The sequence below is a fragment of the Siphateles boraxobius genome, unplaced genomic scaffold (genome assembly GCF_051911475.1).
Source record: "Siphateles boraxobius isolate OS27281-9 unplaced genomic scaffold, OSU_SipBor_1 55, whole genome shotgun sequence".
NCBI classification, from domain to species: Eukaryota; Metazoa; Chordata; class Actinopteri; order Cypriniformes; family Leuciscidae; genus Siphateles; species Siphateles boraxobius.
The window spans coordinates 11,317,306-11,454,816 of NW_027509181.1; the positions used below are offsets into that span (position 1 = coordinate 11,317,306).

Sequence of the window (137,511 nt, forward strand, 5' to 3'; positions counted from 1 at the left end):
GAAAAAGTAGTTTGTCAAGGCTTTTGCGTTCTCTCACAATTGTTTTGCGTACGCAAAGTTTCTCGTGCCGCAAAGGTTTGTGAGCGAATATAACGTTTCTCAGCGGACCGCAAAGGTTTTGCAAACGAACGCAAAGTTTCTCGCGGGAACGCAAAGGTTTTGAGAGCGAATGCAAATTTTCTTGGGGTAACGCAAAACATTTGCGAGAGAATGCAAAAGCATTGACTTATTATTTTCCCTCCTATCTCATATTTTTTTTCACCACCGTGTCCATTTAGGGTCTCCGTAGAGGGCAAATAATGATGATGTGCACAAATAAATTAGGCCTATTATAGGCTAATAAATAGTTTGTTTTGAAAATCAATGGACAATTCTTATTTTTTATGGAATATTGGCACATTTATTATAAAGGATTTAGGCCTACCTGTGCACATCAATCTATTTTAATACAAATTTTATTTTTAAATTAAATTGAATTCTTCTTTAAAGGTCAGAATAGAAATAGCTTAACTGCACATTTTCACTGTGTAGTGAATAGCTCTATTATTACAAGGCCTACAGCTACTACTTTTTTATTGTCATTGTTATTTATTGTTATTTTTTGTTTTTAATATTGTTATTGCTGCTATACTTGTTGTATGGTGATCTTGAGTGGTTTGAAAGGCGCCTTAATTAAATAAAATGCATTATTACTACTATTACAGTATTATTACAGCCTATACAGAGTAACCTACAAAGTACGGGTTGATATGTAAACATATGCTAAATTATCAATCTGTCCCAGCTCATGGTCATTGTCAAAGGTGTGTGGGAGTCGTGAGGGGCGCATAGAAACACGAAGCCCACAATGAATCTTCAATGCTTTTTTTCACGTGAAGGCCAGACATCTCTGAAAGTGCATCCGCGAATGTCTCAACCTTCTCTGGGCTCTGACCATTTTGGTTGAATACGAGGGAGCAATGTGCGCCGGGAATAGCTTCTGTTAGTGGCTGCTGTGGAGGTGAACTAGACTACGCGTGAGCTCGAGTATGAGAGAGAGAGAGAGACAGAGGGAGGGAGAGAGAGAGAGAGGGGAGGGAGAAGGGAGAGAAACAGCCGCCTTCAAAAATGGCGTCTTCGGGGGAAAATGACTAATATTATGAAAACGCAGGCCTCGAGCTCGGCTTTCAAGTGAACTGTGCGGAATTACCACGCAGAGTCCGTTTTTATATCGTCGAGGTCGAATGCAACACACAACTCGTGAAGGGAGCGGGATTTACTGAAAATAATTTCAGCAACCCCATCTTATTTTGATGCGTCGACAGGGCTAGCAGCTAGCTCACAACAACATTGTAGGTGGAATTTAAAGGCTGCATTTGATATTCCTCCAAATTGGCTCGCAATATAGGCTAGTTGCATGCAATGTAGAAGTTGTTTAAAGGCCGATATGCCCCTTGCTTGGTTAATGCATATTTAATACAACCAAAGTAAGTGGAGAAAGGGGAGGAGAAACAAGGGAAAGGACGTATACGGTCATATGCGTCCATCGGTAATTTATCGGTAACCAGGTCAAACCGAATGATTCGCATCCCGCCAGGAGCATGGCATTACTTGATCTGATTTTAAACGAGAAAAGACTGAAAAAGAGGTGAGTTATTTCGTTGGAGGTGGTTGGTGAACACCCCCTCTATCACGCACGCACTCATCTCCTCCCCTCCATTTCCCTCTCCCTTTTCAATATGCTATTTTTCACTCTTGTGGACTTAGTCGTCTCTCACCAGGAAGAATGATTAAAAACTGACAACAGGACCGCGATCTTGCCGTGCAAAAACTAGTTTTGCACCGAAATCGTTCGCTTGCATCCAGCCGCGTGTATTGCGAAGCAATGGATAGAAATTACCCGGGCGCTGGGTTCGGTGATTTGGGCGCAGGAGCCGGATGGAGCTACGAGAGATCAGCCAAAGCAAGGTAAGCATGCAGCCATGCTGAAAACACAGAATGGTGTACGCTGTTTGTGACAAAACAGACTGTGAAAACCTATGCATTTGCATCTGACTCTGACGAAGCATTTGCGTAGGATGTCATAAGGTATTAGTGTAGCTATTGTTATTCAAATAAGCGAGGGATTGCGTCTTTGGAAAATCAAGTGTGATTGATGGACTAATGTGCGGTTTGGGGAGGAGAGGGAAGAAAAAATGTGGGGGGCGGGGTGAAGTCTGCCCGCACGGTTTTATTACAGATCCCATCGTAGATTCATTTAGCAGCATCCCCAATGAATGAGGGGCTCGGGTCAAGTCTATTAAGAGCGGGGTCGCTAAAAAGAAGGCGAAGTACAGCGATCGGAGATGCTGCAGTTTACCTGCGCTCTTTAATTTGCAACATTGATTAAAAATTCACCGCCTCAGAATCAAACGTTACAGTTGCAGTTACAGTTGGAGATGCATGTGTATATTCATATCATATTGCTCTAACCGCGTGTTCCATAATGCCTCGTTGTTTTATAAATTGTGGAAACAATACTACGCGGCCTCTGATGATGAGGAGCCACAGTCAAACCTCCCATTCAGCTGACGTTAGCTAACCTCTTCATGCTGTTGTCGCATGTGGGCCTACTGTTGATTCGAGCAAGAAAATGTTATAAAAATGGGTCTTTACGTTAAGGAAGTGAAAATAAAGCAATCTATATCGTTTATGTTACAATATGCATAAGCTAGCTCTCGCGCTCGTTGTTCGGAAGATGGGAGCACCCTGCGGTGCTAACGAGTTAGCATCCAATGCTATGCTTACTGTCACAGATTAGGACATTAATTCCAGTCAACAAACCATTGCATAAATAAAAAGGGTTGTTTTGAAAACAAATAAAATAAAAATTGTATATTCACTAAGGCGTATCATCATTATATTTTCAAATTAGTTTATTGGCATGATTGTTTTACATTAATAATACCAAAGCATCACTACACGGATTACAGAAACAGAAAAGACATAAGCCAATAATGTTAATGAAAATAAAACAATTCACAATAGAACATGGTTAAAACAAATATATTATTCTACTAGAGGAGAGCAGTGCCTTCTTTCTGAGGATATAGCTCAAATTAAGTTATGAGGTTTATTTGGTTTTGTTTTTAGGTATAAATTATCTGTCCAGGTGCCTTACAGAAACTTCTTATCTTAATATACAAGTTAAATGTAATGAATGAGATTCTAAGTGAAATTGCTGTGGTTGCTGCTAGATAATAAGATAAGTGTGTTTCTACAGCCTAGACATATAAATATTAGGGGTGCTCCAATATTAAAAATAATCATATGTAGGCTAATGGCAGATGTGAAAAAAAAAATGTTTTCTAAAAAATACAATTTAAATGTTACAATTGAATTTAGGCATCAAAACATTGAAACAAATTAACATTAATAAAACAAAGAAACATTAATAAAGGCCACTTTTTTTGTAATGCACTTAACACATTTTATGGTATGATTTGCTTTTGACATAGATGTTCAGGTCTTTCAAGAGTAACCTGTTGTCTAATTAAGGCATAGATACAATTGTGTTTTTCTCTGATGCATAATTAACGGATTATTAGTTTTAATTGATTATTCATTCAAATGTATGAATTTTTTTCTAATTAGCAATTAGGGCTGCTCGATTATGGCAAAAATCATAATCACGATTATTTTTGGTTAGTGAAATCACTATTTAAAACGATTGTTGGTGGGCGAAATGATCAAGTTTAATTCACAATATGAGTAATTTTAAAATATCATTTGAAATTTCACAATACTCGATACTTCAGCAAAAACGAATACTTGATTATCTAATGTAATTATCTTTAAATGTAATTACATAAGACAAGTAAAAAGTTTGCTATACAATAAGAACAAAGAATCTAATTACAAACAACAGACAAATAAATACAACAGAATGAAATACAAATTAATAGGGCTGCACCTATATTCTGATTCAATACTATCACGAAACTTGGGTGCCGATACGATATGTATTGCGATCTTTTTTCTTTTTTTTTTTAAGAATTGCGATTCGATATTGCAATATATTGCAATTTTTTTAACACCTAGACCATTGGGAAAAGTTAAATCATACACTTATACAGACTGTACATGATCTATAAGATGAGTCATATTTACAAAAACAAATCATCACATCTGTCTGACTTTTATTTCAGAAGCATCATACAATACTACATTCTCATGAATAAATGATTCAATAACAAATAAATTTTTTAACAGTCACTTGTTGCCATTTAGTTGGCGAAACAATGTAATCAATAAATGTGTTATTTTTTATACCAAGTTTCTATCAAAAGCTGATTTTGATCAGTCTTCATTTTTGAACTTTAAACTTTTATCCAAGTACTTCTATGATAATTTTAACTATTGCATCACAGAAATAATGACACTATGAGGTTGAAAAGACTGTTTGTGAAGCTATTTCATGACAACTCTTTAGTGCTTTCAGTCTCACGTCTCTTCCACGCGTCCACTTGGGATATTACGTCACTCAACACTCATAGATAATGACACATTTCATCCTCTGTTGGAACGAAAGTGGCTAACTTCTGTCAACCTCGTCTACAAGCAAGGACAAAAATAAAGCAATTGAATTTGAATTAATATCGATTCTGGAATTTAAAAAAATAGATTTTAGAATCGTAAAAAAAAAAAAAAAGCGATAGCTAGGTGAATCGATTTTTTCTCCCACATTAAGTAAACAGGGTTTTAAGTTTTTCAGGATGATTTAATAACAGTGGTATTCAGATAAGTAATAGCATACAACAAAGAAAGTGAATAATCAAGTGTAAAAGAACACTGCATAGTCTTACTGTACACATTAAATACAGATTAATCCTTATTAAAGCTTCTTAAAGTTATTCAGTTAAGATCAGTGAGGGATTTTCCTTTGTCATTTGATGTTTGATTATAATTAATAACAGACTGCAGCAGGTATATTAGGCTGCTGTCACTTTAAGAGATTGCGTAATGGATTCAGTGCGTGGCACAGACACAATAATCGCTTGACCTTGATTCTCTTGTTTTTATTGTTGGGAAGCCAAAATCAAATTACGATTAATCGCACATCCAAATTAGCAATTTAAACAAACTTAATAGAGTTGAATTAAAAGTTTTATAACAGTAAAGTACCCTTTACAAAATTGCTTCCTAGTTATTGCTAGATATACTTGTTTAGGATTAATGTACAAAGAGATTACTATTAGGCAAACTATTGCTATTTAATTACTATGGGTTTACACTTGTTTAAGCATCGTTTATTAATGCTAAAGTCACTGGTGTTTTCTGGTCTTGTCAGCTTGGTGTACGGCAGCTCTAGATCATCACACCCGGAGTCTGAACTTCTTCATCGCCAAGCCTATGCCACTCCCCATCCCCTGCAGGGTTATGCTACCAATCACCATCCTGGTGGATCTGGCCAGGGTGGGGCTTGGGGTGCAGCTGGAAGAAGCCTAGGTGAGTGACACTACTTTGACTCCACATCTGGGATGTGGGGGGGGGGGGTAAAGTCGGTAAAGCGGGTAAAAAAACGTTAGATTAATAGCTGCGCAGTACTTGGTAGCCTTGTCCGCATAAATGAATTATAAATAAACATATATTTATTTATTATAATAAACTTGTAGGCTATTGCAGTATATTAAATCGTTTTTTGACCTAATTATTTTGCACTGAATGACAAACTCTGACAGCGTTGCATCACGTGCACCTGCGCAATATAGCCTATGATTTCCGAAAATAGTACTATGTCAACTAGTGATATCAGCACAAGAACTGTTGTGGAATATGCAACATAATTTAGACAATTGTTTTTGTCATAATGTTATGATAACTGACAGACACCATCATTTCAGCCGCTCTGTGCATGTCATCGTACAGAGCGAGGCTGAACATAGGAGCTCAGCTTCGCTGCTGAGACACGAATAGACTATTAATTTAAAGCTTTTACTCTTAAACACACAAGGCACGTCCACTTTAATCAAAAAATAATATTTATTAAACCAGATCAAGACGAGAGCAGAAACGAAATAAAGTGCATAACTGAAAAATAAAGCATAGGCTCAAAACAAATACAAACTGGGGGCAAAGCGCAATTGCGCATTAGGCTCCAAAAAAAAAAACATCCAATAAATAATACTAGAAATAAATGGTCACAATAATAAAAGTGAACCATAAAATGTTTCCAGGGTGCATGGGTGTTTCTGGGGGATGCTACCGTCGTTGCGTGCGGGTGCTCCTGCAGTTAACTTATAAAACGATTATTTCTAATTAGCATATTTCAATGTTTTATGCCAATTCTGATATGTTCATTCATATAGCAACTCAAAACAGACGGGGCAACTAAACGCAGACAAGTTAGCTTACCGTCTTTAGGTGATATGCCATGTTTGATGTCGAGCTGTGATATGCAAACTTTGCCTTCGACTTTTTTTCTATTTTCATAAAATACTGCCACACTCCTGATGTCTTTGACATGGTAGATTACTCTGACAGTAAATTAAACGCTAAATTCAGCAAACCACCATGGATGATGCAGACCAATGCCTAAGTAGTTCTTTCTTCAATCTGTCTCCAGTGGGTTGGGCTAATCCAAAACAGTGAAAACAAGGGGGGTGTTATGAAGACAGACTGTTACCTGTGAAACAGGGGTGCTCTGAAAACACCTCCATTAGCAATTAGTGATGAAATGAATGTAATGAAATTAACGCGGCAAAAAGTCGACCAATCAGAATTTTAGTCGAGCCAGAACGTATCAACCAATTAATCGACTAGTCGACTGGGAGATTACAGCCCTAAATATTATTCATATGACAGTAATATAGCCTAGGGCTGTGTGGTATATCAAGTTTGTACGATATATCGATATATTTTTTAGAAACAATATGGAATGAGGCAATACCATTTATATCGATACAGTAGTTACAAGCACATCTGAAAAATATCGGAGGACGCAGTGTGAGCTGCTGCAGTGAAAGTACATTGTACAATTTGTCCTAAACATTACACAAGCTTATATCAGGGGTTTCAAAATAGATATTTTTAACTAGTTTAAAGCAGCTTGCCCTGTCAGATGCTCTGACAGATACTGTTGCTGACTGACAGATAAATACTTGTGCTGTTTAATGCGTTTGAGATGTGGTGCTTTCCTCAGTGCTTAACTTACATTTCACAGGTCTATTCTCCATCTGTAAATATATTAGAAAGTCAAACAAATATGTCGCATTTCGCAAGTGAATCTCCGCTAAAATTCAAGCTTCCGTGAATGAGCGCCACCGCGCACATTGGCGGCAAACAGACGGAGCACAATAGAATACTGGCGCAATAATAATTGTAATAATAATAATTCTGATTCTAAAATATACATATTGCTAAAATATTTGTTGTTGGAGACAATAAATGTGCCATATGTGGAATTTTAAACCTAAAAGTAAATATATTTTTTTATGAACGTTACCATTATAATGGGATAATCAAATGCAGGCTAATATAATTAGTTTTTTAGTTTAGCCTTTAGTCAATTTAAAAACAAAAGCATTAGTTTTGTTTTTAGATTGTGATGTTAGAATGACCACCTTTTTGCACATAATATATTGCATAGCCTACATTACATTCACTTTATTTGTTTCCATATCCTTCAGTATCAAAATTGTTTTTAGGATATCATTGGGCAGGATGAGAAATATATATATTTTTAAAATAAATACAGATTTGCTTTATCCAAATAGAAAGTACCGAGATGTATATCGTATATCGCAATTTAAACTAAAAAATACTGAGATATGATTTTTTGGCCATATCACCCAGCCCTAATATAGCCATACATTGTAAAACAAATGCACTGAAAAATAAATTAAACTTTCATAATTAGTTTTGTTCATTTCTGTACATGCAAGAGAGAAACCCCATTCAAGAGCTTTTGGTGCTGTCCACAGACAGTCAGATTGACAGAGGGTTATTACCAGGCAGTGCAAACATGATGTAAATAAGAGATTCATTATGCAGTGTAAATGGTGCCATCGATATAGAAGGGGAGTTTTGGTGAGAGTCCAGAACTATTTTAATCACAATTAAAATGACAGATTGTTTTCATGCTACGAAAAGAACCTATGTGTAGTTGACTGTTTAGTCACTGGCTTGATTTACTGATGCATCAACGGCAAAAAACTATTTTGGGACAAAGAACATCTGACTGTATATAGGGCTGTCGCGGTGAAGGAATTTCCCTTGCTGTAATTTTGAGTGGCTCAATAGCGCGATATGCGGTTTTACCGCCATTTATTTATTTATATTTATTTGCTATATAAATACGTGTTATGATGTGGTCAGCATACACAAAAACAATATAACCAATGTAACCGAAACTAAACAGCGTCTCTGCGCATTGAAAAACTGTCACTCAGCGCGCAGTTGTTATGCCAACTGTCTTTGAGTGAGTCATTGAACCGTTCATTCAACAAAAACGTTCAAAAAAGCTGATTCCTTAAATGATAGATGTAATGAAACAAGGTGTTAATTATTTTTTTAACTTTGAGCTCCACTTTTCAAGGCTCAGCTGGCCAGCAATGCTTCACTTTTGGGCAAAGCTGAAGCAATGCTTCACTTAATAGAGACCAATGGCATTGATTCAATGCGTGACTCGCTGCTTTCCCCCCACGGCTTCCTCGCGCTGTGTAATGCTGACCAGCGCTGACGCCATTCATGGTAAATACCCTTACACGTTAAAAGGATGATAGCCTACGACAAATATTTCGCTTTCCTTGGAAACGGCAACCTTTTCACGAATATACATGACTTGACTTCAAAGACAGACGCAGGTAATTGCACGCGCTCAGTCGAACACATTCACTGTCTGTTTAGGCTTAAGTCCAAATCCACGAATCCTCTGTACAAATCACCATGATAAACAGTCTTGTTATCATTATTAACTTATTTAACATTCATTACACATGGTACGAACTACGAAGGGTTGCCTTATGAAAAAAGAAAACGCGGTTCGCGGTTGCTGCGGTTACTTGCGTTTCTCTGCGGTTGGCCTGTCAGTAGCGCGGTACTGCGATATTGCGGTTATCGCGACAGCCCTAACTGTATATGAATCATTCAGAAATCACTGATCACAGATAAGGCATTAGAATTAACATGGATACTTGCATGTTGTGGCATTACTGTCGTGTTCATATCTTACAGTAAAAGTCTGTTTGCAAAGCCTGCGCCGAAATTGCGACTGATTTACCAAAGAATCCACAGTAATTTTTTTATAGTACAATGAGTTCTTACATGTCAAAAGATCAAGAAAAATTTGATTTCTTGATTCATGACCCCTTAAAGACATAATTGACTGTGTTTGCAACAATACCTTGCCGAAGTATTTTGACCAAAAAGTGAATTTGATTGTTCATGTGTGCACCTGAATTTGATCATGTGAAAAGACAATGGTACCAAATTTAGAGAGACTGGTATTGTTACATTTTCATTTTTATTATAGAATTTGCTGGGTACCAAAGCACCAGTACTTTTGATATCACCAATAAAAAGTATATGTTTTATGTGTGTGTGTGTGTGTGTGTGTGTGGAAGTAATATATTTACAGAAATGTTCTCATTACATAATTGTTTTTCCATGTTTCTCATAGGCCTTTCTGGACTTTTTGATGCTGGGCTCCACCACGCTAGTCCATCAGGCCCAGATCCATCGGTTATGAACCTTATATCTGCACTAGAGTCCCGTGGTCCACAGCCACCTCCCTCTGCCTCATCCCTCCTATCACAGTTTCGCACTCCATCATGGCAGACTGGTAAGCTAAGCTTACTGAGTTGTATGGGGTTTGCATGGGTGGTTCTTCTATTTGAATAATGTACAACAAACTGATATAACATATTTGATAAAAATTACATCAAGAATGCACAGTCACTTCTTTGATGTACTGAGTATATGGTGGAAATTCTGGTTAACTGTAAGTGCAGTCATCCAGCACTGTCATCACTGTTGCTATAACAACGATTAAAAATATAAATTTGCTCTCTTGTAATAATTCGGTATTCATCTCGGCTTTTATCTTTTCTTTGTGTCTTTTCTCCACATTTTAGCCATGCACACACCTGCCCCTGCAGAGCTCTTCATCTCTGGTGCTCTTCCTGGATCTGGATCCTTTCCATCCTCTTCTGCTTTGTCTGCCTATCAACACCCAGCGTCATTCTCAGGGCGCTCCTTCCCTGGTGTGTCCTTACAGGACGCGCCCACTTTCAGTCCTACCTCCAATGGCCTCTTGTCACCCCATGATCCTTTACTCCACATCAAGACGCCTTCTCAGTCGAGCCTGGGCTTTGACCGCCTGTTGTCATCACAGGGTGCAGCTGCGGCTTACCGTGGAAGTCATGATCCTTCTGTGAGTGGGGTCACATCTGCTCAAGCCTCCTCTGCAGCCTCAGTTTCTGCCCGCCATATACAGTCTCATCAGTTCAACTTGTTGTCCTCTCAACTTCAAGACCAGTCCTCCCAATTGTACAGTGCCTCTGTGTTTTCCTCTACCCCTGCTCCACCTCAGCCATCATCCCAAGAGCGGACAGTATCAAGACAAGACAGTGTAATTAAACACTACCAACGTCCCTCTCCGGCACAAGCCCCCCCAACCACCCCTCACCCCCTGCAGCACTACCTCAGCTGTGGGGTATCAGGATATCAGCAAGCCACTCATACTCGCCATGCTGGGCTCTCGTGCAGTCCTCTAGGTGAACACAGTCCTTCCTCAGACCATAAACCCTCCCCCAGGACTGAACAGTACAGACCAATAATCCAACCTTCTTATGGGTCCTCATCATCCACATCCTCTGGTGGGGCTGGAAAGGGGACAAAGAGCAGCTCCAGCAGTGGCTACTCCTCTTCTGGATCTGCATCCTCTTCCAGAACCCCCCACACACCACCCTCTGCCTCTTCTGCTTCATCCTCATCTTCATCCTCTTCCTCCTCCACTGCGTCTGCTAGTGCTCGTCAGTCTAATTCCATTCCAACCTCCACTTCTGCCTCCGCATCCTCTCGGCAACAGCCGCCAACTCAGACTGTACCTCCTCCACCCCAGTCACATTCCCAACCTTCCCAGAGCTCCTCTAACTCCACCCAGCAAACCCTTCCCAAGTCGTGCCTCTCGGGTTATGGATCCCCAGTGGCTCCAGTCAAGTCATCGAGTGGTCTAACTGGCCAGACCCCTCCTCAACCTCAACCTCAGTCTTTCTCTCCAAATCAGCCTCCCCCATCACACCTTTCCCAGTCATATGGGGGATTCAGTTCTCCACAGACTCATGATCTTCCTTCAGCTAGGACCTCTGGAGTTGCTAAAGGATATGGGAATTTGGGAAGTCAATCGTTTTCAGCAGATTCAGTATATGGGACTGATTCAGGCTATGGGTCTCTGCCACCATCCCTAGGAGGCGCTGGAAGTCCATCAATGGGTTATGGTGCATCAGGACACTCTCCTGCTCTTCTACGGTCAGGAGCAAGTGGTGGAACAACCGGTGGTAGTAGTAGTGGAAGCAGCACAGGAACTGGAGGCAGTGGTAGCGTGGGAGGTGGAGGAAGTGGTGGTGGATCTTACCATATCCCTGATTCCAGCCAATCTCCATCTGGCAATTCTGGAATCATCCGCCCTGGTCTGCATTCTCCTGCACCTTCACGACCTGCTCAGTCGCCTGTTGGAGCAGGATCCAACAAATATTTATCGTCTGTTCTCTCACCTTCGTTTTTGCCTTCCCCACAAGGGTACCCAGACACAAGAGGGCCTCGATCACAACCCTACCACTCATCTGTTCCTCCTAAAACAAAGTCTGATAATAGCATACTTGGTGTAACAGAGTCTAGGCCACAACAGGACGATGATGTTGATGATGATTTCCTCATCCAACACCTTCTTCAAGCCCAGAGTCCTACTCCTCAAGCATCACATCACCATACTCCTCAAAGCCATCATTCCTCACAGCCCAGCCAGCAGCCTCCAGTCCTTCCAGCTCAGGATGAAAATAAGGGGCTTGATTATGAGATGAGCAAAAGCTCAGAAGAGAGGTACCACCTTCAAAGTGTTATTCGAACACATAGTGCCACCTCTAATGCTGCCGTCACTGGCACCGGCAGTGGAGCTGGACTGGACAGTCAATTGGAGATGTCCCTAAAGAAACAGCACCAACAACAGCAACAACATCAGCAGCAGCATAAACAACAACAACATCAACAACAACCACAGCAGAAGAGCAACAGATCTGTAAGTGATGGAGGACGAGGGAGTTCAGAACAAACACATACCCATCCTCACCATCATCATGATTCTTTGGGATCAGTGGTGCACTATGGACGGGGTGACCCGTATTCTCAACACTCCATTCCTCAACACTCCACTTCCCACCATCAACACGCTCCACATACACCAACGCACCCACACCTACACTCTCACCCACACATGGATCTTCAGAAAAAGCCTCAAGATTCAGGAGATATGGCTTACATGCGTAAGACACCTGATGTGCAGCAACATCACCATCAGCATCAACAGACACATCAACAGCAAACTCAACATCATCAGTCGCATTCACAACATCAACAACAACCACAGCAGCAACAGCATCATTCTCAGTCACAGTCACTTATGGACTCTCCCACTGACCAGTCTCGCCAACCTTCTCATTTGCTGCAGTCTGTGCTGTCCCATACTCGCAGCAAAATAGACCCTCAGCAACAGCAGCATTCTGTAAGCCAGCAGGCCCTAATGGAAGCCACTGGGGGAGTTGTGTCATCAGAGACCCATACCCAGTCTCAGACATCCCAGCTCCAACTCCAGCTTCAATCCCAAGCTTTGGAAGCAGCTGGTCACTATGGTCATGGTTCTCAGCAGCAAGACCAGAGCCGCCCTAAGTCTAACACAGTGTCTTCACTAGACATGCTAGAGCATTCCCTCTCTCGGACATCTAGCCAAGAGGGGGCAATGGTGGATGAGAGGACAGGGGGTGAAGGAAGCAGGGGGAATTCTGGAGCAGCAACAGCAGGAAGTGTGGAAAGGCGCCAGTCACAGGAACAGCAAAGACTTTCATCTCACCACCCAACGCAGCACCATGCCTCAGAGTTACACTCATATCTTCCTGAGCCAGACATGAGTTTATCAACAACCTCACATGGACACCACCTATCCCACCATCACCACCAACAGCAACAAGCATCACAAGGTCCTCAACATCCTAACTCCCACCATCAACACCCTCACCCCTCCCATACTAATCAGCAGAGCCATCATCATCTTCCTCCACAGGCCTCCTCTGCAGCTTCTCAGCAACAAGAGCAGTCTCACCCCTCTCATGCCTCCCAGATTCCTCAAGCTCAACTTGACCATCAAGGAGAGCCACACTTTGACACCAGAAATCCAGCCGCAAAATCGAATCAAAACCAAAATCAAAGCCAACAGAGCCAGAGGTTTGTTCCTTTAACATCCATCTGCTTCCCCGATTCTCTTCTCCCAGATGAGGACCGCTCGTTCTTTCCTGGAATGGAGGATATGTTCTGCCCTGAGGAATACAAATCCAGTTGCTCAGGAGGAACTGGGCAGGGTCAAGATGGAGTTGCACCTGGCCAAACAGTGCAGGAAGGAATGGAAGGAATTAAAACTACACCTGGTGGAGGAGACAATACAGGTCCTAGTTATGATATGCTTGGCCATCACAGTGACCAGGGGTATGGGCAGTATTGCCATGATCTTTCAGAAACTGATAATGGAACCATGCATTTAGATCTTGACTCCTTGAAGACTCATGAGCTCCCATCTACTGTCAACACAGAGCAGCTTGGACTAATCCAATCTCAGCCAGCCAGCCTTGGAATGGGGACAACTGGAACTGTCGGGGAAGGATCTGGTGCCAAAATAGGAAGTACTGGGGTATCTGGGTCTGGATCTGGGGGTCTTACCTCTCCAATTTTCTGTTCCTCACGCCCAAAGAAGCTTCTGAAATCCAGTTCCTTCCATCTGTTGAAGGAGAGACCTGATCCAAACTCCTTGCCCAAGAAGAGCTATGCACAGGAGTATGAATTTGAGGATGATGAGGATAAGGCTGACGTCCCAGCTGACATTCGCCTCAACAGCCGAAGTCGACTTCCTGATCTGATACCAGACCTTGTGTCCAGTTGTCGCAAATCAAGTGGAGTGGGAGGGGGAACTTTAAGCCCTTTAATGGGTGATCTAGATTTTGGATACTCATCCCTTGGTCCCCCTCCTCAGTTGTTGCCACAGGATGGACCGAAGAAAAGAGGCAGGAAGCCCACAAAACCCAAACGAGATGGACCTCCAAGGCCACGTGGACGACCACGTATACGCCCATTGCCAGAACCTCACCACTCTAGGGGTATGATGGGAGAGTATGGAACAGGATATGTTCCTGAAAGAGGCAGAGGCAGAGGAAGAGGCAGAGGCAGAGGTAGACGGGATGAATCCATGATGGACATGGAGATAGCCAATAAAGATCCAAATCAGATGTATCAGCAGCACATGCAACAGCAAATGCATCACCAATCACAGCAGCAGACACAGCATCAGGAGCCAATCAAACCCATCAAGGTGAGCTGTTAAAATTGAAAAAGCTACTGTTACAATTTATAATATACTGTCTAAAATTAAAATTAAAACAGGTAGTCATTACAGATGAATAAATATATCAGTTATCAGAATTTTTTGTTTTGTATTCCATTTTATAACATTGTATATTTCATTTTGTTCATTTGTATATGTTCATTTCATCACTTTCCAGGAGATTTTCTATAACGTCTTATCTTCCTCTTTTAGATTAAACTTCCTATTGGAAGCATGTCATCTTCTGATGCCTTGTTGCGGACAGACTCCTTATCAGGCACTGATCCGGCTCTCTCAGATGGTTCCCTTGGTTCCGCTCCTTCTTTGGGATTAAGCCCTGGGACACCCGGAGTGCCTGACATGAACAGACCTCAAGACAAGAAGTCCAAATCCCAAGAGGTATGCAAATATAGTAAGCCTGAAAAATCTAATTGTGATTTTTCTGGTTAAAATTGCTATTTTTAAAATGCAATTATTTATTTTTAAACAAATGAACAAAAAAATTATAAAGAACTCCAGGTTTGTTGTGCCTACTTAGGGCAACACAATTTGGCCAAAAATGTTGTGGTTGTATATCAATATGACTAATAGTAATAATTATGATTACGATTAGGGGTGGGCGATATACTGGTTGATAGGGGTGTCCCGACCCGATACTCAGTATCGGTTTCGGCTCCGATACTGCCATTCTTGGCCGGATCGGTATCGGTCAGACGAGGCCGATCCAAATCCGATATTGTGTGTTTACTATTCTGTGTTATTGTTAAGCCCCACAAAAGCATAAAGCACCATAAAGTTTTCGTGCACTATATTATAAGTGTACTGAAGCCATACTATAGTATAATGTGAGATAGAAATAAATATTTAAGTAATTTTAATTCAAGTTCACGTAAACTCTTCCCTTAGATGCGGCTGTCAGTCATTCTCCATTCAGCATTCAAACAGCGCGTCGCGTTCGGTGACAGTCAACGATGATTCAATGTTACAATTATTATACTTGATCTGTAGATAAAGCTCTATGGTTTCGCATAAAATGACTGTCTTGCTGGACTGTATTGCTGTACCTTTATCATGTTCCTTTCTACCGTGTGTCTGTTAGATCACAACACTGAAAAGCACTATAATTGTTCTCTACGCGCACAGTAACTGAAATTTAAAACTGTTAAAAGAAAAGGCTCAATAAACTATTGCATAGATAGATACTGTATAATACACTATACATCGATATGTCTTTCCTTTGTGCTTTGAACTTTTCAATGCGGACTGGAAGAGCTACGCAATGTGACTGTGTTGCTTCAAGCGCATCATTCTGCGCAGTGTTTCCCCTAGGTTTACAGCTTTGGTGGGTTGGGGAAATTGACAGACACAAACACTTAAAGGAGTCATGGTGTTAATTTGTTTCTTTTAATGGCAGCAGTGAATATATTAACTGAACAATTATTTGAACGAACTGTACATTAAACTAAACATTGGAACATTTATTTTTATATTTTTACTTTTATTTATTGTGATTGGCCATTGCGTTCGAGAAATCAACACGTGTCTGTGATTGGCTACATCGCTCAAAGCTGCAAACATGTTATAAAAAGAAACTCTGGCCTGTAAATCGTTTCTATTTTGTTTTAGTTGTTCTTGTTGCTTTTCGGCAACTGATGAATAAAAATGTATTAGTTTTTATACGTTTTATTCATAGATATTTCTAGTTTGCATGAATCGTTTTATTCTCCCGCAACACGCACACACAGAGTGAGTGCATTACCGCCCGCGCTCGGACTCGGCCATCAAATCTAGTCCCGCGCCGCACTCTATTGCGTTGTCATTACACATCTCTAGATCAAGGGCCCGGCCCGAGGGAGTATTTCCCCTCTGACAGCCAAGCTGGGTCAAAACCTGTCATCCGGTGATGACTGGAATTTTGATGCTCGTCAGGGGCAGGATGCGCAGCACTTAGACTTGGAGCAGCAGAGCTACTCCGGCTGCTACTCGCAGTTCCCTGTGAGCGTTTAAAAAACGCAAATATTTTTGTCTGATTTTCATCTCGTTGAAGCGACATATTTCCTGCCGCACGGCGCGCGCTCTCTGTCCACAAGTGCTTATCTGTATGTGACTCAAGTGTTTGTTTGTGTGTGAGTGTGCGCGTGTGCGCACTCATTGGGATAATTGTTAACGCGCAAACACAGACAGAAAAGACATGCCATCGTGGAAATAAGATAAATAACATATTACTTAAGGGCTATTTAGTTTGTTTAATAAAATAACAAATTGTAATTTGGCGCTATAAAGAAAATCAAATCAAATTTACTTGACTTTCAAGGGGGGCGGGGCGAGCCGTTAGGAGGGCGGGACGCCCCCCTTATATAATGGTAGGGGAAACACTGCTGCGCTCGGGATGCGCATAAGCGCATTGTGCCGCACTGTATTGGAGTCTTTCATAATCGTATCATTATACTTTTGCGCAATGAAAGATTATTAATAGCCTTTTTTGTTCTGTCCTATCTATCATATGTTGCTGCCTCATTAAACAGCTGTACTATACATTTAAAAAATGTCTTAATTTTATAGTAGACTATATATAAAATAATCGACCTTTTTGATATGTTATCTTGTTTTTCATGAATGTATTTTACAACAATACAAAGAGCAATGTGTACGTTTTACCAGATTTAATTATATATTTCATTATAATGAAGTTGTCTGTATTAAGTAGATTGTGTTTAACACACAAAAGAGTGATTATCAGTTCAACACACAGAGTTATAGATTTTCTACTTGATTTTTTAAAAAAAATTGCGCTGGTATCGGATCGGTATCGGTTCAGAAAAAATGGTATCGGGAAATCCCTACTGGTAGACATGATAAACAGGTAGAGATTTTGGACTATCGTCTCTATCGTGGTTACGCTCACGTTTCGTGACGTTGCTGTGCTGTACTGTCATGAAAGCTTATGCTTTGCATGCGTTTTTTTAACAATGCCGTTTAAAAACAGATGATTTTAAACCGTTGAAGCGGAATAAATAGCTAAAGACAACTAATTTCTGTGCACTGTCTGAGAGACATGAAGCTGCTGCTTAAAAGCGTGTGAGAAGTTTTTTACTGCTCAAATTGGCTTGGCCGGTTAAATACACAAACTTATGTGTCAAAGTGAACATGTAGAGAGAAAAAACACAAAAGTATAATGGATCCGTGCAGTCGGTCTTAAAAGTATCAGCATCCAAGTTGACCTGCTGTCAAAAAACAAAAAAGAGAGCATTTCAAAAACAAAAAAGCGAGCATTTCTCACTGCTCTTGACTGAATAACTTTTGTAACTAATAAGAACAACTGCAATAAGAATCTTTATAACTATGTTATGATATACATCGTTATCGTGAAATAAAAAAAAAGTTTTTTATTAGATTAAGTAATTAAGATTACTTACTATATGATTTTGGTCATATAGCCCACCCCTAATTATGATTATTATTAATTATTATTACTATTATTATTAATGTTACTATATAGGAATATTAAACTAATTAAAAATGAATACTATTGTAAAAACCCTATTTAGTTTATAAAAAAAAACCATAACATTTAAATAAAATTAATAATAATGTAATTAGATTAATAATATTATTTGACAAAAAAAAAACGTTTTTTTTAATGGGAAAACTGCAGGGTGTCCGGCCTATAGCTATAAATCAACAGAAATCAACATTTCAGTACACTACACTGGAGGAAAAAAAAACATGGATTATCATATGTTTACTTTAAATTTCTTTACAGAGAACTATTATTTTTCATGTTCACTATGTAGTTTGGAGTAAAAACATGTAATGCACATCATAAGTGACTCAAACTTACAGCTTTTGCAGAGTTGGAGGGAGCAGCATTTACTGAACCGATAAATCAGCTGTGGTCACACTGCCGCTCCTAACTATGAAACACGCTGTCCATATATTTATTTAATCAAAAATCATAGTCTTTGTGATTTCATAATTGCACTAAGGCAAATCGCAATTTTGGTTTTGTTTTGATTAATCGTGCAGCCCTAGAATGTAGTGTAGATTCCACAGTAGTGTTTGTGAGCATATTTTTACATTTTAATCTAATCACAGATTTTGTCCCTCCATATTTAGTTGGAAGATAAAGAGTCGGAGAAGACTGGCTTTGTTGCCTCATTTCTAGATTTTCTCAAGTCTGGAAAAAGGCCATCTGGAATGTCAACAGGCTCAGCTGACAGCGGTGGAAATGAAGATTCATCACCTGGGAAAAGTGGAGGCATTCGCCCGTTATCCCCTCAACCACCACCCCCGCCAGCCGCTGCGGCTGTATCTGGATATGGAGATGGGGAAAGTGATGGGGGACTGTCTTTGGGAGGCTGTCCTAGTCCATGCAAGCGCTTGGATGAAGAGCTGAAAAGGAACCTTGAGACTTTGCCCTCCTTCTCATCTGATGAGGAGGACTCTGTTGGAAAGAACCAGGACCTGCAAAAGAGCATCTCCTCTGCAATCTCTGCTTTGTATGACACTCCTCAAATAACCTCAATGCAGCCTTCTTCACTTCCTCCACCCCCTCCTCCACCTCCTCCTGAACAACTGACACCAACACAGCAGCCACCAGCCCTCAGCCCTCAACCACCAATGCATACACACCTTCCCTCACATGCCCATACCCACTCTATTGAGCCTGCAAGATTGCAAAAAGAAGAGCAGGAGGAAGAAATGGAAGAAAAAGAGAAGGATGTAGATGAGGTAGTGGAGCAAGACCAGGTAGAGAAAGAGAAAGTACAAGACATGGAGCTGCCGAGTGTCCCAAAATTTGGAGGTGAGGGCCATTTTTGGAAAGTTGTATGAATTAAGCAGCTTAGAAAACACTTCCACACACCTGTGCTTTGTTAAAATAGGGCATTATTAAGACACAGTTGAACACTTGTTTGCTGTTGTATTGTTGAAACTGAAGGTGGTTGAAAATTTAAGAGTACCCTTCTCTCTTGCAGACTCGCCTCAAGAAGCCTTTGAAGCTCAAGCTCCCCCTTCTCTCCCACCAGTTTCCCCATCATCCCCTGCTCCCTCCTCCGCCTCCTCGCCATCACCTCTTCCTCCCCTCCCCCTTCCATCTCCCCCTCCTCCACAGGAGGACAATCCTTCAGCCTCTCAGAAATCTCCACCACGAGAGTCCTCGCCTCCACCCAGTCCTGTGACTTCCACTGTTCCTGTCCTCTCTCCTCCTCCTCCTCCTGTAGAGCCCAGTCTATCCTCTAGTCCACCTTCTCCTAGTCCTCCTTCAGTCCAGGAGTCCATTGCAGAGCCCGCCTCCCCTGAAGAGCCAGCTGTGCCTCAAATTCTACCGTTGCACTTGGCACAGAAACAGAGCGGTGCTGCCATTGTTGGAGAGACTGATGAGGATGAGAGTGAGAGTGGAGGCGAGGGTATTTTCAGAGAGAGGGATGAGTTTGTGGTGCGGATTGAGGACATCAAGTGTCTGAAGGTACGGCAATCTGTTTCTGTATTTTTTCCTCTTTTTTTTTGTCAGCATATGTATAATGCACATGTGCAGAAATATGTGACACGGTAGGTATGTTTAATATTGTGATAATCTCATCTCTCACTAGTTGGCCCTGCAGACAGGACGAGAGCCCCCTCCAATCTGGCGTGTACAGAAAGCGTTGCTGCAGAAGTTTTCCCCTGAGATTAAGGATGGACAGAGACAGTTTTGTGCCACTAGTAATGTGAGTCATGACCCATCACATCATTTGTAGAAAGCAGCACATCAATTTTCAGCCATTTCTACTTTGTTTACTACCTCTGATTATGATTTTTATTTATTAGTGCTGTTTACCATGGCACTTTTATTATTACTTGTATTTAAATAGTAAAAATCCATTTAAGGAAAAGTATGCACAATAGCATATTGAATAGTACAATATTTATCAGCACATTAAGTTATGGGGGATTCTGTTTTGTTTTTGACATTTGTATACGCTGCATCTTAAGTTGTCACTATGTTTCTAAATTTTAGAATGATCCTAATTTCTCTACTTCCTCCTAGTATCTTGGTTTCTTTGGGGATGCTAAAAAGCGCTACCAGCGGCTGTATGTGAAGTTTCTGGAAAACATAAACAAAAAAGACTACGTGAGGGTCTGTTCCTGTAAGCCCTGGCATAGACCTACTGTCAACCTGAGGTATTTGACCCTTTTATCTTTCTTGCTGCCCGGTCAAGTCAATGACTTCACAGACAACATGTGAGTGTGAAGGCATCTCCTAAGGAAACTTTTTCAGACAGAGTACCTTGGCACGATAGCATCATGTTTAATGATCTAAAAGAGATTCAAATAATCTTTATTCATATTGGTGACTTAACTCCTTTCTAGCTAATCCTTCAACACTAGTATTTAAATTTTTCCACCTGTTCTTTAACTGCACTCACAGGATTCTGAGATATCATAGATGCATACCAGACACGTATATCTCATAAGATGAAAGCATTTTAGATGACAGGATATTACACAGACATTGAATTTGGATGTGCCTTGTTGCATTTTTCAGGTTTCAGACACATCCTATTTGTCAGTATAAAAGTTGCAGTGTAAAGGGCTGTTTTTAAGGGCTGTAGAAGGATTTTTAATCTAGCTGATGACCGATAAAATCATTGCTAGCCAATCAAAGTCCACCCGACTTGAGCATTCAAAGCTACAGATGCCATCACTGCAGAGGATGCTTAATAAACAAAACATTATTGTATGTTGGTATGGATTCTAATATAGTTGTAATGGTTAACTGCCCTTAACAGTTGCATTATTTTCTAGGGTAGGGTATTTTTTACATGTTTTGTGGTGCACTGTTGACCTGCTTAATAAGGGTGTCGTAATGATCTAGATCACAGCAGATCATTTCAATGTGGCATATTTTTGCAAACATCCTGTTATTTTTGCTATTTAGGAGGCAATCTCAACCAGTCCCGAAGTTAGCACCGCCCCCCAATAACCAGACTGCTTTAGACAGGGCTGAGAAAGACAGAGAGAAGATAAAGGAATCACGTGAAAGCAGAGAGAAAAACAACATTCGACCAAAAGAACTGCGGGACAGAGAAAAATTGCTTAAAACCAGGGAAGAAAAGAAAGAGAGGGAAAAAGAGAAAAAAGCTTCACCTCCGCCGCCTTCGAAACCTGAGAAACGGGCAGCGTTGACAGAACGAGGGAAGGTGAAGGAGGAGAAGAGGAGCGCTGGACAGGAGAGGAAGACTGAACGCTCTGCTAAGCCTCAGCCAGCAAAGCCTCCGCCCAAGAAGCGCAGGAAGTGGCTGAAGGAAGTGCCGTCGTCATCAGAATCAGACTCCTCTGCAAGCGAGGATGGAAGTGAGTATACTTTTAACGTGTATGGCATGCATTAGCCGAAATGTGCAGTGTATGTTTCTAATGTGACACATTAACAATCACAATCGTTTTCTTGTATCTGTATTTTTTTTTTATGAAGATTTTATTTATTTGCACACCAAATTTGGAATAAAAATGATAAAATAAAAAATATAAATACTATAAACTGAGTCTTGGATAAAACTAACTCTATCACAAATCATATCGTTTACATCAACGATACATATCGTCGCGTTTTCATATTGCGGTGTAACCATGTATCGTTACACCCCTATTATTAAAACTATATCATACATCATGTTTAACTCTACAATCAAAAGAAAAAAAATTAGGAAATTATATTTTATTTATAAAAGAAAAGCCTATAAATTGTAACATTAAGATTTTTTTTTCATTGTGACATTATTCAAATGCGAAATAACTATTTTTAGATGTAACAAATGAGGACATGTGACATAAAATAAATAAGAGGCAATGTACAGTTATGATAGTGAATATTTGTTGACATGTCTCTGTCCTGCAGTGTCAATAAAATCTGGTCTGAACACACGTGGAATGCGTGAGATGTACCGGAGCTACGTGGAAATGCTGGTCAGTACGGCACTCGACCCGGACATGATTCAGGCTCTAGAGGACACAGAAGGTAAATGAATAATATTACCTCCCAGAAAAACTGCTGCGCTGTCGTTTTTTTAAAACATGGGATGAAATTCACCCTTCTTCTTATGTTATTGGCTGTTTCAGATGAGCTGTATCTTCCTCCAATGCGCAAGATCGACAGCCTTCTCAGTGAGCAGAAGAGGAAGCTTTTGAAAAGAGTCAATATGAACTCCCAGCACCAGGTAATTCACCTTTGTATTTGTGCTTGCTTCAGTAGTTTTTCATGTCCCTTAGCAACACACATCATCAAGGACTTTCAAACAATGTTTCCAACACCAATTTTTTTCAAGGACTTCATTCAATTGGTTTTTCTTAAATTACTTTTTATTTCTCACATTCTTTTCATCCTTTATAGAATATAAACAGGATATAATATACAAAAATAATTCAGACTAAGGATAGAATATAAACTAAGTTAAATGTCTATATAATGTGCTTGCATATTAATTCCTACAATAAAAATTAAACAAATACAGCCTGTAGGTGGCAGTCTTGTAATGACATGATGAGAAACCGGAAAACTCCTAAAATAATAGGATTCTACTGCTAATTCATTATGCTGAATAACTTGCCTTTCAGAAATGACTGTTTAGAGACTTTATTCCTTTGTTTTAGTCACTGTTTGCATTACGTATAGTACGTTACTGTTGTATATTCACAACGGAAAGAGACTCGCATATATCAATTTTTGCATTTTATAATTCCAGAAATAAACTCATCTTAAATATGCAAATACTGCACTGTAAAGAATTAAACTCACCTGGCTCTGAACAGAGCGTGAGCCCTGAAGCATCTACAGCATAAAATACTATTTTACGTAGGGCAATCTGTGACGTACTGTGATTGGATTTCACTCATCCACGTTGTGTTACTGTAATTCTGAGTTCTTTGAGGTTAACCCGCTTAAACACCAGGTGCAGGGGAAAATGAGACTTTATATACTTTTTCCAAAACATGTATTTGTTTCTTGTGCGTTCAAACCACCTGCACATTCTTTTTAAACATCAAGTTCTTTTAAGCACTTTTCTACAAAACAAGCACTTTTTCCAGGTATTGCAGAACTGACATTTCTAAAAGCACTTTAAGGACCTTGTGCGAACCCATCCATTCTTCTCTGAATGTCCCTCTGTTCCTGCTCCACAGGAAGCTCTTCACACGTTCCCTCAGATTACGGCGGAGCCCCTGGACTCGGGGGCGGTGAGGGTCAGACTGAGTGGGGAATGCTACAACCGCAAAACCCTGAACCGCATCAAAAAGAGTGTTTCCAAACCACAGGTGATACTTTCACTGTGAACAGTCCCCCTGATACTGACATCTAAATCTGATTTGATTATGGGACTCTTCCTTTTTAAATTGATTTAATAGAGATGTCAATTTGAGATAGATAGATAGATAGATAGATAGTAGGGGTGGAACGGTACACAGAAGTCACGGTTCGGTTCATACCTCGGCTCAGACATCACGGTTCGGTACGATTTCTGTACAATGGAGTGAAAAGCAATACAAAAATGCAGAAGGCATTTTTATAAATGTCTTAAGCCTTGTATTTTGTAAATAAGTTTTATTAATAAAGGCATAGAACCAGTTTATTTTTTAGTGCACAGACAACAGTTTTATATAATTTAATTAGTTTATTAATTAAATTAATAAAAAGACAAAGACCTTGCGATATGTTTGGTATGTTTGAATGAATTTAAAATTAATTTGGCATATTTCAGATCAATATATTTGTTTTTCTTAATTTAATAATTACCCCTAACTTTATTCTCATCTGAATTATAAATAATTGATTTCCGTATAAAATAATACTAGGCTACCATTAAAAACCTCATTTGATTTTCTTTTTTTAATCAATGTAGAATGTGTAATTTAAAAGTAAAACTGTGTGTGTGTGTGTGTGTGTGTGTAGGGGTGTGCGATATAGCCTCAAAATTCTATCACGATATTTCAAGAATATTTGCGATAATGATATTTATGACGATATAGAATTTTTTTTGTTGTTGTTGAAAATTTTCTTATTATGTTTATCTCGCCTAAATGTTTGCTCACTCATTTCGTTTTTACAATGTGGTAATTTTGTTGTTAAGAGTTTACACAACACAAGGAAGCTTGATTTCAATCTTTGAATTAAATGTTAAATGTGTGTAGGTCTAACACCAGTATTCAGAAATACTACAGAAACATAATAAAGTAATCAAATGTAAAATAACACATAGTCTTTTAGTTCTGTTTCCTGATTAAATTAAATACATAGGCTAATAATTCTCATTCATTACAATTAAAGCTATCTTTTGTTGTTTTGACGACAACATTAAAGACAGACGCATAGCCTATGGCTGCTGTCACTTTTACAGCTAGTGCACGGATCCATTGCTGTTTTCATTATACTGTCTGTCACACTGTCACATGCGTTTTATACATAACCGACTGTGTTTATGAGTATACTTACCAAGACCGGAAGTTTTACACAATTTTGCGTTTTTCCCCCCATTAAAGCGATATAATCCGCAAAAAATAACTTTAGTTTCTCGCGAGCTGTACTCTATGTATGCACGCAGTGCAACTCTCTCAGAGAGTGCGCGAGTAGCTTACTGGATAGTTTAAAACCGCTTGAATGTTTAAACTGATAAGAGTTAAGAAGACTTGAAAATTATAAACGTTAGTTACGATGCACTGATGGCCCGATTGTGCAAGAGACCATTCAGTCATGTCCCGACTCCTAAACGCGCGCGAGAGAAGACGTGCGTCGGCAGCCCCGCTGAACACTCATGCTGTTTGTGAAATTGCTAAATCGTGATCGGAGTCTGACGGGCTGCTCTTTTTATCATGTAAAAATGTATACCGGTATTATCGTGGACGGTATGATATGGCACACCCCTATGTGTGTGTGTGTGTGTGTGTGTGTGTGTGTGTGCGTGCACGCGTGCGATTTTGGTTGGGTGATAGTTGTAGGTTACAGTTTGACAAGAGAGTGTGACAAAAGCATAATGTTGTGTTTTTTTGCGAGTGTACACAAATATATGTAAACACTTTGCAGTTTGAATTATATGTTTACGCAGTATGTTTTTGTTTCCACTGTTCGATCGCGCCCGCGCCTCTCTCTCTCTCTCTCTCTCTCTCTCTCTCTCTCTCTCTCTCTCACACACACACACAAACAGTTCGATCGCGGCCACGCCTGTCTCTCTCTCTCTCTCACACACACACGCACACACACACACAGTTCGATCGCGCCCGCGCCTCTCCCACTCTCGCGCGCGTACACACACTTCAGCATTGCAATATTGACATCGTAGTCTGTTCATTATGCTGCGTTCAGACCAAACACGAATTGAGCGAATTTTATTGCTATTTAGAGTTTTATTTATTTTTATACCGTGTATTCTACGTGTAAATTCGTGCACCGAACCGTGACGCCCGTACCGATTCGGTTCAATAAGAATACATGTACCGTTCCACCCCTAATAGATAGAATATACCATTCAGATTTTTTTAAAGCTTATTTTTTTAGCACGGAGGGATTAAATTGATCAAAAGTGTCAGTTTTTAATGTTAGATCTTTTTTACAAAGAATCCTGAAAAAATGCATTCACAGTTTCAACAAAAATATGAAGCAGCACAACGGTTTTCACCATTGATTATAATCAGAAATGTTTCTTGAGCATCAAAACAGCATATTAGAATGATTTCTGAAGGCTCAGGTGACACTGAGGACTTGAGTAATGATTCTGAAAATTCAGCTTTGCCTCACATGAATAAATTACATTTTAAAATATATTAAAAAAGAAAACAAGTTATTTTAACAGTAATAATATCTCACAATATTCCATTCCAAAGGGAATCTTCTGAACTCCCTGAAACGCCTCGATTTTAGTCTTTAGTCGAACACGTCACAATATTCCTCATTTAAATAATTCCCAAAGAGATGTCTTTATTCTCCAAAACAAAGGGGTGGGCCTTAAGTTAGTAGTGTGTTATACTTGCGGTTATGGGGACGGGCGTGACATTCCCAAACACGCTCGAAGCACTTGAGCAATCACAACACACTGATCCATTCAACTTATCAGAGCACAGTGTGCTTTTCGGAAGAAGGGGCTTCATAGAGACAGAAACTAAACCGAGTGTTACTGGCAGACTGGGAAGAAAGGAGCTGCAACTATGTCAAATGTGTGAAAAGTACTGTTTTTTAACATTCAAGCATGAAAACCTATTCTAGTAGAGCCCAAAAACATAATCAAGACTTTGTAAAAGGGCGTAATATGGGCTCTTTAACACTTTAAATCCATGTAGAACAATGTAGAAACTGTAAAATGAATCACCATCCCTGTCTCCTCCAGGACCTCAAGTTGTCCACAGACACATGTCGAATCTACAGTCTCTACCATTCACTGCATCATTATAAATATCATACCTTCTTACACTGCAAGAAAGAGGTAAGAACAACATTTCCCAAAAGCAGCTGGAGTAAACAAACGCACTATTAAAACTCTCTCGTCTTTTCTTTTAGACGAACACTATAGAGCAGGCTTCAGAAGATCCTGGACAAGAGGAGGTTGTTCAGCAGTGCATGGCCAATCAGAGCTGGCTGGAGACGCTCTTCAACTCCTTCTTAGAGCTGATGGCCCTCAGCACCAAAGCTTGAGAGGGAGGAAAGAAGGGAAGGGGGAAATCGAGGAGGCCTCAATGTACAAAGAATTATTGTTGCCTAGCTCCCCTGCCCTCCTCTTCGGTTTTACAGAAATTCTCTTTTAAACGGCTCTTACGCAGCGGCGACAGAAGAGGACCGGGCGATGAGCCCAGCAGGCTGCCGCTGGCCAATAACTTAATTAACTCTTCACAAACGTCACCGAGCCCGCAGACCCGGTGCAGGATCCCTCCTGAGAGCTCAGACAAATGGATACGACTAAACTGAGAGCGCCTGAAATGGGCTGACCTTACTGAATTCACTGAATCCCAAGGAAATGGTACACAGAACCATGGAATATACTGTGTGGAGTCTTTATACTTTTTGAATTGACTGATTCACCGTGGGAAATAACTGACAGGAGGAGTTCGCTTTGTGTCGACACTAGGAGGAAGTCTGTTACTGAATTTTACACAAATGATTTTTTAAGACTATAGCAGTTTTATTCTGGCTTTTTTTTCTGAAACGAGAGCGAGCGGGAGAGAGTGAAGGTTCTGTTTTATAAACGAGTGCAGATATTGGAAAGCGGACATGGGAAGATGCGTGCAACGACATGTGATGACATTCAACGCTTTAGTCTACACGCGTGAAACAAGTGAGCTAAAGTAATGCATTTTTATTATTTATAAAGACATTTTTAACAGGAGTTCGCACATACTATACAAACAATTAATGCTTCATAACGGTTAAAATAATGTTTGTTCAGATGTTATAAATGGATCTTATTGCCACATTCTGAGCTGTCTTCCTTTTTGCTCATCGAAGGTGGGTAGATACAATGGAAAATGTCTTATCGTTTTATCTGTTACGGAAGAGAAAAGAAAGAACAAACTGTTTCAAGCTACGCAAACGGTATTATTGCAGTGCAGAAAAAAATCAAATGGAGTTGAAAGTGAGTGTGAAGCATCTGATTCCCATTAGGGAGGGATTATGTATTAGTACTATTTAAAATGGAAATTTGTTTTTATCTGTTTGTCTTTTGTCTGTATTCTGAGTATTATTTTGGAACAATCTAATACTGTGCTTCTTTCAAAAGTAAAGCCTTTGTGTAAATATTGTACAGCTCTTGACAAAAATCCCCTGGTTCTTCTGTACATGGACTATCCCTGTATTTGACAAACAAATAAAACCGTCAACAACTACTTTGTCTCAAATAAGATATGCTTTTTTCCTCTGGGTCAGATTTCACTTAAAAAAAACAACAACTTTGTGACGGGAGAATTAATCAAGTCAGATCTCTCTCTCTCTCTCTCTCTCTCTCTCTCTCTCTCTCTCTCTCTCTCTCTCTCTCTGGCTTCAACCGAACTTTCTTCACTAAATGACTTTATGCAAAGGTTTGTTCTTTTCCTTGAACTTTTGACCATCACTTCATTACACTTCCCCTTTTTGCTGTTATTGTTTATTATTTCTGTTGCTTTACATTTTATGATCGATTCGTCTTCGGTTTAGGCCACAAAACAGCAGGATATTTCCAGCCTGAAACTTTCTAGAAAAGTAAAAATGTCTAGCTTTTTATGATAATAAATGGTCCCAAATTTTTTTGGAATATTTTGGAAGTATTACCAGAAAGTACAATTGTGACCTACAATTTATACAATTACTTGGAAAATATGCAGTCAAAAAGTACATTGGCACTGAATTGATACTTCTTGTGACCCTAAAAATCTAAAGACATCCGTGCATTCTCGGTCTTGTATACAATTATAAATTAAACCTGGTGTATTATAACAGATTAAAAAGTTTTGATTTGTTGACTTTTTTGTTCACAATTCTGATGATAATTTTTAAATAATAAGTTAATAATACATTTTTGTGCATTTGATCAAATAGATGGCAGGATTATTCGGTGATTACAGAATGAAAGCGCTGCTCTGAACAAAATGCCCTGGAAAATAAATATAAATATGTCTGATAGGTGTACTGATCAGAAATGTATTAAAGTCAATACAATACTTCATATAATAAAATAATACATCATGAGAACAAGAAAAAAAGTTCACCAATCAATTTTAAAACCAAACTTTGTATAAAGATGATTCTCAACTATGTTATGAAAGATATAACAATGATTTGATATACTATTTTACAATATGCATGTAAACATGGGAATAAATGGGTATTCCCATTCTATACAATGGATTTATAGATTGCATCTAATTGGCATATTAATGTGTTCTTGGGGCAACATGTAATACAAAAAGAAGTGTAATAATGGGAGTAATAACTTGGCAACATTTTCATAAGAATATTGTATTTCTTAGGAAAAGTCCTAGTCCCCAAAAAGTCCCCAAAAGTCCTAGTTACATCTACAGAGGACATGTATGAAATCGACAGAAAGTAATATTCTGATATTTCCTGAGATGTTGTTTTTTTTACTGAAAAGTCTATGGGTCTCATGAGGATAGACTATATTTGAAAATGTCATTGATTTCCACGTTGTTCAAACCTATTGTGTTATCGTATCAAACTGACCAAATTACAGATATTGGTCGTCTACGCTATCTAGTGGTAATCTGGGGCAAAACACTTAGGGACTGACGTCTACACTGACGTCAAAATGGTAAATCGAAACTTACATGGATTTCCCGTGTAATGTTTAACACCTGATCTAAAGGGACAATCTGTTGAATAAAGTCCGGCATTAACGCAGAACTGACAAGCGAGCCTGTCTCATAGTCCTGATATCTGAAGAGTTCGCTGAAAAACACAACAGGCCTCAACACACTGTCGATGTAGCCTTACACGGTAAGTGACGATTAAAAGCCATGGTGTATTTGTTATTATAATTATGGTTTATTATTTGACTCCCGAGATCACATTATTCCTTATACAGAACGTATTCCCAAGATATGTCATGTATAGAATATTTTGAAATATTGATATGTAAGAAAATGTTTATACTGTAAAGTTCAGTTAAACATTGACATTAGAAAGGTGTTTTAGGTTTTACTGTATTTTCGGGGTGTATTGATTTATCATATTATTATATATTTTTAAAATAAAATAGTGTGACCTGGAGTTTTGAGAGTTTGTAAATGAATGTAAGGAATTTTCAGCGTGTTTTTGTGCAGGTCCATTGATGGTTTTGTGTGTTGTATAGTCTGTTTGCATCATCATGACCCAACCAAAGCCGCTCTTCGTTCCCTGGTTGCACCAAAACATACAGAGTGGAAGATTTCCTGGAGTGTGTTGGACCAGTCAAGAACTTCAGCAGTTTAGCATTCCATGGAAGCATGCTTTGAGACAGGACAAAAACAGTGATGATGTCCTCATATTCAAGGTGAAAATAAGCATTATTTGTCATTATTAAAGATCCATTATCATTAATACAAGTTTTTGATTACCTTATTAATGTGCCATGTTTTTTTTACATGATACTCCAATGTACTTAAAAGGATAGTTCACCCAAAAAGAAAAATTCGGTCATCATTTACTCACCTTCAAGTTGTTCCAAACCCTGTATGAGTTTCTTTCTTCTGTTAAACACAAAAGTTTGACAAATTTATGTCATGTAGAAAGCAGAGAGAGCAGTTGTTATGCAATATAAAACAGCTTGACAAATTTTTTTCAACAGACAACATTTTTTTTATCATTATTTCTTCAGAAGTACTGGGATAAACATTTATAGTTCGGATATAAACACTGATGTCTATGGTAGCAACCAAAATAGAGTAAATCACCTTTTGAAACCAACTTGAAGTGACTGTTTTATTTAAAATTTATTTGTCAATGAATTATTAATTCAAGAGATTTTTTCAAAATCACTGATTCATCCAGTAACGAATCAAGTGAAGTCTTCATGAGTGAGTGAGTGATTCCGAAAATTAAACCGATAAAAAAAAAAAAATAGTTCAATATTTTTAAATATATTCTGCTGCAATGAAAATTTTGTCGGAGCCTCTAGGAAATGACATGTTATTTTGTTTAATTGTCTATTCAGAATCATGGGCAATTCTTGATCCTTATTTTTTTTAAATCGCGATTGTCAATTTATCCAGAATCGTGCAGCTCTTCTGCATACTCTCTTTAAGCACACTTAGATTTGAAGTACACTTCAAAGTGCACATTTAATACAATTAAGCACATTTCTTTTTCACAAGAGGACACTATAATTGTAGGAGTACTTTTCTTCTAATATCTGTATTTTGGTCCGGTCAGGCATGGGCTCAGACCAGCGCTTCTGGAGACGGCAGGATAAATGGAGATCCCTCTGTTTGGAAGAGGAACTTCCGAAGCGCTCTTCGTGCCAAAGGCTTCAAGATGGTATTGGACAACAAGAATGACACTGCTGATCCGCATAAAGTGTATCAGTTTCCATCTGATCGTCTTTCTGTAGGTAAGAAACAATACATTTGTGGTTGATGTCATTAAGAAGATTGTTCATTGGATTGTTGTGAACCTTTTCTGTTTTCTATCCTTACCGCCTTCAGGATCGGAAGGGTCTCAAGAGACTGATGTGAGTATCTGTTTAATCAGTTTGTATGTGCTTTTCAGGTTGGGTTTTATAAAAAGCACATTCAAATAGACAACCTGTGGCATCGGATAAGACATACAGTACACACACTGACTTTGGAAATTTGTTTTCCATTTTTTAGTTTTCTCCAGAACTATATTTGGATGAGGAAAACATGTTCTCTAGTAAGCAGTTTTTTATACCTAGTCATTCATTTGTTATATAATACTGAGGTAGGCCTTTAATCGTGATGACATTATGTTTTACTTTTATCTCCTTTTTCTACTCTGATCTTTTCTTTCTTAGCAAACCCACCCCAAGGTTTAGAGGGACAACTAACTGGACTAAACCTTCGAGAAAGTCCCTCCCAAGGTAGATTGAAAAGTGTATTATAGGAGGCTGTAGTACAGAGCAAAATATAATATGGGTTAACTCTATGGTTTTACCATTATTTTAGGTATTTGAATCTCTGGATGCATAATGTATGCTATTGTTATATTATGATAAAAAATTGTGTTTTATTACACACACACGCACGCACGCACGCACGCACACACACACACCGGGCGTAGTTATTACCCAGCTATTGTAATAACTATAATAAGTACATAGTATGTACATGAGGTACAGGACTGTAAAATAAAGTTCTACCAAAAATTAATTGAAGAATTTGTAAGCATGTTGTTTTATCGTGATAACGCAATGACACGTAATTTTTGGCCTGGCTTTCATACAAAGAAACATGTAAAAACAAGAGAGAACCAAAAAAATATTAATAATTGATTATGTTGTCGATTAGACAGTGCCTGCTTTTTCCTGTGCACTTTTAGTTTTTCTATGCATTTTCTTTTTTGCATAGTAAAATAAAACCTGTAGCTGTAGTTTGGCTTTTATGCCAAATAATTTTGTCAGATAAAGACCCTAACCATGTTTAGTGTGTGGTTCTTCCCTCATATTTAAAATATATATATAAAATATGTTATATTTAGATGGTTTAATCCCCTCCGGACACCACTTTTGGCCACTTTATTTATAATGTACATGGATTATTGCTTTTAGTTAAATAATGATTTAAAGGAGAGTGAATTGTGAATTTCACTCTTCGTTCCAGATCAGTTGTACTTGGGACAACAACTCTTCCAAAAAATGAATCCATGTTCAGAAACCCAGTTTACTGGGATGGGCCATTTTCAAAGAGTGGACACTCCTGGACTCTTCTCTTCAGCTGGGGGTGCTGTCGGTGGTTTGGGGCAGATTTCACCAACTGATGCGGCGACGGCTGTGAATCCTCATCCTCCAGAATACCAGCGGCCGGCGGCGTGTCCACCACATGCTGAAGGGGATCAGGCTGCCATTCCTGAACCGAAACTGGGTAGTTAGAACCCAAGACCATGACATATTCTTCACATCGATTACTGGTGTTTAATCACTCACACAGCTTTTTTCCCATTCATTCATTTCCTTCACAGAGACATTTTTTCGGATTAAGGTGTATTACAAAGGGAAGATGGTGTTAGACCAGCTGGTGGAGAATGATGCTGGATTCAGACTGATGTATCAGGGAAACATGTTGGTTGGATCAATTTTCAATTAGCAACACTGAATCATGTTTTAATATAATAGATGAATACTTAACAGTCTACCCTTTCCTCCCATAGCAATGAGCCCAGTGCTGATCTACCAGTGGTGAGGCTACCTCCTCCAGATGATATCCTGGATCGAAACCAGGCCAAGCTTACGAATGATATTCTGGATAATCTGGGCGGTCTGGAGATCAGGAGATCAGATGCTGTGGTTCATGGCCACCGCTGGGGAAACAGCAGGATCTATTGGGGTCTGTGCAAACATGAAAAAAGTCCAACAACCAGAGAGCTCTCCAAAAACCCACCTGAAGCCATCTTCCTCTTCAGAAATTATATTTCAGGTGAATTATATTAGATGTTTATTTTATGTATTTGTTCAGGTATGGTTGATCTTTGGTGGTTGCAAATATTTAGGTGATTCTTCTATATCTCTTGGATAATGTGCTGGATGTCTGTTGATGCCATTCCATTAGGTTTGATGGAGTTTATGGAGAAAAGCAGTGAATCTCCCTCTTATACTCTTTACTTCTTTCTGGGAGAGAAGTGGCCGGACCCCAAAATGAAACCGTGGGAGAAGAAACTCATCATGATAGAGGTTAGGATTGGGCAAATTATTTATTGTCCTCATATATAAAATATTTGTAATATTTCAACTTTTAAAATTAACCTTATAAAACACACTGTACCATATTTGGTGGTACGCAAACTATCAACATGATCAAAAAAATAATAATCTGTTGCACACATGCCTTCTGCCGTCTGATTGATAGTTCATACTTGTTTTTTTTAGTTTATATTTTTTTTAGCAAGTAAAAGTCCTTTTAGTTTCATTTTAAAAATGTTCACCTTCAGGCCATGGTTCATGTGTCTTTTGACTCTAAAATGTTTAATGATTTTTATCACATAAATGTAAGAATAACTTTTATATTGTTAGTAATATTTCAAGATGGACACTTACTGGACTGAAGAAACTTAGGTTTACTTGATTGTCCATACATCTTTTCTTTTTTTAGAAAAATCATGTTAAAATGTATCAAATATGATGCATTAGGCTTTTGAGGAACATTTATTTGTACATCTGTCAATCATCATTGTATTGCTTTACATTAAATGTTTCTTCCACAATTAAAACCTATATAAGATCATAAAACCTAAGTATTTAAAAATCATCTTACTAAAACATATTATTGAGAGATATAGAGTAACATCTGATATAGTCTGAGCTCCATATTCTCACTATATCATTTACATTTTTACATTTACATTTATGCATTTGGCAGACGCTTTTATCCAAAGCGACTTACATTGCATTTCAAGGTACACATTTACATTCTTATCAGTTCTTTTCATACTATACTAAATGAGAAACAAAACCCTTGCTATATCAAATATGATACTCAACAAAAAAAACACGTATGCTTTAAAAAAAAAAAGATTCTAAAGGTTCAATAAACGGCTTGATTTTCCTGCCTATTATTCCATAAGTCAGGCTTTACAGGGTTGAGAAATTCAACTGTTTATTGAACATTGGTATCTTTCATCATATTGCAGTTATGGCCACAGTCACATGTGACTATCCACTCAAAGCCATATGTTGCAGTGAGGCATTCTGCTTCTATACTTGTTGAGTCACTGACTGTAATGTAATGCTTACTGCTTCATTTGTATTCACGATTTCTTAGAGAAACTAGTAGTGATTTTTGTCAGAGTATTTAAAAATTGTATCATGACTTATTTTTATCTTTCCCATTCTCTGGTTTGGTTAGGTTATTCTGACTTCACTGGAGGGTTTGAATACGTTGGCTGTTACTCGTGGGGCGTCTTCACTGCAGTCAGTGGAGCTACAACTCTCTCTGGAGCAAATGATGGAGTTGTGTTAGAAAGATCGCCTCTGGCCAAGTGAAAAGGATGAATTGAAATAACTTCTTAAAGTGCCCCTATTATGCAATTTTAAAGGCTTCTAATGTTGTTTTGGAGTATCCTACAATAGGCTTACATGCATCATTTTCTAATAATGTACATTTCATATCACCTCATTTCTCAGAGAGTCTGAAACGGTTTGTTCGAAGATTCAGTCTCTCTAAACCCCTCCTTTCCGAGAGCCTGCTCTGCTCTGATTCGTCAGACGTCTCAGTCTGTTGTGATTGGTCGACAGCTTACGGTGCATCGGACATGAAACGCGTATTACCATATCTCAATATCAGCTGTACCTCAGCACTTGATACACTGTTTTATGAACAAAGGCGTTGTTTATTTTCCGGATCAATTCCAGTGCGAGTGCTCGTCCTTCTGAAACACATGCAACGTGGATTCTCAGCGCTGAAAACAGCGTCTTCTAGACATGTCGACAATCTGAACCAAACTCATCCAGTCTCAGCTACAACTACAGTGTTTGAGGGCGAGGCAAAGTAGAAGTTGTTCAGCCAATGAAGTCCATAGACTGGCATTATGCAAATTTGTTTCATTGTTACAAAGGTTTGTAAAAGGATGGGAAGTGAGACTGGAATTTCTGACGACACGTTTCTGCAGTTCAGAATCGATTCTTTCTTTTAAGAGATAATAACTTTATTTGTGGTGCACTTTGATCTTTGAAACGTTGCAGAAAAGTTACATTCACAAACAGCTATATTACACACTGCATGAAAGTTAATATTCAAAAAAGCATAATAGGGGGACTTTAAACTGTTTACTTAGTGGCGACTCCATGGGTACATGTACTTATTAAAGGTGTGTGGACTAATATTGCTGAGCAAATATTCAGTAATGGTACAAGACAACAATCATTGATTCAGTAGATTAAAAATACATAAAGAAGTTTACAAAGGGAGTCACATTATAAAAGGAGGGATTTCATATAACAGGTTGTGTACTATCATAAAAAGTCTCATGTGCCTTTCAGTCTGGTTCTACACTACTACAGTTCTAATAATACAATAGTGTCAGATTGAATAATCATGTCTTTTCACAATATGTCCTCAAATCTTTTCATGGTCTGATTTTGATTTTTGTTATATCTTTGACTGAACTGAATGTGAACTGAATGTGAACTGAATGTGAACTGTGTTCATTGTGTGGGCTCCAGGACTTTATTGTTCCACTGTTGTGCCCCGTTTCTTTTGCTTTTCCAACTGATATGAACAGGTTTGCACTTAGTATCGTGGTTCCACTTTCCAGGCATGGAAAAAGCATGCAAATGAATAAAATCTCAAAAAGTCATGGAAAAGTTGAGAACATTTAATTTCAATTCAATTCACATTTATTTGTAGCACTTTTCACAATACATATAGTTTCAAAGTAGCTTTACAGAAAGATGCATGCTTCTACATTACAATTTAGAGTGATCTTTACCAGTGTTGACTAATACAGTAATGTCCATATGTCAAAAATTTACATTTCTAAGATAAAACAAATAGTGCAGTTAGCTAATATCATGTATTCATTTAGACAGAAACGATGATCTCATCAAAGCAATTATTACAAGTTGTGATCATAATTACAATACATTTCTATAATGAATACACATTTTTATACTTATACTCTGGTCTAAAATATTTTATCGATAAGCCATGGCATCAGATTTGTGAGTGAATCATTTGAATCAGTAGTATTCAATGAACTGATCAAACCGGTTCCCACATGGTTTAACATTTAATATTCAGCCATGTGAGGGATTTTGCACTAATGAGATTTCACTGTGGGCGGAGTTACCAAGTGCTACACAACGTAAATAAAAACTAAAGACCACAACATGTCCTACAGGGATTCATCTAACTTAAACTGACACACTGTTTGTACCACTGATTCTACAATCTCAGAAAATAAAACATTTAACAAGCATCCAAAGCAACATTTAAAGAGTTTATATAGTGTTCATAATATAGATCTTAGTTGAGATCCCTGTCCTCTTTACATGAGTTTAAATTTAAGCTAAAGTTTAAACTTTTTGACCGGGCATTACACTAAATCTCAATTATGGTTTTATTGAATTATGTATTAATGGTTTAATTTACTCCTTCTTTCACGTTTCCTGGACTTTTACCTTGTAAAGCAAAGTGGTCAATTTCTGTTGTTTTTATTTGTGCTATATAAATCAAATGAAATGAAAATAGTGTCCTTCACATCACAACACATTTTAAATGCATTGACCAATTGAAAAATTAAGATTTTTATTTTATTATTTAGATGTATAATGCATTTTAAAAGTTCGGGATCTGTAAGAGTTTTTAAATGTTTTTGAAAGAAGTCTCTTCTGCTCATCAAGGCTGCATTTATTTAATCAAAAATACAGTAAAACAGTATTATTGTGAAATATTATTACAAATTAAAATGATCCTTCAGAAATCTAAAATAATATATACTTTTTTGTCAGAATTATTTAATGAATAGAAAGTTCAAAAGAACAGCATTGTAACATTATAAATGTCTTTACTGACACTTTTGTTCAATTTATTGATGTTAAAATAACATTTATAGAATAATTATGAACTTTAATGAAACATAAATTTGTACATTTTATTTCATCAAATAGAGTGAGATTTTCACTCTTATTATGCCTTGTTCTTTCCTCATTGGGAAGCACTCATACACATTATAAGCATCTACTTTTAAGCAGAAGTTTCGGTTCATTATTTGTGACGCACTCCAGAAAGGAGACAGAGACGGCAGAAAGCACATCCTTATTGTTTGTTTCTTTTTCCTTTATTCTACAAAAGCATAAAGATTTGTTGTTATTATGAGCATAGGCGCCGACGAAAATGGCCAAACACCCACGGAAAAACATGAGATATTCTCCATTCACTTCAACCAATAATAATAAAATAAAAACGATTGCAGCTTTCAGACAAGACTTTCTTGTGTTGTCTGTTCAAACTTCGCACGTCTGCACTCATGAATCTCTACTTGCTCTTTCTCTAGAATTGTCTTTTTTTCCTGGATTTAATGTTGCCAGAAGCTTTCAACCGCCACTTTCACGATTGATTGATGAAATAACACACTGTACCTTTAAATTGTAAAGAAATTACGGATTCAACTTTGTTTCATGATACAACATTTTCAAGTTGATTTTAGTCAACAAGTTCTCTCGTTATTTACTCACCCTCATGTTGTTCAACCCTGTAAGACCTTCGTTCATCTTCAGAACACGAATTAAGATATTTTTGATGAAATCTGAGAGCTGGATCACTCCTCCATAGGTTTCTAAGGGATTGAAACTTGCCAGCCCCGAAAAGTTATTAAAGACATCGTTAAAATAGTCCAAGTGACTACAGTGGCTCAATCTTAAGTTTATCAAGCGACGAGAATACTTTTTGTGCGCAAAAAAATAAAGAAAAATAACGACTTTATATCAACTATTCATTTCCTTCTCTGTGGGCCTCTAGTCAGTTAGCGTAGTGTGACTGCGTAAAGCTACGTCACACGTAGGCTCACTATTGGCCGACGCTGGTCATGTGTGTGATGCGTGTGACGTACAACAACAAAAGCTTACGCTGTTACACTAGTTAACTGACTAGAGGCCCACAGAGAAGGAAATGAATAGTTGAAATAAAGTCGTTAATTTTGTTTGTTTTTGCGCACAAAAAGTATTCTCGTCGCTTGATAAACTTAAGATTGAGCCATTGTAGTCACTTGGACTATTTTAACGATGTCTTTAATAACTTTTCGGGGCTGGCAAGTGTCAATCCCTTAGAAGTCTATGGAGGAGTGATCCAGCAAAAGTGAAAACCGAACAGTAGACATCACACGAGTGATGCACCGACACTGAAAGTCCATTTCTGATTGTATTGTTGTTTAAACGTGCATGTTGAAGCATTTTAATTAGTGATATATATTTTTTTACAAAATCTTGTATTTTATATGGTCTATCGGTGAAGTATCTTAATTAATTCAGGTGTCTTAATTAGATATATTCAGGTAATATTTAAGGGTATGTTTTTATGTTTAAGCTGTTAAAATGTTAAGACTAGTATACTAAGTGTATAGTTTTGGTCACAACATCCATGCTGATTCTACTCCACGTTCTCCAGGTCATCATGTTCTTCCTCTGATTCCCTCTCCTCCATTGAGAGGTCCCTGAGCTCTGACAGTGGCACCAGCTGACCCGCTTGGTTCAATCCCATTGGGTGAATCACATTATCCCTGTTTAGGAAAAGGTGCGAGAGTGTAAGAGCAGTGTGTACAGAGGTTTACTGGTGTTTTGATAAGCGGTTTAAGTTCCTTACTTTGAGAGTTTGTTAAAAAGACTGATGAGCCGGTGAGCTTCCTCCTCTTTCTCGTCCTCTGTCATTCCCTCCATGGGATCAGGCTGCTCCTCTTCCACCTGTCCCGTCACTGGGTTCACACGATCTTTAACCTGCCGGTACTCCTCGGTGTCGGAGTCGGAGTCGCTAGAGTACCGTGTGCCTGATGATGTGGCCTGTGACCTTTGACCTCCTAGCAAGCCTCTAGTGGCCAGGAGCCCAGCGGCATTCCCATATCCAGTGTATTTGACGAAACGTCTCACTGGAATATCCAAGAAAAAAACAGCATTTTAGGTTTTGGGGGTAAAACTCATGGGTGTTTAATACAGTGGTTGAAATGTGGCCCACCCAATCAAAAGTTGGTTATTTTCCAAATAGATGAATTGAAAAGTGTAATAAAAAACAACAAACAATAATAATAAGAAACGTCTTATCACACTATAAATGTATACATTTAGCTAAGGAACAATTAAATGCAAGTTTCCATGGTCAGTTGCTGACAGTTTCCTAGTGCTCCCTCTTCTTTTAGGTGCATGCATTACGCTTGCCAAAATGAAAAGTCAAATATGATTCGCCAGTTCCTGAGATTTAATCAAAAGCCCTCATCGTCTCAGACTAATATTGTAGGAGGACATGTCAAGTTAAGTACAATCATTTTTTTACAAAAACACATATGTCATTATACACTGTCATTATACTTGATAGAAAACAGGAAGAGCCAATTTATTGTGTTTGTTGTTTATTGGTTGTTATGTTATTTTCGGTTTTGAAACTTTGTGTTGCATTGTACTTTTTAAATCTGTTTTTGTGGTAATTTTGCGTGCAGTTTTCATACTCTATGCTTGTACCGTTCTCTTTGCACAGCACGAAGAGCAGGTCGGCAGCGCAGTGTTTGAGCTCAGTGTCCAGGCTGGTCATCAGTCTAACCAGACGATTCCTCAAGGTGTTGCCCTTTTCAGGTTTAATGCTAGCATCTCTCAATGGAGGCAGAATCTGTACTCAGTGAGAAAACATATGCAGTTTGATACAAAACAATGCAAGTGTTTTATTAGACAATGTTGCCTCATGATAATCTAAAATAGCAGCCGTGCCTGTTGTCTGAGGTAGCGTCTCGTCTCTCTGTGACCTCTGGAGCACTCGGTCAGCAAGTTCAGCACAGGGGTCAGTCTCTCTTTGACCTTTTCACCCTGCATGTAAAACACCACTGCGTTAGAAAAGCCACTGTTGCACATGACAAGCAATGTTATGCAAAAATGTATGCGAATCATATATATTTAGTTTTTCTTTTCCCCCTGAGGTCCCTCTCCCTTCTTCCACCTTCTCTGACCCTTCAAACACGCCACATGTTTCTACATTTTACACAATAAATAAAAATGCTCAAATTGTGTCATGAAAGGCAGAAGACAGGGAAAATGTAAATATATTTCATGACTTTCAGAGCCTACCAAAAATCAGTCAGATTTATTCAGCAAGGATACATAAAGATCAGAAGTGATAGTGAAGTCCTTTGCAACTTCAAACTTTTTATTAATCAAAGAATCCTGATTTTTTTTAGCATGGTTTTCACAAAAATATAAACCAGCACAACTGTTTTCAACATTAATAATAATCAGAAATATTTTTTGAGAAGCAAATCATCATATTATACTGATTTCTGAAGGATCATGTGACACTGAAGACTGGAGTAATGATGCTCAAAAGCCAGCTTTACATCACAGGAATCAATTACATTTTTATTAAATATTCAAATAAAAACTATTTTAATATTTTAAATCGTAATAATTTTTCACCATTTTTTTTATCAAATAAATGCAGCCTTGGTGAGCAGAAGAGACTTCTTTTAAAAAACTTTTGAATATTACTGTAAATTGCTAATATTTTATTATAGTATAGTATATATTATTGTCTGATTTTTGGAAGGCTCTTAAAGGCATGAAATAGACTTATTTCTACCTAACTGCTGCCTTTCACAACACAGTTTAGGATAGTTTTAAGTTTCGAAAGTTGTTTTCACATGATAATTAACGCAAATTAAAGAACACAGACGCAGCTGGATCATTTCCATAATGACCAATGCCCTTTTTTGGGCGGTAAATAATGACGCAAATTAAATACCAGTAAACTGACGAACACAAACCTTAGTAAATCACCTTGCATGATTCATTTAAATACTCTCCTTCTAAAAAATTTGTGTCTGAAAGGGAAACTCCTACATATTCAATAAGGTCAGCTGTAAAAATAACCCTGTTCATGCCTTAGCGCGTGTCACTAGTTTTTCAATGCCAGAAGAGAGTTTGCGCTGGCGCACACTGTTAGTAAATCTGGCCCTTAATCTCAAAATATCAAGGACAATATGATTCATGATATGATAATCTATCCGTTTCTCTGTTGTCTCCATCTTTTTGTTTCTCCCTTCCCTTATTTCTTACTTTCCCCCTTTTTTTTTACCTGCTCCAGTTTTCTCTCCATGTACATGAGTAGGTTTTGCACACAGTCCATGTTGACTCCATTCATCTGGTGTGAGTCTGGACCCAGAGGCACAGACACCAGAACGTCTAGACAACTCAACGGGAGAGCAGACAGCATGTTCGCTGCATGCCTGAGAGAAAGAGAGAAATTTGAGTTTGTGCTAAAATCTGTTCTGTTTTAATCGAATGTTGAATATGCTGTTGATTAAAACAGAACATCAGTCTGTAAAAAGCAGGATTGTACAGCTTGTAATAAATTGTCCTTTCGAGGCGGAGAAGGTTGGATGGTGAAGATGAGGAGAACAGCAGACACAGATAAACATGGCTTCAGAAGGAGGAAGAGCCTGTGCTCACCGTGACACTGGTACAGTTGAGGCAAACTGTGGTCGATTTAGAGATATGAGAGAGAAATACCCCCCCCCCCCCCCCCCACATCTAATTCCTCATTTTCTAAAAGTTGTCACGAACATATCAGATGCAGGTGTTACTGAAGGAAGGCAGTCACGTATCTGTCAGTCAAATTAATATGTGCTCTACATTATTATTATTATAATGATTGCCTGCACTGTGTGTAGGCTTAATGCCTTTTTTTATGTCATGACCCTTAGAATTAAATGCCAAGTTTTACAAAATAAATAAAAACACAAAAAATATTTAGTACAATTAAATATTATTAAAAATACACAATAAATACAATTAAATAAAATTATTAGTAACATACACTACCGTTCAAAAGGTCGGTAAGATTTTTTTTATTCTTATAAAACAAAACCAGTAGCTAATATTGTGAAATATGATTACAATTTAAAATAAATATTTTGTTATTTATTGCAATTACCATTGATTTTTTTGTTGCTTTATTATTATTATTATTATTATTATTATTATTATTATTATTATTAATATGCTTACCATGGCTGCATTTATTTGTTAAAAAATACACTAAAAACAGTAATATTGTAAATTGTGATTACAATTTAAAATAAATATTTTATTTTAATTATTGTAATTATTATTGTATACTTATTTTGGAGTCTTATTTTTATTCTATTTTATTTCACTTTGTGTGTGGGTGTGTGTTTTTGTAATGAACTTGTACATCTTACCATATATATATATATACAGTATATACATCTGTCAGCCAAATGAATATGTGCACTAGACTCTTAATATGTGCACTTGGTTCTCATATTTACTTGTCTATTTATTACCTACACAGCAGTGTATACTATTTTATTTTATTCTTTACTTTTATTTTATTACTAACTTCTATTATCTTTAATTATTTGTGTGCTTGTCTTGATCTTGTAAATCCATGTAAATAATATTTGACTTCCACTGTAAGTACATTACACACTTTTGTGCATGTGGAACGAGTCATAATTGCTGATTTCTTTTTTTAACCCAGAATAGTTATTATAGAGCAATACAAATATTTATTAACACTAACCCCTTTAACTCATCTGTAGCTTCTTCCTCCTCACAGGACACCATCAGACAGTAACGCAAAACTGCAGCCAGGTGGCGATAGAGAGATGCAGCTTCCTGGTGGTAGACACAATGTGAACCTTGATGTTAACAATTTATATCAATTTATTCAGTGCAATGTGGGTTTACTACAGTATTACTACAATGCTACCATCTGATACATCACATAGTACCATTGTTTGTAAGGGAGGTGAGTGAGCATGAGTGTGAATATGTCTGCATACACGACTCACCTCTTCAGGTTCTTGAGTGTGTGTGCTGTGTGTGATATTAAAAAGGATCTTCAGAGCCTCCTGAGCCTGCTGTGAGTCCTCCACACTTACAGGAGGCGCTGCAGGATCCAGCACGGCCTCATACTGTTCCTTCCACTGTACTGCTAAACACATCTCCAGCACTGTGGTCAACAGCGACACTCCTCCCTCCTAAAAATGACCAAAAACACCAATACAATATGTAGATAGCAGTGTGGCCATTGGTCGATATACAACAATTTACACTACCACTTAAAAGTTTGAGCTCAGTATGATTTTTTAATATTTTTGAAAAACATCTCTTGTGCTCAACTAAGGAGCATATATTTGATCAAAAATGAATTAAAAACAGTAATATTGTAAAATATTATTACGATTTAAAATAACGTTTTTCTGTTTTCATAATATTGTACAATGCAATTTATTATCAAAGCTGAAATTTCAGCATCATTATTCCAGTTTTCAGTGTCACTTGATCTTTCAGAAATCACTTTAATATGCTGATTTGCTGCCCAAGAAATATTTCTATGGAGCCCCTAAAGGGACAATGTGGTGGGGAAAACAATATGAGATGGGAGGAAAAATAATTAGTCAATGCTTTTTTTGTATGCTCTCGCAAAACGTTTTGGGCTCTTAAAGCAAAGAAAGAAAACGCAAAATATTTGCAAGAGAACGCAAAAGCATTGACAAATATTTTTCCTCCATCTCATTTTTTTAAATCACCATGTCCATTTCTTATCGTCATCAATGTTGAAAACAGTTCTGTCATGACAGAACGGAATAGATCTGCAACAAGTCAATATGTAATATGTCGTATATGAATTACCTGTACCAGATCTATACAGGTGGAGCTGGGGAAGGTGAAGGGTTTATGAAAGCGCGCTGCACTGTTAAGGCAAATGCTAACCAAGTATTTGAAAGTTGAGCAGTGAGCTCATTGGCTGCTGATACAGCAGGAACCAATCAGCTGTGCCCTTTAGATAATTATGCAAGCATTTGAGTTAAGGAGCTTGCGCCATCTAGAGATTCATTACAGAACTTTGTATTTGTGCTGCTTCATATTTTTGTGGAAACCAAGATTTATTTCACGATTCTTTGATGAATAGAAAGTTCAAAAGAACAGCATTTATTTGAAATAGACAGTTTCTGCAACACCATTTTTCATCAATTTAATGCTTGAAAAAATTTTTTTTCACAGACCCCAAACTTTTGAATGTTAGCATACATAATATGATAACAGAAAATATTATTTGTATTACTTAATTTTTACTCATTTCTTTCTCAAAATTCAAATAATAGAAGGAGAAAAGTAGATACTTGTTTCAGCTGTGTTCTGAGTTCAGGTCTCAGCGCCGTCAGTAAAAACATAAACCGGAGTGTGTAAAATTGCCCACAAGGGGAGGATCCAGACTGAAACTCCTTATTTAGCTTTTCTGTCAGACCACAGAGGAGACTGAAGTACAGCAAGTAGTGGGAGAGAAAATAAAAATATATTTAGTTTCAGTGAATACAGTGGCCCCAAAAACACTTTAGTAACAGAAATGTATGAATTTCATTGCAAACTAACTTCACTTAGCCATTTTTGCAATGACTTGTAACCCAGGGGTCAATCCCTGGTAAGCACAAGTAGGGCCCTTTGAGTTACTGTGTGTATCTGATGATAGTTTTTTTAAAATGAAATGGTAAAATGCTGGTGAATTGAGTCTCAGAGCAGCTCTGTAGATGACGTTCATGAAGTTCATTCTTCTAACCCTATTTGATGGAGTGTGTAGCTTTTCGTTTCTTAAACAAGACATCATGGCCATATTCCAAGATGACAATGTCAAAATTAATCAGCCTCAAATTGTAAAAGAATGATTGGGAGGGAGCATGAAGAATCATTTTCCCATATGAATCCTTTGAGTCCAGATCTTAAACTCATTTTTTTTCAATGATAATAAATTGCATTGTAATTTTAAATAATTATAGACCGATTTCGAAGCTATCAGCTGTGGCTAAAATTTTAGAATCTATTGTCACCGAACAGCTAAAGGAATTTTCAATTAACAATAGTATTCTATCTAGGTTTCAGTCCGGTTTCAGAAAAAATCATAGTACAGTACCTGCTCCTATGAAAGTCTTAAATGACATTACCTGCGCCCTAGATACTGGAAGATCATGTGCTGCAATGTTTATTGATTTGACTAAAGCTTTTGATACGGTCAATCATGCTATTCTTTTGTCGCGTTTACATTGTATCGGTCTTTCTGAAACCGCATTAGGTTGGATCAGGAACTATTTAAAGAATAGGGGTCAAAGAGTGCAAATTAAGGGGTCTCTCTCTGATAAGCTCACCATTGAATCTGGTGTGCCACAGGGGTCCATTTTGGGTCCCCCGTTGTTTACATTATATATTAACAATCTTGGTGATAATCTATCAGAAGCAAGTATCCATTTATATGCCGACGATACCATTATCTATTGTTTTGCATCTTCTATTGAAAACTGCATTTTAAAGTTGCAGAAAGCATTTGCATTAGTTCAGCGTAACCTTTTTTCTTTAAAATTAGTCCTAAATGATAAGAAAACAAAATACATGGTCTTTTCTAGGAAACATAAGACTGATTCTTCTCCACCACCTATTTACACTTTGCAGGGTAACTCTATAGAACTGGTCTCCTCTTACAAATATCTAGGGTTTGTGTTGCAAGAGGACTTATCATTCAACTTACATGTTAAACAACTGCTGTCTAAGTTAAGGTTACAGCTGGGGTTTTATTTTCGGAATAGTGCATGTTTCTCACAGTCAGCCAAGAGAAAGTTGGTGGAATCTACCTTCTTACCAATCTTAGATTATGGAGATGTTTTTTACAGAAATACCACTAAAGCTCTCTTACAATCAGTAGATTCTGTTTATCACTCTGCTCTAAGATTTATAACTTGCACAAAATATCACACTCATCACTGTGCACAGTATTAAATGGTAGGTTGGCCTTCACTTCACATAAGAAGGTACAAACACTGGCTCATACTTGTATACAAGGCATTAGTCGGCCAGCTTCCTCAATACATGAATAGCTTAATAACTTTTAATAGTCAAGGGTATAATCTACGTTCAAGTAGATATATTCTTTTAAATGTTCCTTTAATGAAGACAGAGTTTGGAAAAACTGCTTTTATTTATAGCGCATCAGCTGCTTGGAATGAGATCCAAAGTTAATTGAAACTTGAAGTACTTATCTCAATAAATAAGTTCAAGTTACATTTAAACAAATTATTCAAATCTGTCTGCACTTGCTCTTAACGTTTAATTTTGTTTTATTGTCGTTTTATTGTTGTATATGTTTGTGTTGTGTAAACTGTTTTATGTAGTTATGTATATCGTGTGCTGCTACCTTGGCCAGGGCTCACTTGTAAATGAGATATTTATCTCAATGTGATTATTTCCCTGGTTAAATATAGGTAAAAAAAAAAAAAAAAAAGACTTTACAGAGTGCTGGACTCTTGCATTGTCAATACAAGATCTTGACCAACAATGTATGCACCTCTTCATGGAAATAACATTTATCCCTGTACAGTCTACTCCAGTGCATCCCAAAGACTTTCAAAGAATTTAAAGTCTGGACTCAGGGGTTCCTATTCATGTGTTAAAATGAGTTTGAGTTTGAAAAAAAGAGTTTGAATCATATGGCTCATACCTGAGTTCACTGGCTCTCTCTTGTGCCCAAGCACTATTGTAAACAATGTTACATAAGATTTTCATTACTTCCTTCCTGGTTGCTTCTTCATCATCATCTTTTTCTTCCTCTTCCTCCGCTCCCCCAACGCTTCCTCTGCTGTCTCTTTTACCAGGTGTGAGAGCTTTATAAACGCTGCTCCTCCTGCGAGAAGGTACGAGGCTGATGTTTGAAAACGTGCTAGCCTTGCGATCACCACACCAATTGCTCGGTCCCCAGACCGCATCACTGTTTACAGCCCCAGAACCATCGTCTTCCTCACCACTGTTATCATCCTCATCTGCTCGGCCTAATTTGCTCTCAGAAATGGCCAAAATGATGTCATCATAGGGGTCAGCATCATTGTCAGTGTTTTCTTTTGGAATAGGCGCACTGCTGATGCCGACCAGGTGGGCTAGAGTGAGCAGTGCTCTGTCAGTGATAAGAGGTCCCAAAACCTTTTTGTCCCTCGAGAGGATTCGTAAGGATCTCAGACATTCTTTCAGCAAACGCCCTTGCGGTTCAGTCTGGAGGAACCTGATCAGAACTGTAGCCAGAGCCTGAGGGCAAGAGAGAGAAACAAACGCAAACGAACAAGGGCGTCAGTTGTTTTTAAGAATGGTGTATGTGTGTATTTATTCATGAAAGCCAAGGTTACCTGTCTCAACATGACGTCTGGGTCACTGGACTCATCGTAGTCAGAATCGGAGTCTGACACATAGTCCCGCACTTTATTCTTTCTGAACTGCGGTGACCCAAAAAATTAAACGATTATATGAATGAACCATTTTGAGTATACTGTGAATCATTCATTCAATTTGTGGGAGTTTTATTTTCTTTTTTTTTCGTTACATGACAGGCCAATAGAAATTAAAATATAACAAAGATTAGTTTTGGGGGTGCTAGTGATGAAGAAATTGTACATGGCAACTTTTACCCTCTGGTAAAGAGTGCTGCAGGGATAACGTATTTTGTAGGCCAAATTTGAAGTTAGCATCACCCTGGTTCCCTCGACAAATATCCAATGAAAGAAAATAAGGTCTGTGACAAACAAAAGCATGTGATTTTTACACATTTTGTTCATCTTGATAATCTTCACAATTGAACAACTTTTATGATTTTTTTCTCACAATTACAGTTTATAACTCACAATTGCGACTTTATATCACACAATTCTGACTTTATAACTCGCAATTGCAACTTTATATCACACAATTTTGTTTTAAAGCCACTTGTTAGCAACCTCCTTTTACATGGCAAGAGGATATTATAAATGTATTTTATATCTTAGAACAAAATGTGAAAATAGCTTAAGCTTGTGTTCACCACGGCCCTTATTTCAAACATTTACCAAAAATGAATTAACATCAGGACGATAGAACTGGAAATGCTAAAATGCTAACTCATTTTCGGGTTTGGTCTACAAAAATGTCATCCCTGCAGCAATCTATTCCTTATTTAGGGGTCACACTCGTGACCCTTGGTGGTCAAAACAGACTGAAGACAATAAGTGTAATTTTTTTTTCTAGTTTAATGAATGTTCAATATTTTGTTTCAATAATATTTATTCTTTAATATTTTGTATTTTACGGCTATTTCATGGTACAAGACAATATTCACCTTCAAATTATGCAGCATTTATTAAATAATAAATATTAGAAAAATATTTTAGATTTTTAATACAGTGAGTGTTTAAGTTAAAAACACAGTAAAGGTATATAAAATCCAATGTAAGGCATGATTGCATTTGGTGGGGGGAAAAAAATCATATGTAATACCAATGTAACCACTAGATACCTGTTTAGCCCTATTTACAACTGCTGTAGCCACCGTGATTTTGCCAAGTAAGACATGTTTCTGGATCAACATATCTTGTTGATCATGGAACAACATTCCTGTCTGAACCCCTATCCCTAAACCTAACCCTACCCATAACTTATCCCTAAAATCAGAGGGAAATGATAGGCGAATAACTGATGTAGAAGCGCATAACCCTGGTTGTAAGCCTAAACTTAACAAACTTCAAACTTGTCCCACAAATCAGATGTTGATCCAGAAACATGTGAAATCATGTTCACTCCCTATGGGGCTGTGTATTTCTTTGTTCTTTATAAGTATTTTCAGGCATAATTACAGACAAACTTTTATTAGGTTTGGCATTTGGAAATATATATTTAGACATTATCAAAAACTATTTAATCGTTGCTCTGTAAAAAGCTCTGTTTTTCATGTGCCCCATTAATTTTCTATGTGGTCAGTTTGGACTGTGAAGATCACAAGTATGACTATTTTGCCTTGTAATCACGTCCACAATGTAGGTGTGTGTGTGTGTGTGTGTGTGTGTGTGTGTGTGTGTGTGTGTTCATATAGGAAGTACCACAAAATTCACCTAGTTTTTTTTTGCAATTTTGATAAAGTTAAAGAAATATAATAAAAAAAGTAAAATTTTCTAGTCTAAAATGACCACCAGAGGGTTAATAATGGTCAAATCAAGATGTCGGTAGCCTTAGGGAATTCAATAATTTAGAAAATAATACCTCTTCCAGCTCCTGCCTCTTTTCAGATTAAACAAGCAGCCAGACAACAGAAAAATATGAAAATCATTAAACCAACCCAAAAGATAAGACAAGATGTTTTTCCATCCTAAGTGTGCATTTTGTGTTTGCATGTTTTAACAAGCAGTAACAAAGCTGAAGGACCAGGAAAGGAGAAATATATCCCAGATAGCAAGGTGATACTGATACAATGTTGAGTTTTCATCCAAAAGTTTTCATGAAATCAAATTTGGCAATTCCTATTTTTTATGGAATATTGCAGTGTTTATTACATGTACCCTCATAATCTTTAATCATAATAATTTCCCTTCCCTCGTGCAGCGACATCTCTTCTCTGATGAGGTGTTTACTGGCGCAAGGGCGGGATAACCTGTCACTCACATGAGACTGACCAATAGCAAACCACAACCATCCAATCAGTGTTTTTCCCGAACATCCATGATTTTATTCATTTATTTATTTATTTACTTACTTATTTATATATATATATTTTTTTTTACAATATTTTAGTATTTCTAGTAATAGAAATTTTGTAACATAACTTTGTACCAATAGTCTACAATATATCTTCTTTTGTGAAATTTCAACATTGTTTCATCAATTACTGAGTATGTAAAAATTATGTTGAACCAACATCATATTGTAATGTTAATTCAATGCAATTAACGTAGACACATCAACACTGACTTGCTACCTGGAATGGAATTAGTAGGGAGCTTATGGTCTAAATATTAATGAGCTGCAGGCCTGGGATCAAGTCAACTACTGCAGTATCAGCAAACAACTGAGGACATGTGGGAAATATTTCCTGTCCAGAGGAAATTATATGACTCCAAGTTTACAATATCATATAGCTTATATAATTCTTAGTTCTTTGTAAATCGAATATAAACTTTATCTCAGATGTTTCTTTGGGAAAAATCAATTATTTGGATAATCAAAATATAAAATCAGCTACAGCTATAAAATAAATGTGGATAGCATAACATATAGACCATTTGCTCTGGGATGAACTTTTGGTCTGGAATTCATACAAAGAAATCCCTGAATTTGAGAACATTTTAAAGGTACACTATGTAACTTAACATCCCTGTAGCGTTTAAAAACAAAACTGCATGCATTTTTTGGAAGAACACAGTTTTGGTTGTGCTTCAGCTCTGCTTGGTTGTGTGGATGAATATGACCCTGCACAAAAGATAATGTTTTACACTGAACTCTGTCTCTTAGAGAGCTACATATGGCGATTTATCTTTTTAAAATAAAATAGCATATTCACCTGTTGAGTAATAAAAAAGCCACCTTAGTGTTGCTTTTACAATATTTTAAATCCCTCAGTTCTCGCTACCTCCACAAAGCCAAGCCAATGCTGATCCTCGGTTTATTACAAGCTCTGTTGCTTTCTCTTTTTGCGAGCAGACTCTCCTCTGTTCGGCGAGTTTTTGAAATGGGTGATCAGGGAGGTTCAAGATTTAGCGGTCAACCATAGCCGCGTTTCCACCGCGGGAATTTTCCCCAGGAACTAGGGACTTTAGGGTGATACTCGGTGTGTTTCCACTGCAGGACCGCATGATGTTAATAGGTAAATATTGGGTAAATATTTCCCCCTCAGAAAGTCCCTGCTTGCGAGGTAAGCCCTGTCCCAGATGGCGCACTTCATGTGGACTTTAGGTCTCGTGGACTTAAATTGCGCGTGCTCGCTGAGTCAACGAGTCCGAGTGCTCAGCAGCGCCCCCTTTGTACCCTTGAAGCTGTCTTCCGCAAAGCCCGCATGGATGCAGGCTCCACCCACTTCAACTACCCAGGAATCCTTGCGAAAGGCCAATCAGACAACGAATGCGAGGAGATTTCGTTCATGGACAATTGTTAACATGGCTGAGAAGAAAATATTTAAGTGTAAGTATCATTACGGCTTTTATGACGTAGGTGTACATTTTACCAGTTATTACCTATAGTTTATACAAACATTATGGTCATCGACCAGTGGTTGATGTCTCACACATAGGCTAATAATAGCGCGCGTAATAATACGATCGCATTATGATTCATTAAATAAATAGAACCGAATGTCAGGGCTTTACTGAGTCATATGTAACAATAGACAGCATATTTCCCCGAACCTGGAGCTCCTGTCCATAACAACAACCAGACCGTCTTCCTATTTCCGGCGTGACGATCGAGTCTGCCCCAAAAATACCTCTCAATGCGCCCTCATGGACTCACGCCAAGGGCCCTATAGGTCTGCATTACATGACGTCACCAAAGTGTGGACTCTGAGGAAGTCCACAAGTCCGGAGTGTGCCATTTGGGACAGGGCCTACTTTTTCAAAGTTCAGGAGCATTCAGGGGTGGGATTTGGGCGCTGAACATGCTGATTGGTTGAGTTCATGCCGCATTTTGATTGGTTGAGTCCACGCAGCATTTCACCTGTTCTGGTGCCTGTAGTAACAGTTGTTTGGTATTCGAATCAACAATGGAGTTTAAAAAATTCGACCGATGGACCGACGATGAGGTTTCAGGCTTTATTAAGCTTAAATTCAGAGGATGAAATCCACCGGGAACTGTAAAGTAGCACGCAATCCTACATCACCGGACTATTTGCCTTATCATCCCGGTACTTTGGACCGCGGTGGAATCGCAGACAGCAACAGGTCTGGGGGAAAAACGTTCCTGGGACAAATCGTTCCGGGTAATTTTGATGGAAGCGTGGCTCATGTCAACCTTTCTCACTTGTTGTGACAACTCATGCCCAGCCACACAACAAAAAACATCACTTATAATAGGCTTAACATAGTGAATCAGGGTAAGACAAAAAAATGTTTAGGAAGAAGGACTGATGATGTATCGACTCATTGTTTAAATGTTGTTAACATAGTGTACCTTTTAAGACATTGCTGAGATCTTTTCTGAAACTTGGGAGCAAAACTTGGGAGCCTCATTGTTCTTTCCTGTGAGTGTGTATGTGTAATCGCAATCAAATATCCCTTACTTTTCTTCTGTCCCGCTGCTCCAAATCATAGAAGAAGCACTGTGCGTACTAGGAGAGAGAGAGAGAGAGAGAGAGAGAGAGAGAGAGAGAGAGAGAGAGAGAGAGAGAGCAATTAGAAATGAGCAATTACATAAAATGTGAGCTTTGAGTAGATTGTTTTATAATGACATGTATTGTCAGTGCAAATGTTATTAATACAGTGGTTTTTGGAGCCACTGGACTGAACATAATCACTGTTAATTGCAAGTACCTCTCGATTAAATTGCTGTAGTTCTGCCTTGAGTCCTTTCTGATCGCCCTCTCTGATAAACTCAATAATCCTTTCCACATTCATCGCTGCAAGATAAACACAAATGCACACAGATGCACAAACATTAAAACATTCTCCAAAAAAGGCAAGGTACAGAAATATGAGACCAGATGAAGAATCTGTGATTTAAACAAGAAAATAGGGGTTTGAAAAATCCAAAACAAAGAAATGTTGAAGTGAAATGTAAAATGAGTAGGAAATATTGGTTATTTGGTTACACTTTATTTTACAGTGTCCTTATTTCACATTACATGCAGTTACTGTAGTAATAACTATAAATTATGCATAATTACATGCATCTAACCCTAAACCAAACCCTATTCCTAACCCTGACCCTATAGTAAGTACATGTAGTAAATTACTATTACTCAGTGCTTAAATGTATAATTACACTGTAACACAGACACATTAAAATAAAGGGTTACACTTTATGTGATGGTGTCCTTGTTACAGTGTAATTATACATTTAAGTAAGGAATAATAATTAAATACATACTTACTATAGGGTAGGGTAGGATTAGGATTTGGTTGAGGGTTAGTTGCATGTAATTATGCATAATTTACTGTTATTAAGTACATAACATACAAAAATACTGTAATAAAGTGTTACCAAAAAAAAGTGTTACCTTTTATTTTAAGTTGCCCTTGTTACGGTGTATTAAATAAGTATCTACTACAGTAAAAGTAACAAGAACATATACGTACTATATAATTAGGGATAGGGTTTGGTTTAGTGTTCGCTGCGTACATGTAAGATGTGTAACAGCTAACCCACTGTAAAATAAAGTGTTACTGAAATATTCACTAGATCACTAATCAGAAGTAATTCATTAATAAATGTAATCAAGCTGTTATTAAAGCACAAAGGGAGACAAACCAGAAGCTAAAACATATAACCTTTGCAATTCAACTTTTGATTCAAATTGTTACAATGATAATATAACTTGTAATAAAACAATACTGAATGCAATATAAAATAAAAAAAGAAGCATTTCCAGGAGTGCCACTTAAACGTTTGGCTGACTGTACTTACAGAAACAAATGCTACCGTTTAAATATCTATAAAGGCATTCATATGAAATTTTCATACCAAAACACAAATATAAGCCTGCATATAATTCAATTTCAGATTTTTATCCACTTCAATTAAACAAGTGTCTTCTTCATCCTCTCACCTGTGAGTGTGTCTTCACCTGAGTCCGCCATGCAGGATCCAATGTGTTGGATCTTAAATTTCTATTGGATTTTAATCACTTGCTATTAAACTACACGTCGTTCTCTTTATCTCCAGGCCTTTTATACACTTCAGTTCTCTCTCAGTCTTTTTCACTCGCTGTTTACTCTGCCTTTTTCCCTGCCCCCTTTTCTCTGTAATCCTGCATTGCATTAGTTATGCTCTAATCCTTTAATGTCTTTCCACTTCATCTCGATTCACTCGCCCTATAAATAACCTCATAGGAGAGCCAGTCGATGGTGCAGTGGCAAACAGTAACCACAAGGTGGCAGTTCATTTGAAGACAGTGACATACCGACCAGCGACTGTTCCAAGACACAAATTTAAAATGTATATGTCATGAAAGGTAGGTTACCTGTGTAGATTTGTGCCTTGGAACAGGTAGGGTAGGCAATGTGTTTTATAAACACTGGTAAACAACATAAGGTCCGAATGCAATGATACAATGTCCTACTTACCTCAATTTAAGGGTTGAGGTAATTTCACACTGTCTCTCATGAAGCTTTGCAGAATCTGCTGTGTGCGTTCATGTGTTTTGGAGGAGGTGTGGCTTTGCAGAATCTCTAAAGGGAGGGTGGGATCTCATGTTTTAAAAGCTAACTTGCTATTGCTAGCCTCTCCACAATTGCCTACCCTACCTTTAAACTTTAAAAGATTAATAAATGTAAGATAAAATATTGTAAACAGACACAGCTGCTTAGTTGAAGGTACAATATGTAAGAATTTTGCAGAAAAATATCCAAAAACCACTAGGCCAATGTTATATATTTTGTTTAGTTTATTACTTACAATATCCCAAATATTTCCAACTATTTGTAAATCGTGAGAAAATTGCGATTTTAACCAAGGAAACGGGACGTGTGAGCAGGGGTGAGGAGTCAGTCGCCAGTCAATGACGTCATATCCGTGTTGCCCTCGGTTTCCGCCAGGTTTGACCTCGCACTGCCATAGTAACCATGGCGACAGACGTGGACAACTCGGTTATGCCCGTTATGTCTAGCAGGACACTCACGCTGTTGTTGTTTTGTTCAAACATTATGGACCATGGCAAGCAGACTTTGAGACAAAAAAAGGCCTAAAACGAAGATCAGCATCTTTCGAGATGCCGAGAGCTCCACGTCCGCGACTAACTTCGACCTGACAGAGACGCGAGTGTTGCATGTACTTTATTAGACAGGTGAGCAAATGTACATAAAACTAATCAATGTTATTTAGTTCAACATGATGAAATGTTAGAATATGATCTGTATGTTATTCTAGTGTTGATCTAGCTTAGTTAGTCTCATACAGCCAACATTCAACACACTCAAATGCGGTTTAATGTGATAGTGTAACTGTTAGAGCAAGTGAAACAGCGCTGCGTTACCTCAAGTTTCATTCGTCTAATAAACTGACCTGTGTGAGTATTAATTCAGCACTTGCGTGTAGTTCGGTAGAATGAAATGTCCTTATTCCTTTATATCCGCAGGACTCGCGTTGCGTGTGGCGCTGGTATACATCTAACAATCGCGCCCTGCTTCATACCACAGTCATGTTAAAAACATCAATGTATTCACTCATCCATAAAAGATCCATCAGCTTGACGACAAGATCCATACTTACGCTTAATGCGGAATATACGTCATCACTATTCGCATTTGTTATTTATTTTTTTAATATTACAGTAGGCTATATATTATAAATGATTGTCCTTGTACATCATTATTTCTTAATTTCTTAATATTTAATCAAAATTACTTCTCCCTCTTGCAGTGACATCTCTTCTCTTCTCTGATGACGTGTTTACTGGCGTGAGGGCGGGACAACCTGTCACTAACATGTGATCAACCATCCAACCAATTCCTGATGAACAATTTTAAGTCCTGCTTTTCATTTCTTGCTTGTTCGAGAAGCCGTTTCACTTGGAAATACGTCACAATAGGGATGAAAAGATATGTTCAGACCTAAGGGTGTGATGTATGGTAGTCAAGCGAGTAAACATCAGACCTGCGTTTTCAGAATGGCGGAAAAAAGCGAAGAAAGCGCGGTCGGAAGAGTCTAGAAAAAGGTAACGAGAACAAGAGTCCCACTTGGTCAGGCTTTCACTGTTAAAGTTGATTCCTGCGATTATCATGAGAACAGTTGTCAATATCTCACATAATTATAAGGACATAAATAAGCCTACACGTTGTAAATAGTGTAAATGAGCGCAATTTGCAAACTAGATAAATTGCAATAATCATGTCTAACAACATCATAACGGACATTGTTACGAAATAATGCGACGTAGGCCTACATGTAACTTTATTGATGTCATCTGGCATTTAGGCTTAGGTAAGCCTAACGCGGTAGGCTACTTTATTATTATAAATAATAAGTCTGTGAGTGCAGATACGCTCTGCGTGAGTGTTATTTACGACAATAATGTTAAATACAAGTAGCCTACTCTACAGCGACTCTAGGGGTACGTCAATTTTATCTTGATAAAGTACGTTGGTAAAACTTTAGAATACGGTTCCTTCGTTAATGAATAACTACACAAGAACCAATGAGTAACACAATATTAACAATCTAGTAACTATTATTAACTAACAAGAAACTCTGATTAAGGAACTAGTAAGTAATAGCGCACAGATGAAAGTGGTAGTTCACTATTAACTAATCAATAACATCTATTTTTTTAATGCTTCCCAGAGAACTACTGAAAAAGTTTATTAACAATCTAGTAACTACTATTAACTAAAAATAAACTCTGATTAACGAATTAGGAAGTAATAGTGCACAGATGAAAGTGGTACTTCATACTTCTATGGGAATTACTAATTATTCGGATCCGTATTCTAAAGTGAAGATCATGGGAACTAACTAGTAATGACTCAAGTGTTGCTACATGATCTAGTCATGATTTGTGAAACCAAACACAAAAGTCATTTCAAGCGTTTGAGATTTTTGGTGAACTTTAGTATACTTTTAGAAATTTTCTTTAGAAGTACAGTAACACTTGAGTCATTACTAGTTTGTTCCCATGATTCTTACAGTAGTTACTAATGAAAAGCCAATAAAGTGTAGAATCTTGTCACTCACAAGATGTGACACACACACACACACACACACACACACACACACACACACACACACACACACACACACACACACACACACACACACACACACACACACACATATATAAGCTAGGAGACATACATAAAAACATATTTTTTTGTGAGGTAAGTTAAATGATAAATTCACTCTATGGTATTTGGATGGCTGATGACTCAATATGTTCCAGTCGTCACCGTGACTCTAGTGATTCAATGCCAGTCCAGAGGAATGCCAGAAAATTGGCCACATGACAAGTAAGGTCCAGACTACTGTATTTAAAAATCAATTTGTTTAAAATTATTCAGTTGATAAATAGACAGCATAGGCCAATTATTAACAGTCTGCTGTGCTATTACATATTGATAATGAAAACAACCTTGTGTATTCGTTTACAGTAGCAGTTCAAATGTTAATGTAGTGCTAGTCATTTATCCTGCATTGGTTATTGATTAGTTTTGTATGAATTATGAAAATTTTCAGTAGTTCTCTGGGAAGCATAACAAATATAGTAGTTATTGAAGTACCCCTTTCATATGTGCACTATTACTTCCTAATTCGTTAATCAGAGTTTATTTTTAGTTAATAATAGTTACTAGATTGTTAATACACTTTTTCAGTAGTTCTCTGGGAAGCATAAAAAAATAGTAGTTATTGATTAGTTAATAGTGAACTACCACTTTCATCTGTGCGATTACTAACTAGTTCCTTAATCAGAGTTTCTTCTTAGTTAATAATAGTTACTAGATTGTTAATATTGTGTTACTCATTGGTTCTTGTGGAGTTATTCATTAACGAAGGAACCGTATTCTAAAGTGTTACCAGTACGTTTCAGTAGGCCTATATAATACAACATAGTAAATCATCTATTGTCTTTCTTCATCTAAAAGGCCAAATTATTTTTGCAATTCTGATTTGTGAATAATGGTTTATCAAAGTACATTTTGTCTATGTGGTGTGCTACATACATGCATATATTACATTTAGCCCATACGGTCTGTATGGAAATCGATTATGACATTTATGTGTGTGTGTGTGTGTGTGTGTTTGTGTGTGTGTGTGTGTGCGCGTGTGTGTGTGTGCCATGTGCGTGTGTGCGTGTGTGTGTGTGTGTATGTGTGTGTGTGTGTGTGTGTGTGTGTGTGTGTGTGTGTGTGTGTGTGTGTGTGTGTGTGTGTAGGGGTGTGTGTGTGTGTGCGCGTGTGTGTGTGTGCCATGTGCGTGTGTGCGTGTGTGTGTGTGTGTGTGTGTATGTGTGTGTGTGTGTGTGTGTGTGTGTGTGTGTGTGCGTGTGCGTGTGTGAGTGTGTGTGAGTGTGTGTGTGTGTGTGTGAATGGGCATTTTAGTAAGTAAAGAGTGTGTAAATCTGTCATGTAACTTAGTCAATGTGTTTCCTGACAGGATACACATCAGTGCCTAGTGGCCAGGACAAAAAAATGACACAAACACTCATACTTACAGTAAACACACTCACTGCACCTCGTGCCACTGATTGACAATCAACCACAGGATGTGCGTGTTAAAGATAGGAGAATGTTTGAAATGATATACACTGCAATTCAAACCCCCTTTACCTTTCCCTATCTGCACAAACTGACGTACACAGACATAAATCACAGTCAGTGCTTGAACAACAGCTCCTCTTCTACTCTTAATCAAGTGTTACACAAATCCTGCATCCACACCTGCCATTTACATCCTGTTGACAAGCTTCTTCATAGCAAAAAGCGATTGTGTCTTGGTCAGAGAGTCAAGATGAATAAAGGTGAATCTGATTAAAAGTCACAAACATCTGTTATTTCTTACCGGGACCTACTTCAAATATTATAAAATACAATAAAATATCATGCATCTTATGTTTTTCTCATTTTATTTTTATGATATTAATTCTGAAGTTAGTGACTTCACAATAAATGCATAATAAATATTATTGTAAGATTCCTAAGAGATGTTTAAGATGTCTGTGTCATAAATTGTTTCTCCATGACCCTTTGATTAAATTCTGCTTATTATTTAATTAGTCTCACAGGAATCACAGCTTTAATTATGCCTGATTGTTGGTTAATGTCTGGCCTGACTACAACTGACACAGGCAGATAATGAAAAAAATTATGGACAGTTAATATAAAAAAAAAAAAAATATATATATATATATATATATATATATATATATATATATATATATATATATATATATATATATAATGTTAACTGTCCATAATTTTTTTCAATATCTGCCCGTGTCAGTTGTAGTCAGGCCAGACGTTTGTGTGTATATATATATATATATATTGTGGCAACATGCAGACAGCAGTTAGACCAATCAAATGTCAAATGAAGTGGGTGGTGATGGCGCAGTGGATAAGACACATGCCTTTGGTGTGAGAGACACGGGTTCGAATCCACTGTGAGACACCAATGTGTTCCTGAGCAAGACACTTAACCCCTAGTTGCTCCAGAGGTGTGCGACCTCTGACATATATAGCAATTGTAATTCACTTTGGATAAAAGCGTCTGATAAATGTAAATGCAAAGTATGATTTAACATCTTTTTCTTCTCAGGCCTACATTTATAGAGAAATGTAGGTATCATTTATATATTCATGAACTGAAATTTAAGAACAGAAGAGCTCGTATTTGGAAGCCATTTGTGTCTCGGTTGATGCCAGTGTTATTTTAGTATTATTTATAGTCTATACTAAAGTATTATAGAATTTATTAATATTTTGAATTATCATTTAGTTTTATATTTTCAGTTTTACATTTGTGTCTCGGTTGATGCCAGTGTTATTTTAGTATTATTTATAGTCTATACTAAAGTATTATAGAATTTATTAATATTTTGAATTATCATTTAGTTTTATAATTTCAGTTTTACTTTTAATTTTAGTTTAAGTTTTAGTAATTTCTATGTGCTTTTGTTATTTGTCATTATTTTTATTTTAGTAATTAATCAGAATGCTTTTTCAAGTAACTAGTAAAATAACAAAACTTTTTAATTTACAATAAAATATCTGAGTTACTTTTTCAAACAAGTAACAAAAGTTACTTTGTTTTCCCATTTATTGACTGACAGCTCTCACAGAAATCAGGAGTGAGTGCAGAGGTGTTGTGTTCGATGTTTGTTCCTCAAAATGAATCAAAAAAGCGAATGCGAACTCAGAATATTACACAAACCTAAATGTTAAATAACACAAATAAACTTTATGTATTTAATCTCACTTTATCACCCAATGTCTTTAAAGCTGACCTTAGATGATCCAGTTCAGCCATACGAAGAAGCAAAAATGACTTGAAATGAGCTGAAAGGTTTGTTTGAGCAGCACCCTCTGTACAGGCGTTTATTCATTTTACTTTTGCTGTGAAACGGCCTTTAAACTTTTGGTAAAAAAATAGAACTTCTTTTTGTTATATCAAGTTAAGTCAAGTCACCTTTATTTTTAGAGCGCTTTATTGTTTCAAAGCAAAGTTTACAGTTATTAAAAAACAAGCAAGCCAGCTCAGCCCAGCTGAAAAAAAGGGGACGCAAAATAACATGACACATTACTTTCCATAAAAAGTAACCAAGTATTGCAGTTAGTTACTTTTTTATGGAGTAACACATTACTTTTATAGGCAACTTTCCCCAACTTTAACTTATTTTAGTTACAGTAGTTGCCAAGGCAACATTTCTAATTGTCAAGTGTTTTTTTAATTTAAGTTTTTCATCTAATACTTTTGTTTTAATATTTTAATAGTTTTAGTTTTAGTAAAATTTGTTTTAAAAGTCTTACAAGTTTTTTATAATAAACTGAAATCATTAAAAGATGTATATAAACATTTCTTTAACATGATTATAATTAGATGAGATAGAGGTCTTACATTTCTTGGCTTTCTATTTATCTACAAAACTACCATGGTATGAATTATCAAAAAGCATTTGAGTTTGTTTTAAACACAAACCACTACATTTACTTGTAGGCTGCAAAATTGAATAAGAGGGACAGAGCACATGTGGCCTCTAGTAGGTCCACACTAAAAAAATAATTCAAATTCCACAACCTGGTGCATATAAATGTTACGGTTACAAGAAAACAGCAGGAAAAGTATATATGAACTAAAGTGATGATGTAAACTGAGTCAGGTGAATTATGGCTTTCTGTTCTTTATCTAACAAGTATCTCTATATGATACATGTTTGTATATGACATACATAAATATTTGCATGTGGCACTTGGTTAAAAAAACTTGAGGTATCCCAGCAGCTACTCCGACTGGGAAAACAACTCCAGATGTCCAAAGCAGGAAAACTGCACAATAGAGTCTATAGGGAAACGGTGAACAAGCATAAGGGGGGGAAACTAGGTAGTTAAGAAAAGAGGATGAGAATAGGGGAAAGGCTTGTGAATGAACAGTCATCTTTTTTATATAGCTCAATTCAAATGACGCTTTAAAATTCCTGAAAGTTCCTGACTATCTCAAAAGATTTTATTTGGAGACAGTTGAGAGTGCAACCTCATGTCAAAAAATAAATAAATAAAAATCTGGCTTGGAAACACCGATGGGAGTTTTGAGAGAACTGGAGGGGATCTGAAGTACCAAGGGCATGAAGAAAAAACAAGAAAGACATGGAAAAAAAGAGTGACTCAAGTTAGGGGAACAAAACGACAGGAAAAGTGGAGCGATAAAGGAAAGCTGCGTGAGAGGAGGGGCTATTTTAAGAGATGGCTTTCCGGCAGGTGAGAGAGCTGGGAAAAAAACTTTCAGGAACAAACAGTCAGTTGAGATGTAAAGAGGTGGTGAGTCATGAGAAGAGGAAGGTACTGTAAAAGTATGACCGTGTCAGGGTTAGAGAAAGAAACATAAAATATATTATCATTTAGATGTTACATCTGTACCTGTTTAAACAGAGATGGAGACTTGTCTATAAGAAAAAAGGTACAAATATATTATAATCCACTACAATTAGCAATGAGGACACACCCCCTTGTGTAGCCACGCCCCCTTCCCACTGTCATATAAATACAGAGGAGGCAGAGGAAACTGTAGAACTTACATGCTTTTCTCATAGTCAAAGGCCAAGTGGATCATATTCCGTTTTCCTCAACAGTGTGACACTGTTTCTAAGGATTGATGGTCAGGACAAAAAGTCTTCTCAAGTGTCTCCATTCCATGCAAGGTGAGTTCCTAAAGAGATCAACAGAACGTTAATTACATAGTTGCATTTAATTGAGAACAGAGTGACGAGGCATATTATCTGTCACTAACCCTAAACCAAACCCTATTCCTAACCCTAACCCAATAGTAAGTATGTTGTTAATTACTATTACCCGGCACTTTAATATATAGTTACAATGTAACACAGACACCTTAAAATAAAGTGTTATTGAATATTTTTACAGGGTATCTAATGATACTAAAATAACACTTATTTATTGGTTGATTGATTGATTTGCATCCCTTCAGGTCATACCATTATGGAAGTGGCTGTTTTGCTGTTGCTGACTATTCCAATGAACTCAGCCACACAAGTGAGACAGTCACGGAGGTGAGTGCATTTACACACTTACACACGTTGGGTTTCCATGTTTTGTGGGGACTTAAAATGATTTTTAAACTGTACAAATGTCATATTCAATTCCCCTACCCCTAGACGTACCCATCACAGAAAACTTTCTGCATTTTTAGTATGGTTTATAGACTGTTTTCCTAATGGGGACCAAAACATGTCCCCACAAGGAGAAGGATTTCTGGTATTCCCATTCTCGTTGGGACATTTTGACCACATACACATGCTACATAATCTCACACAATATTTTCACATGTATTAAACAGGACACAGACAGAAAGCCTCTCACTAGTGAAGAGCATACAGAGGTCAAGGCAAGTGACCTTGGTCGACAGAGAGACTCCATCAATGGAGACCAAAACCAGCAGCAAACCCGATGCAGATCTGGTTCTACAAACCATCCCTCATAAAGCCAGAGAGTAAGTGAATCACTCTCTAAAGCTAAACAGTTATCAAAGAATATATACTTCAAACGTTAAAAAGTGTCTTATGTTCACTAAGGCTGCATTTATTTGATAAAAAAAAACAGTAAAACAGTGATTTTGCGAAATATTTTTTTACAATTTGAAATTAACATATTTTTAAATGTATTTTATTCCAAATATTTTAGAATTATTTGATCATGATGAATAGAAGGGTAAAAAGAACTGCATTTATTTACAAATAAATAAACATTTTCAACATTATATATGTCACGGTCACTACATTTCCCATCATCCTCCCTGGCCCTCACCTGCATGCTCTTCCTGTTCTTTGTTCAGTTTCTTGCCACTCCTTCATTAGTTAATTTGGTTGAGCTGTATCTTGTTGGTTTCTATGGTTACTGTCATTGAGTTAATTTGCCCCAGCTGTGTCTTGTTTCCCTGATCTGTTCTCTGTTTTTTTTAAGCCCTCTGTTTCTCCCTGCTCCTTGTCTTTTATCTTTTTACTTTAAAGGTGCTCTAAGTGATTTCACATGTTTTTTTTTTTAAATTGCCTCATACAGCAAACATCTCCTCACTATCCGCTAGCTGCCTGTCCCCTGAACACACTGTAAAAAACGCAGTCTCTGCAGACACCCCAGGCTACACAAACGGCAACAAAAACAAACTGGGCTAACCCGCACCATGAAACACAACAAACTGTTCCAGCCAATAACCGACAAGAAGGATTTGGGGGTGGGGTTTGGGGGGTTAGTGCGCGGATGAGGAGGAGGGAGGGTCTTTCTAGCCTCCGTTTAGTTTAACAATACTTTAAGTACTTTTAAGGTTTCATTCATTAATATTAGTTAATGTATTAACTAACGTTGAGCGATACATTTGGTACAACATTTATTGTTGTACCAAATGTATATGTATGTATATTATATGTAGTATTTTTATTGATTTTAATAATGCATTAGTAAATGCAAATATCTTAAATCATAGACCAGTATAAATGCAGAAGCCATGGATTGACATTTGTCTTCTCTCTCTCAGAAAGCGAGCAGCTCAGAGAGGCTGTCAGCTTGGAACATGTCAGGTACACAACCTGGCCAACAAGTTATACCGAATGGGTCAGAGCAACGGTAAAGACGAATCCAAAAAGGCCAACGACCCAACAGGATATGGACGCTGAGACTAAAACATCCCAGACGAGCTTCTGCTCATCCATCAAAGGACAGAATATGTTTGACTGGTACTGCTCAGGATATTGCTGATATAAAAAAGAGTTCAAATAAGAGAACTATTCTATATTATATTAACTAATTTACTAAGATATTGCATGTCTTTGATAGACTTTGTTTAGGCTGCTCTTATAATATAAAAGTTGTATGTATTATATTTAAAAATTGTATATAAAGGTGAAAAAAGTATAATGAATAAAAAACCTAACGACTTTATGGTTTATAATTTGTGTTGTCCAACATGGTAGCTTCCTTTGGCATATTCATTTTGCTCTTGTGAATATGAAGGGTACAACGGGGCTTTTAACTAGGAAAATATGTCAAGTATTTTGAGTACCAAAATATCTGACGAATAAAAAAAATACATTTATTTTTTAATATTTAGATATTCAGTGTAAAGACATATATTTTTTGATTGTCAAACATTTTGGCACTCAACATGTTTGGCATAATTAAATAAACAATAAATAATGATCCATCTCTGTTCATTATTCATATTATTCAAAAATACCATATATTTTATTATTATTATATTTATTATTAATATTATTATTAAAAATAGGTGATGAGGGGCATCTTTTAACTTACATTTAGAGTAAAATGTCTTTCAGCATTGAGGAAAGTTAATTTAATGTAACCTACTTAATTGCAATTTAATATTTAATGTGCAAATATTTAATTTGATGTAATTTGTAATTTACACTGTTTTGATCTCTGTCTTACTCTCTCTTTATACACACACACACACACACACACACACACACACACACACACACACACACACACACACACACACACACACACACAATAATAAAATATGATTTTTATTTAATAAATAAATAACATTTCTCACAATTTTATATATTTATAAAAGAAAAACAAGATTTCCACCAGATCAAATGGCATTTTAGTTCCGTTGTACATCAGGTAAATTAGGAACCCTTTTTGACACTGAGATAACTCAAATGATCTAATTGTTCCAATTATCTTGAATTAGCCCTAACATAATAAGCAAATATAACAACTATAACCTGGCATTTTGTTGACGGTGATTTTTGAACAACCTACCTAGACAAATCCTTTGTGTAGCGAACAATATACCGGATTTTTTGATTCAAGCATAAATTATCGTTATGTCTCGTCTCACAGGACAGGTAGCCTACTGTCTCGTTTCACACACACACACACACACACACACACACACACACACACACACACACACACACACACACACACACACAATCTCCTTTGTAGCCACACCCTGCGCGAGCGCTGGTTACACCTGTTTTCTCAGGTAACCCGGCAGTCTCCAGCGATTCCGGACTTCCTCTTACATGGACGTTACGCGCTGCTGCAGAGCGCTTTGAAGTGAATCTTACTACAAACTAACAGCGACTTTATAAATGAGAGCATAATACTTATACATCTTAACATCCATAAACAAACCAAGATGAACGAAAAGGACATTGAGCAAGGAGGAGTCGCCGTGATGCCGAAAACAGATCTGGTAGGTCTGTCAGAAAGTTGATGCTTTTTTGCATTTGATTTTGTATCGTCATTACAAACACGCTTTAGCTGTTTGCTTGTCATATATTATGTTCTTAAAGATTCAGTATTTTAAAGCATTCTGTGTTGGTTATGAGCAGCAGGACTTCAGGGAGTTCCTCAAAACAACATACCATGGATTAAAACAAGACTGTGCACGTGTTTGTCAGTCTATGGTCTCACTTTACTAACTGCAGTGTTAATGTATTACAGTGCTATTTGTTGTATTTTTTAAATGAACAACAAGTATTTTATGGAAGTTAGTTTGATTTACGTCGCCCTGTAGCAACCTGAGGTTAATATAAATATAAAATATAATATATAATATAGCCTATCATTTCAATCAAAGTTGCATTCAAACTTTTATACGGTTTTTATGCAAATTCCTCTAGAGAACTGTTTAGTAATAGTTCATTGTACTGTGCATCAATAAAGTTTGTGCTTTGGTGTTTCAGTGTAGGCTACCAAACAATGCAATGGGGAAACTAAACACAAAACCCAGTTCATATGATCTAAATAAGTGATGAAGCACCTTAATGGCTGAACTGGTCTGTCTTGCTTTCCTGATGAAAGGGATGGGTGCGGATCTAATGATGAAATTACAAGAGGAGTTAAAGTGAGCTGTTTACCCTAGCTTTGTGATTTTCTCATTCTGACCTTCCTTGCGCAAAACCATTAGATAAGATAAAGTGTTACAAGCTTTGAAATTCCACTCAGCATATTTCCCTCAATAGCTTGATCTTGCTAACTTAATGACATTGTCACCGTACTGTAAGTCCAAGACCACTGTTGTACTAGCTATCATGTTTTTAGAGCATTCATTAAAAACTATTTCTTTTATTGATTTTAGAGCTGGATTCCAGATTCCTTTAAAAAGAGAGTGTGCACAACATTTGTGGAGGACTCTTTCAGGTAAGATGTCTGACTTGGTGAGTATTCAGTATGTCTTGTTAGATTCCTTCTGATCCGTCTGTTGTTTTGTAGCAATGGTGGTCTGTGTCAGTGTGGGTCCACGCGAGACACGCACCCCTCAGTGGCCCTGGGCGATAACTTCAGCACAGCCATGGTCAGCCACTGGGACAGCACACAGCACTCCTCCGAACAGCCCACAGACGCCTATGGAGAGCTGGAGTTTGCTGGAGCCGGCAAGAGACACAGCTATGTGAGTACCTCTCCATTGTGGATGGGCTGTATATGAGCTGTATGAGCTATAAAGTTATAGATATTGGTGATTTGGATCACATGGAAAATAGAGATTATAGAGAATACACTTTTGTAAACAAGCAAACCAACTTTCCAATAGTGTCTGGCTGCAGACTTGCAGTTGCACTCTCAGACTTGCACGCTCAGTCTCCTGCGCTTCCTCTGCAAGTGACGACACTTGCAATCGACACAAATAAACTGTAAATACGTTTCCAGCAGTTCATTCGCATTATTGATGCTGTTAAACGCTTTAAAGTATTTGTATTCTATAACGACACCGCCAATTTTCCCCCAAAAGTTATTTTTGCAGCTTGTCTTTATCAGAATACTATGCTATATTTATTTTGCATTCAAGTAGGCAAAGACTGTTGTAATATAACAGCAAAGCTAAATATCAAGGACACAAGGGAATTATTAGGTTTACACAATTAAAAAAAAACATTAAGCTGATGCAGATTTTTTATGTTTATTGCAAATATGTCAATTTACATCCAACAATCTTATATTACTGAGTAAAGTAAATACACAATATAAAACTGAGCATGCAAGTGCTAGTCTGCAGCCAGAGAAAGAGAAAAAAGTTGTTCTAATAGTGTGCTGAGATTTTGTATAAAAATGTATATAAATAATTTTCACTTACAGTTTTTTTCAATTGCTAACAAGCATTGGTCAATATTGAAGCCAAATTTTCAAAACTATTCACACATTCAGTGAAACAGAAGTCTATGCAAACCAAACTGTGAATAATTTTGTATTGCTTTCGCACAAAATGCATTCAATGACCACATTTCCTAAAATCCATGAACACTATTGTCAAACACTATATATTCTCAGCACATTTTTGAATGCTAACACATTGCTTTCAAAACTGATATAAGCACATTCAAATCAGAATGATGGCACATTCTGTGCGTTTTTATAGGAATTATATTGAACTATAAAATCTTTGCAGAATATTTACAATGAAATTAAATAATAATTAATACAAACACAACTAATTGCAATTTTATCTGAAAGCGAACCCAGGTGTCCTATTTTTAGTCTCTATTACAGTAGTATTTTTTTTTCAGTCATCTTTTGGTAAATCGTGATGGCTTCAGAATGATTTTGTTTGGAAACATGGATCAAGGAATACACATTTGGTGGGGAAAGAAGAGTAGCCCATCCATCCATCCATTAATCCATCAATCAAAAGCACTTGTCATGTGTAGGGTCATGGGGAGACTGGAGTCTTTCCCATCATCTCTGGTCATACTAGGCAGGAAAACATCCTGGACAGATGGTCAGTCCATCACAGGGACAACACACACACATACACATTCATATTCACACTCACACCTACAGGCAAACTTACAGTCTCCAATTCACCTGTCATGTATATCTTTGGATATTGGGGGAATCCAACGTCAACACAGAGAGAACATACAAGCTCCACACAGAAAGAATTGTCACACATAGTGGTAGATGCAGAAGATGACGAAGAAGATTATGTTAAAAGTGTTTAATTGGTTGCGTGACGTCTGAGGCGTGGCTGGACAAAGCTGCTGTTATCCTCTGGTTTGCCCACTGTAAACACGGATCCATTCGTCCTCAGCGCAAAGTTGATATAACTTTCAAGGGTCCATCAGGGATTGCCACGGGGCATACCGAGGCGGAGATCTATACGAGAAAAATGCGAAGGAAATTTTTTTCCATTTTTAGTACATCATTGTCATGTAAACGTACCCTTAATGTGGTCTTCTTATTAGAAAAAGACTTAATATCAATCCCTGGGACAAAAAAATTGCCCAAAGTTGAAGAAATAGCCACATTTAACAAATCAGTAGCTTGTTTCTCTAACTTACAGTTGCTTCTCGCCATTGATTCCCATTTTGATCTCCCGTTCTCTTTATCCCAGTTTTTGCGTCTCTCCAGCACCACTGATTCTTCCAAGGTCTTTAATATCATGAGGGAGCATTGGAAACTGCCACAGCCCAACCTGGTGGTGTCGGTGGTTGGTGGTGAGAAAAAGTCAGAGGTCAAGACCTGGGTACGAGAGGTGCTGAGGCAGGGCCTGGTTAAAGCTGCACAGAGTACAGGTGACGTCTTCTCTACACACATAATATTATTCATATCTGTTTTTCATATATTTCCATGCTATACAAAGGTTTGCGTTATGCTACTTTCACAACTGTGTTAAAGTTGTGAAATCGGAGTAGAAGTTTTGATTTACTGCCAGACTGTAATTTGTGAAAAGGTTTGCCATGCGACTCTATGTTCGTAAATGTCATACCTGAAATGATCGATGAGCAACAGAAAATTGCATGATCACAGTGATTTGAGCAAACTTCAACTCTGCCTTCTATTGTACACTGACAAGATGCAAGAAGTATGAATATGAATCGTACATTCATGTCTAGAGTAACTGCAAGTTATTGTTACCAGGACAAAAATTCCTGCAGAACTATTTATTTCATCAACCTGGTATACTATGTCTGGAAAGTCGCCCTATATACTATATACCTGTATGTGTATATAGTAAAAAAATAATAATTACATTTCACTAAATCGATGCACAAAGCAATTTAATGGAAATATAATAATAATTAATATACATAACTGCATATTACATAATTCATATTATTAGAATGTTTGGGTCTCTGACAGGTAAAACAAAATCTTTACATAAAAATCACTATGAATTATGAAAGCAGCACAAATATATAAAATATAATAATAATTCATAAGAATTATGAGTAGTAAATATCATCAATTAAATAAAAAAACTAGATTTTGTATGTGGCTTACAAACACCTTATACATTACATATAGGTGCGTGGATCATAAACGGAGGGTTGATGGAAGGCCTTGGCAGGTGTGTAGGACAAGCTGTGAAAGATTATGCTACCGCAACATCTTCTATCACTCTCAGTAAAGTGGTACTTATTGGCATCGCTCCCTGGGGCCTGGTGAAGAATCGGGAACAACTCGTCAACCCTGAGGTAACGCAACCTAAAAAAAGAAACAGTCCTGGTGAGAATCATTGGCACCCTAACAAAGAATGAACAGAGAAGCCTGTGAAGAAATCTGCATTAATCCTTTTGATCTCTTTTTAAAAAATCACAAAAATCGATTTTGTAAAACCACAATTATTGGCACCCTTTTATTCAATACTTTTTGTAACCTCCTTTTGCCAAGATAACAGCTCTTCTCCTATAAATCCTGATGAGGTTGAAGAACGTCCTGGTTGCGTATGCAACCCACCGTTCCCTGAAGGAGGGAACGGAGGACGTAGTCGACGGTCGACTGAATTGGGATCTCGCTAGAGAGCCTGTCTTCTTCGAGTACTATTGAACGAGCCAATGTAATTGGCGTGCGTGATTCGCATCACATACTCCGCCCCCGCGGCGCGGGTATAAATACGGAAGTGGATGCACGCACTAGTTGCTTTTCGCTGAGGAGCCGAGAGTAACCCGGGGTCAGCGGTGGTCCAGAGGTAGTGGCAAGGGGACTACGTCCTCCGTTCCCTCCTTCAGGGAACGGTGGGTTGCATACGCAACCAGGACGTTCCCTTTCAGTCGAGAACGTCAGACGTAGTCGACGGTCGACTGAATTGGGATCACCCTTTGAACACGCCACTAACGCTGCCACCTTCCAGTGCCTAAACCAAAGCCTCCTGATGCCCCCGCAAACTTAAGGCGGGGAAGGACAGGGCTTAGGCCAGGGAAGTCACTGCTGTTCCTACAGGACCACTGGGAAAGCGTTCCCCGTACATTGGAAGGAAGGGACGCTGCGGAAGCCACATCCAACCCAGAGGGAGGTAACGTGGAGAATACGCATATGAACTGGGCGGAAACCGGGCAGTCTAACATATGGAATGTCACTGGGGTAGCTCCAGCCTAAGACGGGGGGAGAGACACTGGACAGTGACGGCAGAGAGACTCTGCCGAGGGAAGACACGGGCTCACCGCAGGGAGCCGTATCGTGGAAGAATACACATATGGGGTCGCCGAAGGGACCGCAACATATGGACCCAGCCTAACACAGGTTCCACACTGCTTACGAGTGGTAGGCCTAACACCAGACGTTCCGCACGTCCGACGTCGGAGGGGTGTGGAGGAACTCAACAGGGTTCAATTTTAAGGGAACTCAACTGGAGTAGAAAGGCGCGCGTATCCAGTCCATAGGAGGGGAATGGCGCAGCAAGCCAACACTTGAACCGGGCTCACGGTGAAACTGGCTTCATGAGAAGGGAGCCCACGGGAAGCAGCGGTTCAACTAGGTGTCGTCCAGCCCCCAACTCTAGAATCTGTTTTAGCAAAGCATATCGTCAACGCCCAGGCGGAGCACTTTACACTCATCATAGAGGAGCTCAACACCTAAGTGGACATGTTGCATCTCGGATCTTTGCCGAAATGAAGGCAAGCACTAAGTGCAACCTTGCATGGAAACAGCCTTCCCTCTCTGCTGAATTCCAACAGATATTTGTAGAGCTGGTCTGAGGTCTATGACTTGCATTCTGTACACGTCCAAGCGAACGGACAGAGAAGCCAGGGCTGGATCTGCCTCCTCCAGGGCAGCGCTTGCAGGCTCACCACCTGCTCCTATTACGGGAGAGGTAGGAACCTTGGGCACAATCCGAGCCGGGGTCTCAGCTTGTGAGAGTTAGCCGGCCCAGACTCCAGGCACAATACGTTGACCGAAAGCGAGCAAGTCCCTACCCTCTAGTAGAGACCACGCGAGCAGGAGAACTGATATAACAGATTTTTTAACTCACTGCCTGCAGTGGCTCAGGGGCGGTCTCTGCAGTGCAGTCACACCAGGGACAAGACCCAAGAGGATAAAGAGGGGCACAAGGATTTACAAGACCTTGCTCCTCAGGAACCTGACGATCAGAATGTGCTTCTGCATACTTCTGCAACACGATGAGCGTCGTTTAAACACCGAGGCAACATCATTTTGAGGGTGAAGGAAAACAGCCTACTGCAACCCATTTTGCAGGAAAGAGAGCACTGAAGTGATCGAAAGTTTTCAGGATCTCCTCTGGAGAGAAGACGCACTCAATGACTAGGTTCCACTTCTAAAGGCTTAAGCACGCTACCCAATTCTAGGGGGTGCTCGCAGAAGTGATGGTAACTATCACATGTTCTTGTAATAGCCACCTGAACCTCCGCGTTCAGATGTAAGACCGCCCGGAATCTCCGGGGGAAGAACGCGTGTGCCATCGTGCCCCGTCCCCGAAGAGTTTTCAGGGGAAGTCAGGAAGGCTGTTGATGGGAACCAGGTCTAGTTGGGCCAATAAGGGGCAACTATGAAGACCTGTTCCTCTCCTGACTTGGCACGTAGGTGCAAGCGACGGGCGCAAAAGACAGGAGCATTGCTCAACACAACATGTGAAGACCACTGGGCTTCAGGAGCGTTTTCTGCTCAGCACTTGGGTGTGACAAGTTCACTGAGCTTCAGGAGCATTCCTGCTCAACACCTGAGTGTGATAAACTCACCGAGCTTCAGGAGCATTTCTGCTCAACACTTGAGTGCGAAGAACTTCACTGAGCGACAGGAGCATTTCTGCTCAGCACTTGAGTGCGAAGAACTTCACTGAGCACCAGGAGCATTTCTGCTCAGCACTGCGTGTGACGAATTCACTGAGCTACCTGTGATGAACTCACTGAGCTACAGGAGCATTGCTGCTCAACACCTGAGTGCGATGAACTTCACTGAGTTTCAGGAGCAATTCTGCTCAACGTGAAGAGTGATGATTTCACTGACTTGAGCAGGCGCAAGGCGACCATGAGTCGCAGTCACTTTTAGAAGGCTCACTGGGGTTAAACGCTTTTCTGCGGGCCCCTGGGGCAGCTGAGACCCAGTGTTTGTCCAAGGGTAGTCCGCTCGGTTTACCCAAACACTGGCGGAAAAATAAAACCGGGGGGGCAACTGAGCGGCCCCGGAATGGTCATGACCCAGCCGGACCCAGGGGATGGAGTCTCCACTTGCCCTGGGTATAACTGTCGTGAGGCTCGATGGCGGCACGATTGAGTAAGCGGGAGGAGTGGAACAAGGCGCCCTCAGAAGCGTCTGACTCCAAGGAGGAGGTGACGGGTGAGTTTGTGACATGCAGGGGGAATGCATGTTCGCGATGTCTAACAACTCGAGGCACGAATGCCCGTGTAGTCGGGGTCGCCCAGGCCCCCGTTAAAACACGCCCTTTGTACATGGCCCCTCTGTTGAAGAGGGTTTGGCAGCAGACCGGGATGAACTATAGTCACACAGGGTGAGCTGCTCTGCCACGGTCACCTCGAGACCCGATCGTGAAGCTAGCGCTGAAGCGGTCACATATGGAGGAAGCCAAAGGCTGCGACTACCATATACCCCAGGAGCCTCTGAAAGTTCTTTCAGTGGGACCCTTTCTCACTTCAACACCAGCTGAACACATTCTCATTGGAGAGACATGTTAGACCGAGTACCTCTCCAAAACTGAAAAAGAGATACTCAGCCCGTGGGCGAGATTACTCTCTTCCAGTTGACCTGAAGACCCAAATGGCCTCTGGAGCACTCGAGGGGAAGGACACTGTACTGATACTCCACCGTTAGACGCAACATGCAGGATGGCCTGCGGTGCGGGGGGTAGAGATCTGAAGCACATGTCTTTCAGGTCAAAGCTGCAGACCAATCTTGGGCCAAGATGGTCACGACTCACCACCTAGTAGCACGAAGAGCCGAGTTTTCGACTGGCCTTCGTACCGGCTGGAGGGCGGCTATATCAAATCCTTCGCAAGCAGGATAAGATAAACACGCACAAGTCAGGAGCACTGCTCAACAATCGGTGTGATGAATATCACTGAATTTTCAAGAGCACGTCTGCTCAACACCTAATGTGATGACTATCACTGACTTGAGCGGGGTAGCCGAGCCTGAGGTGAGGCAGCAAAGTAGAGAGAGTGGTGTAAGTGTGCTGTGCAACACTTACCTGTCTCCACAAGCGGCAGGGGGCGCGTGAGAAGGCGGATGACCGGGTCCTCGAACGCACCAAGCTGCCTGCTGGCGACCAAGGGGGAGCTGAGGGGTGTAAGGCTATACAGGGTCACACCCGCCAGACTGGCCCTCTTGGGACCCAGGAACAGATGAAATTGCTCTCTCTTTGAAGTGTGGGTACCGCTTGCTCCGCTTTTTTTTTTTTTTTTTTTTTTAGGGAGCCAGCGGCTGAACAGACACACACACAAACAAAAGGCTCCACCCGGCCCTCACCCGGGGGGAGGGAGTGATCGTGCCACTCCAAGAGCATCTCCTCCATTCCTGGGCGGCCTGCTCCGGAATGCTTTCGCTGTCGCTTGCCACCTGGCTTGGCAGCACCTGGAGCGGACTGGGCGTCTCTACTGCGGCCGGCTCCATGCTAAGGCCTGGGTCGAGGCTGCTGCGGAGGGCCAGCAGGAGCGGCAGCCGGGGAGCGCCCACGGCGACGAGCAGGCGGAGGAGCTGCCACCGGCGGCGGGTGGAGGCAGCAGCTGGCCACCGGGGCAGGATGTGCCGGATGACCTCCGTCTGCGCTTGAGCGGCAGAGAACTGTTGGATGCAGTTCTCCACCGCGTCGCCGACCAGCCCAACCTGGGAAATTGGGGAGACCAGGAACCGAACCTTGTCCGCATCCGCCATACCAACCAGGCTGAGCCAACGAAGGCGCTACTGGACCACGAAGGTGGACATCGCCAGACCGATCACGCACGCTACGACACCCGTACCCCGGAGGGTGAGGTCGGATGCAGTGCGGTGCTCACCTATGAGCGCACGGTCTGGATTACCCTCGTGCATGCCATGGGTGCCCTAGCCTGCAGCAACGCCATGGCATGCAAGAGGAAGCGGCTTGCCCACAGGCTTTGTAAGCTCTGCCCGTCGGAACGGACAAAACCTCACAGGCCTTAGGGGGAGACGAGGATCCCCCCAAAAGGCAGCGGCCGCCGGACACAGGTGCACCTGTGTCGACAGACCGCTGCAATGGAGGGACACCTCGCAACCCTTCACCATTCCTCCATCAAGGGTACTGAGGGGGAAAAGCTATTCAGGCAGTTTCTGGCAGAGAAAGATGCTGTTCACCACCTGATAAGCTCTCCGTGCATTTCGGGAAAGAAAGGCACTGGGGCGGCGAGCTGAGAACCAGCGCGGCCCGCCCCAAGATACCAAACTCCAGATTCCAACCGAGACTGAACGGGACACGGTGGAGGTTCCATTCGAGCCCGGCAGCCTCGGCGGCCCGTTTCAGCATAGCTGATAATTCTGGATCCGGCTCGGGCAACATTGAACTCCCGGAGGGAGACAATGCAGCCGAGTCATCATCTCTAGAAGTCAGCTCACCCTCCGATGCTGCAATCGGCGTCCTGTCCTCCAGGGGAGCCCCGAGTGAAACCGCTGGCCCACCCATTACAGATGGACCAGCAGACAACACAGGAGGCTCCAGTGGTTGCAGTGGAAGGGAGGAGTGAGGAGCCCACAGGGAATGGTTACCGGGCGGGACATCCAACACTATCCTCCGGTCACCCATCCCACACAGCACCTGAGGGTGGGGCATGGTAATGGGGACTCGCTCTCCGCGAACGAAGGCGAGTCTCGCCCTCAACACTGCGACAGTCATGTTCCCACAGTGAAAACACGAGCTTTCAACTAAGGATTTTTCTTTTCTCAAACAACTTGTGATGTAGCTAACCCCAATACTCAACTAATTTCTGCAAATTTCCAGCTGTGATCCTTGGAGAGTCTTTGGCCACCCGAATTATCCTCCTTACTTGTATTAAGACAATGTAGACATGTGTTATCTTCTAGACAGTTTCATAACATCTCCTGTTTTGGAACTTAATTATTGCCCTGATGATGTAAATGGGAATTTTCAATCCTTTAGCTATTTTCTTACAGCCACATTTTTAATTTTGTGAAGCTCAACAATCTTTTGCTGCACATCAGTCATGCCAGGTGGAGCTGGGGGAGGTGGATGGTTTCAGAGGAACTCTGATAGGGCGTTGCAGGACTAGTTACAACAAACACTGAACCAGACTATTTAAATGTTGAGCAAGCAATCTCATTGGCTGCAGGATCAGCAGAGGCCAGTCAGCTTTTGCCAATGTGGCAATAGTGTGATTGCTTGTCGATTGCATGTAAAAAGGCCGGTGCCCTCTAGAGTTTCATAACTGAATTAGATATTCTTCTTTTTTTTTTACCCATTGTGATTTATGATCTATGGAATTTAGCCTTTGAGTTTCCTCATATTAATAGTCTTCATGGCTTGTCAATTTCATGCTCCTAGTCATCCTGATGTGCTAAAAATGTGTAAATATGATATATTCTTCAGAAATATTTTATTCATTAAAAATTTCTTGTGGTACCAATAAGTCCACATGCTATGTACTGCATTATGGTGTATGCAATTTCCCAATTTGTAGATAAAACAAATATAAAATGCAAATTCCACACTGCATTTGCATATGGTCTTTCAGAACAACAGTGTCTCATTCTTTCTCTTAGGGAAGTTTCCCCGCAAAGTATTTAGTCAAAAACGGAGCACGGGACTCTTGCTATCTGGATAATAATTACAAGGTGTTCCTTCTTGTGGATGATGGGACCATAGGGCGTAAAGGTGGTGAGGTTGCCTTCAGAGCCCGTCTGGAGGATTACATTTCACGTCAGCGCACAGGTACAAAATAAAATGCTGCTTAAATGTAGCATAAAATGCTACATTAAACTTGATGTTCATGAGATACTTATGTTTAATAGAATATTACTGATGTAGAGATGAGTTTACATAATATGGTTTGCATTTATTTCATTGAACAGGAGTGCAACATAGTAACTAGCAAATACTTGGTTTGAACAAGGGAGGTTTAGATTTTTGGCCCCCTAATGGCTATTTTGGGTGTATTACAAGAGAAGACCAAACTTTTAGTTTAAATGGCTACTAGGCTAACCATTCAGAAAGTGTTCGTAGAAGGTCATGTAAAGGTTCGTTTTGACAAAGTGTGTGTGTGTGTGTGTGTGTGTGTGTGTGTGTGTGTGTGTGTGTGTGTGTGTGTGTGTGTGTGTGTGTGTGAAACTTCCTACGGTGGTTTATTCTCAACGGTTTCGAAGATATTGGTAAATGTTTTCACAACGCTAAATCACAATGCTACACAAAGAAATGTAAGGCGAAACCTAGCATGTTTGGTATCGTTGAACTCGGAAAGGATTCAAGAATTGAAGGAGATGACTCCCGTAAAAATAAGTCGACCACACCCAAAGTTATGAGCATTTGAAAAAATGTTTTACCACTAGTTGGTGCTGGTCCAAAACTTATCAGGCTCCTTCAGGCAATTGTGCTAATGACCCATACAAAGTTTCGTAAAAATCTGTCATGCGTTCTTAAAATACAGCATTTTAGCACAAAATTCAAAATGGGCGACAGCCAAATTGACCGATATGGTCAAATTGGATTTCATTCGACTCTGCATGTTGCCCTGAATCTAATGAGAATTTTATCATTTTTGGACAAACTGTTCAGGGGCCGTATTCACAAAGAATTTTATCTTACCACTAGGAGTGCTCCTAAATCGCACTAAAATATTTTAGCTAGGAGTTTTCTCTTAAAAGTTATTCACAACGCCTTTCAGACCTACTCTTAGTAAAGAAAAATGACAACTCCTAAACTAAGAGTGAGTCTTCGTTGCTATGGATGACGTCATTACTCATGCACGAGCTTGACTGAAGTGACCACCTTGATTGGCTGATGATTGTAACGCGGGAATGATTCCAAACACCTCCCCTATGATGATGAGTGACAGGTGACAGGTCTGGGAATGCGTGCGCTACACAAGTAGTGCGAAGGACGGAAGATGATGAATAACTGAATAAATAGCCTAAATGAATAAAGAGTAAGGAAAAATAAATAGCCTAGTAGCCTAATGAAACATATGGATTGATGCAATATCTTTGCAACATTATTGAATTAATCTGTCACTATGCCTCTGCCTACGTTTGCAAAGAGAAGAACATTTTAATTTGATTCACAATGAAATGTTACAATTAGTTTACATGCAGTGAGTAGTTTTGGTTGTTGTTGGTGGCGTTGTTGCATCCCTAGTTATGCCTACAATGCAAAATTGTTCCCTCGTGATTGGAAGCTCCTGTAGCCGCCGCATACGCATTTCAAAACATCGCAACGTGAAATGCCACAAAAAGCGGTTTGTGAATAGGTCTTAGTGAGTTAGGAGTCCTCTCGACTTCTTTTAAGCTGTCCCAGACTTAGGTGCTACTTTTAGGGCTAAAATGCTTCGTGAATTACTCTTAGTCAAAAAAATTAGGAGTCCTAAAGTTACGAGTGACACGCCCATTATTTTTAGGAGTTGCTCCTAAATTCGCCAGTTAGGAGCTACTTTTAGCCTTAAAATGTGTTGTGAATACGGCCCCAGAAGTTATAAGCAAGAATAAAAAAAAAAATATCTCTGGACCAGTAGGTGGCGCTGCGCTGAAACGCAGCATTTAGCCTCCAGTCAGTTTGGTCTGAATACGATAAAGCGTTGTGGAGATACAGCCTTATGTCTGTTTTTGCAAGCGCTATGTAAAATTAGTTGCGCGGTATTCGAGAATGGTTCGACGAATCAACATGAATTCCATAACTTTTTGTTGGCATGGTCTGAAGATGATCTGATTAAATTTTCGTGAAAATCTTTTTGAAAAAATAGTTTTTTTGGAGAATTCAAAATGGCAGACAAATTGTCATGACGGAAAATTAGGTCATAGGGTGCAATCGAATTGGCTTGAGCTGAGGAACCAGAGAAAACAAGACTTTTGTTTCTATCCCTTATGGTTCAAAAGTTATTAGCATAAACATGATTGAAACTTTGGACAGTTGATGGCACTAAAGGGATTGAGAAAACTTTGGAAAACTCCAAATTTTCTATGGTGACAGTTTGTACTGTCCTTTAAAAATTTCGGACTGTCAAATTTCATAACTTTCCCGCAAGCGGTTCTATGGGCTGTCATAGACGTCTAGAGCAGAAGAAGAATAAGAACGCCAACGATTTCAATAGGTGCCTACGCACTTTCAGTGCTTGGCCCCTAATAATAATATTTCTAAGGAATATCATAGAGGGTTCATAGAATATCTTAAAGGAATAATACATTTATTTTTCATCCAAGTTTTAAGTTTATACAGTTTTGTTTTACAGCGTCTTATTTTACAAAAAAAAAAAAAAAAAAAAATTCAATGTTTTGTTGTTTATTCTTATTTATTCTTAAATTTATCCTTTTTCATTCGATTACATTTTAAAAACTTGATTAAATTGGTAGTTTATTTAAAGTTGTATTAAATCATAAAACACAGATACCCCCCCCCCCCCCCCCCCCCCCCCCAAAAGAAGAAAAAACAGAATTTAGGGAAAAATAAAATTGACTTCATGGCGGCCTAAATTAAAAACTGTGCCACTCTGTCAAGTTTAATTGTGAACAAACAAGTTTAAATTTTTACATTCATTCTCAAGATCTAACAAATATTTGGAAAGCATTTCCTTCCACCATTAATGGTAAATAAATATTTTGTGATAAATATCATGATATATCAATCGTATAATATATTAAAAAAATATTGTGATAATGTTTTTGACGATATCGCACAGCCCTATGTATGTGTGTGTGTTATATATTTTAAGGTTAAGATCTGTTTAATAAAAGCATTGAGGACTATATACTTGAATGCAATTGCTAAAAAAACACAATCTCATGTGCAGACAGTGCAAGTATTGACATTCCTGTTCTGAATATGCTGATATCTGGAGAAGCTTCCATGCTGGAGGTGAGTAGATTCCAGTTTAATTACATGCAAAACGTCCTCAGTCCTATATCTCTTGATTCTCTCTTACAATGTTTCTTCATTTCAGGCATTAGATATCTCTCTGAAGAATTCCATGCCCTGGTTGGTCCTGGCTGGTTCGGGGGGACTTGCCAATCTTGTGTGTGACATCGTGGAGAACGTGCAATCTGCTCCTATGCCCTCAACTGGAGGAGCAGAGAAGGAGGAAGGGACTCCCAACGTGGAGCTTAGAGAACGTTTGGCGGAGAAAGTAAAGATATACTTTCCTTCAGAGCAGGAGATGGACAAATATGTTGACAGGGTAAATGTTACACTCCTTATTCAACCATATAACATCAAAATACTAAAACTGAATTGTTTTTTAGTGCTGTTTTTTCTTCTTCTTTTTGCTTGGCTGGTACCTGAAAGGTTTTAAGCATCTACCAAAACAAAGACCTCATCTGCATTTATAACGCGGAACAGGAAGGAGCGGATGATTTTGACACTGTGATGCTTAAAGTCCTTGTTCAAGGTAAACTTTAAACTGTTTATTACATTGTTTCTACATCTCTTCAACTTGGAACCCTTTTGGTCTAAAGTTGACCTATTCATTAAATCTTTTTCTGTATATAATTTTTGTTTTCTCTCTCTTTGTGTGTGTGTGTGTGTTAGCGAGTAAAAAACAAATTACGGGCCATTCTAATCCCTATACTGATGAGTTGAAGCTTGCTGTAACATGGAACAGAGTGGACATTGCCAAGAGTGAACTCTTCAATGGAAACATCGACTGGAAGGTAGAGGATTGTGGGAAATATACTGTAAATGAGATTTTAAACTTGGGCTAGTTTTCAAGTGTTCTTGTACTTTAAACAGTACACCAGGGCTCTCGAAAAGCCAGAGTCATGGGTTTGATTCCCAGAGAATACTTGAACTGATTACATGTATACCTCGAGTCAATTTGGATAAAGTGGCAAAATTTTAAATATCCAAAGGAGGGATAAAATGTTTAAATACACTACTGTTCAAATTCAAATATTTGTGGTCAATGAGTTTATTTTTTAAAGAAAGAATTTAAAACAAGACAATAAACGCGTTGAATGAATCAAAAGTTACAGTAAATACATATTCAGCACAGCTGTTTTCAACAGATATTATAATATAAAGTGTTTTCTTGAGCAGCAAATCATCATATTAGAATGATTTCTGATGGATCATGTGAGACTGAAGACTGGAGTAATGATGCTGAAAATTCAGCTTTGTCATCACAGGAATAAATTACCTTTTAAAATATGTTCAAATAGAAACAGTTATTTTAAGGTGGTCCTTTTATGACCTTATACTTAGTCTTGATTTTGTTTTTGCGGTGTAAAAGAATATGCTTCCATGCCTTCAGAATTGTATGTTTTTTCTTTGTTTGTTTTTTTTCTTATACATTTTACATGAGAAGTTATACATCATTTAATCATGATACTTGTTAGAAAACTATGGTAATACAAACAGTAATCGATCACAACACCATGGCTAATTTTCCTAAGGGGCGGTGAACAACCTTACTAAAGCGAGAGCTTACAAAAGCTACAGTAAACACTAGCCGCTTTTCCATTACACTTCAAACTGAAATTGCGAATTGAAAATACGGCCAATGGAAACACGCCAATTTCGCAAAAACTCCCATTTATCGCAAAAATTTTTTTACGGTCACATGAGGTGGTTTTTCAGGCAATTCGAAAAAGGAATATTTTGCAAAACTGCTATGGAAAACAGTTTTTGCGCATTTACAGGTCACCTGACGTAGATGGCGCGGTATGTTTGGACAGAAGACAAGACAGAGTTCTTTATTGAACTCATAAAAGACAAAAGAATTACAGGAATACTGGATTCTAAACCTCAAAGAAATGCCACAATCAAGAGCTTGAAGCAGATATGAGGGAGAAACACCTCATATGTGCCCCTCACAAGTATAAGGGGCTTTCCTTACCATTAATGCTTGGTTAACACACTTACGGCTCCTTCGATTGAAAATAATGGCTAGTGCGATGGCTGGGATAACCTACCAACATCCTCTGCCATGATTGTTGGAATGACTTATCACGAGAAGAAAAAAATACGTTTTAGTCGCTCGGTTAATGGAAACACCGTCATTTCGCAATAGTATGGAATGGAAAGGCGTCAGTCTATATCAACACTTATGTTGGCTAGAGGGTGAGCAGAGTAAACAGCTTTGCCTTTTGTTTACATCGAGGCAACAACATTAAACTTATAATTGGAACTGTTAATCGAAAACGCAAGAATAATAAGACATTTAAATGTTGTCATCCACAAACAACAGATTGTCCTGACAAAGTGGAAACTGCTCCATTTGAGTAGAAGCTTTTGTGCGTAGACTGCATCGCACTCTATACGTTCCTGGAAGCTGTTCTCTGGAACTTGTGCTACGCACAGATAAACATTGGGGTTATAATGTTCAGGAATAGTGGTTAACCACTGTAAGTTTGTCAGCATAAGATATAATAATGAGTTTTTAAAACGGAGTAGAAAAAACAGTGTATCTTTGACAGCGACCACACTGTCTTCTCTAACACAGCTCAACCAGGCCTTGTCCGCTTTTCAGCGTATTCAGAGGGCAGGGATTATTTAAATGAGGAACATTATGACTTCACAAAGCCCGGAAAAAATACGCATTGTAGACCAAACGAGTCGTTTGTTGTATTTCTTGGAAAGTGGATTGTGTTAAATAAAATATCTCCCTTTGGAGTGGACTTCTAGCTTTGTAACCTTGCAGATCTTTTTTAATACTCAAACTACAACATTACACACTAACTAAAGTTGAAAAAGTGAAAAAGCATAATAGGACCCCTTTAAATAGTAATAATATTTCACAATAAGACTGTTTTACTGTATTTTTGTTCAAATAAGTGCAGCCTTGGTGAGCAGTTTTGCTGGTATGTGGTGATAACCTGGTATTTCTTTCCTGGCACATGCAGTACGATGATCTGAAAGATTCCATGACTGACGCACTGATGAACAATAAACCCCAGTTTGTGCGCCTCTTCATTGATCATGGTCTGAACATTTTGAGCTACCTGACATACGGAAAACTGGAAGATCTTTACAACTCCATCCCTGACAACAGCCAGGCCGGAAAACTGCTGCAACATATCCTGAATGAGCGCAGGAACGAGTCCAGCAAAGATAAGAAATACAACATTAGCATTTATGAGGTGAGATCTGAAAAATTATTGGACAAATATCGGCAGATTAATTGGTGTATTACCCCTCTATAGTGACACCCACTGGAGGGCATAACTAGGATTTCCCTTGCTACTCGCAAGTTAATCTTACCAGTTGTGTACTTGTATACTAAAACAGTGATATTAAAAGACCAAATCCAGGCTATATACAGGCAAGCAGATGAGCCCAGAATATGAACGCAGCACGCTAACTTGCATGTTAAGCATTTTCCCATTCAAAACCATTATAAAGAAAATGCATATGTGGCTTAATACATTAAGACAGTTATACTGGAGGACCAAATTCAGTATACATCTCCTTATTGATTAAAATACTCTTTACAGGCAAGCAGATGAACCCATAATATGAACGAAACATGCAGTTTCATGTTAAGGGTTTTCCCTTTGAAAACTATTATAAAGTAAACTTATAACATGAAATGTATTGTGTTGTGTCGTTCATATTCTGGGCCTGTAAGATGTATACTGAATCTGATCTTTTAAAATCACTACTAAGCGATTTGTACGTTAAGCATTGTAGAAATCACATTATGAAATAAATGTTTTTCTACAAAACACGTTGGACAGAATTAATAGCACCCTTTGAAGTTTTTTACGAGTAAAATATCTGAAGTATATTCCCATTAAAATTTACCATTTTTTAGCACACCAGGGTGACTAGGAACATGAAACTGTCTAGGTGTGACTTCTTGAAACACAAAGGCCAAATTCCCTTATTCATCCATCAAAATACGTAAAACCAAAGAATATAGTTCTGATGTGCATCAAAAGATTGTTGAGCATTAAAAAAAAAGAAAGTGGCTGTAAGAAAATAGCTAAAGCTTTGAAAATCCCCATTTTGACCATCAGGCCAATAATTAAGAAGTTCCAATCAACTAAAGATGTTACGAATCTGCCAGGAAGAGGACATGTGTCTATATTGTCTTAATGCACGATGAGGAGGAAAGTTTGAGTGGCCAAAGACTCTCCAAGGATCACAGATGGAGAATTGCAGAGATTACTTGAGTTTTGGGGGTCAGAAAGCCTATAAAAAAATCAAACAAACCCTACATCACCACATATTGTTCGGGAGGGTTTCAAGAAAAATCCTCCTCGCTCCTCTAAAAACAAACTCCAGCATATTCAGCTATCAGACATGACTGGAACTTCAGAAGGGACCAGTTTCTATGGTCAGATGAAACAAAAAAAAGGGCTTTTTGGCAGCAAAGACACCAGATGTGTTTGGTGCAAACAGGGATAAATAGTACCCTATGCCTACGGTTAAATATGCTGCTGGATCTAATATGTTGTGGGCCTATTTTTTTTGCTGGAGGTCCTGGAATTCTTGTTCAGATACATGGTATTATGGATCCTAGTGAATACCAACAGATAAAAAAAAATCAAAACCTGACTGCTTCTGCTAGAAATCTTACAATGGGCCGTGGTTGGATCTTCCATCGGGACAACGGTCCAAAACAAACATCAAAATGAACACAAAAATGTGTCACTGAGCACAAAATGAAGCTTATGCCATGAACGTCCCAGTTCCTTGATCTGAACCCTATAGAAAATGAGTGGGCGGAACTGAAGAGAAGAAGCGCAAACATGAACATGAGACCATTCCTCCATACAGAATTCTTGTCATTTGTTCTCCAAACTCATCAGGCATTATAGAAGAAAACTCAGAGCTGTTTTCTTGACAAAAGGAGGTTGCATAAAGTATTTAATAACAGGTCAGGGAGCCAATAATTATGGGCAGCGGGTTTTGGAGAAAAGCATTTATTTCATAATGTGATTAACGCCCCACTTCTTTTACTTCAATGAAAGATTAGATTTTTGCGAATTGTTTGAATGAAAGATCAGAAGGATAAACAGTGCAGATTTATTTTTTACAGGCATTTTTGATCATATTTACCAGGGGTGCCATTAATTCTGAGCACCACTGTATCTTTGTTTTTCTTCCTTTGAGAGGTAAATATTTGTGGATCGAAACTGTTGCAAAATTGAAGGGCCTGTGCTGCAGTTCTTTAGATGTTTTGCCCGCAAGTCATGTGACTGAAAACTATGAATATGCGCTGTTGTAAATTTAACTGATTTCTCATCCCAGGTGTCCCAACTGCTGGAGGGTCTGTTAGGGGAGGTATGCCAACCCTTCTACACTACTGTACTGAAGGTGGACACTAATTCTACCAAAAGAAAAGCTTTAAAGGTACCAGACTTAGTACCTAGTACCTTTAGAATTTAGACCTGTCTAATATTCTGAATATTATTTCTTTCCCATTTTTCCATGTCTGCTCAGTCCCCAAAAATAAAATGTCTTTAAAAACCACCTTTAGCAAGCATGCCAGGTCCTGGAGGGGGAGTGTGGCTATCGGGGGACACAGTGTAAGCACGCGTGGTTATGTCTCTTCATCTGGGCAGTGCTGCAGAACCGCAGTGAGATGGCCATCTTCTGCTGGGAAATGGTAACATGCTTCTGATGAGTTATCAATTATCACTTTTTATCGATTTTATGTTCTGTCATTATTAGTCATATTGGATATTTAATTGTTTTATATTTAGATTACATGTGCTGTCTTTGAAAACTCACTTAATGTTAATATTCAACCAAATTTATTAACTGTCAAAGTAAGATCTTTAGCAAACCTCAAAATGAATATCACACATCTGTTTTTTTTTCTTTTTTCATTTTATAAATTGTTACAAAATGCAAATTGTATTTTTGCACAGTTCTCCATATAAACTTTGATATGTATTTTATCCAACTTTTATTCAACATACAAACGCTATACTCGCCTAAAGCGATATATTTTTTAATAAAGCTCAACTGCTTGACTTTTTTTATTTTTAACTTTACCTGCATTAATACGGTACACTCACATAAAACTATTTATACTATATAGTAAATCCCAACTGCTTGACTTTTATTTAATCTTAAAATGTAATCATCACCCAGCTCTTTATATAAAGTTGGATATAAAAGTATGTCCAACGTTATCCGTATAAATACAGCAATATACACTATATAGCAAAAAGCAACTGCTTGATTGCTGCAAAATTGTTATCGCTGTATTATTACTTGCTTAACTATATTATCAACAAGCTCTAATCTTCTAAATGCAACTGTGGCATGAAGGTATTATAATATTGGAAACATTAACATCATTTTCTGTAATGCTTTGAAACAATGTGTATTGAGAAAAGCTCAATACAAATTAATTTGTATTATTTACGTATTTGTACATGTATAATGCCTAAATTTACTTTTAGCAATTAAATGACCAATTTTAGTTTTACTTATCTATAAATAGGAAATAGTAAGGAGTCCTTATTTGTCAGCCATTTATAAAATGTGAAATGTATAAAAGGAAGTCCTCTGCACAGCATCACTCTCATCTGTACTGCTGTTCTCTCTCAGTGTGGCGAGTCGGTACTGACGGCTCTGGGAGGATGTAAACTGTTGAGGGAGCTGTCTAAACAGGAGATTGAGACAGAGGCCAAGCTTTCTATTAAGGATTTGGCCCAGAAGTTTGAGAATATGGCTCACGGTATGATGGGTGAAAATAATCCGTTTTTGGCATCCTATAAACGTTCTAGTGATAAAACTCTGTTTTCCTCCCTGGGACTTTTTGACAGATGTGTTTAGCATGTGCTACCAAACCAAAGCAAGTGATTCCTATAAGCTACTGATTCGCAAGTCTACTATGTGGGGTGACGCCACCTGTCTGAAGATGGCCATGGCTGCTGACGCCCGTATTTTCTTCAGCCACGATGGAGTACAGGTCATTTGACATGCAAACAGTCATTAATAACATTGTTTGTTTGGTTTTGGTAAGTGTTTTTTTCTTTTCTTTTTCTTAAACAGTCTCTTTTTTTTAGTCGATGCTGTCTCAGATCTGGTGGGGTGAGATGGAAAGAGGAACTGAGCTCTGGAAACTTGCACTGACTATGGTCATTCCTCCTCTCTGCTACACCAACCTCATCAAATTCATGTCAGTGCATCAACATGTAACTTTCCCGTAACACTTTACAATAAGGTCGCATTAGTGAACATTAGTTAATGCATTAACTAACAATAACAATGATCATTATATTTGCTGAAGTATTTATTATCTCATTTATTATTTATTAGCTCATTGTTAGTTGATGTTGGCACAGGTCTGTTAAATATTATTTACTGATAAAACTTTTGATTTTAACATGTTAGTAAATATTGAAATTAACATTAACCAAGAGTAATACATGCTTTAGAAGTACTTTACCAATGTTGGTCATTTTATATGACAGGATTGAGTAAGAGACAAACCAACTAATGTCACAAATCTTCACAGAATTCAAATCTATTGCTAATATTTGCAGAAATTTGACCTGAACAGAATTTTGACATCTTATAAATATAATCTCATAAAAATAATGTTGTGGGGAAACTGAAAACAGTTTGAACAAACTTAAAGTTTACATTTGTAAGGTTTTTAGCTCCCATCTGGGTCAAAAAAGACCCAAACAGTAAACAAGGCTTAAATTGATTTATTACAATTTTTTTTATAATTTATTATAAAAAATAATAAATTTATTATAATTTATTAATAGATTTATTATAATTGTACAAAAGATGTCCATTTAATTAATGCTTTAATACATTTAATAAATAAATGTAATAAATGCTGTAAATTTAAATGTCTATCAAAGAATTCAAACCAGAATCAAGAAGCACAACTGTTTTCAACATTGAAAATAATAATAAGAATAAGAATAAGAATAAGAATAAGAATAATTGTTATCCTTGCATCAAATTATCATATTATACTGATTTCCGATGGATCATGTAACACTGAAGACGGGAGTAATGATGCTGAAAATCCAGCTTTACATCACAGGAACAAATTACATTTTAAAATATATTAAAATAAAAAACCGTCCAATTTGTATTAATATTTAAAATATTACTGCTTTTTCTGTATTTTTGATTCAATAAATGGAGTCTTGGAGCAGAAGAGACTTCTTCCAAAAACATTTAAAACAATTGTGTATCCAAACCTTTGGCAGGTACTGTACAACATTCCCCAGAAAATGTTTTGTTTGATACATTTTGATTGCAAAAAAGAAACAAATGAAGTAACACCTGGAAAATGTCTTAATGGATTAGCAGTATCACCCAGTGATGAACTAATACTTCCATTTTTACAAGCTGTGAGTTTTACATTTGAAACGTATTGCTTATTAGGAATGACCGATTTATTTATTTCCACAGGAAAAAGGATCACGCAGAAGATAAATCAGTGATGGTAACTCCACCCTCAGCAACAGACTGTCACTACACAGAAACTGTCTTCTCCTTCAGTGACATCAAACCCCAGTAAATTAGGTTTTATTTAATACATCATGCATAAATATAAGATCTCTGTAGACAAACATACCTTTATCTATGATCTTCTTATGATATTTAGCAGTGAAGCAGAGCAAGAGGACTCAAATAATATCAGGCGACCAACAAAAGGTTTGACTGTTCAGTTTGAAACACATGGGTTAATGAACAATTTTCACAGAGATTTGTTCATTAATTGGATTGACTGAAATTTGTTGCCCTTATTACTTTTCCCTGTTTCTTCCTTCCTGTAACAGGTACTCTTGCACACGGCAAACATAAGCCCTTTCTGATTTCCCGCTGGAGGCAGTACTGGTACGCTCCTGTCACTTCATTTATCGGCAACGTTCTGATGTACTTCCTGTTCCTGTTTCTGTATGCCTACGTGCTATTGGTCGACTTTAAGCCACCTCCCCCTTATGGTCCTGCCCCTTCGGAGTATTTGCTTTATTTCTGGGTTTTCACTATCGTGTGTGAGGAGATTCGAGAGGTAGGTGCCGACACAGGTGCTTCACTTGTCAGTGTTGGGGGAAACGCATTACAATAAATGCCAGTTACGTAATCAGGTTACTTCTTTCAAGTAACTAGGTCATAATGCGCTACTTTATTGTTTTCCCATTTATTGAGTGACAGCGCTCTTGCCTGCATGTTTGGTAAGTGCAGAGGCTTTTTGTGCGCAGTGTAAACATGATACTATATTTTTTGTGTTTCATAGTACATGTTGTTGTAGTTCTAGACTACAGATATACTCACATACAGTATTCTTCTAAATGAATAAAATAGGGAAATGCAAACTCAAAAAACTATGCAAACCTACATTAACTAAATGTTAAATAACACAAATATACTTTATGTATTTAATATCACTTTTTTAACCAATGTCTTTGCTACTGACCTTTTGATGATCCAATTCCACCGTATAAATGAGCAAAAATGACTTTAGATAAACATCACATTTGTGTTTCTTTGTTTATTTGCAATCCTATTCTTCTGCGATCCAGAATGGGCAGCACAGCTGAAAGTTTTGTTTGAGCTGCACCCTCTACTGTACAGGCGTGAATTTGCATTTCCTTCAGCCTGAGGCTATTCATTTGACTTCTGGTGTGAAAGGGCCTTTACTTTTGCTAAAAATAGAACCTTTTTTGTCAATGTGGTCCCACTTTATATTAAGTGGCTTTAAGTACAATGTACTTACATTGAAAATAATAATTTGATACAATGGACTTATTGTGTACATACATGTTTTTACATTGTACTTATATTTTGAAAATACCTGCATGTAATTACAGATGTAATTAATTTATGTAATTACATGTATAATTGCACTGTAGAACCTTCCCTTATACCTTAACACACCCTTAAACCGACCCATACCACCACACCTGACCCTCATCTTATTTGTATCACACCTCAATAGCAGCAAAAGTGTTTTACAATACAACATGAACACAATAAGTACATTGTACTTATTTTTCGATGTAAATACATAGTACTTTCTTAAAGCCACTTAATATACTGTAAAGTGGGACCAATGAATTTAATAATTAAAAGCATTACTTTTCATAAGTAACTGGTAACGCAATTAGTAACGTTTTAGGGATTAACGCAATATTGCATAATACAATATTATATAATATAACATTACTTTTAAAAGTAACTTTCCCCAACCCTGCAAGTAATACAAAGAAATGAGAATGAGTTTTTCAGTTGAGTATGATTAATCCATCCATTTATTCTACTTTCTCCTGTCTTTCATTTCCAGGCGTTCATTGTGGGCAGTAAGACATTTGCTCAGAGTTTGATGCTGTATGCTCAGGATGTGTGGAATAAGTGTGATGTTCTTGCCATCTCCCTCTTCATTGCTGGTTTGTGCTGCAGGTAATGGCCCTTGACAGTCATGCAAGTTTTCATAAAAAATATAAAGCAGCAAAAAAGTTTTAACATTGCTAAAAATAATTCATTTTTCTTGAGCAGCAAATCAGCATATGTGACCCTGTACCACAAAACTAGTCACAAGTAGCACAGGTATATTTGTGGCAATAGCCAACAATACATTGTATGGGTCAAAATTATTGATTTTATTTTATGCCAAAAATCATTAGGATTTTAAGTAAAGATCATGTTCCATGAAAATATTTTGTAAATTTAAATTGATGTATAAATCAATCAAAATATTAAAAAAATTGACCCTTGTGACTGGTTTTGTGGTCCAGGGTCACATATTAGAATAATTTCTGAAGGGTCATGTGACATGGAAGACTGGAGTAATGATGCTGAAAATTCAGCTTTGATCACAGAAATAAATTACATGTTAAAATACATAAAAATAGAAAAGTTATTTTAAAAGTGTATTATATATATATATATATATATATATATATATATACACACACACACACACACACACACACACACACACACACACACACACACACACACACACACACACACACATACTTTTCCCCTTTATATTTTAAAAACACATGATACATTAATTCTTTTCGAGTATTGCAGGCTCTAGTGGCAGGCTATGGTGTCACAATTTAGCAGTTGTCGTTTACTAAATATTCATCATAGCATCATACCATTCTACTACATTTTTGTGTAATAATCTGTATATGTGTGCCTTTGTGTCTGTCTCAGGATGTTCAAATCGTCATACAGCATGGGACGTGGTATACTGTGTATTGACTACATGGTCTTCACGCTCCGACTCATTCACATTTTCGCTGTTCACAGACAGCTGGGTCCCAAAATCATCATACTTGTCAAAATGGTGAGACAAACAGAAAAACATTGTAGTTCTAAGTTTAGTGAAATTTAAGCGTTCAGTTAGAACCCTCCCTCAATACGAACACTGGTTCTGTGTAAAGAGGTAGAAGGACGATTTAGACGGTTATAAAAAATCGTAGACAAACTTTAATATTAAGGTACACATATTCACTATTAACTCGTTGCTTATAAGCATGCATATATACTAGCATATTGGCGGTTCATTCATACTTATAAAGCACATATAAATGCCTTATCCAGCATGACCATATTCTACAACTAATAGACCATTAACTGAGTTAATTTAATAATGTGCTAGTAATATGCTAGTTAATAGTGAATATGTGTACCTTAATATAAAGTGTGACCATGATTTTTGTTTGATATTAGGAATTGAGGGACAAGTTGAAATTGTTCCAATTATGTTTCAATTATGTGGTAATCAATCATGTCACAGATTCTATCTATAGAGTTGAAAATGGGTTAATTGATCGTTAATTCTGTTCAATAAATGTATTTATTGACTTCTTTAGATACTAAAATCCCACTGTGTGTCGAACATATTCCAGATGTAAAAAGTAAATTAAACAAAAATAAATAAATAAAATAAAACATTTCAGTACTTGAAGAATGCCGATACCATCATATCCACTTATATGTCACTCCTCTTTCTATTTTGTATGTTTTTGAACCACAGATAAAGGATGCGTTCTTCTTCTTATTCTTTCTGGCGGTGTGGCTGAGTGCGTATGGAGTGGCCAATCAAGCACTACTATATACATACGATCCAAACCCTACTAGAGCGTTTCGTAGAGTATTGTACAGACCATATTTGCATATATTTGGACAGATTCCTGTGGAAGAAATAGACAGTATGCTCACTTCTGATTTACACTTTACTTTACAATTAATAATATTTTGCAAGTTTTTGTTAGCATCCACTGACTATATGTATATTTGTGTGTGTTAAGCTGGCAAGTATTGGGATAGGGACTGCACAGATAATATCACATTGATTGATGAAGGGAAAGAGCCATGTAGAGACACCAGCCACAACTGGCTTGTGGTCATTTTGCTGGTCATCTTCCTACTGGTCACCAACATCCTACTTATCAACCTGCTCATTGCCACATTCAGGTATTCTTTTTCTGTTCATTCATCCATCTGGTGTATGTAGCCATCAAACGGTCCATCCATCCATTCATTTATTTCTCTTTTCCTTGTGTCTGTTTGTGCAGCTATACATTCTCTAAGGTTCAGGAGCGCAGTGACACATACTGGAAGTTTCAGCGCTATAATCTAATAGTGGAGTATCATTCTCGTCCAAATCTTGCTCCACCCTTCATCATCCTATCCCACATCAACCTCTTTATCAAAAGAAACCTCCGCAAAGTGCCATCCACCAAAATCCATCATTTTGGTAAATTATAGTAAACATTTTAGGCAAATTTGGTATGTTAGGGTGTGTTCACACTTGTAGTTCAGTTCCCTTGGTTCTTTTGGTCCAAACCAAAAAAGAAAATGATACATCTAGTCCTGGTTCACTCACACTGTCATTTTTAAGACTAGATAAAACAAATATATTTTTTGCATCAAAACAATGCCAGGAAGTGCTTTTAATCAAATTAAACATGCCTAATGTGAACACACCCAATGACTATAGTTCAAAAAGCAGATTAAAAAAAAATATATCGTAATGTAAATTTGTTTTATGAATTTGTCTCTTTTTAATAGCCCTTCAATTAAAGGGTAGAGAGGCTAACAAGCTGGTGAAATGGGAGACCTTGCAGAAGGAGAACTTCCTGGCTTTCGAGAGCAAAAAACAAAAAGGGACCGACTCTGAGAGGCTGAAACGCATGAGTGCTAAGTGAGTCAATCTGCATGAGAAATCATATTTTACAGTTATATAGACATACTCTTACAAGTATTTAACAAAGTGGATAAAGAGGGGTTGGAAAATATCAAGAAAATATATTATAGATCAAAAATCATTGTTCATTGTCAGTAGTGAAGCAAACTATGAAGCTCTTTTCACACTGAAGTCACTTTCAAATCGAGCAGCTTTCTGTTGGTCAACCAGTTCAATGTCATGGAAGCTTTTTTGCCCTCACTTGAATTTTCAGATCACACATATTCCTATTAAAATGACCCAAAAAATTTCGTCAAGCAATGTAAATGACCGCATTTTAATTGTAAACAATTCATCCATGGATGTTTCTTTTTTTAAATATTTTTTTTAATAAACGTTTTGACCTCATAATGTTTCATCAAAATGTCATAACTGTACCTTCCGGTGAAATTGTCAAACTCACACTCAGCTGCATACACTTTTGAGTCCCACTCTCACATCTCAACATCCAGTCAACAGCGGATGAGTAAAACCAACTCCCGGCCCTACATTTTTTTCTTTTTTGATAATCCAAGGTGTAAAGTCCAGGCGCAGAAAGTAAAAGTCCTCCTCAGTATTTTGTTCCAATCACCTGGATTTGCTAATTAGCACAGTTTCAGCCAGGAGAATGAATTACTAATTAGTGAAATCAGCTGGCTGAGTTCATAGGTGGAATAAACAAATGGCAGGACTTTTACTGTCTGACCCCTGGACTTTCCACCTCTGCTCAGGTGTATGTCGAAATATAGAAGAAAACATGTGTCGCTACTTCTTTTCCATTTGGACAGATTTGATTGTAAACCGTTTTACCTCAGAAAAATGTGGAAAGTTGATGTTTTGTGCATGTTTCAGGGTGGATGGTGTCGTCAAACAGGTTAGCGAGATCAGAGATGTTGACCGAAGACTGCGAACATTAGAATCAGAGGTAAAGACATATGATGTGATATCTGTATTGCACTGTTTATAGACCGTAGAAGCTGTTGTTCAAAGAGGAATGCTCATCTATGTGCAGATGGAGTTCTGTACATCTTCTCTTCAGTGGATTATGGAAACTTTGTCTCAAAGCAGTTCCGCGAAGGGCGCTAAAGCACACCCGACACGCAAAGGTACAACTGCTTGTGTCGCAGTACATGCATTTTAACAGTGTTAAAACAGTCCAGCAACTTTCTCTTAAAATAATTTACTTTAAGTACCCCAAGAGAGATTTGAAGGTAATATTTCAATTTCAAGACATTTTAATTTCCAACATGTTCTGATGTTGTCACATTCCTCTTTTTGTCATCAGCTGTTGTTTCAGCCTCTCTTGAGAAATGAAAAGAGCCTTCTCTTCTGTCTCTCACTCTCACGGACACATCCAGCAAGAAGCCACAGAGAGCCAATTAAAGGAGGAGTGATGACTTGTCAAAAAACTACACTCATTGTTTTGATTTCCATTTTTAAATTGGTCATCCTGGCCTTTTCATGGTTCATCCTGCTCTTTCGACTTTAGTTCTCCCAAATGACCTGTCCTCGTTTTCCATGTGATTGTGGGAATGACTGGAGTAAGAGAACAGGGCACAGAATGTCCTTGAATTTACTGTACACTGAAAGGTCAGTTATGTCATCATGTTACATTCATAGATTCATCAAATAATAGTTTTATTGTCAGTAAATGTATTTATTTTTTTTAAAGGTCAAGGTGATTGTATTCATAGAATCTAATTTTACAGAGCTATCTAATTTTTTTTAGAAGAAAGCGACATGGCTTAAAAGCTTCAGTGGGAACAAACAAAGCATATTAGAACTATTGGTGCAAACAACAAAAACAAAAAACACTTTACATGTATTGACTACTGTATGTAATCTTGGCAAATAATGTTACAGTACATCAAATAAGCCTAATGTTCAAAAGTATATTTTTATATAAAGTTCGAGAGCGCATCTAAAGGAGAAGTATCAAGTCAAGGTACAAAAAAATCTTAAAACATTTAACACGCGTTTCAGCCCATGCCTTCCTCAGGGAGAGCAACTCAACAATCTCAGCCACAGGTGCAAGCAGTTTCATTCATTAAGACATCAGATCACGTGATCAACTTCTCTTTACAGCATTAAAAATTCACCATTACATTTCCAAACTCAGAAACACCACTTCATAAATCCCCAAAAAAGATATCACAAGAAAAGAGTCAAATCCAAGCCTTTGTTCAATCGTGGATATATATTGATAAATATATTTATTTATAAATCCAAAATGTCTCCCTCTGATTCAGTTTAAGTTCTCTATTCCCTTTCCTAATAGGACCGTTCACATGATCAACATTCTCAGGATAGAAGGGTTACTGTTGTGCATTCATTTAAAATGTCTTGCCATAGGATATTCTTCATTGCCCCTCCTGATGGCATGTTTATGTTCAGCCAATCGATCTAATAACAGTCTTTATGTTCTTCCAATATAAAATACTTTACATTGAGGACATTCCAGTCTATAAATTACATGAGTAGTTTGACAATTAATAAGATGTTTAATAGAATAGATCCTGTTTGTCTGTACATCTAGAAACGTTTTATCTTGTACAACATTATCACAATGATTCCAGTGATCTGGAAATACATTTCTCAAAAATACATCACTTTGTAAAATGTTCTTTTATTTTTTCAGCGACTTTCAGCGGTATTTTTTATATTTCACTGTATTAGTTGACAAAACAAACAAATTAAACGTCTATAATTGAGTTTTTTTCAGTCAAACATGAAACCGATTGACACAGTGAATGTTTACATTTTAAATATAGCAAAATATTTTTTTACTTTTTCGTTCAAATGTTATTGCATTCTGTAACGATGTTCTTGGATTTTGCATGTTTTCTGTTTTGTTTTGTTTTTGTGGATATTTATATAGTTACATTTTGTGATGACATTTTATTAACTCTTTCCCCGCCAGCGTTTTTGAAAAAGTTCTCAGCATTTTTGATAATTTTCACAAAAGTTTCATAGCCCCCAGGATATTTTGTCGTATAAATATCTGAACAACTAAAGGAAAGGAAAGAACAGAGCCTCATGCATTCTTTTTTTAATCAACATTTGAACTTGGGTAAGTTTAATAATAAAAAAAAGCAACATTTTGAGCAAACGATGCAGAACGATGATCAAAACACAGATGGAGTAGATCAAATCCATCAACACCCCCAAAGATTCACAGTCCTGTAGCCCGTCCTGGGTCGACATTTAGCGTTAGACCGTTTTGATTTATATGCTGTTTAATGTTGATGATCGCATTAATTTTCATATGCATCTGCTTAAATAAACTATCACTTGTTTCTGCTTCTTCTTTGCTTGTGTTTTAATTAGGGGATTGATTCAGTACTCTTTCAGAAGATGCGTAATAGTGCCCCCTACTGTATAACAGTGAAAACACAGAAAGCCGGAAAATTCAGTCAATGACGGTGAAAGAGTTAAGAGTTCTTCATTATTATTATTTTATGATATTGTATTTGCCTGTTGTTTTTGTAATAGACTACATTTTAATAAATGTCCTGATAACATATAATAACTATTTAAAGGATTGTAAGCGTAACTATTTAAGGGATTGTAATGTTTTGGCAACCTCAGCAGATGAGAGAAATAGATTGTGTGTCCACGTTTGCCTCTCGGGTTTCAGGGGCAACAAAGATCCTTCACTATGTTCTCTCTACCCTAATCCTCACCCCTCCAGAACAAATTAAAACAAGCTAAGAGAATCCCAATCCACTCTCTAGACTTGTACACCACACTAAGTTTTCTTGAAAGTGTAATCTATTAAATGTGATCTACAAATCACCCAAAGACTATTAAAGTGTCTGTATATAATATGAGTTATTTTATTCATATGTAGGGCTTGTTTTGTGTTTTATGGAGGGATCAGGCCAATAAGAGACAATTAATTATTTTTTATGCAAATTTGTAGGCTAATTAAAAATATCTACATTATAAAACTGATACAAGAGCAGGCAACAAAAAATTGTGTAGGATTTACTTTGAAAGCATTTTCACTCAGAAATTGCTATTGAGGACAGACGTCAAATCTTGGTGTTTCAGAAGGGTGGAAAAAACATATTTTAAACTTGTGAGATATCTATTATCTGTCAGTATAACCTCTTATATATGTTACCCAAATATCAAGGATATTTTGATATTCCATTTCATGACCCTTTTAAGTATATGTAGCCTACTGCTAAAGTACTTTTTTGTCGCTACACTTTTAAGAGCACACTAGCAAATAGATGTTTCAGAGCTAACAGACTAAGGGCCAGATTTACTAACAGCTTGTGCCAGTGAAAACCCTCTTTTGGCATAGAAAAAAGAAACTCGGGATGAATTTGTGAAAAAAATTGCAGTCATTTTTGTGGCTGAGCTTATTGCGTATGCATTTGTAGAAGTTTACCTTTCAGACGCACAATGTATGTAAGTTAGTATTTAAATATATTCTGCAACATGATTTACTAAGTTCTGTGGAAGTCAATTTAATGATAATTGCACCTTTATTTATTTAACACCTGAAAAATCGTAACCCATTTTGCTGTTGACATTCTGCGATAGTTGCTAAAAAGGATCTGCAGAGAAACCGATGTGGTAAAAGAAAGAGATTTTCTCCACTCGTGTTCATTTATTCTGGAATGCCAGAGGAATACGTTATCCGAACATATTGTTTGCTGAAACACATTGGTTTTTTTTCCGATATGGAAACGAGTTGGCTGTGTTGGTTCTTTAATATGCGTATTGTTGTACTTCTGAACTTTTATGGGAGTTCGCTCTTTCGCTCTAATATGCCGTTTAAATAAAACTGACCTAAATGATCTTGATTTCATGGTACAGTAGAGGAACTTGTGGAGAACTCCACTGGTTTAGATGTGAAAATCTTCTGGAAATAAAATACAATTTTTTTCAATTTTCATTGCTCGAAAGGTACAGCAGCTGCAGAGAGAGGAGGTAAAACGGTACGATATGGTTAAGAAATAATATAGAGTACAGATGTGACCTTTAGAAAAAGAGCTGGTAGGGAAAGAGAGTGTGAGCGAGGGAGGGATGCAGTTTCAGCAAACAAGTGATCTACCGAAGGTCAGATCATGCATGGACTGCTGCTATCGAGAACCTCTTTATATAGCTTTCTACACGCCAGTCCCAGCCAGGCCTAAGGACAGCTTCACTCAATTGTGTGAATGTTTGTGTCGGTCCTAAAGTTGATTTGCTCCTCCCCTTAATCTTCCCTTTTATCTTCCTCACTTTCTCTCGCACATTGACAAATAGACAAAGATGCATTAATAAAGGGCATTACGAGTGTGTCTCGTGCATGTGGCCCTGTCAGTCATCTCAGTATGTTCCTCTGTGCAGAGAATGGTGTGAGTGTACATGTGACCACACAACAGAGACCAGCCCCCTCTCTGTTACTCAACTAACTCAAATTCTCTCTAGTGTATCCGGCGACCGCCGCTCCGAGTAGGTTTGAAGGGTGTCCCTCGCTGTGATCTTGAATCCTGGACCTGTTCAGTCTAGGAATCTTAGGTGGATACGAACACATTCTTATAGACTGGACTGTCTGGTTTTCCAGGTTTGGTTTTTGTTGCATTTGTGTGAGGGAGTGAAGGCAAGATGGCAGTTTCACGCGGCTGGCTGTTTGGGCTTATCATAGTTCTGCTTGGCACTGGAGCGCAGGCCGAAGAACGGCTCCAAAGTGAGGAAGCCGAGGAGCTGGGAGGTCTGGAGACTACTGGAGGTGAGAAAGAAGAGGTGGATGATGAGGAGGAAGGTGGAAACGCTTCGGAAGAAGCAGCTGATGGCACAGCAGGAGATGGGGAAGAAGAGAGAGCTCCTGAGGAAGAGGCGTCTCCAGAAGCTGAGATAACGGAGGAGAAGGAAGAAGAGGAAGAAGATGATGAGATAGAAGGAGTAGAGGAAGAACAAGAAGCTGCAGAGAAAGATAATGAGACGGGAGGAGTAGAAGATGAACAAGAAGCAGCAGAGGAAGATGGGAGAGGAGAAGATGATGAACTAGCAGATGAAGATGATGAGACAGGAGAAACATGCGAAGAGGAGGAAGAAACAGGCGAAGAAGAAGAAACAGACGAAGAGGAAGAAGAAACAGACGAAGAGGAGGAGGAAGCAGATAAAGAAGAAACGGACAAAGAGGAGGAAGAATCAGACGACGAAGAGGAGGAAGAAACAGACGACGAAGAGGAGGAAGAAGCAAACGAAGAGGAGGAAGAAGCAGATGAAGAGGAGGAAGACGCAGATGAAGAAGAAGCAGAAGAGGAGGGGCAAACGGAGGTGGATGTAGAAAGATTAGCAGAAGATGAGAAATCAGCAGAGGAAGAGGCAGATGAGGAAACGGCAGCTGCTGATGAAGAGACTGTTTTTGAGGATGATGCTGAAGGTAACTACTGAATTAGCCTTTACAGAGAATCAATGTCATGTGCCCTTACTTACAAATGCTTATTTTTCTATATATCACTCTAATCACTGGTTTCTATTGAGCTGCCTTCCAAGGCCACATCCTAACTGAAACTGAACCTCATAACTGCCTGATTTGATGCTTTGCTTAGGCAGCAGCTCTGTGTGTCAAACAAATAGCCCTCTTTTCAGATTCAACTCACTATTGAATTGATTTTAATAGAATTTACAATAGACCCCTTTTCAGTTAGTAAACATGGTGACGTTTTTTTGTGGGCGGAGCTTAGGTGGTGCAGAATGATCCCTCTGGCCGCTTCACTAACGTTAGTTTGCAAGTTTTTTTGGCTTGTTTTTTTTAACAATGACGGGAGAAAATCCGATTTTATCTTAATGCGCAAGGTCACTCACTGTCCAGGACCGCGATTCTTATTTCCAAAAGTTAATTTTAACGGACGGAACCAGATTGGCTGACCCGTACACGCTAACTCAATGGATTGGACGATCTGACAGGATTAATGTTAACGCTAGGCTACCTCCGGTTGAGTGGCCTGACTTCTAACGTTACACCTATCAGATAGAGAAACAGAGCGTAAAGAGAAACTGCGGGCATATAAATCTTTAGATGCCTATAACTATGTGATGAATGGCCATGTACAAGACTTGTGTGGTACGATCCGCAGTTCTGCCTAGCCAGCGCCAAGAAGACGACATTGTGTGACATTACGGTGCAATTTTAATGTGATTATTTTCTAGAAATAAAAATTCCAGATACAGCATATTCATTTTTCGTTGATTCTAGCACCCAACAACACAACAAGATCACATTTAATAATACTAATTTAAGCTACTTATTATGTAGCCGAATCTGTTATGGTTTGTATTTGCCACCTCCAGTTTCCCCTTTGTTTTGCCTCCAGCTAGCGCCGTGACGTAACTGTGATGTCGGCGCAAAAGGGGTCTAGCCTATAACATGTTGCTAGACTAAAAATGTGATGCTCTAATAGGCATAAAAACACAAATATTGGGTAACAGTTACTAAGATCAAATGATTCCATTAATAAATCAATGCCTTTCTTTATTTCTTTGTACATCTACCATCTTTGATGGCTTTTTTTTCATTAGTTTGTCTCAATGAATAATGAGATTGGTCAAAGGAAGGTAACTTGAAGGTAAAATAATTATTGTGTCTACATTTTAGGACAGATACCTTAACCCTCTAAGGCCTGATATATTAGGTAATAGAAAAAAAAAACTTTTTCCAAAATGTTCTGACCAAGTCTCATATTTCATCAGGCTTTTATGGCTCATATAGTAAAAATGAGGCCAAAATATTAAATACAGAAATTCTTCTATTGAGATCGTAGAACTAATCCATATGAGTTGAGAGTTTTAGTCAAAATTTCCGAAGAGACACCAATGCTTTATGGGGCGAATTCCCGGACAGAGATTAAGCCTATAGTCCTAGACTCAAATGGTCTTTTAAACCAGATTAACAGAAATCTGCTTTCACTGTCATGGTTTTAAAACACCCTATTTAGTCTAGTCCAGCATTTAATAAGACGATTTCCTGGAGGAAGACTAGAGCTACTCCAGGACTAAATTGAGACTTAAATTAAACCAGGAGGCAGGTTTAACTTCAGATTAATGTTGTGAACAGCATCAGAAAATCATTAAACATACATACAGTACACACACATATTACTTGGATGTAATGCATGTGTGTATGCATAAATATTTTTTTTGATGCTGTAAAATTAATTTAAACAATTAATTTTGATTTTAACACCATTCTATCAAGTTTCTGGTTAAAATCAAATGGCTTCATGTTAAATTGACTTGAAACGGTTACTGTTTGGCTGAAAATGATGTTTTCATTTTTAAATAACATGTTTCAGTCAAGTAACCCAATCAAACAGGAAGTTTATCTGCCCATCATGCTTTGCACAGGGCTGAATTGGGAAAATGGAGAGACCTTTTAATGTTTACTGTTCTCTTATGTTGGTATTTAAAAGTTTCTGTTATGTTAGTGTGTTGGAGGGTTACCATTGTGGTGAAGTGTTGATCATGTGCTTGTGTTGAGGACCTGCTGACAGAGACTTTTAATTGCTTTAATAATAAAGCAATAACTATGATAATGCTCTAGATGACACCATGATCACTTCTAGTCTGCCAACACTGAACATCACGTGTAAAGAAAAGTAGTATTTAGTTTGTTGTTCTGTAAATCAAAGAAGAATGATTTGAAAATTTCAATTTAAATGAAAACCGTTTATTTAAGTTAAACTAAAACCAGTTACACATATACAGTACATTATATTTAGAATCTATCTATTATAGACTACATTACAATCTATAATCTGTACTTAATCTGTGTTTCAGAAAGCCATTTTTTAAATCACATTTATATATTCTAGATTAAGGCCTACTACTCCTGTCTTAATTTAAACGCTGTCCGGGAAACCGCTACATATGATGAATTTAGGCTTTTATTCACATAAGCATTCATCAACTCACACATCAGTTGTGGTAAACCGAAGCTCAAGCATGTTCTTTTTGAAGTGTCAATAGTTGCGTAGCTGTCAATGGAGGGACAGAAAGCTCTCCGATTTCATCAGAAAGATAAGACATGAGGGTGAGTAATTAATGACTGAATTTTCATTTTTGGGTGAACTATCCCTTTAAGAACTATCAATCAGACATAATCATTAAGTAGATTATGTACAACATGCTTTTTAGGAGTTTTGATCATGTTGATAATTTAGAGGCCTTTGAAAATAGCTGTATCTACGATACAGTAGGCTTTATATGGTTGTGCTGTCTACGTAGGCATTTCACTAGGTTTCGGAACACAGCCATTGTTGGCTGTCTAAAGTCCTGTGTATACCCTTCAGTTAGTCTGTGAAGTCACACATGAGCCCCAAAATAGCTCACTATATCTGAACAGCTACAGCAGCTGAAATATTCCAACCACTTTAAGTCCTTTCTGTTGACATGCACCTAACAAATGGCATATATGTTACATGGTATCACATGACTGTATGGCCACCAGTATAACCTAGGATCCGGGTTTAACTTTAAGTTAAAATTTACAAGTACAAAGTACATTTCCGTTTTAGCTGCCATTTGACATAGAACAAAGAAACCATTCCTATTATCTATTAAACCAACTACTGTCCAATGAATATTTTCTTTATCAAACTTATAGCAATGAATTGCAGTTTCAATGAATGGAGCAGGAAAAATTGTTTAGGACATAGGAAAAAGAACAAGGGCAAAGGCTCTAGAATAAGTCTCAAGGTAGATGAAAGACTGATGTTTGGTCAGAAGAAGGTAGCAGATTATTTTAATAGTTTTTTTTTACTACTGTTGCGGAAAAACTAACAAATGAGCTTCCAGCGTGAGCTTTTAATAATGAATCAGTTAAGGAGTACAACATGTGGTGTTATTCCGGGTGGTTTTTCATTTACAATCATTTACAAGTAACTGAGGGTAATGTTCTTAAACAGTTAAGTGAACTTAAAAGTAGTAAAGCGACAGGGTTAGATAATATTCCAGGAAAGTATATTAAGGATTCAGCTAAAACCATATTACCCCTATGGTTACTCATATTATAAATCTCTCAATTATACAAGGAAAGGTTCATGGGGAGCTAAAAAAAAGCAAGAGTTATTCTTATTTTAAAGAAAGGTAGTAGGTTAGAGTGTATTATCGGCCAGTTTCAATCCTGAGTGCTTTATCAAAAGTGATGGAAAAAATATATATGATCAAGTTGAAGACTATATCTCTAATTTTAATATATTGTATGAGTTCCAGTCTAGATTTAGAAGGATGCACTCTACAGAGTCAACAATATTGTTCTTAACAGATCACATAAGAAAAGAAATGGATAAAGGCAAGTTAAGTGGGATGGTGTTGCTGGATTTACAAAAGGCTTTTGACACAATTGACCACGGTATTTTGCTTCAAAAAGTAAAATCAATGGTGTTTAGTGATGAGGCCTGTGAATGGATTAAGTCTTACCTTGTAAACAGGTGTCAAATAGTGGATTTAAATGGTGTGTTTTCTGATTGTTTGCCCATTTCACGTGGAGTTCCGCAGGGGAGTGTTTTAGGTCCATTTTTTTATTGTACATTAATGATTTAAAAATGGTTTGTTCTAGTGAACTCTTTTTATATGCAGATGATGCAGCAATAATTGTTTCTCATGAAAGTAAAGAATGTGTTGGAAATGAGTTAAGTAAAGAGATTGAAAGGGTATCTAAATGGTTTATTGTTAATAAACTGTTTTTTTCTGAAAACCTGAATCTATATTATTTGGTTCGGCTGCTAAATTAAGAAAAAGCGCCAGAGTAGAGGTAAAGGTTGGTGACTTGATCATTACACCAAAACAGGAAGTAAAGTATTTGGGATGTGTATTAGATAATAAATTGACAGGAAAAAATATGGCTGTATTAGTTCATTCAAAAATATGTAACATTTTTAGCAAGACAGGCGTCTTTTTTAAATACCCACATTTTAAAAATGTTAGCTGGAGCATTAGTGCAGGCACACTATGATTATGCTGCAACATTTTGGGATAGTGGTAGTACGAAACATATCAAAAATAAATTGCAGACTGCTCAAATTAAGCTATGCAGGGTAATATTGAAAGCACAACCACAGTTGCATCTAAACAACAAACATTTTAGAGAGCTTGGTTTTTTTAAAAGTTGAAAAAAGGGTAACATTTCTAAAATTGGTGTTGGCGTTTAAAGAAAAGTGTTCCTGGGTACCTGATAGATTATTATGTCCAATGAAAAATATGCATAGTCATTCCACAAGGGGGAGTAGCAACGATATTTATCCTTATCCTTATAGATTTAAGAGTTTAATGGGGATAAATTATTTTCTTTATACTATACTATAGCCTGGAATGAGTTACCTTGTTGTATAAAGCAGATACAAATTGAAAGTGTTTTTAGAAAGGAAGTTACATTTTCTTTGTTATCACTAACTTAAAAGGGATGAAGTGTTAGATGCTGAACTTGTCGAGGATTTCTCTCCATGTAGGCTATGATCTGTTCCTATATTTTGTTAACATTGAGGACCACAATGGAAATAAGCCATCGCCTTTTTTGTGTATTTTATTCTCGACAGTTTTTGAAATGATGTACGATCAGTCTTTATACAATTTTGCATGTATTCAATTATTGTCTAATAAATAATAATAATAATAAAAATACCATATTATGTTTGCAGATATTCAAGAAACATGCTAGTTCGCATACTCATTTCTTTGATAAACAATGCTACAGCCAGTTATTTTACTTTGAAATGTGTGTTCTGTGTCGGGATGTCTTTTTTGTATTGGTCTGTGTGATCCCGTCTACTTCCAATTCACACAATAGTATTTCGACACCACAGGTTGCCAGTTGGCAAAAAACACAGCATTTTGAATCTGCAGATTGCAGATTCTACCCGAACAAAAAAGCCTCGGCATCCATCTAAAAATCTCTATGAACGGGAGCATATTAAAACGTGGATAAATCAACTCATCAACTTACAGTGTGCAAGTAGGCTATTCTCGCCTTCCGTTGTCAATTGCGTTCGTTCCTGTTGCGTGTCCTCAAACTGGCAACCCGCGTGAGCGCAGAGTCTGAGCCTGGAAATGTTTTGAATTTAGACTACAGTACCCATTTCAACCGCTAGCTGTCAATATTACATAGGCTACTGCACCTTTTAGCTGCAACACACCTGCCTGCCTGTAGATTTCTGGTGGGCTTGTCCTAATACCCACACTTGCGTCACAGGTGTATTTAATTAGGGCTGGAGCTAAGTTCTGCCGAAAGGCAAAGGATTGGACACCCCTGCTGTAGGCAGCAACATTACCTTTGTAAATCCATGTAGTCTGATTTGCAGGTTTTGACACAATGAGAGCTGCCACCTCTTAAGAATCAACTACGAATACTTGTTCATTTAGAGCTGAGCCTAACACTGTTCTAACCAGGCGTAACAAGACTGACGGATACTTTTTGCTTTACGGTTAAATGTCCCTCCTGTGCCTTACCCATTACTAATAAAGACCTTTGTTAAACCCCATATTTCCCTTGTGCTGTAGAAACTGCTGAGGAGGAAAATGTAGAGTCAGAAGAGGTGGTCTCCATGGAGGATGAACAGTATAGATCAGGCTCTTTCTGTGGCCTTTGCTCAGTCTGCGAGGTAAACCATGCTTCTACCACACTTTTTACTGACTATAACACAGCCTCGACATATGTTAATGAGTTTCAAACAAACTCAACAATCATGAAAAAATATCATGACATGTGACCATGATCCGTGCATGAGGTATTAATATATTTTTACTACATGCCAAACCCAATTGCATGACCCATGCTGAAGAACAGATCTGGGGCCTCATTTATAACCATTGCGTACGCACAAAACAGGCCCTGAAAGAGGTGTACGCCACTTACGACGCACAAGTTGTGATTTATAAAAACAAACTTGACGGGAAAATTTTCGCACCTGCACGCAAACTCTGACCCATGCGTAGGCTACGAACATTTTGGAGATGGAGCAGTTTGGCGACACTGATGGTGAGCTGGAGTTAAATGTCTTTTTGGTCACTTTTAGACAGAAAATCTAAAGAAAATTATACATATACAGAAAGATAATACAAATATAATTTCACAAACCAAGCCTATCACATGAAGCAAATATCCATCCCTTCTTAAATGTCCGCGCCAGCGAGCGCGTTTGGCTGTTTAGTGAAACTGACGCATAGCATAACGCATCTAAAACCGTAAATCTTCATTATAAGTCCTAATCATAAATACAGTTCATGTTCACAATAACAGTTTAAATAAAACAATGATTTAAACTTTGTTTTCCTTCTGTTGTAAAGATTTAAATTACATGAAATCATTACTGAGAAGTTACAACAATTTTTTATATTCAATAAATAGAAATATTGGTTGTGGATGCAATGCTTTCGAACACTTTTCCTCTGGCATGTTGTGTTTTAATGTTTTAACTAAAGAGATAATTGCTTATCATGATAATAGCAGATTGTCTGAGAAAATGGTTTTGTGCAAATAATGCACAACAAGGTCTATCTGTTTCCATTAAAAACATAAATCAATTAAAAATACTCTTTGGCCAGTGGAAAAGATTAAGAAAAACTTTCTCTGAAATGTATTCTATACTTTTTGATTTATTTATTCAAAAACAAGGCAAGGATAGGCTACTAGTTTTTATTAATGTAACTAATGTGACAGCACAGCCGCATTTCACATTTTCCTAATGTCTTGTACCGTTAAACATGTTATCACGTGGATTTTATCATTTTTAGCTTTCTGGCGCACGTACACTTTTAGTAAGGATCCTACGCACAGTTTTAGAAATGAGGCCCCTGGGCTGCATCTGAAATCACATACTTCCCTACTATAGTAGGTGAAAAACAGTATGTGACAAAATAAGTATGTCTGAATTGACAGTACCCATAAAAGAGTAGGCAACCTGGATGACCTACTTTCGATGAGATTCTGAAGTATGCATATGATGGACACTTTACTATCCCATGAGGCAACGGGAGAGGATTTATGAATGGCAGTGAAGCAATGCAACTGATGTTGGTAGGTCACATGATAAGGACAACATTGCTAATGTAGTATGTCTAGATTACATTCATACTATATAGAACATACTTTTTTAGTGGCCGTGAAGTAATTACTTGTTCAAAATAAGTAGCTAATCAAGAGTATGGGATTTCGGACGCAGCCCTGGTGTGATCCCCTGCTAAATTCCCCCAGTAAAGGGCAGAGATTTAACTTACTCTATCTGTGTCTGGCTCCCTCTTTCCTCTCAGCACTGCAGTACCTGTGACAAATGTCCCTGTGAGGAAGGAGACACGTCAGCACACTGCCATCACTGTGAAGTAAGTGTTTCTTCTTAATATTATCCAAATCTATATTAGTACACTACATTGGCAAAAGTACTGTATGTGGACAACCGAACAATACATCTAATTTTACCCTTAAAAAAAGTCCATGAAGATGTTATGCATCAAACTACCCTCTTACATTTCAGTTCTCCTTCCACAGGGTTGTTCATACTGCTACATTTGTCCTGTGATCTGTGAGACCGTCTGCCAGCCAGGTAGGATCCTGCTATGAATAGGATGCACACTCTCGATTATTGCTAGAGTTTCAACGTTTTGGAAAATTTCAGTGCATAGTTTATGCTGATCCAAAAACTTTTTCAGAACTATATATTTTATGTAATTACTTTCAGTGTTTTTGGATTATATTTTGGAAATGTTTGTTTTTAGGAGGAATTCTTGATGTATTGAGCGGTTCTCTCTACCAGTAAGGATACAAAATCTATCCAGACTTTACTTGCAGAAATATCACATTCATATATTAAATTTTCATTCATGCCTGTTATCATTCATATCATTCGGTTTGTGTGTGTGTTTTGTTTTGTTTTTGTCCTCATCTTCACCTACAGGACTTTGAACACGTTACTCTGAATACGTTTGGTGTTCTTCACAGCGTCATCTTTTGGTGAACAGAGGAACTACACACTGGCGGTCAGATCATTAACTTGTAGGCCTGTCTATTTGACTGACCAGATCAGGGGATTTTCAGCCTGAGGCCAATAATGGGAGTGGACAACCTACTGTATCCTAAATATAACTGAGGAACTACCAGGACCCTAATGTTTACCATTTAATGGCACTTTAAAGGTGACTTTACATGCTGCTTTAAATGAATAACAATTAAATATGATTAAGTGCAAAGGTTCTCATATAAAATTGTACAATATTACTGTTTTTGATTGTATTTTTGATCAAATAAATGCAGCCTTGGTGAACATAAGACTCTTCTTTTATATAGATGTATAAAAAAATCATACTGACCCCAAGCTTTTGAATTGTATATACAGTATAGAATAATAATAGTGAACAAGTTCAGGTCAATGTCTAATTTCATAAATATGTGTGTTCATCATAAAGTGTCATTCTGATTTCAGATTACACACTCATAAATTGTACCCATTTATTGAGATCGAGACTGTGTGAATAAACAGGATAAACACAATACGGTATTAAAGAAATAGATAAATGCCATACAGTATGTCTCAATTTGTAGTGGAGAAACACCAGGGGCATCATGTACAATGACTTGCGTTGAATTCATTCTAAAACATTGCGTACGGACAAAGCTGTAAATGTGCGTACGCACAAAAAAAAAAAACAGATGTATGAATCTCTGCGTACGTTTGGCTTGTCAACTGCATCATATGGGAACCTTATACCTGGTAGACATGCGGATGATCCCGACCCATACCGCTGGCATTGCGCGGCTCAAAGACGACTGGCTTATTCCTGAGCGGTCTGTCAGTTCCCTTTGGAAAGAATCAGTTGCCAGGAAACCAAGTGTTGTCAGCACCTACAAGGGAACGGATATTGCGTGGCTCCTCGCTGTCTCTCTCTTTAGATTCGGACCCAACTCCGCACAGAGCTCCAAGAGGATAGCCCTTGGAAATCTGAACCGGCTGATAAGCCAGTCATCATCCTGGGCCAGAAAATCATTGGGGTCCCTAAAAACTCGTTCTCTTCGGATTCTGCCATTAGCAATGTCCTCTAATAAGGCCAAAGCTGCCATTGCCATAGACTAAGGGTTGTATCAATTTGCATGTGCTTTTATATGTTCTTACTTAATTGCATAATTGATAGAATATTCCCATAAGTGTGACAATATATGTAAATTATTTTATAAATTGCAAATTAATAGCAATGCTTCCAACAGGTGGCAGTTCGATAGACTTGTAGAACAATTCGCTGTGTAATGTTTGCAACTTAACTTCATTGCCTGTAAGAGTCGCCAACGGACAAAAACTATGAGAAATGTACGTACGCCAGACATGCAATTGGCGTGGAGGAACGCACATTCTCACGTCAATTTCACTGTTAGTACATCCGACCGTGAGCGTGAAAGCTGGAGTAAGCAAAGTTTTTGTGCGTACGCAAGACTGATACATGAGTCCCCTGCATATTATATTCCTACAAGATTTTTACACTATTTTTCCCTCAGCTTCTACTGTAATTGTGTCTATTCAACATTTGATCGCTTTTTATTATTTCCTATTATAGGGATAGTTCACCCAAAAATGAAAATTTTGTCATCATTTACTCACCATCATGTTGTTCCAAACTTGTATGAGTTTCTCTCTTCTGCTGAATAAAAAAGAAGATATTTTAAAGAAGGCTGTTAACCAGACAATTGACGGTAGCCCCTGACGTCCATAGTAGGAAAAAAATTAAATTCTTTAAAATATATTTTTTTGTGTTCAGCAGAAGACATGAGGGTGAGTAACAACATGAGGGTGAGAAAATAATGACACCATTTTCCTTTTTGTGTATGACTGCATCATGGTAACAAATGTTCAAGGTGGCTTTTTTGATGGATTTTTTTGTCCAGGTCAAAGTCCGAATGAGATGCTGTGGTGTGGCATGACCTTAAACAGGCCGTTCATTCTCAAACCATCCAATGTGGCTGAGTTAAAACAATTCTGCAAAGAAGAGTGGCCCAAAATTCCTCCACAGCGATGTGAAAGATTGTCAACCTACCTATTAAAGAATGGCTTCATTGACACTTCAGTTCAAAAAGCGGGCATTCCTCTCAGGATGCTTAGAACACATCAATGTAATCTGGCAACGAATTCAATCAGTTAAAAAGGAGAGGAAGGAGCTCCATGTGACATTCCTGGATTTGGCTAATGCATATGGTTCAGTGCCACATGAGCTTCTTTGGGCAGCAATTGATTTTTTCAGGGTACCGATGTCGATAAATTAAGTGAAAGCCTATTTTGGAGATTTGCAATTTAGTTTCTCAACTCCTCTTAGACTAGAGGTTGGAATAATGGCAGGATGCACAATTTCTCCACTGGCTTTTACCATGGCAATGGAAGTAATCATTAGGGCATCAAAATGGGTAGTAGGAGGAGAGCGCTTGGCTTCTGGGATGCGACTACCACCAATCAGAGCATACATGGATGACATGACAACCATGACTACAACGGTAGCCTGCACTAATCGGTTATTGGGGAAGTTAACCGATAACATTGATTAGGCACGAATGCAATTTAAGCCCTCTAAATCAAGGAGCATCTCGATAATTAAAGGCAAGGTAGAAGATCAAACATTCTTCATTAATGGTGAGGCAATACCAACAGTTTCTGAGAAGCCAGTGAAGAGTCTTGGGAGATGGCATTGTGATCGTGTGTTTATTGACAACAGAACAGCGTGTAGTGAGAACGTGGGTACAAACAAAGTAATGGTGACCGGTGTAGATTGTTATTGTGTGTCAGCCTGCGTCTACCCCGATCAGATTCTGAAGCAGCGGCGGGCCGGGACACTACTTTTGCTAATGTACATAGCGAAAACACTGGTTAATCCTCTGTTTCACAGATTTTTGTCGCCTTTCGTAGGGATAGTGAGGGCGGGGGACGGATCGGGTCACTATGAATCTTGGGGGGTCATGTCCCCCCCATCCCTAGTGCCATCTGCGCCCCTGGGGAGATGGTACGATGGGGATCTAAAGGACACAGTTCGAGTGGGAGAAGTTAGACGACAAGCAGTGGAAGGGTTGAAGAGCATAAACAGCTGTGCTCTACCAGGGCACAGTTGTTTCTTTGACAACAGTGGATAAGCTGGAAGCGTTAATAAGTTCATATATCAGGAAATGGTTGGGAGTTCCACGCTGCCTCAGCAGAGTGGGACTTTATAGTAAAGGAATATTGCAGCTGCCAGTCTCTGCTTTAACCAAGGAGTTTAAGTGCACCAAGGTAAGAATGGAAATGACCTTAGTAGAGTCACACAACAAATGTGTAAGGGAGGCAGCACCTGTGTTAAAAACTGGTAGAAAGTGGTCAGCAAAGAAATCTGTGGAAGAGGCAAAGTCTGCCCTTCAAATTAGTGTTAATTTCGTCAGACGAGACGAGACTCAATATGTTTGTCAACGACCTTTTTTTCCATGACTAAGACAAGACGATGACGAGACTGCACCAATGTCCAGGAACGCTGACTAAGACTAAATTAACATGCATTATTGTTGACGAAAAAAGACGAGACTAAAATGTTTTACATAAAATAAAAACTAAGATAAAATCTCTCTTCATTTTCGTCTACAATCGTCTCTACTTTTCATCATGAGATATAATATTCAGCGGCCACAAGGGATGTGGGACGATTTTAGAATATTCCATTAGTTGATTTTATTATAAAATATCGAATAGGTTGTGTAATTGTTGTCTATAAAAAATCCCCATGTTTTCGGTTCTGATGCGGTGACACGTTCATGTAACCAGAGGGTGGCGATGCCAATAATGCATCTAAAAGCTGTCAATCAACTCTCAGACAACAGAAGATGATACACATTGTCTCACACCAGAGCATGTGAGCGGAGTGGTAATATTTACTCTAGAGCGGAGAGCGTATAGCCTATTTCTGAAGATTACGCGCCGCCCGCTCAGAACACCCGCAGTGAAGCGCGGCTGGTTAGATAATATGTGAAATAAGTAGGGCTGCCCGTGCATGACTAAAGGTTTTTTTTCTAGTCAACTAGTAGTAGCCTAGTTAATTTAAGCCATTAGTCTAATCACATACTTATATTGATTTAATTACTTAAATATATGGGAGAGAATGATAAACCATAATGAACGTTTTCGTTAGGCTATATATTGCCTATTCCGCATCTCAACGCACGCATAAAGCTTGCCACAAAAGAACCGGTAAAAGTAATGATTATGCATTAAACATTTGATTTGTTTATTAATAAACTATACCATACGGAACCGTTGCCACTGACCTGCTTTAATGACGGCAGTGGGGCTCGACAGCCTTAGTCAAACGGGTTGGGGCGTATGGTCGGGTTGCGAAGAGATTGTGAGAGATTGTGGTTAGGTCACGTGAACTATGAGGAAGGAGCAGCCTCAGCAGGAGGAAGGATGTAAAGGTTAGTAAGCTGGGCTGAGTTGAGTGGGGGACGGAGGGGGGTGACTCTGGGACGCCAGAGTCACTGTCGAGCCCTCTTGAGGTGTCGTGGGCTAGTCGACGAAACACTGAGGACGGAAGGTGCCCACTTGAAGACCCTAGAGATGTTCCCTACTCAGCTCTATCCAGACGGTTGTCATGGGGGGACCGCACTGTGGTTGCAGCCGTTGTGTGTACTGACGCGCAAAATACACTGCAGCTATTAACACCAGACAGAAGGAGATTTACATCACCAGATGGAAAGAAGCATAAATGGATGGAGAAGCATAGGTTACTGTAAAGCTACGTCTTAGTTGGTGCTTATCTTGGCGAAAGCCGAGTACAAATCAGCATGAAGTTTTAACATCTACTCTCGTGTAATGGAAATCATCGCCAGTTATAGCAAACATTTGTTTGCAGTTGTTGCTGCCAAGGGTGGCACAACCAGTTATTAGGTTTTGGGGGCAATTACTTTTTCACATTGGGCCATGCAGGTTAGGACAGCATTTTAATGAAATCATAATTTAAAAACTGCATTTTGTATTTACTCTGGTAATCTTTGTTTAATACAAAAATTTGTTTGATGATCTGAATAATTAAAGATTGACAAATATGCACATACAGTACACACACACACACACACACACAGACACACACACACACACACACACACACACACGTAGTGTTTCCATGTTTTATGGGGACTTTCAATAGACATAATGATTTTTATACTGTACAAACTGTATATTCTATTCCCTTACACTAACCCTACCCCTAAACCTACCCATCACAGAAAACTTTCTGCATTTTTACATTTTCAAAAAACATCACTTAGTATGATTTATAAGCTGTTTTCCTCATGGGGACCAAAAAATGTCCCCACACGAACAAGGATTTCAGATATTGCCATCCTTATGGGGACATTTTGTCCACAAAAGGTAGGGTTTACCAGGCCACACACACACACACACACACACACACACACACACACACACACACACACACACACACACACACACACACACACACACACACACACACACACACACACACACACACACACACACACACACACACACACAAAACAGGAAGGTATATAGGTATACATGTATACATAGGTATAAAAATGTGTTGCCAGATAAAATATACATACATACATATACACATACACACACAGTACTGGGGAAAAGTATTTGCCCCCTTCCTGATTATCATTATTATTTTTTGATTAAGTGATTAAATGATTAAGATCAACAAACACATTTTTCTATGCAGTATAAAGTAAAATGGATTAAAAAAAATCATCAAAGTTGTCCTAAGACAAGAACAGGTATTGTTGTAATTAATATATAACTTTGATGAAAGGTTTTGATCCACTTCAAATGTTGACTACTAATATATATTACACACACATAACCACGCGACTCGAGCACTGCACCTAGAGGATATCTGTGTGTTTATCTCTGCTCAGGTGGTTTAATTTTTTTGTATCTTACTGTCATATTATTTACAAGAATTAGCCCTCCATCTCCCTCCCTCATTTTCACCCTCTATCTCTTCATGTATCTTCACTACAGTCTCTGTCTTGTCTTATCACACTCTTCTCTTACAGCATCCTGCACATTTTTACTACATTCCGTTTTGCAGCATGTGCATCAGACTTGTGATCGATCATGTGACCACATACAGATGCGCTGTTGTGCAATCAGTAATATTACGTGACATGTCATATCATTTTTCAGTCAACTCATTCCCTTGTGACTATTCTTCTTCTGAAGCTTCTCAGATTCCTTACAAAAATGTATTTTGATGTTTATCGGCCACTGCAATCTCTCACAACTGCCTTGTGTTGTATCTTTGGGTCAGCTGTTCTCACGGCTGCAGGTAAATGTTTCTGCCCGTGGGTGGCAGATGTTTCCCTCACTCGATGCCGAACGCATGCATGTCTTTCCTTATTTTATTGAAATCTTGCAAGTGCAAATACATTACCAACTGAATATAAACACATCTTTATTCCATGAGCAAATGATAAGCACATAAAATACAAAAGCTGTAAAAGACCATTAAATCTCCCAATCTCTGAAGTGGGCCGACACCTTTACCTCCAGCCATATAGGGCGTTTCTCTTGATTTACACTTCTGTGTGCACTTGTTCACAGTAAATTAGGCCTTTATTTGGTCATTGTATATATTTTATGTTTTTCTCTGTAAGGCCGTCTAACTCGATCCAATGGCGGTATTCGAATTAGCGGTGAAGGTCTTTGCGTGTTACTGTCTTTTCTCGCGGCAAAGTATTTTTGGTTAAATGCAATACATTTTCTCATATGTATTAACTCGTTATTTCATCTGACTCCATAAATGAAAAAGGCTTTAAATGATATCTGTGCATCATTAAATGTGAGCGAATGTTTTACTATTCTTTTAAACTCTTGAATGAAAATAATGTCAAAGTCAATTAGAATAATCAAATGTCACAATTTAATATGTCAAGTAAATGTATCATTACAATTTCATAACCAATTCAAGGATAATCAATGCAAAACATCAAATGCTCTACAACAAAGAGGAAAAAGTTAACCCGACAAGAAATGCGTGAGGCTGAGAGTCTCGCAACTCTCAGCCTCACGGGCCGATCTCAAATATAGAAAAGCCCTGAGCTCTCGCTGCGTTTCATTATAAACCCAGACCTCATTTCAAATCTAAACATCATTCACAGTGGTAAGTCACCATTTGCTAGCAGTGGAAAATTAGCATTCAGTCAGTAAATGGTCAGAAGGTGTTAACTCAAAGACACACCCTCCATTGTGGAAGATGTTTCTAAACTTCCTAAGAACTTTATTATCTTTTGGGTTTACTTCTTTGGGAATGAGACATTTGTACCAGTCGCACCGAGACAAACATGGTATACCAAACAAATAATACCAAACATGTATAAACCTTGATGATAATCATTCACATTAAACCATTTAGATTCTTGTGTGAGTTTGGGAGATCTCTGCCAGGATGAAGAATGGGGGAGAGAGATGTAGATTAGGATGAGGGAGGTGAGACCTTCGTCTCAATAGTGCATGAGGTGGAGTTCAAATGTTAATTTCCTTTGTTTTCTCAGAGAGTGGCCGTCTCTTAAAGTCCTTCAAGTTTTTCCAGTCTTACATCTCTTTAAATTGAGACGTCAGCTGTAACAAAATAAATAATTGTTGATTCAGTTGTGTAATTTAGTCCATATTGCACTTTCAAGGAGATTGTTGTAATTAAAACCATTTACTACTACAGTACAGTAAGGCAAGGTTATTACATTAGCCTGCATACTAAAAAACTTTATTTATTGTCACACTATGTATGGTGTAGCCAATTAGATTGCAAATGTGTATTCATTAGTTTATACGTTTGTTATGGACATTTATATACAATTTGCAGTCAGATGTCTTTCATTTCATCTCATTTATTATACAGGAAAATTTAAGAGCAACAGTTTATTATCAGTAAACGGGCCTGGCTAAGTTTAAAAACTGGTTTACAGCAGGTTCCTGTTCTGCAGCAACATAGAACAAGAAACACAATTTCAACACATTTATATGTGTCTAATATATATGTACACATATAAACGTACACTGTGATGAGATTTTACGGAGTTTGCAGCGGGAGAGTGAGGGAGGAGCCGAGCGGTAAGTAAGTGGGTCAAGTGCAAAATGACGAACACCTGTGTCTGATTGCAGTAATTGGTATGGGGAGACCACATACAAGCCGGCTGGTGCAAGAGAGTGAGAGAGAGGAGGACTGGGGACTCGTACCAACACTTGCGACTTGCTGGCTGACAAATGGACTGAGTTTACACATCGGGAAGAGTTTTATGAATGGACTGAGGTTACACATCGGGAAGAGTTTGATAAAAGTGGATTGAGAGCTGAGTCAGCGGGATAGAGTGTTTTTGAACTGTGCTGTAGACGTGTCTACGGTGAAGGCGCACGTGGTGCACATTTTCTTTTCTGTTTCTTTCTTTTGCATCTAATAAAGTGTACGAGTCCCCGTTACGCCGAGCCTTGTCTTCTTTCATCCCCACACAAACTGAACCATCGTTACATACACATTATATATGTCTAATGTTTATTTGTTTGTTTGCTTTTATTCAGCTCTTACAGTGTTTTTTTGGAAATTAAATTCTTTATCAACATCAGTTCCTGAGAGTAATTGCATCTGTTCAGCCGGGAATGCTACAGTAAGAGCTTCACCCAGAAGAACAACGGCTTCACCTCATCTGTCCTACCACACATCTGAAAGCTGTCTAATGACAACCAAAGGACTTGATGTGATGATCTAGTCTGTGGCACTCCTGTAAAGAAAATGGACGCTTCTGAAAATAACAACCCAGATCAGCAGGTGGAGGCGCCTCATAATGGAATAGAAGAGGAGGAGCTTCACCGTTCCGATCGACAACGGAACCCCACAGAGAAGATGCGAGCATATAAAAAAAAGGAGGCCCTGAAAAAGGAAAAAAAGATTGATTCAGCTGTACGCACAATGGAAGGACTGGACTCGCAACACAAGAGCTAAAAACAGACGTTAGTGAGAGCCAACTGGTAGCACTTATTAATGCACTTGAGAAGGGAAAAGATGATGTCATGCACGTCTACCTAGAAATTAGAGATTACATCGCTCCATCCAGTGACACCAGACGCAGAATTGATACTTGTGAAGCTGTGACGAAAGATATTTCGAAGATCATTTTTGACAGAATGGCATGCCTTGAGGACTTTGACCAGGAAAATTTAAAATACAGCCTTCGTGAGTTACTCCATCACGATTATGCTTGCTCTGTCTACGGATCCACAGTCTCACGCCTCAGATCATCAAGTTCTTCAGTGCTGTCCATTGCAGATAAGCGGGCAGATGCAGCAGCTGAATTAGCAGCCAAAGAAGCGGAGTACTCAATTACAGGGACGGCTGACGCGAAACAGTCGTTCCGAAGCTTTGCGAGATCCCGAAGCGCAGATGTTTCGAAACACTGATCCGAAGCGTGATTCAAAACACCCATGTCACGTGACTACAGCTAAATGAAGCTTCTGAGTGTTTCGACAGGTGGCGTGCTCCGCCGATTCAGCGTTTGATTGACAGGGTCGGGAACAGACCACACAATCGTACATCTGTATAAAAAGTGAAGTCAACTCATCTTGACCACGTGGGTTTTTGTGAGAGGATTTTTTCAAAGATTGGAGAAATTATCTGTTAAAAAAAGTAGGCTAAGTCCTTCCAAAGAAGATAATTAATATTTTTTATAAGAATCTCTAAAAAAGTGAGACATTGTGGCTTGATGTATTTTATTAATATTCATTTTTCACGACCAAAATAACATTCTGCACAGTGAGAAGCCTACAGGTTACAAGCTTCACATATTAGAAAAATAGCTACAATAATCAAAAAACACATTTTTTAATGGCTCATTGTCAAGGTTGTTTCAGATCAACACCTGCAAGTGACCACTAAGTGTCACCGTTGAGACGGGTGTCGGATTGATTCGAAGCCTCGACACAATATGGCACATTTGGTTCAACAGTTTCATTGCTTCACAAAGCCTCGATCTGCCCACCGCTACCTACAGTTTACAAGCTTTACATATTAGAAAAATAGCTACAATAATCAAAAAACACATTTTTTAATGGCTCGTTGTCAAGGTTGTTTCAGATCAACACCTGCAAGTGACAACTACGTGTCACCGTTGAGACGGGTGTCGGATTGATTCGAAGCCATATGGCACATTTGGTTCAACAGTTTTATTGCTTCACGAAGCCTAGATCTGCCCACCACTACTCAATTATACAAGAAATTTAAGCTCGAAAGTGTGAATTGGAAAAGCTAAAGGTAGAGAAGGATCTAAAAGCAGCTAGAGCCAGATTTCAGGCCTATGATCAAGAAATGCCACAGGAAGCCAGCATTCATTTTTCAGACATGAATACAAGGGAACAGCAGGAGGTAAGCATAACAACGCAGCAGCCTGTGGTTCCATTTCTCATCCAACATCCTACCAACATCACAGCAACACGTCCTACCAACATCACAGCAACATCCTCGCCTTCGAAATCTGATATATCTTATCTCGCTCAAGCTGCCCAAGATATCATAGCCCTGAACATGCTGCCTACAACAGAACCACCTTTGTTCAATGGTGATCCTATCCAGTAGACAAGCTGCACTTTTTAAAAAGGTATTATGGTGGGCCAGCTCGTAAGTCTCTTGATGGCAGCTTCTACATGAATGATGATGAGGCCTATAATGATGCATGGAACAAGCTGAACCAATGGTATGGACAGCCATTTGTTGTACAGAAGCCATTCAGAGAGAAACTAGCCAAATGGCCTAAGATTCAGCCTAAAGATGCTGAAGGTTTTAATGAATTCTCTGATTTCTTGAATCCATGTCATCAAGTTATGCCTCATGGCAAACGGCTTGAAATACTAAATGATTGTGATGAAAAACAGAAACTGATACTCAAATTAACAGATTGGGCAGCAGCATGGTGGAACCGTAAGGTCACGCAGACACTGATTGATTAGTTAGTTAGTTAACCTTGTATTTGTCCCCGTAGGGCAATTCGTTCTGCAGCAAGACATAGACACAAGACAGACACAGATGCAAGACCTAAATACATAAAAAACTTAATGTTAAAGGCTCTGGTTGTACAACAGAGAATGGAGAAGATAGATAGGTCTAAGTGCTACAGAATAAAGTGCTCCATTTCTGAAATAGGCCTCCAATTCGACAGCCACAGGTTAAAAAGAAACATCTGACAATGTTCGGAAGGTAAGATCTGAAACTCTAAATGAAGGGGGTGGGATTTATGAAGGCTATATCTTTAAATACTGATACAGGCAAATGATCAGTGCGAGTACTACTCAACCTCAGTGCTGCATTTGACACTGTCGATCACAACATACTTCTTGACAGGCTGGAAAACTAGGTGGGGCTTTCTGGGATAGTCCTAAAATGGTTCAGGTCATACTTAGGAGGGAGAGCTTATTATGTGAGTATAGGAGACCATAAGTCTGAATGGACATCCATGAAATGCATAGTCCCTCAAGGCTCAATTCTTGCGCCACTCCTGTTCAACCTGTACATGTTCCCAATGAGTGACAGTTTGAAACCTGTGAAACTAATACGTCACTTACAAACCAAACACCCGACGTTAAAAGATAAACCGGTTGACTTTTTTCGCCGTAAAGAATCAGGATTAAAAAATCAAAAACAAACTATGACCAGCCAAACCACTGTGGCAGTCAAAGCGCTTACAGCATCATATGAGGTGGCGTATTTAGTTGCCAAGGACAAAAAGCCTCATACAATTGCAGAGAGCCTCATTCGTCCAGCAGCAATGGCCATCTGTAGAAATATGTTTGGAGATAAGTTTGCCAGTGACGTTGAACAAATCCCACTATCAGACAACACTATGAGCCGCCGTATTACTGAAATGGCAACCGACATCAAATGTCAACTAATTGAGAGAATACGGGACGGAATTTTTTTTTCATTGCAATTAGACAAGTCGACAGACATCTCAGACTCATCGCAACTACTTGTATTTGTTCGCTACCGTCATGAGAGAAAATTGCTTGAAGATCTGTTATTTTGCTCAGAAATGGAAAAAAACATGCACTGGAAGAGATGTTTTTGAAAAACTCAATGGTAAATTGGATGAACTTGGTCTTTGTTGGGACAACTGTGTCGGTGTGTGCACAGACGGAGCGGGAGCCATGTTAGGGAAAAATAAAGGGCTCGCTGCTTTGGTTCGTGAAGTAGCTCCGCATGTGCGTTTCACCCACTGTATGATCCACAGGGAGGTCCTTGCAGCAAAAACTCTTCCTGACGAATTGAACGCAGTGCTTAAAACAGCAACACAAATTGTCAATTTCATCAAGACTCGCCCCATAAAAACAAGACTGTTTGGCCTATTATGCAAAGAAATGGGGTCAGAATATGAATCGTTACTTTTGCACACGGAGGTACGGTGGCTGTCCAGAGGTAAAGTATTGCAGAGGATATTTGCATTGCGTGACGAACTAAGACTTTTTCTGCTCGATTGTGTATTTTCCTTTGCAAATTTTTTTACTGACCCAAAGTGGCTCACATATCTTGCATATCTGTCTGACATTTTTGATAAACTCAATACCCTTAATTCGTCTCTTCAGGGCCAGAATTCAAACCTACTAACAATGTCCAATAAAATTGTGGGGTTTGTGAGGAAATTGGAGCGATGGAGAGGGCAGGTTGATGGGGGTAATGTAGACATGTTCCCAACCTTGGATGAATTTCTCACGGAAAATGAGCTTAATTGGGATGATACAAAAAAAGAAATAACTCTCCATCTACAAGCCCTGTCTGCACATTTCAATAAGTATTTTCCTGAGCAGCATAGTTGGAACCAGTACGACTGGGTTCGTAACCCCTTCATCGAAAACGCAGTGAGTCTGTCATCAAATCAGCAGGATGCCCTTCTGGACCTTTCAAGTGACCGAACTTTGAAGACACTGTTTGACTCGAACACACTGCCGGAATTCTGGCTGTCAGTGGAGACAGAGTACGCTGAACTTGCGAAACTTGCAATTGATATACTTTTGCCTTTTGCCTCAACTTGGCTCTGCGAAGCAACATTTTCTATATTAACTTACATCAAAAGCAAGTATCGCTCACGCTTATTGACAGTGGACGATGATTTACGGATAGCTGTGTCGGGTATCAAACCACGGATTGGTATGTTGTGCTCTCAGAAACAGGCTCAGCCATCACATTAGGTAAGCCAGATATGTACTGTTTCAATATAACTTTTTTTATGCACGCTATATGCATTACGTAATACAGGAGAGTTTTATTGTGAGATTGTTTTGTGTGCTGTAGCAAGGCTACGGTGAATGCGCTGTTGGCTCGACTTTTGTTTGTTGATTTGAGTTTTGTAAATAAAACGTGCGAGTCCAAGTCACGCAGACCATATCTTTCTTCCAAACACTGAACGTCTTCACAACTTAGCAATGATGTTCGTTTGCAAGCACTTTGGGAGGGTGGGGGGCGCGAATGAAATTTGACAAACTTGGGGGGGGGGGGGCGCATATCCTAAAAGGTTGAAAACCCCTGATATAGAACACTGAGCAGAACCAGAACATATGAACACATCACACCAGTCCTTAGGTCTTTACACTGGCTGCCAGTTACATATAGGATTGATTTTAAAGTATGCTCCTACAGTAGTCACATTCAAATCCAGACTCAAAACACATCTGTTTAGCAGTGCATTTACTAAATGAGCACTGTGCCACTGTTCGTCCGACTGTTTGTACTGTATTTTATTTTATCTTTTATTCAAAACTGTTTTAATTAATCTGAATTCTTTTGATTATTTTAATTTCTTCAATGTAAAGCACTTTGAATTCCCACTGTGTATGAAATGTGCTATATAAATAAACTTGCCTTGCCTTGCCTATGGCTGGAGGTAAAGATCTCGGCCCACGTCAGAGATTGGGAGATTTAATGGTCTTTTACACTCCAACCAAATTATGAGTGATTTGTATGACATTAAGAAGTATAAATTACAAATGATATTCAAATTAAAAATTAATTAAAAATTGGTGAATGAATATTATAATTTAAGTAATATGATTAAAAGGATACACTTGGTTGTTCCCGGAAGCAGCTAGATGGTCTCTAGCAACAGGATCAGCTTCTGAACTGGGCGTTGAATGATAGACAGCTTGTGGAGTCGATGACCATCCTTTTCCAGATTCCAGTCACCAAGGCATACCTTGACTCTTCTCACAAGCCCGTCTTTATCTGTAGTAGTCTCTGTAACTCTGGCCAGCCGCCACTCATTTCTGGGCAGATCATCAGCCTTTTCCATGACAATATCTCCTACTCAGAGGATTGTCTTTGCTGTGTGCCAGCACTGCCTGCTGGCAATGTTGGATAGATACTCCTTACGCCAACAACTCCAAAACTGCTTTGTGAGGTACTGAACATGATGCCACCTTTTCCTTGCCAAGATGTCTTCTCTGACGAAGCTGCCTGGTGGTGGTAATGCGGGAACGGATTTCATAGTAGGCAGGTTATTTGGGGTGAGAGGTGCCAGACTATTCGGGTTGTTTAGGTTGTCAGAATCAATGTGCCAGTGGATCCCTACTCTGCCATTTGAAATAAACTTGTGTAGTCTAAGACTACCTGAAGCACACAGTTGTCGGGCTTCTCTTGCTACCTGGACAGCTTCTTCTGTGCTGGCTACACTGGTGACACCATCATCTGCATAAAAGTCTGTTGTGATAACCACTGGTGGCAAGACTGGCGTTCAACTGGTACACTTGATGTGACACTATGTTTGGCCCGGACGTGACTGCTGAGGGTTAGTGAATAGTGTAGGAATGCTCTCCAGCTAGGCCTATGTGACTATGAGGATGTGTGTGTAGGTGTGTGTGTGTGTGGGTGTTTTTGTGAGCCGAGAGTACTCCGGCTATAAGCTCAACTACCATAAAAGTGAACTGTTAGCGATAAACTCTCTGGCTAGGCAACTTCCACGCTCATTACCGTAATTTAAGTGGGCTGATGATGGATTTAGCTATTTGGGGGTTCATGTTACAATGGCCGTGTCAGAATTGTTCCGCAAAAATTTCTTACCCCTGGTAGCAAAAACTGTAAATGATTTAGACCGCTGGTCGTCCCTACCACTCTCCCTCGTAAGCCGGGCAAACCTGATTAAGATGACTATTCTCCCCAAATTCCTTTATCTGTTCCAGCACATTCCGGTACTCATTTCTAAATCTTTTTTTCGACAAGCTAGACACAGTGATATCTAAATTTCAGAGGTGCAGCAAACCCGCCAGGATCCACAAAGCGATACTACAATCACCTAAGTCTGAGTCAGATTAGGAAGGGCTTAGGGTTACAGGGTCCCTCCGTCTTGACACCACTGCTCCAAAACCATGTCTTTACTCCCTTGGGGTCAGATTTGGCATTCAGGGCATGACATAGTAACGGCATCAGTTCTGTTAAGGACCTATATAAGGAAGGTATATTTGCATCCTTCACTGAGCTCTCTTCTCTTCACAATTTGCCAAAATCACACCTCTTCCGCTTTTTTCAGATTAGAGACTTTGTTAAGAAAACGTTCCCCCACTTCCCAAACCGCCCCGTTTCCCGTCCCCATACGCATGACCATTGGGTTAAAGAGGTGCTTGACAATCTGAAGCTGGAGAAACTCAGATCCTCGTTGAACGGCTCCATTTCAACATTTCTGGGGACGTAGAACCCTTTCCTGGGGCTGGTTGATTGCCTCAGCGTGTCCCCTGATCTGGAGGTTTTAACCCCTCCAACTCCCCCTTTTTTCCCTTTTTTTCTCTCTTCTCTGTACTGGTGAATACATGTTGGTGGGAATGGGTTTGTGTGTCTGTCCTCGTCTATGGGCCTGTGTTGGGTTGGTTCGCGGGTGGGCAGGAGACCAGTGGCAGGTGACATTCCTTTCCCACCACGCCGTGTTCATTTTTTTCATTGTATGATGTCACCTGTTGTATAAAGTACAAAATAAAATAAAAATGAAGGGGAAAAAAAGTCTGTTGTGATGAATTTTGAGCCAAGAGGATACATACACTCATTCTCCTTAGCGAGGTGTTTCAGACCATAGTTGGCGCATCCAGGTGATGAGGTTGCACCAAAAAGATGGACCTTCATGCGGTACTCTTGTTGGTGTAAAGCAAAGTCTCTGTTTTTTTTCAACAGAGAAAACGATGGTAGTTTCGATCTTTTCAACATCGCACATAAGGGCAACGGGATGTTGTCTGAATCTTAAAAGAACACCAGTCAACTTATTCATTAAATCTAGGCCTTGGAGCAAGTGATCATTGAGGCTGGTTCCCTGGTACTTGGTGGAGCAGTCAAAGACAACAGAGTTTGTTTGGCTTCTTAGGATGATACACCCCATACCACTTCTCTCCATCCTTTCCTTCATCATCCCCTTCTTCCGCATCACCTCTCTCAATGACCTCTTCCATAAACCTCACATAGTGTTCCTTGTACCTTTCATCTTTCAGCAATTTCCTTTTAAGATGATTGAGCCTTACGATGGCTTCGTAAGAGTGCTTTCTCTGAATCTGATAGGCGGATACCTCCTCAGCGTTGTTCTGGATTAGTGGGAGTGGCTTGCGGAGCTGTGCAATGTGGTGCATTGTGGGAGTTGTGGTTTTCAGTACAAATGCGCCCTAAAGTTACTTTCTGAATTTACTCGGTCAAGAAGGCACCAAATTCGAAAATGTTATTATATTTCGACTACATATATGACCCACTTTCAATAAAGATAAATGTTCCGACGGGTGAAATGCTCCTTTAAGTAACTATAGATTTGATAAAAAAGGGCAGGTATTTTAAAATAACTATTTGCATCAACTAAAACAAACTTGTTACTAACTAAAAATGTTAACATGTCTTCATTTTTAATATTTTTTTTGGAACTATTTAGTAACTTTATATATATATATATATATATATATAAAAACATGTTTAACATGTTTATTTTTACATTCTCTCTTTTTGCATTTGTAATGTTGTTTTGACCCCTTAATAGATCTTTTATCAATTAAATAACTAGATTTGATCAAAAAGGGCAGGTATTTTAAAATAACTATTTACATTAACTAAAACAAACTTGTGACAAACTAAAACTGTTTTCTTAAGAATTTAAAGTGATCGTCAGCTGTAACAAAATAATTCATTGTTAATTCAGTTGTGTAATTTAGTCCATATTGTACTTTAAAGGAGATTGTTGTAATTAAAACAATTTATAAATCATATTCAGGTTTACTACAGTACAGTAAGGCAAGGTTATTACATTAGCCTGCATACTAAAAAACTTGATTTTTTATCACACTATGTATGGTGTAGCCAATTAGATTGCAAATGTGTATTCATTAGTTTATACGTTTATTATGGACATGTATATACAGTTTGCAGTCAGATGTCTAATGTTTATTTGTTTGTTTGCTTTTATTCAGCTCTTACAGTGTTTTTTTGGGAAATTAGATTAACTAACTTTATCAACATCAGTTCCTGAGAGTAATTGCATCTGTTCAGCCGGGAATGCAACAAAAGCTGTTATTTTAATTATTGTCATTTGGAAAAACAGCAATGCAATTTAAAGGGTCATGAAACCCTAAACCAAATTTTCTGAGATTGTAACAGAGGTATGCGTGTTGAACACCGTTGAAGACAATGTTAGCATCTGTTAAATTTAATAGTAGGGTGAAAATGGTTAGATTTTAGTTTTTTTCCTCTAAAAGTCAAAGTGGGTTGAATATATTTCCCCGCGATGCTGCCAGGGCTTGACAGCGGCTCCGGGCGGTTGGTTAGCCATCAACCACGGACACATCTAATCTGTACGTGTGCCGCAAACATTTTACCCAAGAGAGCTTCGAGAACTGGAGAATGGCTGACTTCGGCCTTGTTGACGACCAATGCAAGTTATGTCTTGCGAGTAATGCAGTACCAAGTCCTGACTCGGACTTTTCTATCCCTTCAGAGGTATGTGTGTGTCTTAAATGTAACCCTGGTCATTTTACTTGCCTTTTGTTAAATAAGCGCTCGTTATTAAAATTTTAGATATTTTGATAATACATCAATTGTATGCTTAATTCGTGTAATTAAATAGCCTATGTGTCGTTGGGGTTCATGGGGCACAAAGATCTTTAGGCTATGCACGGAACGTTTTTTAAGCGGAAAATTAATTATTTTCAAATATATCCATTTATAGTGTGTATATAAACAAATATATATTTTATAATGCCATTATAATTAGACATGTACATTAATATGTTTTAAATAGAATTTCTGTAGGCTAATATATGTAGCAGGGCATTCAGTTACTTTTGAAAGGACAATAATAAAGTGTCAGTGTATTTCATTAGACTTTAACTTTGCCAGCTATTAAAAAAATCTAGCATCTCCTCACGGTTTACCACTGATTTTTAGTGACAGTCGATATGCATGGGCCACTGGCTGATGATAGTTCCCCCTCTCCCCTGCCGTGCCACACACACTCCCTCCCTTCTTCTCACAGCCATCCACGCCCATTTAAGTTGCATTTTTCAAAAAGATTGTGAGCTAGACGCTGGAAGAGGGGGGTTTCATGACCCTTTAATGCCCCAATTAAAAAAAAAAGTATTTTTTTTACATTATTGATGTATTTTGTTAAATTCTAGGACAAAAATATTAAACCAACTACCTAATGTACGATAGCCATACTGTATCAAGCCGATGTCTGACTAAGCAGGTTATGCTGGTTTTAGAGGGATGAAAAAGACTCTCATGAAAAAGACAATCTAAATAGTTAAGACGCTTTGGGCTAGTGACGTTAAAATGCCTGTTGTCATGTGATATTGTACGTGCAACAGTGGTATGCAGTTCCAATGCACTTCTGTAATCACTGGGCTTCCTGCTTTGTTGAAAGTAAAGCGCAAATCAGTCAAAGTTTTACTTCTTGAATATTTTTGGCAATAACAAACTGTGTGTCAGGGTTTGGTCCAAACGAGGAGAGACAAGGATCTATTTGCAAATGGTTAGATTATTAAAGGAATAATTCTCCCCCCCAAAAAAATTCTGTTATTATACTCAGCCTCATATCGTTCCAAACTCATACCACTTTTGTTCATCTTCCGAACACAAAGGAAGGTCTTTTTGATGAAATCTGAGAGCTTTCTGTCCCTCCATTGACAGCTACACAACTACCACGTTGACGCTTCAAAAAGTTCATAAAGATATCGTAAAACTAATCCATATGAATTGAGCGATTTAGTCCAAATGTTCTGAAGAGACACGACAGCTTTATATGATGAACAGATTAAATTTAGGCTTTTATTCATGATTGCATCATATGAAATCCCTCCATCAACATTATTCCAGATTTTGGAAATGAAAATAAAATTAGGAAAAGTTGGAATTTTCTGGTGAACATGTTATTACAATCGGCAGGCTTTAAAGAAAATGAAAATGACTTTAGAAAATGACTCTGCCTACATTTCGCCTAAGCCATTTTACTTCCACATTTGTATTTTATTATAAGATATATAAATTAAATTATCCATTTTTTTTCAAAATCTTTTTAAGGCACATCTACGTGGTGTGAGATGAGAATAAAATAAAAATGAATAAATTCAAGTAAAATAACATTGTTTTGAGTTGTAATAGTTCTTATAACCTGCTCCTCAGGAAATAAGTCGCTATGGTGTGAAAGTTACCTCAGTTTCTGAACCTGAAAGTTTGGGTTATCAGCTTTATCCGTAAACTTACCTGGATATTTTGCATAACCTGCGTTTTTGACTGTCCCTCACCTTTTGCTACATATTTAAAGCTGCAACAGTTTAGTGCATGAAGGAACATTCCACACTTTCCCCCTAGGACATAATCTGGATAATTTTCAATGTGAACACACTACTCACTATACTACAAAACGGCATAGAATAGTGTGCAAGTACAGAGACAGCACAGAGACATCACAGCACAGAGACAACGCTCATAAAGATAATAAACGATATTCGCTTAAATACTGATACAAGCAAATGATCAGTGCGAGTACTACTCGACCTCAGTGCTGCATTTGACACTGTCGATCACAAAATACTTCTTGACAGGCTGGAAAACTAGGTGGGGCTTTCTGGGATAGTCCTAAAATGTTCAGGTCATACTTGGTAGGGAGAGGTTATTATGTGAGTATTGGAGACCATAAGTCTAAGTGGACACCCATGACATGCGGAGTCCCTCAAGGCTCAATTCTTGCGCCACTCCTGTTCAACCTGTATATGCTCCTAATGAGCCAAATAATGAGAAAGAACCAAATCGCTTACCATAGCTATGCAGACGATAAACAGCTCTACTTATCCCTATCGCCTAACGATTACAGCCCCATTGACTCCCTTTGCCAATGCATTGATGAAGTAAACAATTTGATGTGCCAAAACTTTCTTCAGTTAAACAAAGACAAAACTGAAGTCATTGCGTTTGGAAACAAAGATGAAGTTCTCAAGGTGAACGCATACCTTCAGTCTAGGGGTCAAACAACTAAAAATCAAGTCAGGAATCTGGGTGTGTCTCTAGAGTCAGACCTTAGTTTCAGTAGTCATGTCAAAGCAATAACTAAATCAGCATATTATCACCTGAAAAATATTGCAGAAATTAGATGCTTTGTTTCCAGTCAAGACTTAGAGAAACTTGTGCATGCTTTCATCACCAGCAGGGTGGATTATTGTAATGGACTCCTCACTGGCCTTCCCAAAAACACCATAAGACAGTTGCAGCTCATACAGAACGCTGCTGCTAGGATTCTGAGCAGAACCAGAAAATATGAACACATCACACCAGTCCTCAGGTCTTTACACTGGCTCCCAGTTACATTTAGGATTGATTTTAAAGTATTATTACTGGTATATAAATCATTCAATGGCCTAGGACCTCGATACATTGCAGATATGCTCACTGAATATAAACCCAACAGATCACTCAGATCATTAGGATCACATCGGCTAGAAATACCAAGGGTTCACTCTAAGCATGGCGAGTCTGCTTTTAGCTACTATGCCAGCCGCAGCTGGAACCAGCTTCCAGAAGAGATCAGATGTGCTCCTACAGTCACATTCAAATCCAGACTCAAAACACATCTGTTTAGCTGTGCATTTACTGAATGAGCACTGTGCCACTGTTCGTCCGACTGTTTGTACTGTATTTTATTTTATGTTTTAATTATTCTGATTTATTTTGATTATTTCTGTATTTTATCTTTTATTCTAAACTGTTTTAATTATTCTGATTTCCTTTGATTATTTTAATTTCTTCTATGTAAAGCACTTTGAATAACCATTGTGTATGAAATGTGCTATATAAATAAACTTGCCTTGCCTTGCAAGTATGCAAATTGGGATGCTGCATCTATTCTCAACAGAGCACCGAATCAAGGAGTCGCCATTGAAACAGACGTTAAGAAGAAGAGCCCCATACTTTTTCTTTCATCTTCTTTTAATTTAATTTACATTCTTATTACATATTGCCATCAACTGGGTGGTTGTGCAGTCCTTTAATCAGTTTTTACTCTGAACAAGACTGTTATAGTTTGTTTGATGCTAAATATGTAAATTATTAAAAGAAAGATATATTGAGGTAAAAAAAACATAATATGGCATCACAACATATATTTCCATCAAGAGGTGCATACATTTTTGCTCAAAATGTTGTATTGACCATGCATGCAAGAGTCCAGCACTCTGTAATCCTCCTCCAGCTCATCCTAAAGGTGCCAGCAGCAGCCATATCACCCTGTAGCCCAAGACTGGTTGCCCACTGAAGCTAAGCAGGGTTGAGCCTGGTCAGTACCTGGATGGGAAACTCCTGAGAAAACCAGGTTTCTGCTGGAAGAGGTGTTAGTGAGGACAGCAGAGGGTGCTCACCCTGTGGTCTGTGTGGGTCCTAACACCCCAGTAAAGTGACGGGGACACTATACTGTCAAAGAGCACCGTCCTTCGGATGAGACGTTAAACCGAGGTCCTGACTCTCTGTGGTCATTAAAAATCCCAGGATTTCCTTTGGAAAAAAGACTAGTGGTTTGACAGTGTAATCCTGGCCACATTTGCCCATTGGCCCCCTTTCCATCATGGCCTCCAAATCATTCATCCTCATACATACTGATTGACATCACTCTGCCTCCTCTCCACCATTAAGCTGGTATGTGTTGGGCGTTCTGGCGCAATATGGCTGTCGTCACATCATCCAGGTGGATGCTGCAGGTGGATTGGTGGTGGTTGAGGAGATTCCCCCATCTATGTAAAGCGCGTTGAGCACCAAGAAAAGTGCTATATACTTGTTATATATGTGTTATTTGTTCGAATTACAGTATGTACTTTTAGTTTCTATCTTTTGTCTCTCATTACTGTAATTCCGTAAATTACCACAGACTATTGAAGCAAACTGCTAATTTTCATTTACCTTAAAGAATTGTTATGTTCTAAAAATTTAAATAAATCATGCGAAAGAATGTCACTCTTTTCTTTGAAGAAAATATTACTTTGTATGAAGTCCCTGAAATTGTTCAAACTGTAAAGATGAAAAGTTTGTATTTTCTGTATTGGTGTTTGATGCTAGTGTTTTTACTCTCAGTGTGTTCTGAGTGACAGTGTGTGTTATCTTAGTGAGGGTTGTGTAGTGTTTGGCTGCACTGAGCCTATTTTGAGCCATGTGTTAAGAGTTGTGTTGCTTGGAATGAGTTTTGCAGGTGATGTGAACTGTTTAGCTCAGGTGACTGTTGGTAGTGCAGACTGTAGTTAGAGTTTTGCACATGTAGCTCCAGTTGTGCTCACTGTCGTTTCACGATAAAAAAAAACTGTATTATTATTAAAGACTTTCAGTGAATTTAAGGTCTGGACTCAGAGGAGCCAATTCATGTGTGAAAATTATTCTTCATGCTTCCTCCTAACCATTCTTTCACACTTTGAGCCTGATGGATCTTGACATTGTCATCTTGAAATATGGCCATGTTTAAGAAATGTTTAAGAAATGAGGGATAGAAGTACGGTTGTCAAACATTTAACCTGTTAGAAACATAATAATCACTGCAATAATGATCCAATGATAGACTTTTTAGCCTTTGCCTATTATTTTAGCCGGTGTGTGTGTGTGTGTGTGTGTGTGTGTGTGTGTGTGTGTGTGTGTGTGTGTGTGTGTGTGTGTGTGTGTGTGTGTGTGTGTGTGTGTGAATAAATACTGTTTATGACCACTGGAGAATCAATTGGGTACGTTTATGCTGAATACCTATAAAGTAAACTAATCTTGAAACATAACCTGCTCCTAAAAAAAAAGTAAACTGAAAGTTTCGGTTATCCGTTTACTTATCAGTTTACTTAGATATCTGTAAACTTACCCGGATATGTTGCATAACCTGAGTTCTAGAATGTGCCCGTGCTCTTGTATTCAGTATTTTTTTTCTTTAATATTTTTGGAAATAAATATGTCTGTCAAGATTTAGCAGAGATGAGGAGAGGAGAGGATCTATTTGCAAGAGGTAAGTTTAAAAGAAAACAAAATTTCTTAAAAAAAGAAAAAGAAGCACGGAAAATCAAATCATACATCGACCTGGATGGACAAACATCTAAAACTGAGGACTATAAATACAGAATAATTTAGGGTAAAACAAGGAATAGGTGTGGGTAATCAGAGACCACTGGGTTGTCGGAATCTTCCTCCACTTCACCCACTGTGAAATTGTACAGTAGAAGTGCACAGCTCTAAAAACTCAAAAAAAGTCCCTCAAGTACATTTGCCCAGTAGTGAACAAAACAACAGAATTTTTAAAGCAAACATAAGTTCACAACTGGTACACTGGACATGTTTTTTTGGGGGTTTTTTTTTGCAAAGTTTTGAAGGGACGCCCTGTTCTTGAAAAGGTCACTGACTACATTTACATGCAGCCAATTTTCGGGTTATGGTCGGGTTCAGGTCACTATTCGGGTTTCTGAAACATTAGGAATAACCCGTTTGCATGCGTGAGCAGAGAGAGTTACTCCTGTATACATGGAATTGCAATATCCCGATGTAAACAGCGACGTACGGTTAGCGTCTGGAGTTCAAGAGATTTCCACGACGCATGCGCGAGAACTGAGAAGAGGACGTTCTTCTTCTAATACTTCTTGTTCAGTTCTCGCGCATGCGTCGTGGAAATCTCTTGAACTCTCGTCTCAGGCCCACAAGGAATGAAAAGGAATAGTCGAATAAAGTCGTTATTTATGTTTTTTTTTCCGGAAAAAAAGTATTCTCGTCGCTTGATAAACTTATAGTTGAGCCACTGTAGGCACATGGAATATTTAAACATGTTCTTTAATGACTTTCTGGGCCGTCAAGTTTCATTCCCTCTGGCAGCCTATGTAGCAGTGATCCACCTCTCAGATTTAATCAAAAATATCTTCATTTGTGTTCCGAAGATGAACGAAGGTCTTACGGGGTTGGTACAGCATGGGGGTGAGTAATTAATGACTTAATTTTCATTTTTGGGTGAACTAACCCTTTAAGACGCAATATGCGTCATTTCCGATTCTTCTTCCTGTAACCAAAGACAACAGCAACAGTGCAGCACGCGGGTAATGAATAGTTCGGGGCAGATAGCGATCGCCTTTGTTTGCGCTTTGGTGCTGGTACTGACCTCGCTCCAAATGTATGCTGTGCTGCGTCTCGCCATGTTTACTTCCGGTATACTGCATGCAGGTTTTTGTATGCGCTGAGAAGTTCCTCTACACAAAAGACCAAGATTCCTTGCCAATAGAACATGCGCAGAACACAAATCTTTATGCCGATACGCGTTTACATGACCAAAAATTCGGGTTAGAAAAGGGGTACCCCAGGTATCATATACCGGTTTTTAAAATCCGGGATATAAGCATATTCGGGTTTTTGCCGGTGTTTACATGGCCGTGCGTGACCGGGTTATTGCTAATATCCCGGTTTTCAACGGGTTATTGGCTGCATGTAAACGTAGTCACTGTTGTGCCATAGCCCACATTCTCAACTTGACAACTGTCTTCACAATGTTCTGTGATATATCTAATGCCTTGGAAAAATTGTTTGAATCTTTTGTGGCCAGCTGATGTTAGAAGAAGATGTTAGAAAAATCTTACAAGAACAGCTGAGATTTATTTGGAGTTAATCAGAGTCACTTCAGGTGAAAAAAGGTGTGTACTATTTCACACCCCTGCTGGAAGATCCAGCATTGGTCACCAGCATAAGTTATGAACTGCATGCTTGAGCTCTCGCTACTTCCACCTACACAAAACCCAGACAGGTTTATGCTGGTCCACTTAGCTCTCCTGCTTCCCATGCAAAGCACAGACCAGCTTTGCAAGGGAAGCAAGAGAGCTAATGGACCAGCATAAACCCGTCAGGGTTTCGTGTAGGTGGAAGTAGCGAGATCTCAAATGCAGAACAATGGGCTTTTATTAACCCTCTGTGGTCTGAGGTGTTTTCTGGGTCCTGGAGGTGTTCTGACATGCTCTGACATTTGTGCTTATTTCTGTTAGTTGTGACATTTTCATGGTTAAAGTCTTATTACACTATTCAGCAAAAACTCTGCTACAATAATATGCAGCATGTATGTAAAAGTTTGTAGTTTTGAGATTATGACGTTTATGCGTGGTTTGTGAAAAAACGAATAAGAATTGTCTCTGAAATAATGTCATGAAACCCATACTGATTATTTCTTCACAAGACTTTTGAAAATTGTATCACATAACCTAGAATATTTGCTCCAAAACTATGTGGACAAAAAAGCACGTTAGTAAACACACTGATAATAAAAATCAAACAGAATACAAACAAAACTACCCCGTGGGGGAAAACAAAAGACTTGACTTGGACTTGGCAACTGGGTCTAGGCAGGACACAAGGGGTACATTCAATGATTGACCAGCACAGGACTGCAAACACAAGGAGAATGAATAGGGAGAGCAAACAAAGGAGGTAAAGAGAGAGGGAGGACAGGTGGGGAAAATTAATCAATAATCAGGTAACAGGAGTGTCAGGGCTCTGTCACAAAACCAAGAAATAGACTAGACAGAAGTGACAGAACCCTGACAAAACACATACCCAATTGGTGTGAACACTTATTGAAAAAAAAAAGAAAAAAGTTTTTCTCTGTAATACCTCCCTTTAGTTTTCAGTGTCATTGCATAGGTTGTTATTTTTACATTTAAAAGGGCAATAGCAAATAGCAAATGTATCTGCGCCCATGGGCTGCTGGTCTGAAAACGAAGTGTGTTCAGACGCATTGCTGGCACGTTGCTATTTTGAGAAAACTGAAATAGAAAGTACCTTTAACCAACTGAAACCTGGATTAAAGTCAATGGCGCCGTATTTATTTTTTTGTTTTTAAAGGAAGTGAGAAATTAAATTTAGGATGAGATAAAAAAAAAACAGACAAAAAAAAAACAATATTAGGCCTACAAGATATAAGGTCACATAGCGTGCAAAGCGCTCATCAAGTGTCTAACACAGGTGGATAAAGTTTCAGAAGAAACTTTGTCTCCTTCGAGCTCGATGTGAATGTGAGGTCATTTATCACACATTTTCATCTTGTAGCAGTTGCACAGTGGGTTTTTTGAGCAAATCACTTCACTGATTGGCAGATGGCTTCACAAGAATACGGACAGTTCCATATCGTTTATTATAGCCTATCTTAAGTTGTGACATAAAAGGCATCAGACAGAGAAAATATAGGTCCATTTTACATTTTAAAAATCTGTATAAAATTATGAAATATTTGCAATTTTTATCGGTTTCTTGCAACAACAAAAAAGGATTTCATTAGAATACACAAATACTTCCGGTCACACTTTAGATTAGGGTCCAATTCTCATTACTAACTATTAACTATGACTTCTGCCTCAAAAAAACTTAGAATTACTGCTTATTAATAGTTAGTAAGGTAGTTGTTAAGTTTAGGTATTTGTAGGATTAAGGGATGTAGAATATAATTATGCAGAATAAGGCATTAATATGTGCTTTATAAGTACTAATAAACAGCCAAATACCCTATAGTAATAACTTAATTACAACTTAGTTAATAGTGAGAATTGGACACTAAACTAAAGTGTTATGACATACTCATCATGAAGATGAAAGAACACAAGAGTATGGTTGTCAGGGTTCTGTTATTCAGGTTATTCCTGTTATAAAGTGACTTTCCTGTCTCAATGATTAATGTATTCATATTTTCTCTAAAATGAGTCTTACATATTTATAATAAATGGCTTACATCGTAGATTTAAGTGTTCTTTATCATTTAAACAGAGATAATAGACATTAAAAATCCGATTTTGTATTTTACACACCTTTTTATTGATGTATGCATTCAATTTTATCATGTCCTCAGTGCAAAGTAATCAACTTCCGCAAGAAATATAAACCATGAAATGATAAAAAATTCAAAATATTTTTAAATTATGTTATAGACTTGGCTAAACTGCCTCTAATCATATATATAAATCATGTGAAAATATAGGTCTTTTTTATTTTTTATTTCTTCAATAACCGTGTCCCTGACGTCATTTTCCACCCTGTTAGTATGTACTTTCTCGCCTTCCAAACCCGACTGCAATTTCATTGAGAACATTTTCAATAAGTGACATCATTTCTTTTTCCCGCTGGAATTCAACTGTACAAACTGAGGTAAGCTTCAACACTTATAAAAAATTTTTTAAAAAGTTTTCTCTGTAATGCCTCCCTTTACTCACTCTCACTCTCACTCCTAACTTTTTCATTTTAGTTTTTGCAAAGTTATCCTGCTTGTCGCACCCTTACCCTTATATATATACCGGTTAACACTGGCGTTCCACCCTGTTATGTTCCTTTCCACCCTGTTAGACACGTCATTTTAAATAATAATTTGACAGCAACAAATATTTGGCATACTTTTGTCTTATTTTGTGAGGTGAGGAGCAATATGTTTTTGAGCCAAAATTTCTTATTATTTACCATCCTATTTGCAAAGATGGGCACAAAAAGTACCTGTTTTTAATAATCAAGACATATACTGTTCATCAAAAATTGTTTTGCTTGTTTCAAGAAAAAAATCTATGGCATAATGGACATACATTATCCAAGAAAAGCTCATTATTGTTAAAAATGTAAATTATTAGCATGTTGTGATAACTATGTATATGTCCCTAACAGAGTGGAATATTTTCATGGACAGTGTCTCAACAATCTTCCCATAATTATTATTTTTTGAGTCCCTGAGCTTGACCAATATATGTATTCCTTATAGTTAAATGTGTCACTATTTTGGTAGAATGCTAAAAAATATGAAAAGAATGTACTTTTCCCCCCCAGCACTTATGAAGCAAAATGTCACTGCATACCAAGAATGACCCACTAATTAAGTAGGCACTTTAACTCTTCAAACATTTATTTTAATATTTCAATATAAGAGTGTTAAGCTACTGAGATTGTACGGGTATGGCTATAATTGTATTTTGTTTATTGATGAAATATGGCTAATATGCTGGTAAATCTGTATATTCTATTGAAGTTCAGCTATGAAATTTAAAAGATGAAACATGAATAAAGCTGTTGATGTGAAGCAATAACTGTTGTTGTGAATGTATAACAGTAAAATTAATAAAATAATAAATAATAAAATAATTAATAAAATAAAAAACAAAAAAATAACAGTATAATACTGTACTTTATTTTACAGTAGGCCTATGCTTTAAACTGTAGTTAGTTTTAAAGTAATTTTACTGTGGCATAAAATACATAAGACTGCTGGCTTAAGTTACTGTTGATTAAATGTTTACAGTGTACATTTTAATGGTTGTGAAAGATGCTTTCAGGACTAAATGGTGGGAGTTACGAAGTATATCAGCAGGGGTTAATGGGACCAATCAGAAAAACTTTGGAGGTAACAAAGTCAGGTTAGAGAGGGAGATAGCTAACAAAGATCAAATGTA

General features: G+C 38.3%; 6 protein-coding genes across 7 annotated transcripts; 5 read left to right on the forward strand and 1 right to left on the reverse strand.

Annotated features, from left to right (window-relative positions):
• The first annotated feature begins 1,044 nt into the window (after positions 1 to 1,044).
• Positions 1,045 to 28,435, forward strand: prr12a (proline rich 12a). The gene is made up of 15 exons (XM_077206197.1): positions 1,045 to 1,947; positions 5,309 to 5,466; positions 9,638 to 9,799; positions 10,092 to 14,587; positions 14,813 to 14,998; positions 18,716 to 19,403; positions 19,576 to 20,066; positions 20,191 to 20,307; positions 20,628 to 20,761; positions 21,519 to 21,934; positions 22,476 to 22,595; positions 22,697 to 22,794; positions 23,756 to 23,887; positions 26,947 to 27,042; positions 27,117 to 28,435. Exons 1-15 carry the CDS (start codon positions 1,865 to 1,867, stop codon positions 27,249 to 27,251), a joined length of 7,512 nt encoding a protein of 2,503 aa, XP_077062312.1. The 5' UTR covers positions 1,045 to 1,864; the 3' UTR covers positions 27,252 to 28,435.
• Positions 28,436 to 29,803: 1,368 nt separating this feature from the next.
• On the forward strand, positions 29,804 to 36,552 carry irf3 (interferon regulatory factor 3). Of its 2 annotated transcripts, none has more exons than XM_077206200.1 (11): positions 29,804 to 30,038; positions 30,394 to 30,573; positions 31,452 to 31,629; positions 31,724 to 31,749; positions 31,889 to 31,931; positions 32,053 to 32,118; positions 32,858 to 33,118; positions 33,216 to 33,315; positions 33,405 to 33,670; positions 33,803 to 33,924; positions 35,096 to 36,552. In XM_077206200.1, the coding sequence occupies exons 2-11, from the start codon at positions 30,409 to 30,411 to the stop codon at positions 35,207 to 35,209; spliced, it is 1,341 nt and encodes a 446-aa protein (XP_077062315.1). In that variant the 5' UTR covers positions 29,804 to 30,038; positions 30,394 to 30,408; the 3' UTR covers positions 35,210 to 36,552. The 2 variants fall into 2 exon arrangements, with proteins under 2 accessions (XP_077062315.1, XP_077062316.1); XM_077206201.1 differs by having other exon boundaries at positions 29,861 to 30,038; positions 30,365 to 30,573.
• A 2,557-nt stretch (positions 36,553 to 39,109) lies between these two features.
• On the reverse strand, positions 39,110 to 54,644 carry LOC143714779 (chaperone Ric-8A). Its single transcript, XM_077206198.1, has 14 exons — positions 54,494 to 54,644; positions 53,259 to 53,344; positions 53,009 to 53,056; positions 50,005 to 50,022; positions 48,126 to 48,212; positions 47,450 to 48,027; positions 45,090 to 45,225; positions 43,755 to 43,943; positions 43,484 to 43,578; positions 42,014 to 42,164; positions 40,657 to 40,752; positions 40,414 to 40,558; positions 39,548 to 39,827; positions 39,110 to 39,464 (listed from the first exon to the last, which is right to left on the reverse strand). The coding sequence occupies exons 1-14, from the start codon at positions 54,522 to 54,524 to the stop codon at positions 39,335 to 39,337; spliced, it is 2,070 nt and encodes a 689-aa protein (XP_077062313.1). The 5' UTR covers positions 54,525 to 54,644; the 3' UTR covers positions 39,110 to 39,334.
• Positions 54,645 to 62,666: 8,022 nt separating this feature from the next.
• On the forward strand, positions 62,667 to 65,036 carry LOC143714587 (uncharacterized). The gene is made up of 4 exons (XM_077205801.1): positions 62,667 to 62,788; positions 63,076 to 63,157; positions 63,445 to 63,597; positions 64,636 to 65,036. Exons 1-4 carry the CDS (start codon positions 62,743 to 62,745, stop codon positions 64,772 to 64,774), a joined length of 420 nt encoding a protein of 139 aa, XP_077061916.1. The 5' UTR covers positions 62,667 to 62,742; the 3' UTR covers positions 64,775 to 65,036.
• A 1,061-nt stretch (positions 65,037 to 66,097) lies between these two features.
• LOC143714781 (transient receptor potential cation channel subfamily M member 4-like) lies at positions 66,098 to 97,402 on the forward strand. Its single transcript, XM_077206202.1, has 28 exons — positions 66,098 to 66,330; positions 67,219 to 67,280; positions 67,353 to 67,530; positions 69,469 to 69,649; positions 70,383 to 70,552; positions 77,058 to 77,226; positions 80,291 to 80,355; positions 80,441 to 80,674; positions 80,782 to 80,884; positions 81,025 to 81,146; positions 83,337 to 83,573; positions 85,690 to 85,791; positions 85,919 to 86,047; positions 87,001 to 87,130; positions 87,219 to 87,364; positions 87,462 to 87,574; positions 88,834 to 88,938; positions 89,030 to 89,079; positions 89,205 to 89,437; positions 90,710 to 90,825; positions 91,591 to 91,723; positions 92,417 to 92,591; positions 92,691 to 92,856; positions 92,958 to 93,139; positions 93,454 to 93,586; positions 94,460 to 94,532; positions 94,620 to 94,713; positions 94,893 to 97,402. The coding sequence occupies exons 1-28, from the start codon at positions 66,274 to 66,276 to the stop codon at positions 94,919 to 94,921; spliced, it is 3,687 nt and encodes a 1,228-aa protein (XP_077062317.1). The 5' UTR covers positions 66,098 to 66,273; the 3' UTR covers positions 94,922 to 97,402.
• Positions 97,403 to 98,997: 1,595 nt separating this feature from the next.
• LOC143714782 (uncharacterized) lies at positions 98,998 to 108,861 on the forward strand. The gene is made up of 6 exons (XM_077206203.1): positions 98,998 to 99,992; positions 106,106 to 106,206; positions 107,855 to 107,923; positions 108,090 to 108,144; positions 108,317 to 108,353; positions 108,496 to 108,861. The coding sequence occupies exons 1-6, from the start codon at positions 99,212 to 99,214 to the stop codon at positions 108,515 to 108,517; spliced, it is 1,065 nt and encodes a 354-aa protein (XP_077062318.1). The 5' UTR covers positions 98,998 to 99,211; the 3' UTR covers positions 108,518 to 108,861.
• Positions 108,862 to 137,511: the final 28,650 nt, after the last annotated feature.

What these genes read in the sequence shown, in the direction of transcription:
- prr12a (XM_077206197.1), top strand. Translation starts at nt 1,865, where the DNA reads ATGGATAGAAATTACCCGGGCGCTGGGTTCGGTGATTTGGGCGCAGGA. An exon ending in GAGAGATCAGCCAAAGCAAG is followed by an intron (nt 1,948 to 5,308) that starts GTAAGCATGCAG and finishes TGGTCTTGTCAG; the next exon opens with CTTGGTGTACGGCAGCTCTA. An exon ending in GGCTCTAGAGGACACAGAAG is followed by an intron (nt 22,596 to 22,696) that starts GTAAATGAATAA and finishes TGGCTGTTTCAG; the next exon opens with ATGAGCTGTATCTTCCTCCA.
- irf3 (XM_077206200.1), top strand. Translation starts at nt 30,409, where the DNA reads ATGACCCAACCAAAGCCGCTCTTCGTTCCCTGGTTGCACCAAAACATA. An exon ending in AAGGGTCTCAAGAGACTGAT is followed by an intron (nt 31,750 to 31,888) that starts GTGAGTATCTGT and finishes TCCATTTTTTAG; the next exon opens with TTTTCTCCAGAACTATATTT. An exon ending in CATTCCTGAACCGAAACTGG is followed by an intron (nt 33,119 to 33,215) that starts GTAGTTAGAACC and finishes TTTCCTTCACAG; the next exon opens with AGACATTTTTTCGGATTAAG.
- LOC143714779 (XM_077206198.1), bottom strand. Translation starts at nt 54,524, where the DNA reads ATGGCGGACTCAGGTGAAGACACACTCACAG. An exon ending in AGGTGAAGACACACTCACAG is followed by an intron (nt 53,345 to 54,493) that starts GTGAGAGGATGA and finishes TTTATCTTGCAG; the next exon opens with CGATGAATGTGGAAAGGATT. An exon ending in ACACTCAAGAACCTGAAGAG is followed by an intron (nt 43,579 to 43,754) that starts GTGAGTCGTGTA and finishes GTCTACCACCAG; the next exon opens with GAAGCTGCATCTCTCTATCG.
- LOC143714587 (XM_077205801.1), top strand. Translation starts at nt 62,743, where the DNA reads ATGGTCAGGACAAAAAGTCTTCTCAAGTGTCTCCATTCCATGCAAG. An exon ending in CAAGTGAGACAGTCACGGAG is followed by an intron (nt 63,158 to 63,444) that starts GTGAGTGCATTT and finishes TGTATTAAACAG; the next exon opens with GACACAGACAGAAAGCCTCT. An exon ending in ATCCCTCATAAAGCCAGAGA is followed by an intron (nt 63,598 to 64,635) that starts GTAAGTGAATCA and finishes TCTCTCTCTCAG; the next exon opens with AAAGCGAGCAGCTCAGAGAG.
- LOC143714781 (XM_077206202.1), top strand. Translation starts at nt 66,274, where the DNA reads ATGAACGAAAAGGACATTGAGCAAGGAGGAGTCGCCGTGATGCCGAAA. An exon ending in ATGGAAACATCGACTGGAAG is followed by an intron (nt 81,147 to 83,336) that starts GTAGAGGATTGT and finishes TGGCACATGCAG; the next exon opens with TACGATGATCTGAAAGATTC. An exon ending in CACCAAAATCCATCATTTTG is followed by an intron (nt 93,140 to 93,453) that starts GTAAATTATAGT and finishes TCTTTTTAATAG; the next exon opens with CCCTTCAATTAAAGGGTAGA.
- LOC143714782 (XM_077206203.1), top strand. Translation starts at nt 99,212, where the DNA reads ATGGCAGTTTCACGCGGCTGGCTGTTTGGGCTTATCATAGTTCTGCTT. An exon ending in TTTTGAGGATGATGCTGAAG is followed by an intron (nt 99,993 to 106,105) that starts GTAACTACTGAA and finishes CTTGTGCTGTAG; the next exon opens with AAACTGCTGAGGAGGAAAAT. An exon ending in TTGAGCGGTTCTCTCTACCA is followed by an intron (nt 108,354 to 108,495) that starts GTAAGGATACAA and finishes CTTCACCTACAG; the next exon opens with GACTTTGAACACGTTACTCT.